Raw genomic sequence first — 144,179 nt, forward strand, 5'->3', positions numbered from 1 at the left:
TCTCTCTCTCTCTCTCTGCATATTAGTACACAGTACCTCTCTCGCGTTGTGCGCTTGAATTGTTGACAACCAAGAAATATTTAGACCTGCCGTACACTAGCCTGTGAACAGGCTCTGTAGTCGAGGATGGGGCGAACAGAAAGTGGGAAGAAATAGGAGGGTAGAGCTCCCCCCTCACCACCCCAATCCCCCCTCACCACTTCACTCTCAGCCAATTCCTTGTCAGCCAATTCCTTGTCAGCCCTTCCAGCCGCGTTCATACCCTTTCAGCCGGAGCCTGTTCACAGGCTAGCCGTTCGAATTCATCTCAAAACCTTTAAGGTTAAACCTTATCTTGTCAGTTGTGAAGTAACCAGGTTTCTGAAGTTTCTGGACCCCTCGGGCTTTGAAGTCATTATTGTTTTGACTCCTCCACAAACTAACGCAATTTAAATTCAGATATTGTTTTCTTTATCCAGGAACTGACGCATTTGCTCTGACAGACAAAGAAATAGTTCAGGTTTGTAGTAAACTGATAGACATATAGCTTGTTAAATATAGTTCATGTTTTTGTAATGTTATCTAAGGGTCCGCAAGCAAGTCAAGTTTAAAAAAATATAGAGAATCGGTCAACATGAACAAATTAAAACCGCCGGGACCTGTTCGATACCTGTTCTTTAATCGGATTAATGCCAGCTTTCAGGGCTTTACACGTCGAAACTCTTACAGGACTCAAAAGCGTCTAAATTAACTCAAAAAAATACCGAATTTCATTTTTCGACATATCAAAAAACGAGTACCAACGACACACAAGGCAAATTACAATCGTTCTGTAATCTAAAGTCACATTAACGCACTGCTCACAGCGGTAGAAAATTAAAGTTGCTTAAGGACGGTGCCTTCTTTTGTTGGTGCGCACACGTTCTGCGCATCACGCAAGGCATGGTTTAAGCGCCACGCGCGCGCTGGGTTGACATGACGCAATCAACTACGCTACTAAGTACGCGATTAAATTGAAAGCAATATTTTCCTACTGTGACTAAATCAAGTTTACTGGACCTGTACTTAAACCAGGAACACCAGAACAGCAGCATATCGCTAACCACTAACTGTTAACGTCTTCCAGCTAAAAAACTGGCTGTTATCTGTCGAAAATTATACTGAAATCCAACTGTAGACAGGTACCTGCAGATGGCGTAGTGCGCGCGCAAAACAAGTGCGAGATACGCAAATGTTTTACTTACTGGGGAGGTGACAGGAAAAAAATGTAACAGGCACCGTAAAAAGTTTAAAAAAGGATCAATAACTTTAAAAAACGCGTGGTTACCCCTGTATTTTATGTTATGAAATGGAAGTGGCAAGCATATTCAGCAGGTGATTAGTTTCTGGTTGTGAGCAAAAGATATTTAGATGAAACAGAGGAAGGCTGTCAGAGACGCTAAAAGTGCTGTTGCAACGATTTTGTTATTAAAAACATACCAAAAATGGTTTTTATGTTACATACCATTTACCATGTAGTTTTCAGATCTTTATAAATGTGTTCGTTTTTCTGTATGTGAAGGCGAATTCTAAAGAAAGCTGTGAAGAAATATATTCTCCTTCTACTTTCAGAAAAATGCTGATGTCAGCATTTTTGTTGAGATTCAAGGCTAATTATCTCGAAAAATGAGTGGTTACACTCTTTTTTCTTTGTGGATTCCGATAGCCTTTGCAAAGATCTACTTTTTCCGTAAGGTCCTAACCAGGTGCAAAAACCTTTGTATTTAGTAGGCACCGTCCTTAAAAGCACCTTTCCCAAAAAGTCTTATCATGGTTCTGTTTATTTCAGATGGTGGACGAGATGATGACTCCTGGACCTATCACGAGACCTGCATTACAGAAGCCCTTGTTGATTACTCGAGCTCGTCCAAACGCAACCTATCCTGCTTTCGAGACACTTGTGCTGGGAAAATCAACAGGTAGGTCAGAGTTCAAATATATCGAACGGTTCATATATTTTTCCCTTATAGCACTCTTGTTTTAACTGACTTTCGTCCTTTTTCGTCTGCCACCTCTGCTGTTATCTCAGCTATCACCTTTTTCTAACCATAGCTGTCTAAAGAAATAGAAAACATTTTAAATCTATCTTACTAGAGAGACGAAGTGAAAGTTTGTAATAGCAATGCTGTAGGGACACGAGCGATAAACAAGAGTTTGTTCAGATTTTTCGAGTTATATGACGGACATCTTTTAGAACGGGCTTTCTTATAGTGTTTTATTTTTTTACTTTGCAGAGACGTTTCCTTTTTCTTACACACCGTGGTTCTTGGCGGCATGGAATGCTATGGCAGTGGACCTACACGTGGAGAAACCCGAAGTGGAAAAATCTGCTCAGGAAAGTGTCGGCGAGGGAAATGACTCCTCAGAGGGATCCGCCGAGGATGGTGAATAAGAAGGAGCTTGCACAAGCCTTGCAACGCGGTCGGCCTAATAGCTTAAAACCGAGACAGTGTCAAAACAAGCGCAAAGATCATTATAGTGAATCTTCTTACATATAGTTATGTGTAAAATTTTAGATGCTAGCGTAGAGGTAGAGTAGAGTAGACAATATGGTAGTCATTCGTAGTGTAAGGAGTATTTAGATTCTGATCGCCTTTGGGAGACCGTGAAAGGAAGGGGGTTACAAAACCGCTGACAATGGTTCGAAAATAATCAAAAGCGTCGGAGACTAAAGATAACTTAGAAAGTGAAGTTAATGCGAGAAAATTAATTTTTCAGTTCATTAAAAACAACAGGATTCAAGATTTGAAAAACGGGCTGGGTTGCCATGGAAACATCAAGATCCTTGACCAATGGTATGAACCCCTTATGGAAATAAAATGAAAGAACTTTAACAAATATACAAAACAATAAGTTTTTTGCTTAACGTTGAGTAACTGTTTGAAATCATGTTGAGATTTAAAGTGTAAAAAGACAATGTAAGCAATGGACAGTTTGCTGTGTTCACTCAAAGTAATATAAAACGCCGCAAGCATTCTTACGAAACGCTTTAATCTTCGATTGAGATTAGATCGCAGTAAGTAAGCAGAATACAGGCATAAGGTGCGCAAATTACCGTAGACGACAGCTAACACATTGAATAAAGAGCGGCGTGGATAACGAGAAAGAAGTGTATTTTTATTCCGTATAGGGGAAAGCGTGCTAACCAACCATTGTGCCGGAGGCCTGGGTTCTAACCATGGCGCAGGAAAAGACGCTGTATTTGGCATTACATTGCATTGCATTGCATGGCACTGCAAATATCAGGAGTTTTAAATGGGTTGTGATAAAGGTGGGTAGGGGAAGGGGCGCGCAACGTTTCTTGGTCTGATAACAGGATTTCATCCAGGATAAGTAACAATGGTAATAATGTTATTTGCATTACGCTTCGAGATAAGGATTAAATAACGACCTGAGAAGCTTCACTTGGTAATCGTAACATTTCATAAACAATGCAATTTCTTTTATTGTTCAAGACCTGCAACAATCCCATCGATTAAGTTGGAACCACGTGGTATAATGGAAGCTTTCTTTACTCAAACGGAATTTTCTTCCATGTTTTCGAGACTATACTAGTGCGTGTGTAATAGGCTCAAACCAATCACAGCAAGGTTGTTTTCTCATGCAATCAGGTACAGAGGACAATTCATCCTTAAAGTAAGTCAGATGACTTTTTCTCGCTTGCTGCTGTTTCCGCGCATTCGTTCCCAGGAAAGGTCCTCTACAAAAATGTCAGGGTATAGTTGTACATTTCAGGGGATAAAATTTGTCCATTGGAATCGCTCAGGTTGTTAAGACTCTAAAGTGACTACGGTAAAGTCATCGCTATATATTGAAGAGCATTCAGTTGAGGGCGAAAAGCTATCAGCGTAAGTAGATTTGCAGTTTTAGAATGGATCCTAATTTAAGCCTCGCCCAATTAATTTTTCCGAACGTCGTAGTCATTATGGCACAACTGAGTGCCAAATCCGTAAGGAAGTCACTTCATTAGCAGATCATTACATTTTCCTACAGCCATTAAAATCAAGAATCAATATTGTTTACAGAGATCAGCGCGCATCAAAGTCAGTTTTTCCTTCCGGAGTTACATCAAACTTGGCCCTTTTTCTCAATTTGTTCTTTCGTAATCCAATTTACTCTTTCGTATTCGTGGCTATCTCTATTTATTAACGGTTTAACGTTATTTATTTGCTGCTCTTCTACCTTAGAAAACTATCGAGTATTAGTAGAATTTTACTAGCATACTACTACAAATGCTGCAATCTGATTGGATGTGCTACTCGCACACCATCAGCCATGGAGTGCAGTGGCTAGAGGTCGTCAACATAGTGGCAAAGGTTTCTGGTTTCCCTAATGTTTCGAGGTAAATTTAGATGTGTCACTGGATAATTTGATTCTCAAGAACACCATAGAAAGAAAACTCTTAATAAACGGATGAGCGTGCACAACTGCAAGTTTACAAATATATATATATATATATATATATATATATATATATATTTCTAGTCAACAGCGTGAAGTGTAATACTACTTGGAGAAATGATTGTAAATCGTTATTCGAAGGTAACGTATCTCATAGAAATCTCGAGCTCATACAGGTCCATATATAATAAAAACGCAGCTCCTTTAAAACACTACTAAACTATACATTATCAAGCTTTATTATATGGCTTTGGCTTGTGGCCGTTATAACGCGCGCTCTGATTGGCTAAGAGCGAGATCTGAGCGGTCATTATGCAGCCGTAATGCCCACGGGCCGATTACGGATTACGCTAATTAGGAAGAGCCCGGTTCTGAAAATTCAAGCGCATTTTATATTGAAGCGATGAAAGCCGATTAAAATCAGTACGAGAATGTAAGTAGCTAAAAGTTTAGAGATATTTCTTTAATAAAATTTATATAGATGACTTACCAGCCGGTAACCTTGGCACTAGTGAAAAACAATCAAAGTTTGCCTAGTCTTAAGTAAAGCTAAAATCGCTAAGTGAAAAACACCATCAGCAGATCTGTCATGCATCCCGGGCATGCATCCTGAGCAGAACACCACGAAGAAACTTATAATTAGTCACAGCAATTACCGAAGTATTGAACTCCGTCAAAGTTCTCATCAAATAGATTCCCTCGCTTTGACACAAGCAAGTGTAAATCAGCTTCCAGGATCATCAGATGTAAACAATCGGGCGGTTTCTGTCGGTAGCAGTGTTTCTGATAACTGCAGACGTTCACAAGGCTTGAAAAGTTCATCCATAAATCCCAGAATGAAGAAGGTGAAGATACGTTGTCGGAATAAAAGCGAATGCGAAGATCGAGTTAAGCTTATTTTGAGCAGTGCATTCTGAAGCATTAGTATTTTCTTTCACCGAAAGACGGTTGGTTTGGACAGTTTTGAAGCACTTTCTGTCTTTTCTATATGCGTTGACGTTTCGCCACAAAAGTCGGAAAAACTCGCCCATTAACTTGTGGTACCACGATACTAAATTAAGTTTTTGAGACTGTAACAGTCACTTTTCCCGTAAAGAAATGAGTGTTTTTAACGGAATGGTGAAGTTCACTGACTGTGTAGTTTTGCCCTGGGTTTGAGACGATGAATGAATCGGTAAACGCGCGCATCGCCAGATGTAAATTGACGACTTCCGCTCGAATGATTTTTTTTTCTTTATTTATGAGCCATATAATAAACAACTTAATAACCTCGACCGTTCGGTCGTTACGAGAAAATCTCAAACCTCGGCCTACCGTATTGATCTCGCTATCGCTCGGTCAATACGGCAAGGCCTCACTCTCGGTTATTAAGTATTATTACGTTATTAAGTAGTTAATACTGATGACGAAAAAAGGAAACCCTGAATCGGGCGAATATACCTTGAATAATTATGAAATTTACAGAACAAGCATTAAACCTGTTAGGAGAATTGGTGTTTTAATCTTGTTACTGAAAAAGGTTGGGAGGCGCGGTGGCCTCATGGTTAGTGCGCTCGTCTCCGGATCGAGCGGTCCGGGTTCGAGCCCTGGCCGGGGACATTGTGTTGTGTTCTTGGGCAAGACACTTTATTCTCACAGTGTCTCTCTCCACCCAGGTGTATAAATGGGTACCGACGAACGTAATGCTGGGGGTAACCCTGCGATGGACTAGCATCCCATCCAGGGGGGAGTAGAAATACTCCTAGTCGCTTCATGCTACAGAAACCAGGATAAGCTCCGGCCTGATGGGCTACTTGGCTCGCATGCAGACTTTACCTTACCTTACCTTACTGAAAGAGGTCTATCATGTTCTATCAAACGCCACCGACCGATTTTCATTTCGATATTTCTTATAGATAACTACAACTAAAATATTTATTTTGCCTACTGAATACGTCTTCAATAAGCCAATGGGCAAGTGACACGAAATATTAAAAGAAAAGAAATTTTAAGATGTTGCGGGGCAATATTTATTGAAGTCGTAACCCCGAATAAATTATAATAAACTGCCACAGTTATTATTAAAGTTGAACAGAGGTGGCAACTATTTTGCCAATCATTAAAAATTCAACATCACTACTTGAAGTCCAAAGAAATAATTGAGTTTTGAATATTCCCGCAACAGTCGTACATTGCCTACACTATAAAACTACGGTGGGAAGTTAAAATCATACGATAAGATGCGTGTCTAGCTGTCAGTTTTGTTTGTCGTAACGAAGGGACTTAATTAATACCATTTGTCTATAGCGGCCATGAAGAAAATGTAGTTAATTTTCCTTCGTGCTTAAATGATCATCGAAAAGGCTTCGGCTAATTGTTATCATTTATTTCAACGGAGGTCTTAACAGCAAGTTATTTCCGGGCTGTTTTTTGTTGGAAATTGCGAAATTTAACACCCATTTTTTTAAAACAAAAAATTACGAGCTATATATTTGCTTTCAGTTCATGCCGGCATTTAATTACGAAACTCAGTCGTTAACTCAGCTAGCTTGACTAAAGAAAAAAAACAGATGGCATAACGCAATCTATATAATTTATTTCAAAGGTTTATTTTTCGCGAAATACATGTGTAGATACAAAATATAGCAGGGTAGTTGAGCCGCCTATGCTATTTGACATCAAGAAGATAAACTGATTATATAAAGAAGGGAAGAAGGACAGTTCACTGTGGAAATGGTAGGAGAGAAAATACAACTTTAAATTCCAAGTACTGTTACACAGTAGTCTCAATTTTAGTCTCAATTTCTCAATGCAAATGTGATGTATTTACGTGTTTTCACTCTGCAGGCGATATCAAGGTTATTGCATGCCCATCTCCATGTAGGACTGCACTTATTTTGTCAAATTTTGTGGCTTCGTCTTGTCTTCAGCAGCGGTTTGCTTGGCGAAAGATGTGTCACATCTAAACAAGGAATCGCTCTCTTGAAGCAGACCTACAAATCAGTTCCTGTAAAGGACATGTTCGTGTGTTATTACCTGTGTAAGGAAGACGCTGTGTGCCAGAGCATTAATTTCTATAAAAATAGAAATCTGTGTGAGCTGAACAACCGAACGCGTTCGGTAAGGCTTTCCAATGTGGTACCTGATTCAAATGCCTTTTACTTGGACAATCCATTCCGAGGTAAGTTAAAATGAAAATTTCAGTCAGCAAAAGTGTTCAAGCTTGTGGTACCCAATCGGGATTCTACGTCGACGTTTTTTCCCGAATGTTTTATTTTTTTTTTTAGGAAATATTTCTATCCTAGCTCATGTATCGGCTTATATTTAACTGTATGGTAACTGTCCCGTATATTGGACGGCTAAAACTAACAGAACTCGAAATTGACCAGATTAAAACAAAAACAAAAATGAGAACGTTTTTAATCTGAACGTTTTCACGCGAGCAAAGTGAAATTTAATGAATTTATTTTCGATGTTTTAGAAAGAGAATTCTACAGAATTGACCACCATTCATTTTATCCTCAGTGCCATATTTTTTTCTTTTAGCTGCGTTTTATTATATTTTGCCAATTTCTAATAATTCAGCGAGCATCCCTTATGAACACAGCATGACATTTGAGCTGATAAATGGCAAACATGCAGACACCGCCAATATGGGAAGTTTTTAATTTCGTGAGAAACTGTTTACATTTGAATTTTCTGTGCAATGTCACAGTCTGAATGGATAATCGAATCACCCTTGTCAGTGATCATTTAATTTCACTTCAAATCTACATGTTAGTTACTTCAGCTGTGTTTGACTGGCAACGTTTTTTGCAATTTCGCTAGCCTTCCGCTGTCATTAAAAGTGCTCATGTCTCGGTGAAAAACAGAAATGCAATTAAGAAGTGTCGGGAGGTGGAAAGATTATTGAATCAGTTTGGAGAAAAGTTGACAAAAGGCCATGTGCCTCTGTTTCAAAACGATTCCCTATGCAATACCTATCATATGAAAATGAGTTTGATTTGCACGAGAATGAACCTGTAGGTGCAACACATTTCATATAAACGATTTCGCACCAAGACTCGTTTTGACACAGAGGCACAAGGCAGTCTCGGAAATGGCCTATTTATCGCCCCCGCTTTGAAGTTGTAATTTGCTTGTAAAAAGCTCACCGCATTTTGTAAGGAGCACTTTTGAAAGTATTTTGATCATGTAGATATTCAAATCATAATTCTCTGACGGGTTTTGAAACATTTTGCTCCTGTATAGCAAGTATTGTAATAAAACCACACAATAAGAGCAAAAAGCTACGTACAACAGACTTTCTTTTGCAACAGATCTCGAGGATTGAATATAGAATACTACCGTTTTAACAATTCTTTCTTTTAGTCACAAACTGTATACAAATTTTACGATTTTTCGACCTACATTGTTAGGCCATTATCACGACAAAATTTAGAACTTTTAGGTAACGTCCACACTGCGCCTGAGGAATTTGAAAACAGCCTTATTTCTACGATTACGCCGACCCGTCCACGCTAATCCGTCACCAAAACGGAACTTTTCGAAAACTCTCTTCAAACCGGAGGAGTTTGAAACGCCGGCTTTTCGTTTTCGTGTGGACGGAAAACATTAATTTTCAAAACGGAGCTTTTCGAAAACAATGGCCTCGCGATAGTCCTGTGATTTCCCTGATCGAGTTTTCCTCAAACACAAATCCAAAATGACCGGTTTTGTTGGTACTGTTACGTTTTTAAATTCTTCCGGCGAAGTGTGGACAGAAAACATTGGATGTGTTTTCAGAGTGAAACCTCCGTTTTCAAATTTCTCTTGCGTAGCGTAGCGGGGCCTTAGACGCTCTATAGATTTTGCAACTTTTGTGTAACTTGTATGATTTCGGTGGAGGATTCTTTTCACCTGTGACTATTTTCTGGGCCTAACGAATTAAGTGTTTCTTTTTTAAATTAGTTTCATTAACGTCGCAGTTTTTGCAAACAGTCTGCTATATGTTTGCGACAGAAGCTGAGGTGCATTTTACATATATAAAATTTTTGCCACATCAGATTCATGTAAGTCTGCAATGTATGTACTGGTTTTGAATGGAACATATAATTAACCTTCATCATTATGGCTACAATTGTTCTACATTCTACGAATATACAAATGATACCGTGCAATCAGTCGACCTTATCGCCTGAAGAAGACTAGCAGTAAGCAGTCGAAACGTTGCGATCTACATCTCAAGTGACTACATCGTGAGACAAACTCAGCCGATAAGAAGAAGTGCTAATAATTATATTACCAAGGTTCCCCAAAAGTGCCTTATACTTTGCTTGAGAGTAGATCACAAATCTATTGTTAGCACTTGAAAGATTTCCAACTAACAGTAACTAACTCACTCGTTCATTCGATAGCTTATCTCGGTTTCAGCCTCGCACTCCCGGCTGAATCGTGCCAGGAAATTAAGAACGCATCTGAAGGACTAGCACCCACCGGTCGATATTGGCTGGTTTCAAAGGGATCTGGGAGCCAGCCTGTTGGGGCTTATTGTGATATGGAAAAGGCAGGTAAGAATCGATAATCAAAATTGATAATCTGTACTGTTGCAACGTCGAGTGGGAAAAAAAAGTTAGAGAGAAGGAGAGATGTAGAAAGAAGCCGAAGATAAGGAGCAGGAGGAGAAGGAGGAGGAGGAGGAGGAGGAGGAAGAGGAGGAGGTGGAGGAGGAGGAGGAAGAGGAGGAAGAGGAGGAGGAGGAGGAGGAAGAGGAGGAGGAGGAAGAGGAGGAGGTGGAGGAGGAGGAGGAGGAGGAGGTGGAGGAGGAGGAGGAGGTGGTGGAGGAGGAGGAGGAGGAGGAGGAGGAGGAGGAGGAGGAGTGCTTCATCGTGATCATAAAGAATTCCTATATCACCATCGTCTCTTCCCCGATTTTCAGTTGATTTCTTGATTCTGTTTTTTCTTCTCTCAGTGGTTGTGGAGTGCAGTTTAAATCCATGCCAACATGGTGGAACCTGCGACTATCAGGGGGAGGGACAGTACACTTGTCGTTGCTTGCCAGGATACTCCGGAAACCATTGTGAATTTGGTAAGTCATGAGAACTTTCAGTTGTGTCTATTTTGAGTCACGAATAAATGTGATCATCATCAAAGAGCTAGATTGCAAAAGTTTTAATAAAACCAATAAGTAGAAGCTTAACTTGTTTCTTTGTCTTAATGATGCAGATATAGACGAGTGCGCCAGCAGTCCATGTCTGAACGGGGGTACATGCACTGATGCAATCAATGGCTTCAGATGCGCATGTGCAGCATCATTGACAGGCACGCGTTGCCAGCTCGGCCTCGGTAAGTTGTCGTTTCTCAAGAGTGTGTATTGCCACTTGACATTCGGATGCACGAGCACTTGTTATCGTTTGAATTGATGAAGGAAAATTGAAAGATATTTTAATTTAGCCACCCTAATATTATGATGAGCTCATGTCATTTCTCGTAAATTATTTCCAAACAGACTGTTTTTATAAAAAAAAAATGCATTGAAATTTCTCTCCTCACAGGCTCAGAGTGCAGCAATTACACAGTCAATACTGAAGCGGACCGCAGTGTATCATTTCCTAAGAGACAGTCGGCACATAAATGTGACCGCGGTACACTGGTTCCGGGCTGGTACCGCTTTAACGGCACTGCGGGCTCCAAAATTCCCAGCAATTGTGTTGCAAAAAGCAAGTGCAATACGGATGCCACCGGCTGGTTAAATGGCGCCCACCCTACTCTCCAAGAAGGAGTGGTCAGCCGGACTGTGTGTTTTCATTGGGGTAGCAATTGCTGTAACTGGAGGGTAACAATTCAAGTCAGGAACTGTGGACTGTTCTTTGTTTATAAGCTTGTGGGTCCGGCTGCCTGCCACCTTCGCTATTGCGTGACCAAGTAACATATTAAACACGAAAGACCGTGTTTGACCAAACCACCGAGAGGGAAGTTGAAACTGTGACGCGCAGTGGAGTATTTTTGACGAAATTCGAAGTGTTTGGAAATGTCTTTATATATCTTCTCAATCGAAGCTACAACTAAGGAGAAAACAGAAAAACAAACTCGAAAAAATCTATGCTAATTAAAATCAGATATCAAAACACCGTCATGGTCTTAATAATAACAATAATAATAATAATAATAATTAATAATAATAATAATAATAAATAATAATAATAATATTTGTATAGCGCCAAATCTACTTATTGTGCATGTCGCTTTACGTTAGAGATCTCCTTGGTTTAAATTTGATGAATTAATATATAGATTTAGGCCAGCCTAAAAGCGTAGCTCCTGGGCCGGGTTGTTCAGAGCCCGATTAAGCTAACCCAGGAAAAGGTAGAATATTGATTTGAGTTTTATAACTTTGCGGTAAGGTTTTCTGTATATTGTTTGGCCTTCTGTTTTAAGTTTTAATAATCACTACATATACACAAAACAAAGCAACAAGAAACATTTGTATACAAGAAAAAGTTATAATGCGGTTAACTTTTAATCTCGGGTTAGCGTTAACCGGCTTCCGAACAATCCTGCCCTGTTTTCAACAAATCAACCTGACATAAGTCCGCGATCCAATCGAAAAACAGCAACTGGTCAGCGGTCAACTTCAAAAACCACGTGACCGCGTGTTGAGCTGTATACTTGAGCCCGCGATATGTTCACGTGATACTGGTCAGCGGATACCTTGTTTTGACAGGTGTCGATCATAACATGGATGTCCAATATCAAAGAAATACACGGTTACCCAAGGCTGCATATCTCTGTCAACCTATTATTTGGAGTATGGCCGCCATGTTGCGCAACTCCGTCGTCGCCGTCGCCGTCGTGCGTAAGCGCCCACGAGCAATACCGCTAGCCATGATAACCATGAGAAAATCAACTCATGGGTTTCCTTTTCTTTCCCATACGAGTATGGGGCTCTGCTATTAATGAGTTTGAAAAGGAAAAATTTTAAACCGAGACCTTTGATATTTTCCCGTAAAGACCAAACGTTCGAGGTTAATAACTCAGTTTTGCAGGCCCGTAATCGGCCCGTGGACATCACGGGTGAAATAATGCCCTAAGGTTAGCCAAGCGGAGTGTACGTTATATCCGCTACAAACACAAGCCATACAGTAATTTATGTTGATTTTAAATTTTCTTCAGCTAAAATTACAACTAACTAAGCTAGACGACAAAACAAATAAAATGGCAAAAGTTTACATGTATGCTAGTTTAGAAAATATCATTAAACACCTTGCTCGGAATTGGCGTTTTTTATTTCTGTTCCAGCATTAATGTAAAAAGAAACCACGTATACGTAATAAAAAGTACTAAAAAAAGGCTTTAAAACGAGCTTTGTAGTTTTATAAACCATGAAGTGAAGTGACTTCATGCAGCACGAAACACTCTGTAAGAGCTCTCAATAAATGCGGAGACGACTTGTTCACTCCATTCGCGCTCGGTTTTCCACCCGGTTTTCCAGCGGAGCGCGGATGAGGGAACGGCCCACCCTCCCACCCTCATCGCGTGGGTCGTACCGCCAGACTCGACCAGCCCTGAGCTAAGCTGTTTCATCTTGGCTTAGTCCGCTGGTCAATCATTATTCCCATGTCCTATTTCAACTGTGTATGAATTGGAGTGTTGTCAAATAGAATACTAACTCGGCACAGACTCCTTCTTCCGCCATCAGGCGGCTGTCAGACCCTTGTATATGTGGCCACTAGATGATTAGGTTTACTTTGAAAAAAGAATGTTAGCAATTGGACTAATTTGCAAAATACACCCACTTAAGCAATATTTTTTGCGGAGACATTTTCACTACTGTGATAAGAGACGATGATCTAGGAGAACACATCCTCGTTGCCCATCATATAATCCTTTTAAATCCATTTTAAACTTCACGCCACGCTGTAAAAAAGTTATTTTTAGTCTCGGTCCCTTAACCGCGTAGCCAATGTCCAACAGTCATCTGGTCGCGTCCATCTAAATACGAAATTGAAAACCGAACGTTAACAGAAAAATTATCTTCTAAGTGCTGCTCCGAGCAGGTATTCTAACCCGCTCGAAAGTCTTTTCGCGGAAAGTAACGAACGGATTGAGGAAAAACACCTCTATCAAAAGATTTTTCAAAGCGCAGGACGGCTTGAATAGTTGTTACCGTTCGAAAGAAATTTCGCTCTGTAAATTCTGGTACAAATTTTCGCACATTTAATCTCGGAGGTGCTGTGTAATATTAACCATGCAGAGGTTGCATGTGCAAGACAGAAAAAAGCTGCTTCTCCGAGACTACGTACCGCACCGTTTGGATCGAGAAAGGTCAGTTTGGAAAGCATTGTACTGTAAAAGGGCTGGAAAGGGAAATTATCTTCTATGTGGTTATCTAAACTTTACTTCAAAAGTAAGTCATTTCTCTGCATGACTAATTCACATGAGGCGCCTAAAACTGCATTCTAACACCCTCGAAAGTCGTTTCTCGAAAATTACTGAACGGAATCAAGCGAAATAAGATTCTTTGGAAAGCTCTTTCAAAGCGCCTGGCAGTTGGAATTTTTCTTCCTTTCATTTCGAATTGCGCTCCGAAAATCTAGGTGTAAGTTCTCCGCATATTAACAAAATCAAACCTTAAATTTTTAAATCGTAGTCTCTTGCTGTGATTTATTCACAAGGTTTTCAGACCAACAGACACTGGAGTTATATCCAGCGACAAAAACTGATTTTATTTTTATGGATCTCGTTTGTTCTTTCCTGACGGCTTAAATTCAAGACAACAGCCAAGACGTTGTATTTGTTGCAGCGCTTTGAGAAACCTTTGCTTCCTTAGTGCTTTCTATAGATTTTTAGGCAAATTTGACCTAATGTTAGATCATTAAGGAGGAAGAAAAAAAAATCAGATGTCTCGCATTTCCTTTATATGTGTTTGCGCACAGCTTGGCGACACTGGAAACAGTGCTTTTCACTACGCAACGCAGAGAGCACCCCTATTTTGGAAATTTGCCCAAAAAAGGGCACACTTAAAGTGTCTATATGGGCAAAAGGGTTTTTGTAGTTTTGGTATCTCTATAATGTGTAGAAAGGTATTCTAAGAAAACAAATTGGATTCCGACATTTTAACGCCCTAAAATCTAGCTTTAAAGTTCCCGCTTCAGCCACGCCCAATGAAGTTGACCGTGAGTCAGTGCAAAAAAAGAGTCTGGGTTTCTGAGTGGGTCGTGACGTCAAGTCAGGAATTGCCAAATCCAAATCCAAATTTCGTCGACGAAAAACAAAAACTGAAGTTGGTGAAACAATGCGGTTGTCAGGCAAGCAAAATAAAAGCATGAAGCTTTGAGACGTTCCTGAAGTGACGTCTTTCGTCACCAATCTTTCACTACGCGGTCAACTTCATTGGGCGTGGCCGAAGCGGGAAATTTAAAGCTCGATTTCATGGCAAATAAAAGCATCGGAATCCATTTTTTTGGTTTGAATACATTTTTAGATGTTATACAGATACCAAAACCACAAAAACCCTGTACCCGTCTGGACACTTTAACAGGAACTCGCTATGTCTGTTTTGTTGCTTACATGGTTTTATTGTTACTGTGAAACCCAGAAAACCGTGAACGCCATTGTCGCACGTCATTGTCTAGCAAGAAAAAAGCCAATTGGGCGCGAGAAAACTAAAACGCAAACAGCAACGTAAATTACTTTGTGGTTTTGAGGTTCGTTCGCATGTCCTGAACTTAATTTTGATTTACTCAGGACCAGCCTGAAAACCACCTGCATGAGGGTGAGATTGCCTTCTGACTAAAGATATTTTTTTATCATCATCAAACTCTGTAGTTATTCCCCAGTGCCTGGTGGTGAAGTCTATTGTTTTTAGGCTTAAATTTAATATATCGAAATTGATCTATTTTCAAAACAATAGTCATTTTGAAGTTTTCTCAAATTTGAAAGTCATTTTGTGCGTCAGAAACATGCCTGTTCCCATAGCCTTCTCCTTGTCGGAAAGTTAATTACTTAAATGGGAGTGCCAGACATTATAATTACTAACAAATCACGACTAACTTGAAAAATGCTTTATTTGCACACTCGTTAATCACAGACTTCAACACTCAGTTTCATTTTCCTTCTTCTTCAAATTTATTGGCAAATGCACAAGTAATATCTACTTATACAAGATAAGGCGAAAAGCTATTGTAATCATCACTTACTACCTTAAATGTAACATTCGAGTTTCTTACATGATCGATATTTACAGAAAATGCAATACGTATACCGTTTCAAAAATTCTGTTAAAGATTACTATAGACTACTTATAAAAAGTTTAAATAGGACATTCTATGGCAAACGTCAGCCTCCCTTGACATTATCTACAATCCACAATCAATTAAACCAGTAGGAAAAGGTTCGTACGAGTGTAGGGAACCGGCAAAAGACTTCTCTCATTCGGCGTCGAAACTGGGATATTTGCCATCAGTAGTGAAATGAAGGCGCGGTGCTTAATTCTCTTGTTTTTCTGTCAGAAATTGCTGTGAGCTGAAAACATCGCAGTTAGGGCTTAGTATTCTTTTTAAGCGAAAATTTTCTTCCTGCGATGCATAAATATCCGCACGCAGACGTATGTTTTCATGCTCAAGATAAACCAATTTCCTTCCCATTTGCAATTCTCGAAACTTCCTGGCGTCGCGCGATTTCTTCGCCGACAGGTTGTTCCTTCTTCTTCGTTCCCGGTACTCTGGGCCTGTCTTGGCTGAGTTGTTGATAGCCATGTTGATGCTTTCCAGGGCTTCTCGTTGTCCTTGCGGAAACTGTTCAGTTTTAGGCTCTGGTAGGTTTGTTAACGGCTCGCTATCGCTGAGAAGCCTTCCAAATGTCGCATGACCGTTATCTGATAACCCAGTGGTAGTTCTGGTTCCTTCCCCAGATAAACCTTTTGGTTTCCCAAGAGATGTATCTGTCTGTTCTAGCCTGGTGGCCACAGGACTTGCCCTAGGAAAGGAACAGGTATTCAAATCCTGTGAGTATCTGCGAGAAATAAACGACATCGTAGGGCAGGGGTACCTCGCACCAAAATACGGAGTGGCTCCAAATTGCCACCCGCTCAGCTTTCCGTTTTCAGAGATGAGGGATTGACTGAGGAAAGTTGGCGATTTTTCCTGCAGTTCTCTCTTGATATTTCCGTTTGGAATTCTCGTCCTGACCGTCTCTAACTGGTGTTGAATATCATATCTTCCGAAGTTTGACTGCCAACGAGGTCGTGATTTGGTTCTCTGCAGGGAACCCTCTCCAACTCTAGATGGTGCCGCATAGAAACTATACATTTGGAAGCTTTTTCTAGAAGTACGATGTACAACGGTTGAGTAGGACTGCTGAACCATGAGCGCTCAGTAGGTTTCCATGCTGTAAGTGTTATGTTAAGCCGTCCTTGATTCCAATCTTGTAATTTTTCCTTTTTCTGTTTCTATTTCAAGAGTCTTTCCGTAACAGAATTTAACTCATGACAAACATAAACAGGTGGATTACGGCTGGATGTTTGCTCTTCGTTGTGAAACTTTTGAATTGCCCTTTCTTGTGTGCCTTGTTTTGACTAGGCGTTTTCATCTTTTCATGGTATTCCGGAAAGTTTCGGTAACCGCTGAGATTGTAGTTGACAAAAGTTTCCGATTATAAGATGGTGCATTAAATGCCTCAGGTATCGTGTGTTCATTGTGTTTTTAACATATTTTTCGCCAGAGCACGCCTTTAAATTCTAGAAAAATAGATTTTCTCTTTGTTTCTTTCCAGTTGTAGAAACACTCGTAAAACACTCGTGAAAGATGTGGAACACTAGCCTCCGGTTTGTTTTCTTACAATATTTCTTATTCTCCCAGACATGCTTCTATTTTTTATTAGAACTGTTTTCTTTTTCTCCAATACAAGCGTAAAGTCCTGGTGTCGCTTTCCTACCAGCCTCACGTGTAGAAAATTTTCCCCCACGTGGCCGGTACACATACAAATTTAGTGGCGCAAAAGAAAGTGTTAAAACAAGAAAAGAGTTCAGCTCCCACTGAATTGGTTAATAATGTTTGATACACCAAGAATTGTTTTCTTTTTCTCCAATACAAGCGTAAAGTCCTGTTGTCGCTTTCTTCCCAGCCACACGTGTAGAACGTTTTCACTCACGTGTACGTGGCCAGTGCACGTGCAAATTTAAGGGCGCAAAAGAAAGTGTTAACACAAGAAAGAGTTCAACCCCCACTGCATTGGTTAATAACGTTTGATACACCAAGAATTGTTTTCTTTTTCTCCAATGCAAGCGTAAAGTCCTGGTGCCGCTTTCTTACCAGCCACACGTGTAGAAAGTTTTCACTCACGTGGCCAGCACACATGCAAATTTAGTGGCGCAAAAGAAAGTGTTAACACAAGAAAAGAGTTCAACTTCCACTGGATTGGTTAATAACGTTTGATACATCAAGAACTATTTTCTTTTTCTCCAATGCAAGCGTAGAGTCTTGTTGTCGCTTTCTTACCAGCCACACGTGTAGAAAGTTTTCACTCACGTGGCCAGCACACATGCAAATTTAGTGGCGCAAAAGAAAGTGTTAACACAAGAAAAGAGTTCAACTTCCACTGGATTGGTTAATAACGTTTGATACATCAAGAACTATTTTCTTTTTCTCCAATGCAAGCGTAGAGTCTTGTTGTCGCTTTCTTACCAGCCATACGTGTAGAAAGTTTTCACTCGCGTGGCCAGTACACATGCAAATTTAATGGCGCAAAAGATAGTGTTAGCACAAGAAAAGAGTTCAGCTCCCTCTGGATTGGTTAATAACGTTTGGTACACCGAGGATGTTTTTCTTTTTTCTTTAACCATGCATAAAATACCTGTTTTCTTTTTCTTACCAGCTGCACAAAGGAAGTGTTTATATAAGAAAAGAGTTCAACTCCGGTCCCACTGTATTGGATTGGTTAATAACGTTTATTAAACCAAGAATAATTTTCTTTTTCGCCAACGCATGCATGAAGTAACTATTTTCGCTTTCTCACCAGCCGCATGTATAGAGCGAACTCACTCACGTGGCCAGTACACATGCAAACTTTATGGAGCAAACGGAAGTGTTTACACAAGAAAAGAGTTCAGCTCCCACAGGATTGGTTATAATAACGTTTGGTGCACCAAGGACAGTTTTCTTTTTCTTCAATGCATGCATAACGTACTTGTTTTCGCTTTCTTACCAGCCACATGTATGGAATGTTTTCACTCACGTGGTCAGCACACATGAAAAATTATTGGACAAAAAGAAATGTTTGCATGAGAAGATAGTTCGACTCCCACAGGATTGGTTTGATACATCAAGAATTGTTTTCTTTTTCTTCAATGCATGCATGAAGTACCTATTTTCGCTTTCTTAACAGCTGCATGTATAGAGCGTTTTTACTTTGGTGGCCAGCACACATACAAAATTATTGGAGCAAAAGGAAATTTTTTATATAAGAAAAGAGTTCAACTCCCACAGGAATGGTTTGGTACACCAACATGGCCGCCGTTTTATTGTTTTGGAACAACGATATGGCTAAGTGACGTGATGTGAGAACGCTTTATTGATTGTTTACATTTTATCATTAGTACACGATTTTATGTAGGGAAGGCATCACGCTCGGGCTGAACATAAACTGGCTCTTAACACTTAAAATAGCTTGTAAACTTTACCTAGTGAAATTGTCAAACTTGCCGTTTTTTGGGTGTCACTATGAACGTGATATTAATTTTCGAAAACAGTCAAATGCCTGGGGGGGCAATGTGCTGATTAGGCTAATTTACATTCCTTTTAAAATTACCACCTCAAGCCAAATGTGCCTTATACAACCGGCTCTAATTTCGTGCAAAATTACTCTTGCCATATCGTTTCATTATTCAAAATTTATCTTCAACTGGAGCGTTTATGCCACTGAAGCAAATTATGTGAATGTAACAAAGATTCCCCGAAATTTAAAATCGAATTTATTCTTCGGTTGTATGAAAGGGGTTATTATCTACTCGTATCCGAGTGGTACTGAAACGATGCAAACAAGATATTTATGTCACAAAAATTGATCAAAACGTTCGCTGGCTAGAGCGTTTTCATGACGTCACGGCAGCCATATTGGTGTTTTAAAATATTAAAACCGCAGCCATGTTGGTGTACTAAACCAATCCCGTGGGATTGGAACTGTTTTCTTATGTAAACACTTCATTTTGCTCCAATAAATGTGCACGTGTACTGGCCACTTGGGTGAAAAAGCTCTATATAAAGTTAAAACTTTCGAGCTTTCGGCTGTCAGACTACAGTCTTCGATGGATAAAAAATGGAAAAAATGACGTCATGACGTCATGTGCATACGCTTCATTCTTTTTTAATGAAGAACAATTAGTTTATTGACACTTAAGTTTATTTAGTTTATTTAACTTTATAAAGCTAGAGAACGTTTTTAGAAGTTTTTAATATGCTTTGTTCCGAAAACAGGTTCTTCTATTTTAAAGATATTTATGGGTTATTTTGCAAAAAGCGTGCGAGTTTTTATCGTATTCGAAAGGTTTATAAACTAAGGTGTCGAAATCACCTCGTCACAGATTGCACAAGCGCGTCAAACCATCAAAATAAGCCTTTGTGGAAAGAGTACAGAAGAATTTGTCACAATGTGGTCCATTCGACCAAAAAATGCAGATTTATTTCCGAACATTTCTTCTGGTGAATGGAATATCATTTTCTGGTTAAACTATATTTCCTGTAAGTAACTAAAATTAGCTAATATCTTCGAGAACACAAATACAACAAAATACAATACTTATACAATAAACATGCTAAAAATTATGAATGTGCTGAACTATGTGCATAATAAAACTGGAGACAAATTGCAATGCTACTGAAAAGCGTCATATTGTAATATCTTTCGCTTTAAGTCCGCAAAAGTTCTGAGCGAGTTTCATAACTTAGCAGCTAAATATGAAAAGGAATACAGGCCGTTGTTGTTGTTTTCGGATCAGGAAGAGACAGAACATAACTACCGCGTAAACTATAGGTTGTAGATCGCTGAGCTAACATATTACTTAAAAATCTTGGATAGCTATTGAAAAAGAGACTCTTGTATAGTATAAGTAAAAAAAATTTAAGGGATGCAATATGTAGAGATTTTAAATTAACTTTATCCAGGACTGGAAACTGAGTTTCCAAATTTCCCGAACAAGAAGACAGAGTTGAGTTGTACTCAAATATTTTGAAATTTCTTCCCGTGAACCAGTTTCGGTTCCATTTGCTATTTGAGTTTTTTGTACACTTTCTTAGGAAATTTACAAACCATTCGTTGTTTTCCGTCATGCACTTCCCATCAGCGAGGACTCCTGCCTACATTCTTACGTCTCGTTGCAAGGAAATGTTTTTTTTTCTTTTTTTTTTTTCCATAAGTTAATCGTTTTTGGACATTGAGGGACCATTTGCGCTCACCAATATGTGGAGCTGTTCATTATGAATGGGTTATTGACCAAGCTTGTTCGGTCAATATGGCGTGTTAATGGACCGAGACGGAGTTAGGTCCCTAACCTCGCGAAAAAAGAACTAGGCCAGTATCCAGCCATCTTGACCGAACAAGCTTGGTCAATAAAGTGTTTCTTGTCTTTCTTGTATAGCTTTAGGGTAAGTTTTTCTTGCGGGACGATTTGATACTCGAGAGAAGCGAAATGAATTTTCTGTTTTTATTTTAACGTTGTTGACCAGGTGTGTTTGCCTTTTTGCAATTTCTCTAATAAATTTGGCGGCACAGATAACTTAAAGTAAATGTTTTTTTAGTAAATTGAACCTAGATGATAAACCAATTGTTATCTCTCACGGAATTAAGCATTAGATCTCTCATACGTGTTATGTTACGGGAAACAATTTTGCGTCTGATATATTCTAATTCTAACGACGAGAGACAAAAAAATGTAAATGTTGTACTTTTTTATTTAAGTCGTTTTATATTAGACTACAGTGTATGTTAAAAAATTTCTTTATATCGAGGAAAATGAAGAGTTACTTTTGTATTCACGATATTGGCTAGTGGCAAGCATTTTTCACTCGGCGCCGTGCGGCGCCAGTATTATAACACCAAAACTATCACTGAATTATTATTAAAGTTTCGAGAGGGAGTCAGAAATTGCGATCAAAGTGACTGTCTGTTAAAGCAAACGATATTTCTAAGTAAGAATTCGTTGGATTTCTGATCATTTGCCACTGGACAGCATTTGAACCACTTTTATCAGTGAGAAACAATTTAAAGACTGAACCTCATTTGACTTTAATTAAAGAAAACGTTTTCGGCAAGATAGCAAGGATTGATTCTGTCACGTTGTTGGCCAATTTATGACCTACTCAACTAAAATTAACCCTTATTAAATTAAAGATGAATCTACCAATCACACTAGCTGCATGAGAGGCGGCTTTGGCGGTAAATCAGCAGGGGTCTACGCCAAAAAACCCGGATGTTGTCGACAATGCATGCATCTGATCAGAATTGAGTACAGCAGCTGTGAACTGTTTTAGGATGCTTTTTCCTCGGCGTATTGTATTACGAGGTGACATAAAGCTTCTCTCTTCCTCACAGCATTATTGCGACTCGTACGTTGCAGAGTGATGCTGACCAAACAACTCGTAACAGAGAACTAACCAAGAGTAAAACGAAAGAAAAAATAAACGAAAAAATGGTAAGTGACAACTGTTCAATTTACAACTCTGAAATTGCAGTAATTACTTAAATGCGTTGTCAAAAACTTTTCTTAAAAAGCAAGTTCATTTACTAAGCAGTTTGAATCATATCTGTTTATTCTAATAAAATGTTCATTATTGTCTTTGCAGCGTTGTCACACAGGCATATTCTCTCTCATAATACTACACAGCATCAAAACTGTTTCTGGTAACAGTTTGCTCAGTGGCAATTGTGTATCTTCCATCAAAGGCAGCGCTCTTGTGAAACACTGTTACACATCACTTATGACACACAACATACTCGCATGTTATTATCGGTGTAAAAAAGACAAACTGTGTCAGAGTTTGAACTTTTACGAAAAGAAGAACCTTTGTGAATTGAACAACCGAACGCGTGCTGTGGGATCTCTGAATTTTCTCTCGTATGCAGATTCTGTTTACTTGGATAATCCGTTCAGAGGTAGGTTTTGAATTCTCCGAATTTGTTCTCGCGTTTTGAGGGTTAATGTTTATGATGATTTCTGTGGTAAGTATTAATGTATTTTTCTAGCGGGGTAGTTCACAATTTGTTGCGTGCCATTTTCAGTGTCTTTTCAGTTGGCTTCCTTTGCGGAAGGGGGTGAATTAATTCTTAGGACGTGAACTTCAAAAAACATAGTACATATGTGATCTGCTCAAGTAATGCTCCATATTTGATCTGGCTACTGTGCTTAGAGGTTCCTTTTCAGTAAGCTCTCCAACTAAAAGACTGTTGAGCACTCCTCCTTTGCCATGACGCTGACTAAGAGGTACTACAACATGTCGTAACTAACTATGAAAATTTGAAATGGGACACTCGAAGTCAAAGCAACACCTTAACGATACGGCGAGCTCCTTGTGCCATATAGAGTCTCCGCTTGGATTTAAAGTAGCTACGTCACCGTTTCCGCATCTTGAAAAGTTTAGCCTAAATTTGCCAAGTTCGTTGTCTGTAATCCGTGTTATATTAACTATCCTTGTTCCTTTATGGTTTATTATTATCTCTTTGGTGTTTATCTATCTCAGTAAACTGCTATAATTTAAAATACCACGAGGTATTGACATATTTCTTCCTTCCTCTAGCAGTCTAACTTAGGTGTCTTTCTTGTTATAAAAGCTACTCTGGGTTCCTTCTCCAAGCTTCCAGCTGCTTCATGCAGAGAAATCAAGAACAGTTCCGGAGGACTGGCGACTAGCGGTCGGTATTGGTTAGATACGGGAGAGTCTGGACACAAGCCTATTATCGCTTACTGTGATATGGAAAGAGAAGGTAAATGCACAGGTTTCGTGCATCTAGAATAATCTGTTTGTATTATTTCTTTCATAATTATTTCGTTTTTTTTCCCGGCGTAGTGATCGTGGAGTGTACTGGGAATCCATGTCGAAATGGCGGAACGTGTGACTATCAGGGGGATGGTCAGTATTCATGTCGGTGTTCAGGAGGGTACAGCGGGCGCAACTGTGAACTTGGTAAGTAATGCTTCCATCGATTGCCTCTTTTCTAAACACTTATTAAATAAAGCCTTACTATTCTTTTCAAAGAGAAAATGTCACCTGTGACGAAAAGTGACCAAGAACAACTATTTTAAAAATTTGTTCTGAAACTCATTGATAATTCATCAAGTTTAAACAAAGGAAATCATAACCGTGAAGGTGTTTGGATATCTGATCTCAAATAGCACAGATTTTTACGATTTTATTTCTCCGTTTTCTTCTTAGTTTAGATTGACAAGATATATCAAACAATTAAGACTGGATTTCTAAACATCTCGAGGTTCGTCAAAAATACTCCGCTACGCGTATATTTTCAACTCTTTTATCGCTGTTTGGAAATGTGGTCAAACGCGGTCTTTCGTGTGATACATTACCAAAAACGTCTACTCAAGAAATTAAATTACTGCATGCTATTCGGAAAGTATTTCCTCTAACACCAAATAACGAAATCAAATGGAAGTTGACCTAAGCACGTTAAACAAGTTAATGTTTAATACCTGAATGCTTCAGTCTCTTTGTAGGTTTTTCGTTGTTTAAATTTGTAATCTTTGTGAACTTGATGTATTTTGATAGCTTTGTTCCTTTGTATGTTTTGTGAAATTTGATAGATTGAAAAAATAGGTGAACATGAAAGTCACCGAAATTTAAGCCTAGAATAAGGGTAGGGATCCCGGAACACTAAAACAGTATCTCCGTTTATAATTTTATTACATGGCTAGATCTGCGCGCGGACAAGGTAAACCAAATCCTGCGTTGTGATTGGCTACCTGAGCGCGTAAGGTCTTGCCCGCTCGAGACTAGCCACCATGTCCCGCAAGAACAATTTTCCCGAAAGCCATAGATTTAGTCCTTTATTGGCTAAGTTTGTTCGGTCAAGATGGCTGGATATTGGCTGCAATAACTGAACAAGCATGGTCAATAGTCCCTATATAGATATTAAGTAGAGTAAAATCCTACGTTGCAATATTTCTTGCTACAGTTACAGACGAGTGTTCCAGCAACCCCTGTTTGAATGGAGGAACGTGCAATGTTACCGTCAATGGTTTTACATGCGCATGCGCACCGTTCGTTACTGGCATCTATTGCGAGCTTGGTGTAGGTAAGTTTCTCCACAACATTATTAGTCACGCTTTGCAATACAGTTAGTTAAGATGCCTCTCTCTAAAAAATTAAACTTTCAAGGGAAAAAGCAGCTAGTCTGTTTGGTCTGCCAGCTGGAGTCAATGACTACATTGTACTGAACATTGTCGAAATGAAAAGCTGAGAACAAAGACAATCACCATGTATATCATAGAGACTTCTTGTAACATCAACTTTACAAACTATCGTACAATCCCTAACAGGGTCTTTGGACAATCAGTGCCCTTTTTCATTTTTTTATTATCGTGTAAGCTATCTGTAGTTGTTGATGCCCTGTGTACATCTCCATCCCTCAAATTTGAACAATGCAAACCTTTGCCTATATCTTAACTAATTCTTCAGAAATTCAAAATTTAAGAAAATTTTTCGCCATTAATACTCTTACAAACATAATGTTATTGTGCCGTCACGTGTGGCCTACGATCAAAGGTGACTTTGCAAAGAACGCCAGATCGCAGGTTACACCAAGGGTGCCATCAATACATACCACGAGGTTGCTCTAAGAAGCCTTTGATTTTATTATCGTGTAAGCTCCCTGTAGTTGCTGATGCCCTGTGTAATATGATCCCCCCTACCGACAACCTCCCTCTTTCTCCTCGTCGAACAAAAGAAACATATAGGTCTCCCGGCTGCTTACAGCTTTAAGTTAGTAGCAGGAATTGAATATTTTTAGCACTCAAGACTTCAACTTCTCACTATAAAAGAATATATGGCATTTTTTCTTTTCTTATTCTTGGGAAGTAAATTAATTTACATCACATTAAGTGATCGATTGACCTGAATAGGCCATTTCCGAATTACCTTTAGCCTCGTTTTCAAAGCGAGTCTTGGTGCCCATTCTTTCATATGAAAATTAGATTTCATTAACACGCAAATTAAACTCATTTTCATATGAATGGTTGTGGACCTGGCCTCGCTTTCATAGAGAGGCTTAGGGCAACTCGGAAATGGGCTATTATCCTCATTGACAATATATAATCTTACCTACCATAACAATTAGTTCTGTGTCAGACAAGGAACAAGGAAATTAAGTGACAACCGTATTTTACTTTCTTTCCTTTTTATGTGAATAACAGGAGAGGGATGCGACAGGTACTTGACAAACATGGATTTGGATCGAAGCATTCACACCAGAAGTTTGTCCGGATTCCAAAAATGTGACCGCACAATGGTTGAAGGCTGGTACCGCTTTAACAGTACCGCGGGCGTAAGAATGCCCGACTACTGCGTGAATAGCTACATGTGTAATACGCATGCGTCCGGTTGGCTAAATGGGACTCATCCCACACCACAAGAGGGCGCAGTCAACCGCACAGTGTGTTTTCATTGGAACAATGACTGCTGCCGGTGGAGCACAGCAATCATGGTGAGGAATTGTGGGCCGTTTTTCACGTACAGACTGGTACCCCTTGGTGTTTGTTACCTTAGATACTGCACGACAGATGCAACTTCATCACACAAGCGTACATGAAAAACGCTACATTATGCCATTACCAAATAACGCGCGCTCTTTAAAGGACCACAGTAACTGTATGTTGAGTTAGTTTGGCCACGTACAACAAAATTACCTTTTCATTGAAAAAAAAAACCCCTGAAAATAATAGTTACCGATAGAACAACACTTAAGTGTTAATATACACCACAAGGAAACAAGGATGGTTAGAGATTGAAAAGATATACACGGATTACCAACGACGAACTTTAAAACTTTAGGCTAAACTTTTGAAGATTCGCCAACCGTGGCGTAACTCCTTTAAGAGGATTTCACAAGTGTAGAAAGTAACACACAGTTGCTTTGGTTTTGTAATGCCACGCTGACCGATTTGCTCAACAAACCCGAGTCACTTCGCGTCATCCAATCAGAAGTAAAACCAAACCCAAACGATTTCCCGGGCTTCGTCTCAACCAACATGTTTTTGCCGCGAGTTTTGATTGGTTCACTGGAGTCGGTTCCCTGGTGCTCAAAGCATTTAAGTATGGGTAATCAAATGGCGGCGAATGAGATTAGGAAATAATTTCACGCGTGTTTTGTCACAATTCTAATAATTTAGAATTTTGACAAAACGCAAGTGAAATTATTTCTTAATTTCATGATTATACCATTTGGTTACCTTTTAATATCATGGGTGACAAATTACACTTACAATCGCGGGTTATTGACTTTTTCATTGTATCGAGAAATTTCGCGCCATTGTTTAATTTCACAGGTGAAATTATAAATTATCGCTGAAAGTTCGCGCCAAAATTAAGAATTTGATAGCCATGATATTAAATACGGAATCTAAATCTAAATCTACATCTGTCACCTTAACATCTTTCAGAACAGTTAAAAAAAAGCTTTAGAATTGACATGGAAGGATATTTCAAGAATGCATTTAATATTCTATTTTAATAAGTTCCAGACAAAAGCCTGTAAAAATAAGTTACATAGGAATAAATAATGAAACAATCGTCCTAAAATCGTGCAACAGCTATACACTGAAAACAAGAAGCTCCAGAGCTTAGAACTGGGCCAGGCGGCTAAGTAAAACCGCATGTAGGGCACGGTACAACTCAGTGCAACTTTGAAGACGCAGCGGCCGTAGTTAATGACATCAATCACTATTAGGCGCATATTTTGCACGTTGAGTGATTGGTCGCATTGTGCATCGAAGATAAAAGAAAAATATATATACCCTATCCGCGAACTGGACTTTTCCCAGTTAACAGTATCTTACTTTCGTAGAAGTGTCGAAGAGAAGGTAACACACCGCGCAAGATCAAGCTCAAAAGAACCGAGTTTCTTAAAGATACGACTGATAATTATTATCAAGTACCTCCGAAAAAAAAGGATTTATGAAGACCCTACTACATTGGGTTTCATAAAGATAATTCAATAAATAGGGCTCACTTTAACAAGCCTTTTCGACTTATGTACCATTAATTACTTTGTAAGTAACTAGATGAAGGAATGACCTGAAATGTTTCATCTTCCTACATGATAAGCCGAAAAGAAAGACTTGGGCATTTATAATTTCGTTTAAGTTAAAACTAATTCACTTTTCTTTTGAAATTTTCTACGGAATATTCTAAGGAGTAGACTTTTCAAAGTGTAAGCCACAGACTAAGGAGAAGTTCAAGAATTTCTTCAAAAATTTCACCATTTTTGCTAGTACACGTTCGGTTTCTTTACCTTCCCCTCCCTTCTGATCGTTCTGTTTGTGAACCGGGACCTTTTTATGTCGACCACAATGTCCTCGTCTTTTATCACAATATGAAGAAGGGAGAAATGTTTATTGATAATCTCCCTTTTTTTCTTTTTCAATCGCCACTTTTTCGCATATTCAATTTGCAACTATTGTTTTCTCTGAAAAGCTAATCGCGTTACCATCACCTTCATTGATTTGAGCACGTAAAATCCCGCTGACTTCGCTGACGCTCAGAACAAAAACCTTCTTGCTTCAAAGCCCCATTTCGTTCTTACTCCTTTATAACGGCACCGACAAATGCTCTTTGTAACCCAGCCTTGACCGTCTTCTCACGGTTTGACCTCTTTAACTAAATGTAGTCTTACCAGGCCAGCCCCTCCACCGGTGGCAAGCCACGTAAACGATTGTTTGTTGGGGTTGAAACGAACCTAGGGAAGAAAAGTGATTGAGTTAAACTCACATGGCCACTGGGAACTTAAAGGGAATTACACAGTCACTTACTACGATCAGAAGCAATGGCATTAAACTAGGTCACCCTTTTTACTATGGAAGTAAATCTGTCACCTTTTCCGTTCACCTATCCCAAATTCCGTTTGTCTTTCTCCCACCTTCACTCCCTTCTTCTTTTCCTTTTTCCCTTCTTTCCTTCACTTCCTCCTTTTTTTTTTTATCTCTCCTACCTCCTCCACCCACTTGATCTCCCACTCTTTTCCTCCCTCCCTCCTTAGGTCTCCGTCTGTACCTCCCTTGGCATTTCATTCCCTCCTTCCATATTTCCATCCCAACCACCTTCCCTCCTTCCTCCGTCTCCTCGGCCAGGTCCAGCTGCTTTAATAGCGTTCCGTATGAGAAAAAGAGACAGCCAATACATTAAGGTTAGAAAACAAAACACTTTAATTACGACCATGGCAGTACGAAGTGATCTTCGATCCGGTCACTTGATCTTTGTTGATTGCCCTCCATCTCCCTCCTTCCCTTCCTGGATTGTGTTACAACTCACTCGCTTACCACGAATCACGCAACGCAATAGTAAAGGATTGATCCAACTACCTTGTGTATCGCCTGAGGATTGACGAAGCAGTCATACGGAGCACTCTGCATGGTGCTAGGATTGAGAAGGCGTCTGAAATCTGGATCTGATCTTTCGATACTATTTTGGAATTCCAGCTGTGAGATGGAAAATATTAAATAATTTAAAATTTAAAAAAAGTACGTGTCAAGTAGGACTAGCCAAAGGAATAATCCTTGTGCTAATGGACGGCACATGGATGACACACAACAAGGAAATATTAATCACTGACTCGACTCACTAGTGGGTTTAAGAAAACCACGACGGCAACGGCAACGTCGCTAAACAAAAGGTTTAATGAGCAGGCCCCAGTTGTTGGAAAGATGGATACGTATCTACTGGATAAATCACTATCCAGTACATTTATCCGATGCATAGCGTTATCCAGCCTTCGAACAACCGGGGCCAGAACAATGGCTGTGCACGTGCGTTATAATTCTTGGTACATTTCTTTGCCGTCACGGTCTTCTCCAAAACAACAACGTGAAACGACAAAATTCTGCGTTTTCTGGGGAACGCGAACCACGACAGCTAATTTTAAACATTGTCATTTCAAATTTACTGCTGCGTCCCAGATCCAGTTTCATAGTTTTGACAGTGACAAACAAAGTAAATGACTTTAAAGTATCGCGAGATTCGTATTTAAGTTATAAAATCATTTTTTAATCGACGTTGTCCTCGACGTCACCATCGTGGTTAGTTAAACCCAGTGATATGAATAGCGAACGTGCTGATGACAGAAGCACGGTAGTCAACTGATACAAACCACTTGTCCTTTGATTCCCTGGCCATAGGCCTTTTTTTCTTTACTTAGACCCACGATTGTCACGAGATATCTCCTTGACGCTATGATGTGGTATCGACAAGTTAGATCGTTGATGGGAGAAGCCGGATTAGCCTACGTGTAGCCGTACCCACCCCCCGAGGAAAAACGGGAGGGAGGGAACGTCTACGAAGAGCTGACACGAATCGTGTTATGTGACGTCACAGTAATTTATGTAAGTTATGCAAACAAATTATATTTTGTCTGTTCTCGTGTCCTCGCGCAGACAAAGGCCTCATAAATATTTATTCTTTCGAGCTTATTTGCAAGTCAATGTCCCTTTTCAGTCCCCTTTTCAAGTGTATATTGTGTTTTAAAGAAATTGAAAAGGATTACGAGCGATGTTTGGTCCAAAGCAAGAAGAAGACAATCTTTGATGTAAACGTCGCGCTCGCAAATTTGGAGTTCCATGTGTACGCTACATCAGAGTACATTTGTAGGCAGTGTCATGTTCTCCTCAATAAGAGAAATAGTTTGCAGGAGAACCTGGAAGAATTACAAAAATCTATGAGAATCAACTACGCCACAAGTTTGAAGAAAGTTGGCCTTGTTTTCCAGCCGAAAAATTCGCTAGAATGCGCGAATTTAAGTTCGAAGAGGTTGACTAGCCTAAGCGACCTCTGCGGTTCGTGACATTTGTACATTTGCCGTTCTCTGTTCGGTCACTTGACCTTTTTTGTCGCTTCACTCGTGTTTATGAAGGGCACTTCATGTTGTGTAATAAGAAGGAATTTTGAGTAAAGTTGAGCCGTTAGATCGTGCTATGGCAAATTTTTAAAGGTCGTAGGTCTGCATAGTTTCCGCTGTTATCTGCTTGTCGCTTCGTAGAGTTTGACACCTCTGTAATTTTCCATGTGTTTATGCATTGTTTAGGCTCATTTCTATTACAAGATATGGTCTCAAGTCTCCACGAATTTGCTTTTGGGGGACAAAATATGAAATTTACCGTGAACATGTTGCTTTATACTTGCATTCTATATTGTGACGCCGGGCCCGGCTGTGATTAGAGCTGTTTTTACAAGTACAGTAGGAAGATCCTTATCACGCATATCATATTTGTTGTTGGTCATTCTGGCACCACATGATTCAAATGTAGCTGTTTACGCGCAAGTCTGTTGACTGTTTTGCGTGTTGTATATGCCATTGTTCGGCTTAGTTCAGGCAAGACCATGGTTTCGATCCTCCATGTGGATCTCATCAGTTGCCGGTATTTCTAAAATGCTCAGAACGTCTGTAGTTGCCACTTACTAGCGCAACTCTAAACTCGTACAGATGTGAGAATGTGAGACATTTTGCGGCTTGGCACAAATCTATGTTAGCCAATCAGTATTCTCGAAAGTATTGCTCGCGGTCTTTATCCAATAAGGAACCATTATATATTTCCATGCAAAAGCGTGACGTCACATAACACGATTCGTGTCAGCTCTTCGTAGACGTTCCCTCCCTCCCGTTTTCCCTCGGGGGGTGGGTACGGCTACACGTAGGCTAAAGCCGGATCGAAGATCATCAACAACATATTCCGTTGAAGGCAATTCCATGTCGCGTTATTTGCGTTGCTTGTGAAAACGACAACAATAGGTCATTTTCGAGTTACCTTGTGCTTATGTTTCAAAACGAGTCTTCATGTAAAACCTTTCACATGAGAATGAGTTTGATTTCCATGAAAATGACCACGTAGGCGGAATTCATTTCCATATGGATGGTTTCGTACGAAGACTCATTTTGACACCGAGGCAAAAGACAACTCGGAAATGGCCTATTGGTTATCATTGAAAGAACTTACAGCGTTTACGTCGTGGAAAACGAGTCGATGATTCTGAAACACTTCTGCAGCAGTCGTTGGTGGTGTTACATTCTTCTTTTCTTCAGAAGTTGATGCTTCCTTGGAAGTGCATGCATCTTTATCGTTGTTCGTACATGCACCTTTTTCCTCGGAAGTGCTTGCACCTAAGCTCTTATCAATGCATTTATTTACTTGACTTTCGTCTAATATGTCGGAATTGTTCGTATCCTCCATACTGGTGACGTCTTTCGGTTCTTGTTCTTTCGAAAGTAATGACGTGCCACGATCAAGTTCTTCCAAGTACACCCTATAAATACTCTACAAAGACAAAGGACACAGACTTCAGCATTTACCAACTTAACGCTGATAAAGGTAAATTAATCGCCAAATCGGGTTTGTGAAGTAATATATCACACAGGAAAAACCGTGTTTGACCACATTTCCAAACACCGAGAACAGAGTGGAAAATACGACGCGCAGCGGAGTATCTTCGACGAACTTCGAGGTGTTTAGAAATGTGGTCAAACACTGTTCCAAACACCGAGAACAGAGTGGAAAATACGACGCGCAGCGGAGTATTTTTGACGAACTTCGAGGTGTTTGGAAATGTGGTGAAACACTGTTTTGAGTGAATGATAAATGTCCTAAATCAAAACTAAAACTAAGGAGAAAACGGAGAAATAAAATCGTAAAAACCTATGCTAATTAGGATAAGATATCCAAACACTGTCACGGTCGTGATTTCCGTTGTTTAAATACTCGAAAAGTCAGCTTCAAGAACAAGTTTCAAGTGAACAGTCGATGGTATTGTCTGGTATTACAGCCAATACCATCTTGGTTAAACTGACCTATCACTTTCAACGGACCAGACTTATAACACCATCGACTGACAAACACTTTTCACTTGACTCTGAACATGACTTCCGCTGAAGTTGTTGAAATGTCAGTCACCAACAACAGTTCTTTTTAGAATTACCCTCACCCGGACGATCACACTATACGAACTACATATCTAAAAAAAATGATGACTTTCTGTTTTCTTAACACCTATCTGATTGAAAAATGCATTGGTATTGAGAGGAGAATTTACATAACATCACTCTTGAAGTGAAAGGGTACGTGACAAAGCACAGACCCCAAAAATAACCTAGTACGGGCCCTTTGCCTCTGGTTCAGAACAAGTCCTGCTGCAAAACTTTTCAAATGAAAATAAAATCGTGCAGGTGAAACGCATTTTCATTTTGCAAGAAAACTCAACAACTGTAAAAGTACTCACTCGGGGCGGGGGGGGGGGGGGGGGGAAGGGGGCTATCTAAGGTAAGAGGGACGGGGAGGCACTGTGGATTAAATTCTATGGGAGACCAGCCTCGGCGTTGCTTAAGCATAATTTGAACCCTACAAGAAACCATTCCAAAGCAGACAAACAAGTTAGAGCTTTAGTGATAATAACGACACAGACATTGCCATCAGATGCTCCTAGCTGCATAAGTTTAAAGCTCTCACGACATATCTATCTAAAACACCTTAACGCAGTATGACAGTATGAGGGAGCAACCATGAAAGATACCTCCACGAATAAATAACAATTGAGTTCTGTCTTTGGTCTCACGCTAAATGAGACCAATCCAAAACTAGCACCCCTGAACTAGACGACGAGCGTCCCGTCCCTTCAAAATGGGAGATACCCCCCCCCCCTCCCCAACCCGGCCGCCGCTCCATGGGCCCATGAGATTGTATCTTACAAATTTGGAAAAGGGTCTTCTTCTTCTTTTCGCCAGTTGAATTCCAACCACTTCACCACTGGCATCTCCAGTGATCAAGACTTTTGTCCAATCAGACACGGACAGAGTCTGTTAAAAAGAGCAAACCAAACAGTTTTTAAATGCTAGTAGAAGAAAGAACTATTGAATGTTAGTATACGCTAACTGGGATGGTGAATAAGCAAGCAAATAGTGTAAATTAACGAAAAACGTTTTGTAAATCCCGACCGGTGGGAGGCGGACCGGTTTGCTATTTACAAAGTGTGGAGGAGTTGAATTTGGGATCATTAACAAAGAAAATCCATCTTGTGGAAAGGTGGAGGATTTGAACCCGCGAAACCCAGATTACAGGTCAGTAATAGTGATCCCTGCAATTCGAAGCGAGCAGTTTTCAACTGGGTGTCATAAGACCTAAACCGAAGTTATTGTGCAGTTTAAGAAGCTTCGACGGCGACGCCGGCCCGGGGGACAACGTCGATTAAAAAATAAATTAATATTTCACCTACAAATCTCGCGATACTCTTAAGTCATTTAGTTTGTTTCTCTTTATCGAAACCACCTCGAAACTGAATATGGAACACAGTACAAAATTCAAAATAAAAATTTTAAAACTTATCCGTCGTGGTTCACGTTCTCCAGACAACGCAGAATTTGGTCATTTCATGTTGTTGTTTTGCAGAGGACGGCAAAGAAATGTACCAAGAATTATAACACACCTGCACAGCCATTGTTCTGCTCATTAAACCTTTTGTTTAGCGACGTTGCCGTTGCCGTCGTGGATTTCTTAAACTCCCCATTACGTACTCTGCATAATACGGTAAACCAATGAAAATTCATAGCAACTACATGTAGTCAACGCAAAGCAAGTGTACGAGCGAGTGACAATTAGTTTTGGTTTTACTTCTGATTAGATGACAAAATGGCGCGAGTTCTGTTAATATGCCATTTTACAGTTGTGTGCGCAGTTACCTGGCCTATGAATGCAAGTGAGGCTGGAGGTGACCTTGCTTTGATACAGACCTCACTGCTTTTCTCATTTAAATACCAACTAGTTAGCATAAGAACAACATGATTTACAAAGCAAGAGCAGTGAGGTCTTTATCAAAACAAGGTCACCTGCTGCAGGTGACCTTGTAACACCAAAGCAAACGCAAATTACTTTCAACACTCATGAGAAAACCGCTCTATGCTTAATGTTCTTCTTGGATTAAAATCGGAGCAACTAATTAACTTGTTAAAGTTCTTAGTTCTATCCATCTTGTTGACTTTTATTAAAATTTACTTTATAAACATCCTCATGGCATTTATATACAGTGTCCAAAAGTTTGTCCGAAATCTTCAATAATTCGTCCGAAAATTATTGCTTTGAAAGTAAGCTTTCAAAAAATTAAATAAGTCCGACATTGCAAGATTCCAATGTTCATAGTTAAAATTAGTCTCTACATACATACCCAGATTGCACTATTGTGAGCGGTCGCCAGGCTCGTTAGTCGTTCATCTTTGGTGCTTACAAAAGTAAAAAACCTTGCAACACATGGATACTTCAGATTCTGGAAAGAATCATCTTCACAGCCCACTATAGAACCAAACCCAACAGACCAGTGAAGCTCATGGGATATTCCTGCAAATAGTTGCACATAAAGATCATCGCAAACGAAACAGAAGTAACGTCTGCATACGACCAACTCGTATGAAAAAAATAAAAAATAAAAAAAATCATAGCTCCTCTTCATGTTTTCCCATTTTAGCGAAAGACAGGTTTTATGGGAGCAAATTCTGCTTCAGAGAAGCAAAATACTTCTGCTATCTGCAGAAATATCTTGTTTCCGCCGCAAATGTTTCCTCGTTTCCGCGCCAAGGGAACAGCTTTGGGGAACAATGTTTCCGCGACGATGTCCTAAAATTAACTATCGGACTTGAATTGACTATTTCCGAGTTGCCTTTTATCTCTGTGTCAAAAAAAGTCAAAGTGTGAAACCATTCATACGAAAATGAGTTCTACGTACAGGTTCATTTTCATGCAAATTAAAGTCATTTTCGTAAGACTGTTTCGCACTTAGACTCGTTTTGAAACAGAGGCACAAGGGAACTTGCAAGTGGCCTATTACGCATGGCTACCTGCCAAAGATGTGGGTCAATCGAACTTCTTGGTATTGGCTTACGGTCGTGTTTGATGCTTTTAAAACCAATCAAAATCTAAGCAGGCGCAATAAGAAACAAAGACAAGAGGAACGGATTGGATCATTCCACTCATGGATCGCAATGAATCACTGCGCATCCCACGTGAGGAGAAAAAAAAGTAAGATGAAAAAAACTTCAGAAATATTTTGACGCCTTGGTTTATTAGAAAACATGAACTTCTCCTTGCACGGAAGAAAGGTAATACTAAAATTTGTTTCATTACCTCGTTTTAGAACAGTTACAGGCTTTAAAGGAGAATTGAGATTCCATATTTTGTACCATCGATCGTAGCTACCTGAAAAACAAATCAAATGTTCACATCAGGTTAACAAAATGTTGGTCCTATAAGCGATTCAATCAGATTAGATGGGTATTCGAATAAGAACTTATCTGAGCTTGTCTACTAGCAACTGCAATCTGCTAACCAGTGACCAAACTCTCTTGGCAGCAACTCGTAGAGCTGCCAAAAGAGCTTGCTCGTCACTTTTTTGGGAAAAAAACACGTTGATAAATTTACTCTTCAGCGATATGGTCATATAGGGAATAGTTTTCTACAAGACGCGAGTGTTAAACTTAAAATTCTTAATAGGCTTATGGTCGAGAGGTCACACGTCTAAACCCCTGACCACTCTTGTACCATAATGCCTGCACAGAGTTCCGATGTCGTGGTCTACCTGTGACAAGGTACTCTGGATATTGAGGGCACCAGGCCAAGTCTTTGACGACCGATGAATTGGCTGCAATGTGAAGAAATGGAGCTAGACCTGCGAAGAATGACATCAAAAGCACACTTTCAAAACAAACTAAAGATAAATGATTCTGAGTACACTCACACAAGACGTTCAATGTAAAGAGTTTATTGAAGATGCGTCAGTCAGTCATCTGATGCAAATGCATGTAACCTATTTTATTTCCACACATTACAGCTATTGGTTCTAAGAATTAGAACTTGTGCTACGCCAGATACGAAAAACCAGTAAAGGCCAAAAAATATGTGGAAACGTTTTCCTCATCTACATGTAATGCAGCTGCACGACACTTCGAGGAAAGGGTTTTCCACAATTATTTGTCCAAGTTTTTTAAACATAATCGCAATCATAAATAGAATAAAGTGGGCGAATACAAAGACCGCTAGACCTATAATGAAAATAAACAGAAAGTCTTCCACTCACGAAAAGTCTGTGTTCCACCATCCATTGTTTCCTTTAACAATGGCGACTCTTTCAAGAGATTCCAGATTGCTACAGTCCCTAAGAAGAAAAAATAATGTACTTTAATATGAAATTTACTGAGGACTTGGTATCATCTTCTAACAACAAGCTTAGAACCGGTTTTTCTCATAGCATGTGGTATGTGACAAACAGAACTGCAAAAGGTGCAGCTTTGTGTGTTAGAAGAGAAAAGAAAAAATATTAACCTTATATGAGATCGTGATTGAAAAGGAAAACGATGTGAGGATTATGGCCTGGTTTTCACCTCGACATAAGTACAGACATAAGGATGACGGTAGTGATAATGCCCACAACACAAGCAGAGGCACAAGCAGAGCAAAAAAGAGTTTTGTTCTTCTTGTTCTTCTGCTTCTGCTTATGTCAAGTGAGAACGCGTTGCTGTAAGCATAATGATAGCATACGTCTGCCACCTTTTTTTACTGTATCAAGCAGGCATGGAACCGAAAATACGGCAATTTTCCATTCTGCGCATGCCTACGTGCTTATGCTTGTGCTGTGGGCGTCCTCACTATATATATAAGTAGGTGACAAGCCGGATAGACATGTTCAAAGTCAAAAAGGTGTCCAAAGCATTCTTTGCAACCCATTTGTGCCTCTGTCTTATCTCCTCTAGTGCATGTTCATTTACAGTGACTTGAAAAAAAGTCGCTTTACAAACATATTTAATGAATTGTATTTCATAAATTATTTTACTTCCGGTTATAAGCTGGAGTCATTTTACTAACAGTAGTGTAATCTTCAAGCATCGCTCACCATCAGAAAAGCCAGTGGCAATCTTCTCATGAATGGCACATGGGAACCATTTGGCACGCCAGGCTTGGCCACTCTCCCCATTGTAGGCCACGCCCAAGGCACATGGCATCAACACAGCATGAGGAGTGGGACTCACTATAACTGAATATCAACACGAATTAGTCAAAGGCTTAGACAAAGCATGCGCTTACGGAAAGCGATTATAGAATGCGCTTATGGAAGCGCTTAGTAAAGTGCCTATAGAGAGTATGCACTTATAGAAAGCATGCGATTGGGCTGTGCCTTGACGTTTGACAGAAACATGGACACGTTTCCCACGAGATATTTTCTAAGAGACATTGAAACATGTGTCTGGGTGTCGGAGAGTGCTGTAGAAACAACTGTGAAAGTATTTTGGGAGAATTTTCTCATTCTCAAGTCTTTGTAACTCTGTTGAAATCCGTCCGTCTCTTTGTTTGTCTGTCTTAATGACCTTAATAAGTACTAATTTTACATTCACCGAACATCTGCCATCAGGATGGCATCGTCAAAATCAGAAACTTAACATAATTAGAAAATATGCACGCAAGCAATAAGAGCTTAGTTTGATGGAGGGCGTGGAGCAATGATCGATCCACTATAAGAGAGGACGACAAAGACGATAAGGAGGGAAATTATCCCGCAATTGAAAAGTAACGATAGATATACTTCATTCTTATTTATCGATATTTTACCAGGAGGATAAAGGGACTGCTTGTCTGAATCCGCGGAACCCATAGCAGAGAGTAACGCTGACGGCCAGGGAATACTGCAACAGAAATAAAATGTCGTTAGCAAGGGTTCCATTAACGTTTCCAGCAAGAAGGCATGTGGTTTTCACAGGCAGGCAAAACGTTTTGAACTGAAATTCTTTATAATTTTCCTCTAGATGGTCAAACCAGGCAGGCAACAGCGTCCTCACAGCCGGTCGTCAATCCCCCGTAGGAAAAAAGATGGCGACTGGTACATTTGTCAATAATTCTTAGCGGACGTAAACCTTAACAGCCGCCATCTTTTTTCCTACTGAGGATTTGCCCAGTGCCCGGCCCTTAATGAAACCCCTGGTCGTAAGTGACTTGTAGCGAGTTTGTAAGGAGGGTGGAATCAAGAGCACCGCTCGGAGACTCTAACCACAGAGCTACAAGAGATTGGTATCCAGCTACGTCCAAGATACCCTTAAGACAAGTAAGGTCAATGGTTCAAATGTGATATTAAGCATTACATAAACTAATTAAAACAATGGCCATGCTTGCGCCTTTGCTTATGTGCGCTATGTTTGTTCTGTTCATCCAAGTTAGCCTAATTCATATGCAAACACTCATCCGTAAACTTGGAACCACTTTGTACATTTCTACGGGGATGTTCCGAATAGGCCATATTCGTATCTTCGGTGTTGGACTGAAGCTAGCTTATAACTGAGGCTAATGCGGGGAGTGTTTTCAAATGCAAATGACATTAATCTCTTTTTAATGACATTCCTCCGCATGAGCCTCCATTCCAAGCTAGTTCCAGTCCAATACCGAGAATACGAACTTGGTCTACTGGGAAACGTTTGCCCAAACTGAATTCCAGACATCCTTCACCTTTATATGCAATTTCTCGTAGATCAGGTGTATTCAAGTATCTTTTACAAACGTTGATCAAATTACATATGGATAAGAAGTTGTACCTCAAAATACGAACCAAACCATCACCACAAGCTAAAGCCATTACCCCAAGACGTGGAAGAACATCTGTCTAATAAAAAAAAAATAAATAAATAAAAAACAATATTCATAATAAAATAAACTGCACTGGGATTGAAATCTGGTGGTCCCATCTCCTCGACCGCGTTGTGTAAAAAAGGCAACTGGTCAGCATCCCATCAGTTGGGATTCTTACTAGTTTATGTTCTATTTGCAGTACATGTATTTGTTTATTTCCAACCTCCCATAATGTGTAGCTGAGAGCAAAAAACCCAGTATGGTAAGATTTTGTTTTCAATGCATTTGCCTCTAACTTTTCCTGTAGACTTTTAGTCACCTTTAAAACTGACCACACAGCTCTGGTCTCAAATGGTATCTGCAAAACAAATCGTAGTGGCCATCCAGAATTTGGCCTCTTTACTTAGATTCGAAGTGAGGAACTTGAGTATAACGTTTTCCCCTTTCTGAAGCAGTGTGAAAATATTGTCCCAACATAGTCCTTAGCGAGCAAGAAGTGCATTTAATCCTTTGTACTGTATCTCATAGTCAAAAACATTTCGGTGTGTGTTACTAATGGTTCGTTCAACTATCACATAAGGGTTTGTTATAGGGAAAGGGCCAGTGTCTTCATAAAATGCCCAGTTTCACGATTCGATTCAAGATTCGATTGTTATTTCTGAGTGGATAATTGACCTAACAGACTTCGTTATATCATTGTTGTGCTGTTTTATTTTATTTACGGAGGTTCAGGTACATACTTGGTTTTTCATGGACGAGGCAGGCTCCCAAGTCCCTGATGGACACCAGCTAATGTCCCATATTGCACCGTAGTCGTGTGCAATACCAAGCACCAATGTTGGTTTTGAGCCTGACCTAATGGAGGAAACAGATTGGGAGGTTTTTAAACAATTATGCTGAATAAGAGCATTGATTCCTTGGAATCACAAGTCACGACATTCTGAAACCAGAATGCTTCGTCTTCCTACTAAGGCCCAGTTCAGACGCCAAACTTTTCATAAGCAGAACTTAATTCGAGTTCGGACCAACCCAAATTATCAAAAGTATATGCTTGATGATTCAGACGTCGAACTTAATTTGCAGAACTCAATTTAGTTTGAACCAAAACACTTCAGAATAGAGAAACTGCTTGTAATATACGTTATAATAATATATGCATTAGATTCGCCACATGGAAAGTTCGACGTCTGAATCAAAGCCGTTCCAAAGCCGAAATTCCCAGCTGAGCTAGACGGGAAGAACGGCTGAGCCATTCCAAATTCAAATAGCCGTTCTTAACTGATTCAGAGTCCGAACTTTTCATGTACTTAATTCAACGTATTAGGTTCGGCGTCTGAAATGAACTTGAACTGGGGCTAACAAAGTTTCCTTTTAAAGTTTGTCTTCCACCGCTGCCATCAGAAAAGCTAGCATGTGCATCTATTTGTAAAATCATACAAAGCTTTGCCAGTGGCATCCATTGTTTCGTGTGAAATTAGAAAGGCAGCGGTCGATCCCTTTCTCAATTTAACCAATCATGAAAAAGGCTTCATATAAATGTCCTCCACTAATCAATTAATAACACTGGAGAAGTTCAACGTGACTTAATGTAGTTTCGAAAGAAACTGTTGCGGTGCATCAGCAACCAAGTGAGACAGACTTAGGTGCTTCTCAATTTGAAATTGATAAAGGGAAATTCAACTACCACAGCAAACTTGGCGTACTGACGTGTGTTAGCTTTTCGTCTGAGTGAACTTGATCCGACTAAGGCTAACACTTGAAGCGTCAGCTTTCTCGGATTCGCTAAGGCTACACATGGTTGGTATGTAGCACCTTTCACATATAAGCATAATATATTGTTTGGATGTAAGAGCCCTTTATTTAACACAGAGATTCAGAAATACTCCAAACTCATAAGCTCTTTAGTTACTAATTTCACTAAGAGTCTATTTGGAAGTACCACATAAGACATTGGAATGACTTTGCGTGGATTTTAGTCTTATCGGTGTCACGGTGTTCGTTGAACATTTGTTTGTTTGTATCTATTAGAGCTCTTTTTTTCTGTAATGAGCACCGCTTAGAAAACACCATACTCTATATCTGTAGCATGAAAGTTTTTAAGAGCAAATGTCTACAAGAATCAAAAATAGTTCGGCAAGGCTCGGAAAATCGAATTTGCCCTACTGCTGTATATAAGTAGGCCTTAGTAAAAGTAAAAACGCCAAGAAGTTTTTTTCTTCAAATGTCTTGGTATTTCCGGAAAAAAAAGGACATTGTCGGTTTCACGTCCAGACATCAATCTAACGAGTCCTAACTGGGCTGAAAATTGACCATTTTCCTTCGATTCGCATTTCGCAACTATTGAGCACAGAAAAGTTGTAATACAACCAACTTATTGCAGGCCTATTCCTTGTCCAAAAAAGCCCAGTCTTAAGAATATTGGATTTATCTAACTATTTAGCGGTAAACAAAACGAAAGTGTTCTCCAACGATGAGTTCGTCAGTCGGTGAAAACAATTGTCATTTTGACCATGTGCCATGTCTCGGAATTCCAAAAGATTTTAGATTCTAACTATACTAAGATAGGTCTTTCAATATATGTAAAGGTTTAGTTTGGACAAATGATTAGGCACTCGTCAAAACATTATTCAAATCATACACACAAAAAAAAATCAAAATCACGCCAGCAGTCGAAAGCGTGACCAAAAGTACTACCATTGTTTTTGTCATTAAATCACTTTAATTCCAAATGTCACAGGAATATCAGCATGAATTAAGCATAAACCAACATATATATGTTTACCTTAGCTGGGTTATCATGTCTTGATTCTGAGTTAGACTGTCAAACAACATTCCTATCCTGCCATTTCAACGGTGTTCCATTAGATTTGCATAACCTGTACGCATTCGTCTGGTGATTTTGAATTCCACAAATCGCTCAATATTACCAAGTTCCTATGCAAATGTTCCTACGTTTTCCGTTTTGTTGTTCGGTACAATCATTCAACCTGCTATCAGGCAGAAATCCCCAGTAATTGGCAGTAACAAATAAGTCGCCATCTTCGATGGCTCCGCGTCTCTTGTTTGCATATTGTCCAGCAAAAGTCTTTGCACACAGGGTAAGGGTAGAATTATTTCCGAAAGAAAAAGCGTTAGAATTTTCCAATATCTTGATGTTAGTTCCAATTCAGGGCCTCCTTTCTTAGGTAAAGCGATAAAATGCTACACACGAACCAGGTCTTTGTGGCTTAAAATTCCAACAAAGAAAAGTAACTTTGTTAAAAGCTCTGAAATCCCGACCCTCACCCCCATGTAAAATATGTTGTAACGCACGGGTCTCGGATAACACATCTTCAATCAAAATGGAGGACTTTCAAACGTCTTCAAAATGGAAACCCGAAAGTCGCACGTGGAATAACGCTTTAGCAGCTACTACTGGCTTAATTAAACGACACAAATAACACAGATAGATGACACATACATGGGACTTGGTAGTAACTGTTTTTCTTTGAAGTCGAATATGAGTACTGACAAGAACGCCGCTGAAAATTATATGCAGGGAAAGAATCAGTTTGCGAGATTCAGGATATTACAAACCGAGGTAGGTGAACATGCTGTTATTATGTGTATGTCATTTATGCTGCTTGGTAATGCTGACGTTTCGAACTGAAGTAATATGCCGATACGATGATTACGATGATGATACTTTTGGTCACGCATTCGGAAGCTGCTGGTGTGATTTTGTGTCTTTTGTGAACGATTTTGAATAATTTTTTGACGAGTGCCTAATCATTTGCCCAAACTGAACTTTACACATATTGAAAGACCTATCCTAGTATAGTTAGAATCTAAAATCTTTTGGAAATCCGAGACATGGCACATGGTCAAATTTACAATTCTTTTCACCGACTGACTAACTCAATTTTGGAGAACACTCTGGTTTTGATTACCGCTAAATAATTAGATTAATACAATATTCTTGAAATCGTCCTTTTTTAGACAAGGAATGGTTATGCAATAAGCTGGTTGTATTACAACTTTTCTGCGCTCAATAGTTGCGAAATGCGAACCGAATGAAAATGGTCGATTTTCAGCCCAGTTGGGACTTGCTAAATTGCATGAAACTGAGTCTGAAAGTTAAATCGTAAATGTCGCTTTTCTCGGAAAGACAAAACTATTTCAAGGAAAAAATACAGCCTGTTGGCACTCTTGCTAGGGGCTAGCTATATGCAAAAGACGAGCGAATTTGAGTTTTTTAGCCTTCCCGAAGAAATTAGATTTTGTTTGATTTTTGTGGGCATTTGCTCTTAATAGCACATATGGTGGTTACTACAACGCACGTTAAGACCAACAAAATGAAACATGAAAAAAACTAACCTGGCCGAGTCTGCCTTTAACTGGCCAACGTTCCAGAGTTGTATAAGTCCTTTACCCGAGGTACACTTATGCATCTTGTGCACCTGATACGAAAAACACATACCATATATCCTTTCACATATCCCACACTACATATCCTGCATGACCCCTTCGTGCCACGTGGCACATAGGGCCGACAAGTAATAGTCTGCTCATGCGTAATACCGTCCAAATGTGTTGGGCTGCAAATAATATTCTGCTCATGCGCGAAATCAAAACCACACTCACGTGTGAGAAATGGCAAATCGCTTCCCTGAGCTATCAGAGAGTGATTTAAATATGACAACAAACTTGGTGATCGAATGATAAAACAATTATAGAACTCGGTTAGCGCAAAATAACGTGATTTGTCAGCGTCTCGCAGATCAGTTATTATCGCTTCGGAGAATAATTGATCTTCTCGCCACTGACAAATCACAATATTTAGCTCAACCTCGTCCAATAATTGTTACATCTTTGACATTAAAATATAAAGCGTCAATAATATCAAAGAATTCAAAATACCCTTCCTCTTTCAATGAAAATAACAAATCATCAGCGGTAGGAGAAAAGGCGCTGTTTATTTCCATAACTACCTAGTCAGTGAGTTCATTTCTTGCCTGCACAAAGAGTGATCAGGAGTGACTGTTGCAATCTAGTCAGGAAGACATTTTCTTGCACTATATCAAACACGAGAGACAGTGTTTCATAATATCCAAACACCAAGAAGAGAATTGAAAATACGACGCGCAGCGGAGTATTTTTGACGAAATTCGAGGTGTTTGGATAGCCGATGAAACACTGTCTCGAGTGTTTGATATATCTCCTCAATGTGTTATTTAGATTATTTGATTATTTGATTGCGTTATTTAGATTATTTGATTTGTAGTTTAGTCGGGTCAGGGAAGGGTTTTTTCGGGATAATTTTTAGGGGGTTGGGTGTGGGTGTATTAACCAAGTAGGGGACTTGTGTCCTATTGTTAAGCACCTGTACTTGTGCGAATCCATAAAGAAAGAAAGAAAGAAAGAAAGAAAGAAAGAAAGAAAGAAAGAAAGAAAGAAAGAAAGAAAGGGAAGGAAGGAAGGAAGGAAGAAAGGAAGGAAGGAAGGAAGGAAGGAAGGAAGGAAGGAAGGAAGGAAGGAAGGAAGGATCGTTTCCCAAAATTTCTGTTCCCTATCACGTTTTGATCTGTAAGTATCAAAATACTTACAGTAAAAATGAAAGGTAAGTTGATGAAGTGAATCTTACTCTGTTGTTGGCGTGTATACTGGGTATGGCGTATACTACGGATATGGCCAGAGTTGATTAACAAATTTACTCAAACCCGCTATATACGCTTAAACCGGTATATACGCCAACAACAGAGAAAGATCATTGCAACAACTCATTAGCATGCAGTAGGCACATTTCACTCTGTACATGGCGTGTTTACCGGGTTTAGCGTATAAAGCGTATATGAGATGAATTAATTAACATCAACTACTACCACTACTACCACTGCTACCACTGCTACCACTGCTACCACTGCTACCACTGCTACCACTGCTACCACTGCTACCACTGCTACCACTCCTACCACTACTACTACTATTACTACTAATTAATTTTATTTATTGTTAGTAGTAGTAGTAGTAGTAGTAGTAGTAGTAGTAGTAGTAGTAGTAGTAGTAGTAGTAGTAGTAGTAGTAGTAGTAGTAGTAGTAGTAGTAGTAGTAGTAGTAGTAGTAGTAGTAGTAGTAGTAGTAGTAGTAGTAGTAGTAGTAGTAGTAGTAGTAGTAGTAGTAGTAGTAGTAGTAGTAGTAGTAGTAGTAGTAGTAGTAGTAGTAGTAGTAGTAGTAGTAGTAGTAGTAGTAGTAGTAGTAGTAGTAGTAGTAGTAGTAGTAGTAGTAGTAGTAGTAGTAGTAGTAGTAGTAGTAGTAGTAGTAGTAGTAGTAGTAGTAGTAGTAGTAGTAGTAGTAGTAGTAGTAGTAGTAGTAGTAGTAGTAGTAGTAGTAGTAGTAGTAGTAGTAGTAGTAGTAGTAGTAGTAGTAGTAGTAGTAGTAGTAGTAGTAGTAGTAGTAGTAGTAGTAGTAGTAGTAGTAGTAGTAGTAGTAGTAGTAGTAGTAGTAGTAGTAGTAGTAGTAGTAGTAGTAGTAGTAGTAGTAGTAGTAGTAGTAGTAGTAGTAGTAGTAGTAGTAGTAGTAGTAGTAGTAGTAGTAGTAGTAGTAGTAGTAGTAGTAGTAGTAGTAGTAGTAGTAGTAGTAGTAGTAGTAGTAGTAGTAGTAGTAGTAGTAGTAGTAGTAGTAGTAGTAGTAGTAGTAGTAGTAGTAGTAGTAGTAGTAGTAGTAGTAGTAGTAGTAGTAGTAGTAGTAGTAGTAGTAGTAGTAGTAGTAGTAGTAGTAGTAGTAGTAGTAGTAGTAGTAGTAGTAGTAGTAGTAGTAGTAGTAGTAGTAGTAGTAGTAGTAGTAGTAGTAGTAGTAGTAGTAGTAGTAGTAGTAGTAGTAGTAGTAGTAGTAGTAGTAGTAGTAGTAGTAGTAGTAGTAGTAGTAGTAGTAGTAGTAGTAGTAGTAGTAGTAGTAGTAGTAGTAGTAGTAGTAGTAGTAGTAGTAGTAGTAGTAGTAGTAGTAGTAGTAGTAGTAGTAGTAGTAGTAGTAGTAGTAGTAGTAGTAGTAGTAGTAGTAGTAGTAGTAGTAGTAGTAGTAGTAGTAGTAGTAGTAGTAGTAGTAGTAGTAGTAGTAGTAGTAGTAGTAGTAGTAGTAGTAGTAGTAGTAGTAGTAGTAGTAGTAGTAGTAGTAGTAGTAGTAGTAGTAGTAGTAGTAGTAGTAGTAGTAGTAGTAGTAGTAGTAGTAGTAGTAGTAGTAGTAGTAGTAGTAGTAGTAGTAGTAGTAGTAGTAGTAGTAGTAGTAGTAGTAGTAGTAGTAGTAGTAGTAGTAGTAGTAGTAGTAGTAGTAGTAGTAGTAGTAGTAGTAGTAGTAGTTGATGTTAATTAATTCATCTCATATACGCTTTATACGCTAAACCCGGTAAACACGCCATGTACAGAGTGAAATGTGCCTACTGCATGCTAATGAGTTGTTGCAATGATCTTTCTCTGTTGTTGGCGTATATACCGGTTTAAGCGTATATAGCGGGTTTGAGTAAATTTGTTAATCAACTCTGGCCATATCCGTAGTATACGCCATACCCAGTATACACGCCAACAACAGAGTAAGATTCACCTCATCAACTTATTATTGTTCATCACATCACATACGCATGAATACATTTGTTTAACTTTATCAGCTTTTTTCCGTTATTATTTTCAAAAGGAACTAACCACAAGAAATTTGTCAGAAATATCAAAGTTATTGATAGGTTACATAACGCTTATGTAATCTTTTCTTCCTCAAATGTATTAAAGCATTCACTTGTTTTGGAGATTTGTATTGTGGAGTGTTTAGGTGAAAGCCATTATTTGTTTTTGAGCTCAACGAAAGAATTTAGAGAAAAAGAATATTGCAAAGCTATTGGTGGTGATCAAATGGAGTTCTCAATCTTTCACCTGTGATTTGCTCTGCTATTCTCTCCGGCGGGTTTGAGAATGAAAATTTGTTCATGTTTGTGACGGAACAGTATTTAAGGGTAGTCAGAACTTCAAACGGCTCAGTTCATGCTCATGTTCATGTGGCAAGATGAGCAAACCTTGCTCTCAGTTAAATAGCAAGGCAATAAGAGATAAGGCGGAGTGCGAGATAGTTGCGAGGGTTGAAAAGCTGTGTTCGGTTGTTGCTTTTAAGTGCGTTTGGCGGGTTAGCGACGCCGAAATAGAAAGAGCATGGAGCTGGATATGCGAGAAACGCGACGAATGCGATTTAACCTTGTCAAAATTGGCGGAAATTTGCTTCTTTTTTTCGGCGATAAGTACGTCAACATTGGACAGCAAGAAGCGAAAAAGGCCACAATTGCAGGAGACCAGAGAGAGTGACGAATCGAATGACGAATCGCCCGTCAATGCGTCCCAGCTTTCATCGCCGGGAAAGCAAACATTCCCAGCCATATCTTACTGGGTGGCTTGCCAAACAAACAATGGCTCGGTCATTAATGCACTTAGAATCCAAAGAGCTGTCGCAAGTTGCGGTTTGGAATATTATGCATCAAGGGCGTCACGAAAGAAAAACTGCTGCCATAACCTGAATCAGCTGTGTCAAGTGTTTAAGGACCACAAAAACCTCTGCTTAATGCAACTAGTGGAGTCATCGTACCAGCATTGCCTCGGGTGAGTAGATTAATTTGACCAATTTATATTCTTTGAATTTCTGTTAAATTGCACGCTAATGAAAGTAAATATATAATAAACAAACATAAATAGTCAGAAAGGTAAAAAATGCTATTCATCATTGAAAAATCAAAGTAATCATGCTTCATTGCCCGGTGAAAAGAGACTGTTATTCGATTATCGATAATTGATCAATTTTTATCTTCTCATTTTCAAAACATCGCGAGTTTGATTTCAGCAGTTCACTTTCACAAAGTAATACCAGGGAGATATTGCATTGCCTTACGTAAGCAAAACCTTTTGTTTTGATTGGCAGGGCTCTGCAAGAGGAGCTTCATGGTGACTTCCACGAAGAATCCCAAGAGTCAGCGCCGACGGAAAATGTCGTTCGCCTTCGTGTCGTTCTTGAGAGTTTTCAAACGATGATGGCAGCATCCGTTTCGGAATAACGCCGAGCTGGTCTCGTGTTAGACACCTTTGGATTTGATAACAACCTGCAAAGTACATCGCAGACAGCACTACCAGATCCGCCGCACAAACCCCTATCCTGTCCAGTAACAGTCCTGTGCAACGATATACAAATTGTGATGAAAAAGCTGCAGTATGCTGTGTATCGCGGCGAGGTGTACAAACTGGCGGCCAAATCGCAGTTCACGTTCCAGTATCTGTGTACCATGAAAACGTTCCTCCACAGCCTAATGGGAAACGAAGCGTTCAAAGACCGTCTGGTCCAGCATATTCAACGTGTTCTGCCCATACTAAGCGAGCCAGAAAGCTCTTTCATACGCCAAATTAAGATTGACAGAGACCTGATCGAAGTACAAGACGGGTGGTTTTGGAGCTTTTCCTCTGGGTCGTTCGTCCAAGGGATTATCTCAGAATCTCAGGTGAGAAGAATACACTGGACTGTTTTAACATTTAAATAAGAAGATACAATCAAATTTTCAAACCCAATCTTTACGATTTGTAGCACTGTCTGATGTGCTTTTGTTTTGGCTCTTTTCAACAGAAGGGTCTCACAACTCCACGCGCGTTTGTGGACTACGACCGACGCAAGGACCCGGAGCCAAGATATTTTGAGGCAATCCTAAGGAACAGCCTAACAGAAGATGAAATTCGGCAGTTTTGTGCAGATTTCCTGGCGTTGTTCCGTCCCAAAGAACACAAACAGCCTGTGCTGTGTGCTATTGGCTCAGCTGACAGCGGAAAGACCAGCCTCTTCTCACCTGTTTTTCAGATCATTCCCCTAAGCCGAATTGCTCGCGTCACGAAGCAAAAGAGTTTCAACAAGGCTATGATCGACAACCTGACAGAGGTTATCTTGCTAGACGAGGCATATGCCACCCTGCTCGACATAGATGACTGGAAAATCATATGTCGAGGGGGCTTCACGTCGCACGACGCAAAGTGGAAAAAGGCTCAAGGTTTCCATTGCACTGCGACCATCTACATAACTTGCCAGGTGGAAATGGATTTTGGTGCAGCTCACAATCAAGCTATGGACAAACGCCTGCGCAAGTACCACTTCAAGAGTCTTCCTCGTGTCGAACCTGAAGCAAACAAGTGGCTGAGGAAACATGCTATGGATTGCATTGTGTGGGCGCACAATATCGTAGGAGACAGCCCGAGCAGTCAGGCCAGTACAATGCCCACTGTGCACGAAAGTGGTATGCCTGAGGAGGAGTTGCGCAACATTTTGAGCGTTTCTTTAATAGACGAAGAAGTCGACGAAACCGCCCAGGGCGATTGTAGACGAGAACAGAGTTGCGGCCTTCTGACAGAACCGCAATCCCGAGAAGAAAGCTCTGAAGAGGACGCCATTGAAGATGTCGGCGATTCCGATGAAGACGAGACCCTGACGACCTTGAAAGCTAGGCTGGCACAATGCTCACCTGGCTCTCTACGTCACCGCCAACTGAGCCACATGTTAGAAAGTCATCTCGCTGAAAAGGAAAGGCTGAAAAGGGTTGAAGAAAGGTGCTATAAGAAGAGGCAACACTTCTTACAAACGAGGGGAGTGTCGGTGGAGCACGTGTCGTTGCTCCCGCACGACCATAACGAGCCGCTGCCCACACCGATTCGAAGGGACCTCGCTGCCTTTCAAGAAGATCAGGAACAGGAAAGGTTCAGAACAGCATTTGGGAAGCCGTGGCTTTTAGCTATGGAGAAGGAAATGGCTGAGCAAAGCGAAAGAATGGAAGATCCAAGAGACGAAGAAGAACGAAGAGTGATGCAAAGTCTCCTGGAAATCAATTGCGAAAAAATGCGCTGTTATCACGAGCGTCATGGAACGCTGAAACTACCGGCTGCCCTGGCAGAACGCAAGAGGCTCTGCCTTAGCAACGAGCTGGTAGACCGTTCTTGCGTGAATTTCATACGAGACCTGTTCTCTCCGCTGCCAGTGAGAGTCTTCCCGCCCAGCCAGCGTCCAGCAAATCTGCCTGCCAGAAGCAGGAGCTCAGACGAAGACGACGAAGAATGTTGGTCGGCGGCACCAAAGACACCAATGTACATTCCGAATGACGACGTGGAAGCTATCTGTCCACCGTCCCCAGGCATTGCTCGAGCTCACAACCCTGTAGCAGCTACGTCAGTGAAGAGGCCGCACTTTCAAAGCCAGGCGCATCCATCCAAGAAGCAAATGACCCTGACTCGTTTTATGCAGACTAGTACGCAACCGTAGATTGGTAGTTTCATGGGCTTGTAATAAGACAGCTTGCGTGCGACTTATTCTTTCTATGTTCATATTTGCACATGTATTAGTGTGTGCATTGTTAAGGAATACCACGTTGCGCTTATGCTACGTTTGACTATTTTGCACACGATGTGAATTAAAGGAAAAATATTATGGCTATTAGTTACATTAAGAGATTATAGTTCTTGAAAGCACTGTGAACTAGACAGTCGTTATGCTACAGTGATATTGACAGTGGCGATAGGCCAGTTCCAAAAGAATATAACATGTTTGTTGAGTTTGCTGTCATCTGGAGACAGGAAGATGCATTTACAATAAAGCAATTGATTTTTGTCTGTTTTGTGTACAACAAACTCAGCTTACACCCATCAGCTTTGCATTGAAAGTCAGTGTCCACACTTTTCCAGTCTCTTTATCAAACTAGCGACATTTTCATTCCGGCCCTTTTCTTTAGAGAGTCCGCCGTTCTTCCGTCTTGAAATGCGAAATCGGAATCTCTCAAAATAGCTGTCCACTGTCCAAACCCGTGCTTAGTTATCCCTTCCTTCAGAAAATCATCCTCTTCTTTCGTGAATTTTAAAACATGACGAGTTTTCCTCTGAAGGTGCAAGTTTCTCTTAGGCAGGGTATCCTTTATGGGGGTCGAGCTGTTTTTATTCTGAGCTGTCTCAACTGAAGGCCCGGAGCTGGACGTTGAACCGCCAAGTCTTGCGTGTACGTCATCGTCTACCTCGGAACCCTTGGTACCTTGAAGTTTTTGAAGACACTCGTGACCCTTCAGGGCAACTTCTCGCGATCGTTGCTTTTGATAGTGAACTTTAGCAACCGCAGAACTGTGTTTCTGGTCCTCAGACAAAAACCTTTGCTCTTCGCTAGTGAGCTGATTGAGGCTTTGCGTTTCGACGATTTGGCGATAACGTGTGGGATGAATGTATTTTCCAATTGCATCAAAAACCAGTTTGCTCATAGTTTCGCCCAGTTTGCCATGCTGACCTCCATTTCTGGTGACAAGAACGAAATCACACTGGGGCTTAAGCAACGGTCTAACGTTCGAGATGTAGCCGTTAAGAACGTGCATGTTTGCGTCGGTCAGAATCAAAGAATCGAAGCCATATTTTCCAGCCGTCTTGAACGTTTTCTGATCGATAAATCCACCGTTTTCCTTAGCTGTGGCAATCATGTCCACCGTCAAATATTGGTACGTCATGGGCCGCGATCCCTTCACCTTGATGAACAGATACATGGCTACAAATTTTGTGGCAAATGTTAGGTCTGAGGGGTTCACTTGGGCTGGACTGGTTTTGCACATTTTCACGGTATTTTCGTAACGCGGCAGATGAAATTTCACCACCTCCAATAACTCCTCCATTGTTGCCCAGTGCCCTCTTGCTTCCAGAGTCTCGATGTCTAAATCTTGTGTCCACTGCAATCTCATCATCTTTGCAACTGTTTTTCGGGCTCTCTTGAGGTACAACTCTGTCGTAGAGAACTTTCTTAGAACTGCTTCTGATGCGCCATGAAGTTTTCTGAAGTCGATCAATTCAGAAATAGCATCTATGTAGCCCAAACGCCCACCATGACCGAGCTTACATTCATCTTGTAAGTAGTCGATAAATTTAAACAACAGATTTGGAGAACACAAACTAAAGTCGACCACTTCAAACGTTAACTCCTCTTCATCTTCACAGCAAAATCTAAGAAACTTGAAGCACCTTGTCACTATCTGTTGAGCGGCACGATCTTTCTTACAACCGCCAGCACTTCCTGTCAATCATTTCGTGAATACTTCGCCAATGTTACATGATAATGGAAATGAAGAAAGTAACTTCACGTTGTGCTTTGTGGTCTTGCTTGTCTCATCTTCATTTCTTCCAATCGTCAGCGACTTTGTTACTTGTTTAGAATCGGGCCTTTCGTCAAAATAAAAGAACCAACTGTGTTTAGTGCTAACGTGTTTTCTACAGCCTCTCTGACTTTGAAATCCATCATGTTCACACTCTTGTATCGGGCAATGGTAAAAGCTGTCTGCTTCATCCTTTTCCAAGTGAAGCCGCTTTGGTTTGGGTGATGCTCCTTGGACATCTGACCAATTGACTTTGCACTTCTTGCTCATTTTTTCCCTTTAAACAACATGTGGCTAGCACAATCGCCTTTAAATCTTAGCCGAAACAAAAGGACGTTTCAACTTGCCAAAACATGCCCTTGCTTGCCCACACTCATTACTATTGTGTAAAATTCATGACAGTGAGATACAACCCAAACTTGCCCAGGCAGGTCTGTACACGCCTATTCAGTGACACAATACATAGTTAACGGATCGATAAATCGGAACAATAAAGTCCAAAACTTGTTCCTAATGACCAATTTCGGAACAATATATTCCATTCACAGATAGCAAAATCGGAATAACACAGTCTTTCTTTATTAATTTCGGAACAATGTGTTCCACGCACAAATAGGAACTCGGAACAAAACAGACCTAATTTATCAAGTTAGGAACAATGTGTTCCATGCACAAATAGGAACTCGGAACAATACAGACCCAATTTATCAAGTTAGGAACAATGTGTTTCATGCACAAATAGGAACTCGGAACAAAACAGACCCAATTTATCAAGTTAGGAACAATGTGTTTCATGCACAAATAGGAACTCGGAACAAAACAGTCCTAATTTATCAAGTTAGGAACAATGTGTTCCATGCACAAATAGGAACTCGGAACAAAACAGACCCAATTTATCAAGTTAGGAACAATGTGTTCCATGCACAAATAGGAACTCGGAACAAAACAGACCCAATTTATCAAGTTAGGAACAATGTGTTCCATGTACAAAAAGGAACTCGGAACAAAACAGTCCTAAATCACTCATTTGGGAACAATTTGTTCCACTTGCAGTTGACAACTCGGAACAAAATGTTCTTGTCTTACCTTACAGTGAACGCTATGTTCCTACTCTGTAAAAACCTGGTCCTCTTAAGGTTAATAGGAACACAAAAATGAGGAACACTCGATCCCAGAGGAACGTTCCTTTACAAATATCGGAAAAGCCGAAAAAACTTAAAATTTGTGAAAAATAAACCAACAAGTTCAGCTTTAAAGCTAAAAAAGCATCTATTAAACGTTTAGGTAAAATAGAACCAAGCTTCAAAATCTAGAGCACTTTGATGTTCTCGAAGGCAGTAAAATAAACCCTGTAAAAATTTTGGGAAATGTGGAGGAAGGAAGGAAGGAAGGAAGGAAGGAAGGAAGGAAGGAAGGAAGGAAGGAAGGAAGGAAGGAAGGAAGGAAGGAAGGAAGGAAGGAAGGAAGGAAGGAAGGAAGGAAGGAAGGAAGGAAGGAAGGAAGGAAGGAAGGAAGAAATGGAAACAAAAACTAAGAAGTAAATGGAGAAGTAAAATCGTCAAAATCTATGCTAATTAAGACCAGGTATCCAAACCTCCTTCACGGTTGTGATTTTCTTCGTTTTAACTTGATGAATTATTAATGAGTTTGAGAAGCCTAAGGCCTAGTTTTCACTAGCGACGCAATTTTTACGATTTTATTTCTCCCTTTTCTCCCAAGTTTTGGTTTCGGTCGAGAAGATATATCAAACACTCAAGACACTGTTTGACCATAATTCCCAAAAACTCGAAGCTCGTGAAAAATACTCTGCTACGCGTCGTATTTTCAACTCTGTTCTCAGTGTTTGGAAATGTGGTCAAACACGGTCTTCCGTGTTTGATATATTACTTCTGACTCACCTCGTCCAATGACCTGTGTGTACCGATGGCCAGAAACTGATCTGCTTTGCTGTAAGAATCTAAATTACAATAATACAAAACTCACTGGCATTGTTGTTGAAGCAAAGAATCGTTAAACAGGTAAACGTTTCAGTGATCGAATGAGCGAGTCACATATGACCAGGTTTTATTTCTTGCTTTATCTTACAATTCCCAGCGATTTTCAGGGATTGTAAATAAATCCACATCGTCTCGGGTCCCCTAGACACTTAATCTATCTGAACTAAATACCTGGGACTGGGCACCAGTCCATGGCCCAAACTGGTCCACCAACATTGAATGTCACATCACCATAAACAGAGCCTGACAAAAAGAGCATCAATCAGTAGTATTGATTATAACGTTATCCTTTTGTAATAACTGTAAATAGGATACCTACAACACATGTATCATGTTGCGGAAAGTTATTGATTTTATTGACTGCACTTGGAAAAACTTATTATTGGCCATATCCCGATATAACGATGCTATTAGTTGCTTTGCCGCCAAATTGTTAAATCGGGAGTTCGTTTTATTTTACAGCTGCATCCCAATTTAACAATGTGATTTTCCTGTCCCGTTGCCATGTCGTAAAATCGGGGTTCCACTGTAGATAACACGACTAACTTAGCTACGGGTCAATAGTTAAAATCAACCAAGTCAGATTCCTCCATTGCCGGTCAAATGTTTTTCAAGTATTGGACTGAGCACTAAGCCGAATGATCCGGCAAGATTTTCTTTAGCTTTAAATTTTACTTTTCTAAACGAAGTATGGTAAACAATGGTCAACAAGTAGATTCACGAAGTAACTTACTTTCTTCCTTGGACGTGCTTTCAAACAACGGTAACTGCATATCCTGTTTAGTGTTGTGATTTTTGCCTTTTCGTCTTATTGTAAACTTCGGTGATATAGTCGCTTCCGGCAAATACTGCTCAATCTCACTGAAACAGAAAAGAGGAAATTATCACTGTGTAGGTCCAGCAAATATGCATAACTCCTCCATGGAAAGGATTTTTTCTATGACCCCCCCTCCCCCCACCCCCGACCCCTCTAGAAATTCCAATTAAGGTTCATACATTTCTTAATTTTTTTTAATCTTGGGGAGTCCCCCACCCCCAAGAAAAATCCAAACCCTTCTGTGGGGGGAGTATGGATATTTTCTGGAACTGCCCAATTGCGTTTCAATCTTGTACATAATAGCCTTCACGAATACGAAGAATATGAAGTAGAAACAAGTACTACCTGAAAATGCACATGTAGTTATTAAATGTACTTCACTAGTCTTTGAATATTTAACAAGCTATACAATGCAGCACATATAATCATAAAAAAAAGTTTTATCTTTCTATAATATGGACGCGACCCGTGGGTTCATATTAAGATAGGGGGGGTGGGGGGCGGGGGAGGAGGAGGAGAGAATGGGTTTATCGTAAGGGTTTTTCCGTCTCAGATTTGTAGAAATTATTTTACTAGAGGGCTTTGTCTTCCTTCTCGAGAGAAACCCATCCGCCTGCAAGCCATACATGAAACACCTTATGTAGAGGATGTCCCACGGTGGAATTTGAATCGTTTCTTCATCTGGAATAGTCTGCTATTACAGCTGGCTGATAGGCGATAACAAAGATGAAAGAGAAAGCTATTTATTGCAATAAAACGGAACCTTTTGATTGGACTATGAGCACGAGATTGAGTACGAGCACCAGTTTTGGATTTCAGTCCAGTGGCGTTTGCCGAGTCCTCGCTCTTCATGTTGGTTTTAGGTAGAGACGGTAGCTCATGGGATGAGATGTAATATATCAAACACGAAAGACTGTGTTTGACCACATTTTCAAACACCGAGAAGAGAGTTGAAAATACGACGCGTAGCGGAGCATTTTTGACGAACTTCGAAGGTGTTTGGAAATGTGGTCAAACACTGTAAGGACTGTCTTGAGTGTTTGATATATCTTCTCAATCGAAACTAAAACTAAGGAGAAAACGGAGAGATAAAATCCTACAAAACCTATGCTTGTTAAGATCAGGTACTGTATCGAAATACGGTCACAGACTCAACGGGATAATGTGAAACCTGTAAACTAGGATCTCGTACTCAAATCTTAAGTCCCCTAATATTAAAAACAAAACCGTTTTTGTTGTATGACTGACATGACTCACCTGTGGTCAACGCGAGACCAAAAAGAGGAAGATGGTATGAAGTTAGGAAACAGATCTTTGCGTTTAAACTGTTGTTTGCGCCTGCAGTGGAAACATGAAAAATAAACACAACCTAAACACACTCCTTCAAAAACAGAATTCTAAAATGTTGGAATATTTCACTAGTCAGGTACCAGAGTTAAACAAAAAATTGAGTGAGGAATAGTGCAAACGTCTTTGGAAAATAATTATAGAAATATAATTATATAAATAATTATAATTAGATATGGTGGAAAGTGAAAGGAAATAAGTTATGTAACGTTCTCGAGTGGTATACCATAATAACCCAGTCACTTGCATTCTCCCAATCAGTCGAACCTCCGGTTGCGACCACCTCTCGTCAGCGACCAGTTTTCCAAAATACCAAAAGTTTCCGAGACAAGTCACTATATTTGGAACCTCCTGTAAGCGACCACCTCGCTGAACAACCGCGACCACTTTTAGAGCTAAAAGTTTGAAATTTTCTTTTGTTTTTAACCTCCTATAAGCGACCACTTGACAAATATTAAAGCGGAAATTAGATAATAAATTGTTGTAACATTAGCGCAATACTGGGTAGTACAAGAGACGGATATTTCTCATGGCAAGAACAATATTTTCTCTCGAAATTGACTTTTGACATCAATAAAAAATATAAAACGTTAACATTGGGCAAGTCTTTGCAGTTATCATATGCTAATGAGGCAAAATTTTGACATAATATGGTCTAAGCTCTCGTAAGCGAACACCTCCCGTAAGCGACCACCTAGGCTTGACATTTTGGGAGGTCGCTTACAGGAGATTCGACTGTATGCGCCGAAATTGAGGAGAGTACATGTATGTTTACGGAGAAAATAGAAGTGACAAGTGGGTTATTCCAGGGTACACCACGAAAAAATGTTACGTAATGATATTGTACCATGCCGTACAAAATAGAGTGGCTGAGAATGCGATGAAACATATTGTCTGGTGTTTTGTATGTTACTTACAGAAATACTAGTGTTTGATTGTTATAGTTACCTCGTATTACTAGTAACAAATATTAACCACCAAGGCTATATTTACCAGTTTTCTGTGGTTTCGTAGCTTTCGGAATCTGCTGACCCAATGGGTCCAAATTTCACAGCTGAGGTAGGACCTGATTGAGACCTTCGAAACGCTTTCGGCATTCCTGGTCGTTTGAACTTTTTTCTCTTATCATCCCAAACAACGATTTCTTCCGAGCAATTCTCCCCATCTTCGTTTAAGTCACTTCCGCTTTCTTCAATCTCCTCAATTTCGACATTGTCGCTCTCTTCTGCACTGTCTCCTGAGCTGACAACTACATAGTCCGCGTCACTGCTGTCGGACACCTCCTTCCCTTTAGGCTGCAAGTTTAGAATTGAAATTCGATAATTAAAGGAGCATAGTTATTTTGGCCACGAAACTGAAAATAATAGTTTGCTGACAAAGAAAACCACTAAAGAGATAATAATACCCCATAAAGAAACAAGGACGGTTAAGAATGGAGAAGATTGACACGGATTAACTTAGGCGAAACTTTTTAAGATGTACAAACCGTGACGTAGCTCCTTTAAGCACAAAGCAACTTGTCACGGGCTTTCTATGTAACTGCTTCTCTAAAGCAATCTGGTTGGTGTAGATCCAAAAGATGCTCTGACAAGCTCATAAACTGGTTATAGTATGCTAGTAACAGGATGCCGAAAACTAACACCACTAAAACGTCCCCAAAGTAGCGACTCTTGTAACTTTCGGAATTAGCAGCTTATGGGGGGGTCGTAACTTTCGGGGAGCATAAACCGTTTTGTAAAGTTGATGCGACTAAACTCTTCTTCCAAAATAAAAGATGGAAATTCGTAACAAAACATTATAAAATGTTACTTTCATGTGTGTTACGTTCGGGGAAGGGGTCCTAACTTTTCGGAAGCTGACGGCAAGAAGTCAACAAACATATAGATTACATAGAACAAGTAGGTATTGCATACTAGATGTGGTTTCCGAGACTGAATTATTACTTTCCACTTCAAAATAATGCGTCACCAGTTGGCTTTTTGTCAATTGTCCCTAGGACTTTTGGCCAGAATTGTAGTTTGTCGTGTACTTGTAAGCATTGTTTATGTATTAAACATCAATTTTAAAAAGCAAACAAACAAAAAAGAAAAGAAGAGAAAGATAAATAAATTTTAATTGCATAACTCACTAAATGGTTACCTTGTATCCAACATGTCGAAAGTTAATGTGATTGTGTAGGAGCATTATGGACAGATAAACCTTGCCACAGGCCAGACACTTGTAGGAAACAGCCTTCTCACAAGATTTCAAATGAGCTTTAATGTTCTCAAACGACTGAAATGTTTCTGAGCACCCCTTTAAAGAAAGACAAAAATGCGAGAACGTTCGCTCCTTGGTAGATTGATTGAAATGACACTAAATTAAATATGGGTCAGCAAACGGCGAGGAGTTCGACGCGGAAACAATTTCACGCGCATTTTGTCAAAATTCCTACAATTTCCCGAGCCCCTTAGGCAAAGGAAATAGTTAACAGAAGCGTACCAAAAACGGTAAGATTAGATATTTACCGTACTCCAATTCGACCAAGTTTCCATTGTATCGTAACCACATCAGGTCAGTGACATGATATCTGAGGATACCAGAACACTAGACCCGGCTTCTGATTGGCTAATTGCAAACATAGGTACGGTAAGAAAGGGTAATCAGAAGCTCCAAGGGAGAGGGAGGTCTCAAAAGCCACTTAGGAACCCAAACTGGAATTTCCACATAGTGGGTGTGGGTGTGGGGTTCAATCCAAAAAAATTCCTTCGTGGGAGGGGTATGGATATTTCCTGGAGCTACATATTCCAAGGAAGTGGAAACAAACGTTCACAGATTACCTTACTGGGACACATTACACTAGTCTCTGTCTCCAGTGCTTCAGTCCATTGTTCCTCTTCTTTGGATATGTCTCTGCCTTTGATTTTAACAATTAGCTGGTCCAGAAACTCTTTCTTCACAATCCCTCTAGAATGATCCACTTCTTGAAGATTTTGCTCTGTCACTAGTTTTTGAACTTTTGACATTGCCCTGCAATAACAAACGAGATAAGAAAGCTAATATTACTGATCATAGTCATAGGCCCCGTCTAAACTACGCCGGAGAAATTTGAAAACGGCGTTTTCACTCTGAAAACATATAAAGTGTTTTCTGTCTACGCGTACGCCGGAGAAATTTCAGTAAAAACTCAACAATCACCGGTCATTTTGGATTTGTGTTCAAGGATGAAACCTCGGGCAGAGAAATCACTTGATCGACAAATCATCGTTTTCGAAAGCTCCATTTTCAAAGTGTTTGCCATCCAAACACTTATAAAACGCAAAGCCTATGTTTTCAAATTCCAGTCTTTAGAAGAGCTTTTTCAGAAAGCTCTGTTTTCGTGACGGATTGGTGCGGATGGTAGGCCTACCCGTAGAAATAACGTTGCGTTTTCACATTTCTCTGACGTAGAGTTGACGCTGGGCTATAGTGTTGAGGAAAGCCAGATCAGCCATCAGTGCCAATGCATATTAAACACTACAACAAGCATGACCTAGGAATTCAACATCCAAAACATCTTTTCATTGCTGGAAACCTAGAAATAATGCTCTCTTTTCGTTAAAGAAGTGCACTGAAGCTACTGACAACAGTCGTGTTACAATGAAATGCGCATGCCCAAAGTTGTTATGTCAAATTAATAAGGCCAGGCCGAATCTTTGCAAAGTCTGTCAGGCTTCCTGTCTGGTAACTAATTACATTTTTCTCATTCCATCAACAATTCCTCTTGGTTTTCTGAAATTATTTCATATACAAATGAAGGTACATGTACTCAGTCAATTATTCAGCAATGTTTTAACCAACAAAATCACTGTGATAATATCTAATGTATTTAAATTTTGCAACATCTATTAAGAGGCAATCGGAAGAGGTTACTTTTTGAACTTCATTATACATTTTTCTTGTGAAAAGTAAACCAATTATCTATTGAATACACATGTACCTGGAAGCTGCCTTTCGTCTTGTTCTTCCATCTGATAGAATTTCGGGTTCATTCTCTTCCTATATTATAAGCAAGTGTTATAATAGAATATCATGCTTGAGTATTGAATAAACAGATAGCCAGAGTATCAATTTCAAATGTACTGGATCATTTATTTTGTCAAAAAAGATGTGTGATGTTCTAAACAGGGTTAAGTTAATAACAAAGTAAAAATCAACAATTTTTCTCTTCATTGCAATTAGAAATGATAGTACAGGACTTGAGAAAGGAACTCGGAGTAATCAATAATTATTGTAAAATCAGAGAATGGCCATTAGACTGTCTGACAGAGATCCCATCTGAAAATCTGAGACTCAGACTTAAAATGGTTTTACAATCCAAGACAGAATGAAACACAAAAAAGTCAAATAAAGGCTCGTGAGACTGCAAGATAATGGAGGAAAAATAACTTGGGCTCCAGATTTTCAGGGTACCATCTGCCACTTGGATTGCATGGTCTATGACCTCGGCTTCTACATTCCAGAAAGTTTAAATGAGCCTCACATTTTTCAGGAAGGGTTTCTTAAAAGTATAATTTACATAAGATCTGAAACAGACAGAGATTTCTGCACAATACACGAGGAAGGGTAAAAGTCTTGCCTCAGAATTCCCACATTTCCCAGCTCTCATAAACAGTAAAATAATATTTATGCCACAGTCAGGTTTTTTACCCAGCTCTTGGCTTTAATCTAGATCCCTGATTTTACCCCTGAACAGGATCATAATATTTTCACATCACATGAAGCTATACCTTGTTCTTATCTTCTGAATTATTGCAGCTGTCAACTGTCTCACTCTACACGTGTAAACAAAATCATATTTCATTCAGGTTAGTCCAGATAGTATTGCATTCAGGTTAGTCTAATATTAGTTGACACTCAGGTTTACCTCATTAACACTCTAGATAGCCTCAGAATGGACAGCTTTCATCAGAATGCAAGGGTAACACTAATTAAAATTTACACCAGTCTTATTCCTCACTATTAAAATAACTAAAAAAAAAAACAAATTAAAATCTCAATGGTCCCTGTGGTACTTATTTGAGAACATACTCGTCATGCCAACTACTCAGGTTTGAACCAACTTAACTACAAGTTATTTCTTTTATTTTAAACAAAACTAAGTGTGAATTTGAGGTGGAGTGGGACTTCCCTAGCGGCGTACTCAATTCAAATTGCACTCATTTGAAGAGGGGGGGGGGGGGGGGGGGCTCTAATTAGAACGTGATTATCGCAGCTGTCAATTGTCTCACTCTACCCAAGTAGTTATTAGACAACATACTAATCATGTCAACCGCCCAGGCCAACCGCCCAGGTTTAAACCACTTTACCTCCAAGTAGTTCCTTTATTTTAAACATTATTATATGGCTCTGTCTCACAAGGACTGGCTACTACCGAATTCATGAATTTGATTAGCTGAAATCGATATTTGAAGGCAGTCTAGATTTTCCCATCTAGACCGGCATCTAGACCGGTAATGTTTTGCAGTGAAAAAGTTGCACACTAAAAGGCAAAAATATTGACAATTTTCTGCTAACAATGTTTATTATTGAAGTGTCAAAATGTCTGATGAGAAAAAAAAAAGTAAAGAGGACAAGCAAACTTTGGCAGAATTAAGTTCAGCTCATCGCTGTTCACAAGCAAAATGTCAGTTACCTAAAAACCAGTAACTTAAATGAATTAAATTGTTCTTGTCTAGATCTGCCATATAATAAACATCTTATTAACCGAGCTTAGTCGGTCTGTATGGGAGAACCTTCACGTGGGTCGTGTGTACAGACCTCACTGCGTTCAGTCTGTACTCATGACCGCAGTCAAGATTCTCCCATACAGACCTCCTGCTCGGTTAATAAGGGCTAAATACTAAGGTGAAGTGGGGACTTTCCTGAGTGATGAAGGGCACTCTATTCAAATTGCACTTAGGGGGGCCTCTAATTAAGGGAAGTTTCGATAATACCTGACACCATTTACCCATAACTAAGATAAAGGTCCTCCATGTTATACACAATGACCTCAGCCAAAACCCTTTTCAAGTACACATCCAAATAAACCCAGTGATTTTCTGGTTCATGTAGATTCAGGTTATTTAATGATGATATTTACCTCAGTGTGCTTGGCTTGCATGTGATATTTAAGCCCCATAGAAGACATATATACTTTTTCGCATATCTCGCATGTAAACTTTTCTCTGTCTTCCTCTTTCACTCCACAGATTTTCTGATGTGCTAAGTATCCAGCGGCTGTGGTAAACTTTGCCCTACATCCTTCGTTCTGACAAATCAATGTCTTTCCCCATTTCACAAGCCTCTTAAGCCTAGCTGCCTGAAAAATTAATTATCTGTTTTACACAATTTAATTTTTTTTTGGTCTAAACAATTCTGAATTATTACTTGCAACAAACAAAACTATTAATAATCTTTTTGATTTGTTTGATTACATCATGTTATGTCAATCCCTGTTCAATGCCTTGATATATAAGCTGTGCACTTGTTATTGTCTAGCCACAGGACTATGACTAGGGAGTTGAACTGATATAACTATTGTAACAGCCTTTCTGCATTATACATGTAATAATAAAAACAAAACTTGGTATTCAGCAATATTAACTTAACCATCCTTGGACTTGTCTTGTTTATGTTATAGCCTGACTCAGGCTATCATTATAATAATTTACTAATCGCTGTAACATGGCAGGAAATGTCTTCCACCCACACACTACAGCATAATGCTAGAAGTTAAATTTATTAATATTGACCCTTTATTATTTTTTTTAGTGATTTTGTGGTCCCAAAAACCACCCATACCCACCCCAAGGAGGTTTACTGGAAATTTCCAGGGGGGAAGGAGTCTCAAAAGTCAGCATTTTTGAAGGAAAGTATCAACCAACACTGGAATGTCGGAAGGGATGTACAGGTCAAAACAAAACAAAACAAAAAAACCTCTGTGGGATGGGGTGTATTTTCTGGAACAACACAATCCCAGAAATTGCAATCTGCATCTCAGAAGTCTAGTTTTATCCTTAAGTTAAGTTTGCCTACCAGGAGTTTATTCAATCAGAAGTTTATAGCTGGACTGTGTGGCAAGCATTCCATAGAAGTAGGAGAACGAGCAACAAGCATTTTCCACATTCTGGTTGTGCAAAAATTGGGGCAAGAGCAAAAATTGATGGCGTTTGGAATGGTCGCCCTGGCCACCATCCACTGCCTCATTGCACTTTTTATTTTTTTATGTGGCTAAATATGATTTAGGCAAAGTTAGACTCAAACCAATGCAGTCAGCGGTTTCCCCTTTTCCGGTATGTGACTTGCGGGACGGCCCTTTGGAGATTTGCAGGGCTGTTGTCTCACATTGCATTGCACGTATTGTGCTGCCAGCTGATCGTTGCGGAACATTTGCTTTGTACTTTGGCGAATCTTTGGTTGCTATTGGTTGCTGGTCTCTAAGTAAGTATGGGTCAGGTAAGTTGTTTCCACTGATTCAATCAGTGTGACGGTGCCAGTTAGCGGCTGCTTTTGGGGGTGTTTCCCACTTCCAGGGTTGCCATGGATACCTCCCCTTCCGCATACGGCTTCTGCTCCCCACTAACCTTGCAGGCACCAGTTCCCAAGCTCATCTATTTGTGATGAGTTTAATTTGCTTTGGCCCCAATTATCAAGTCGCCAGAATGTGGAAAAAGCTAACAATAAATTCCTTTGAACAGGAATGCACTGTGAGGCCACCACACAAATGTCATGCTGGTGTTAATGGCATGCTATTAGGGTTAAGAGACTGAACTACTGTAACTGGGTGGTCAACACCCAAAAAATGAACTTTCATTACGTTAATTAAAGGTTTCACCAGTCTGACACATCTTGCCTGGGAGGAGAGCATTTTTTGACAAGCAAACACTGACTTTTTATATATTTGATTAAAATCATTTCTGGTATGGTTCTGTAGCTATATTAAATTTATAGCTATTGCCATTTTCAAGGTCAGACTAATACTTAGGCACATAATCATGCATACAGATCAGAATGTCAGCCTACCTCTGAAACCACAGCTTTTCTCTGTTGGAATAAAACAAAACAAAACAAAACAAAATTATCAAACAACCAGCTCAGATAACACTTCTCATATAATCATAACCAACATCTAGATGTATGCCCTCTGATTTCATACACGTTGTTTGTCGAGGCTTAAAATCAATTACTGAACAATTATAATTAAATTTTATTACATACAATAATTATTGTCAAGCAAACACCTCAGATCACACTTCTCATCTAGATGTACATGTACGTCCTCTAATTTCATACACGTTGTTTGTCGAGGCTTAAAATTAATTACTGAACAATTCTAATTAAACGTTATTGCATAAACCATTTAATTTATCGAAAGAAATGTTTGGGTTTGTCCGATATTTAAAATTAAATCTGATAGTAAAAATTCAGTCACCAACAACAGTTCATTTCAGAACTGTACCCTCACCCAGACGATCACACTGTAATACGATCTATTAATACATGTAATTAGACAGTCAAGTAATATTTAGAAAATGCGTTTGTTGATAATGCTAATATTCATCTCCTTCCAAACATTTGCCTTCCCAAGTATAAGTGCCCTCTGGCACTCCCCTTCTATTCCATCCCCCTAAAAACAACACATCTTACCATACTATTAAAGATACTTTTTTCTGTGAACATTTTGCGCACTTGTAAAATGATGCGCCGAGGCATAGAACATTTCACAACTCAATCTTTAAATCAGTTTCAATTCAGGTCATACACTTCATGTCATGTAACATTTTTTTTTTAATTCCCTCAATCCAATTCGGCTCAAACAAAAAATTAATTATTAAGTGAACAATTTAACTTTCATTTTATTTCTCCAATATCATGCTTAGGCCTCCATTCACAGTACTTAGCTGGTGCAGTTTTTTAAAACAGCCAGTGAAATGCACTGTTTGCCGGCTTCTTTTGACAACCCTGTGTTGCAGGCCTCTCTCAATGCCATCTGATGGCTTCTGTACCTCAAATCTTGTTCAAAACACTGACTTAATCCCTGACATCACTCTAATATATTATTGTGAGGAACATTTTTACACTTACATGACTTCTTTAATTCTATAAATAAAAAAAACAAAGACCTTTCTCCAAGGTTTTCTTCTCTCCTTTATGACTGCCTTTCCATCATCATCATCTATATACAAATAGGTTAACCATAAAGGTCAAATAAAAGAGTGTGAAATGCATGACCCTGTGTGACACCAGTCCTTGCCTAGTTAAAAAAACTACAAGAACTCAATGAAAATTTTCACTTATCCTGGATTAGCTTAAGCAGGCTCTGGACATCCCAGCCCAGGAGCTCTGCTTTTAGGCTTGGCTAAATCCATATATTAAAAAATTAACACTGATTTTTGCAGGAAGAGTTGGCTAGGAGTATTGTAACTGATTACCTCCCCTCCCCCCTTCAAGCCCTCAAATCATTAGATTGTCTTCAGCTAACAGTTTACTGGAAAGTACCATTTGTATTCAGACAGGAAGGAATATACAATGTATGCACCAAATCATACCATTACCATCATCCTTGACATTGCCATCTTCATCGTCATCATCATCCTCATTATCAACATTTGCCGCATTATCATCATGGACATTGCTATTTTCATCATCAACATTATCACTGTTGCCATCCACATTTTCTTTAGTTCCTCTTCCTATGACACATTCATTCCCAGCTGTATCGCTATTTGGCTTTTTCTCAGGTTTCTTCCCATGTGTTTTCTCACAATCGGAATCTCTCACGGAGTCATCAATAGCATTTTCATCAGAGACAATTTTTGGTTTCCTCCCTCTCTTCTTAGGAGTATTCCTTTTCACTCTTTTATGTTTTCTTTTGTTTTCTTCTGTATCATCATACAAATTTAAATTTATCCGTGGAGTACGCACTCTTGTGGAAGCCCTCCTTGGAGTGACGGTACTATCTGAGCTTGCATTGTCCAGTTTTCTACCTTCAGGATTGTCAGCAGTGTTAATAACTGGTTGAGATAGAGATAAAGTCCCACTGATGACTTCCCCTTGGCCATTCACAGCCGAGAGAGAATGTTTAATTTGGTCAGCCCTTCTTGGTCTGCCCCTCTTTCTCTTTGTAACAACTGCTGCCTGAGTTTGATTGACTTCACTTTCGCTTGCCTTTGCTCCATTAGTAGCTGAATTCTCATTCACTTCAGTACAAGAAGTTTCTGTCGAAATTTGCCCTGTCTTTTGGTTTGTTGAGTGTGTAGAGGAAAAGTGGAATGAATCGTTTTCCCTTGACCTGCATGTACATATACATAAACAAAAGTAATGAAATAATAATGATCACCTGCGACTGCACATACCGGTGTTTAGGACAAAGACCTAGGGGGGACGCGCTTTTTCATCTTGTGCGCCAGCACTGTGGAATAGCCTCCCACTTGATGTGAGAAGTGCCCCATCAGTGGATACGTTTAAAACTAAGCTTAAAACGTTTTTGTTTAATAATGATCTTTAGTATTTCTATAACGAATTTTAGTATCTTATGATGAATTTTAGTATTTTATCGTCCATTGTAATTTAATATATTTTCCTTATATTGGTTTCGTTATCGTTTTTCTCATTTTTATTCTGTAAGAACATTGAGATTTTTTAATGTAATGCGCTAGAAATAAATTATTATTATTATTATTATTATTATTATTATTATTATTATTAATGGACCAATTCAGTGATGTCATGATGTCATGCTTGTCCTTTTTTGCCCAACAATAAACCTCAACAAATAACCCCCTACCAAACCCTCTCCAGGCATGAATACTTATCACATTACACACCTTAGCATTGTTACAGTAGCTGGTACATGAACTTATCTTCCAGCCCAAAAAGAGAGACTGTAACACTAAAGTAACTTCCCTGTGTTCAGCAGACTCAAAACATTGACCCTAGCCAGGGCTTTAACCTGGCCTACTTAAGTCAAAATCTACCACAATATTATTTGCCATATTTTCTAGATTTAAACTCTTTTAGCTCACTACATGCACATGGAGTGTAGGAAAGTGTCTGTATTGAGGTAATTTAAAAAAAAAAAATTTTTAATTTTATGTATAACATATATGAGACACATTTATAACTATTATATAGATGTAGAGCTGGTGAGACCAAAACCACTTTTCGTCATCTGTTGTTAAATCAATGGGTGTAGACTAAGTGGGGATAATCAATTGTACAGAAGTGATGTTTAGATAAATGAGTTATCATTCAACAACCTTTGCTTGTAACCTTCTGTATCAGATGTGTGTTGATACGTGTAGAAACAAAATTAACCAACACCTATCACTTGACGAAATGCTAACTTTTATTTAGTTATATTGCACTTTTAATTAGAACAAGTTTTATTGTTGGTCGGTACAAAAAAATTGGACCCTCTCCTCTTCTGGACCCCCTTTTGGATTCCCTTTTGGGGTCCAGGAGGTGAATCCAGATCGGGGGTGGGGGAGGGGGTGGGGGTCCACATTAATTTTTGTACCAACCTACTTATTTCCTGTAGTACTGTAAAAGAAGGCAAATAGGGCTGAATGCAGTTTACCTTGGAGATGACAATGGACTGGGCAGTGGACTTCCTCCCTCACTACCTGAATGGTCAGCTATTCTGTGTTGTCGCAAATTAACCCGCGACTGAAACAACCGATTGCACTTTTCACATTTAAACTTCCCTTCTGCCACGTCTTGGTGGTTTGCCCGTCTCAAGTGATATTTTAGCCCCCAGAAAGATTTGAAGTCTTGATTACAGCCTTGCACAGGACATATAACTGTTCCATTTTGTGCAAGTTGTTCTTTTAGCTCAGCCAAATTCAGATTTATTGGTAGGTCATCAGAATCTGCCGCAAGTGACATCACAAGAACAGGACATCTAAAAATATATTACAGCGAAAAGAACTGTCGGAAATTTCGTGTGCAGGGATATGATACGGAGCATGCATTACACTATTAAACTCGAGAATTATGACGAGTAGCAGCAAGCCCACCCAAGTACAAGTAAAAATTAGTCTTTAGCCGGTTTCAAAACAAATAGAAACAAAATGGCGGAACCATGTGCAGCACATGGCTCGTTTATACGAGTACAAACAGGGTTTCTATTCCAGCTAAATAGTAGTGAATTTAATAATTTGACATCGAACAAAAGTAGGTGTTTGTCTTTCGTGAAACTAAACGGATGGAGGAGTATTCCAAAATCTTGTTTGACTTGAATTAAGTTTCAACTCGTTGATTTCTCGGAGAGTCTTAATTACCAAGAACGATGCTTCGAACTCTTACAATAAATTCAGTTTTACGACTTAAAATGAGATGAATTATTGCGAAAGTGCATAAAAAAAAGTTTTAACGAGAGAAATAAAATATTTCGCTCGAAGCCCAAGTGCCGACCAGGATTCGAACCAACGACCCCTTTCTTCCAAATCACGCTTCAAGCGTGTTTGAACGGTTTACCACTTCGCTACATGGTCATCCCCGCCTAAAAGACTTGTAACGAAATTTGGTGGGTGCTTCAATTGCCTACTTGGCTCAAAAGAGAACAAAAGTAATCCAATTACGATAAAACGTACCTAAATTTTGCTCAACTCAACTCCAGCAAATGGCGTCCATGTTGGTCTACTCACTGGCGGAGAGAAACTGAGTACGAACAAAACTAATACTTTCGGCTCCTTTGATTTTACTTCCGGCAGGAGAACGAGGTTCTAATCGTTCGGCGTTCGAGTTGGTTACCAGGGAAAATTGAATATGGCGCCCAAAACAAAAGAAGAGTCCAGGTTCGGAATGGAGTCGTAATTGACTTCTAGAACACAAGACCAATTCTACAGCCTTTTGGTGACTTTTATAAGAACATGGATGGAATTTATGAAGTTTCGTTGTCAGAGAAAGTCAAATCCTTAGAAGAAGATCTCAAAAAGGAGTTGAAGGAATTACAAAATGAAGTCGAAGAGGGAAATTTTCTGAGCTCAGTACCAAAGGCATTCGGGTGAGCCATTCGTGACCAGTTTTATCTCTTTTCTTAGTTGACATATGTACATGTAAATTTAATTGTCATTTAGTTGTTGCTTGATTTGACAGCGAGCAAACTTGACAGCATAGTTGAAATGTTACCGTATATGTACATGTACGTATCGTATGAATAGTAGTTTGATGAAGTCTTATAAACAGACGTGGAGATGCTTTGGGTCACTAATTTATTAATTGGAGCTTAGATGTATCTTTAATTATTTATGATTTGTGATCAGACGCTCTAAAGGGCTAATTTGAATTGGCATGTCAGCGTTAAACGCAGACTGCAGATTGCAAACTACTGTAACTGCAGAAACAGGGGTTGCCATTCGATTATGGAGATTGCTTACTGTAAATATAGGGTAACTGAGGCAATCCTGAGCGTTCCGGAGACTAGCCTGAATGACATTAGACTATCCAGAGCACCACTCAGTAACTAGAATGCAGACTTTTGCTCCTGACAGCAAGCTAGAGCAACACCCAGGCTAGTCTGTTTACAGTTACGTATGTAACACTTGATAATAGAAATGGTTACACAACATACATGTACACGTACACATACATATGTACAACATCTGCAGCCTGTAGGATCGAGGCATAAACGAAGTCGCCCATTTTCTTTTTCTCTAATAACCAGGGAGTTAACCCAATCTGTAGGTTGTGTTACTTTTGCAATGATATCTTGACTTTCCATCTCATGTAATTCAGCTTGTAATTTATCTTTCAACTCTATGGGCACTTTGCGGGGTGCATGGACCACCGGTGATACTTCAGGATCCAGTGTGATGTGATACGTAAAGTCGTCAAAACATCCAACTGTGCCATTGAAACATTCTGGGTGCATCTCCATCAGCTCTTGTTTACTTGTGATTGATGGCCGCTCTTCCAGTGGTACATGACTTCCAATGTAACTCGAGCTTTTCTTGCAACTACCCGAATTGTGAGCTGGGGCATTGAAACTGCTAGTTGGATCAGCCTGGTCTAATTGATTTGTTCTTAGTGTGCAGTTTAGGGTGACCAGTTTTAGTGCAGTGCACGCTTTTAGACCTAGAATAGCTGGCCCTGAAGTGTCTGTGATGTAGAAAATGCAGTTGATCTTCTTCTCTTTGTACTTGCAAGGGATGTTTATAGTGCCAAGCTGCTTGATTACAGAGCCACCATATGCTGAAAGGACAGCTTCATTCTTTTCCAGTGCTTCTGGTTTGGGGTTTCCTTCGTCGTCAAACTTCTCTGGGACGATTGTGCAAAGTAGCCTGATAGGCTAAACATTGCTCTGTGCACCTGTGTCTACCTTGCACTGGAGATTAATTTTGCGCTTCTCTTCTGGCTGAGTTACCTCAAGTGTTGCGAAGACTTCATCGCGTGTGTCATGTGTCGAATGTTGCGTGTCTTCTATGGTGTTATCCTCCATGGTACTGATTGTCAGAATTTCATCATTGTCCTCGTTGCCCCTGTCCTCAATCGTGTGAATAACTTTTTTGGAGGCCGGCTTTCTTCCTTGGTTAAGTTGTTTCTGTTTGCTGGGTCAGCAGACAGACTGCCAATGATTAGCTTTACCGCATTTTCGACATAATGTACTGTAAGCTGGACATTTGTTCCTCGGGTGTTGTTTTCTGCAGTTGTTACAGAATTCCCTTTCTTGTTCCTTATAAATGGCATCTATACTTCTACCCTCTTGATGGCTTTTGCTACTTCCTGCCAGTGTCTTCATATGTTTGCTTGTCGCTTCATGGCTTCTTGCAGTCTCAATAGCGGCTGCAAGGGTCAATGATTTGTCTCCGCTTATGAGAGACTTCTGGACATCGGGATTTCTTGAGCCCCAAATGAGCTGATCCAAAACTCTGTCTTCGACTTCGGCATTGTCGCAAAATTGACATTTTGCTGCTAGATTTTTTAATCTTGAGATAAAATCATCCACTGGCTCGCCTTGTTCTTGTCGCATTCCTTGTAGTGTGTATCTGTGAATTCGATGAGTCATCTTCGGTTCCAATTGATTCTCGAACCGTTCGAAAATAATGGCAGGCTTTTTCCTGTCTTCCTCCTTTGTGAATGTCCAACTGTTGTTTAAATCCAGGCCTTTTTCACCTGACCAGAGTAAAATATAGCTCACTTTTTCTTCGTCATCGGCATCTTTGAGAATGCTTGAGAGCATAAGCTGACATTTTTGTTTGAATCTTGCGAATGCAGTTATCGGATCAGGAGCGTCCCAGTTCATCTGTGGCGACGCAAAAGACGTTGCTGTTGCCATAATTCGCTTCTGCTGGCCTCTTTTGATTAAACTCTAGAAATTACTCTTGTAAAACGCTGTCACCATGTAGTGTGTTGTCGAAGAGGTTTACTCTGCTTGTTCATACACACCGCGTGGATGTGTGTGCTCTCTAGATTTGCATAATGTGCTAGCCTACTTAAATATGCGTACACAAAATATAACATACAATAGGTGCTAATTCTCACGTGCCAATATGTTACAGTTACCCCTTGTCTTCTGTATGCATTTTACGCCCCAGTCTGCAGTCTGGAGTGCAGTCTGCAGCCTGTTTTTCACCCATTACTCTGACAAATTGTGTGACCATTGAAATGCACCCGAGAATCACTTCCAACATTGGCCATTTTCACACTAGAGACGGATAATCCGTCTAGATGGATTATCCTTCTGCTACTTTTCCGTCTTGGTATGGGCCATTTTCACACTAGAGATGGATAATCCATCCAAGACAGGTTATCTGTCCACCACAGATAATCCGTTTTCACACTAAGACGGATTATCCGTGCTGGATGGATAACACGTCTTAGAAGGACTTTCTGTCTCTAGTGTGAAAATGGCCAACCAAATCTCAACCTTTTTGATTGCCTCTTAATAACATTGTTACTATTCTGATTTTGATATAATGAATTATAATTTATTAGCTTAACAAGGAGACTTGTACACACTTTAGGGCTTTCTCTCCCTACACTGTACCAATCACTTATTTTTAGTGTACTGTACATGTAGTTGCTGAGTTCTTGTAAAATCTTCAGCAATCAGGGGGGATGATTCTTGATTCCTTTAGCTGTTAGATTCTTAGATTATAGAATGATATTTGATTGATTCTGTAGGGAGGTATCAGGAGTATCGTAAGGTTAATTACACTGTATAATCCATCAAATATTTTAGTCCATACGTGTTGGTCTAAATGCATTCACATTACTGAATATGCCCCAACTAAAACTGGGGAGTGTCTGAGTGATATTTCTCAATTTTGAAAACTGTGTATGCTGCAAAAAAAAAATAAACAAACACAATAGCCTCTATTCGTTCAATATATTCCTCAAAGCTCACAGTTGTTTCTCGAACTGTGCTCTCAGAACAGATAATGTCTGTAGAGAAATATCTGTTGAATCCAGACATATTTTTGCTTCAAGTGTCCAGAGTCTACATGTACATGTATTGTTTATATATTATATAGAATAGATCTCAGGTGGTTATTTCAATGTAGTACTATATTAAAAATATAATGACTCAAGAAAAAAGTGTTTTGCAATTCTGAGTGCTTGAAGCCTCCCTGTGTGCCAATACACACATTTTATATATTAATATTTTTAGCTTTTGCAGTTTATGAAATTGGAACTTCTTTTGGTATTCAATTTAAAATCATTTAGGCCAAAATTGCTATGATAATAATTGTTATACCATCTGGTTACTCAGTTAATATCAAAATTGGATAAGATCTGTGCGACATTTGAGTTGTGTGGTAAAGAATTCTTTGTTGATATTGTTTGTTTTCATAGTGCAATGCTAAATGAAGTGTACATGTATGAACATTTTCGCTCTTATTTTTGAAGGTCTGTCCCTTTACCAAAGGATGTTGATCATTTTAAGAGGGAGAGGAAGTTGGCCATTAGCAAGAGTCTTCAGGTGTGTTTCATTCATTGAATGCTTCGGATGGTGGAGAGTCCCTGTATAAGCCCAACCCGTAGATTAGCCACACCCCTAATTTGGAAGCATTTACTGTACATCTACTTCATACCCTCAGTCCCTGCTGCTCTGCAAAATCAGAAATCTACTCTTAGCGACTAACAATAACTCCCCCCCCCCCCTACACTGTACTGCAAATCTTTGACTGTAGTATATAAAACCATTAAGGTCAGAAACCCGGGCAACCCAAAGGCACACTCAAGCACTTGCTCAGATTACAAAACATGGACACACACTACATACTAGCTTGGTTATATGACCACTGTTCATAGTTCTGGATGTCTACAGGACACCACAGATAACCTCTTTGTCATCAATTCATCGGCCTGCATTAGTCGGTGTCAGCCTTGGATTATACGCCTTACATGTATATGATATTTATTTTATTTAACCCTAACCCTAACCCTGTTTGAATTTGTAATTGTAGTTGCATGGTAGATTTTAAGGGCCACAATGAGAAGTACTGGTTTTTGCCAGTAATTGTGTTATCCAATAAAGTTATTATTATTATTATCATCATCATCATTTTCAGCAGCAGCATCATCATCATCATTATCATCATTAATTTTGTTGATTGCTAAAGGCTGCATTGTACAATGTACAATGTAGTTCTTCGTAGAGGATTTCCTTTGGTATCTTGCATCCAGCATGGATGGCCGAGCCAGCTCATGTACACCCTGCATTGTCTGAGCACTGTGTACATGATGGAAGGGCCCGGGCATACAAGTACCAGTACATTTAATACTTTGTCGCTCCATTGAATGTCAATGAAGCTGTTTAGCTTGCACTCTTGTTTGGCCTACATGTATGCATGTTTTCCAGGTCTCACTGGCATATAGGAGCATGCCGATGATACAGGCATTGTACACCAGTTGCCATCTTAGTTCACACTGTGAGCTTTGAATTCTCTCAGTCACAGTTTGTAATTATAGGGTGGCCTATAAGAGTTGTTGTGGCCTAATCCAGATGCATTATTTTATCATTCGACCTTGAGGGGCAGGTTGTCCCTGATGGTGAACTGGTGGACAACATCTACATGTATATCCTAAAGCCCATGCAACCAATATTGAATAAGGAAGGCAGACTTTGGCAGGAGAGCAGTTAACTGGCTGGGAGCTGCCCAGCTTGAGGTGGGCAGTAGCTGTGACCCAGTGCGATTCAAAGATCCTTTCCACCAAGCACTGTGGCTTATTGAGCAACAATCAAGTACTGTGACTTGTCACTGGTAAACTGCTGCTTCCTGTAAATTATTTTGATGCTGTGAGGTTAGACTGGAGTGTCCTCTCCAGGGTGCAAGCTAAGGCATTGCGATATGAAGCTCTAAACAACTGTTGCCTAAGCAGTACAAATGTATGTGTAGGTCCCACCTCTCCATGTTGAAGATGGATCCTAAGGATAGGATGTCTCTGGATGTTTTCTCAGGGTTGATTCCCAAAGCTTTTCCTGTGGCCAGGTATGCTGTAGGGCCTGCAGCGTGTGTTCAGAATCAGTTTCCTTCTCCTAGATGAGCTGCCTTTCAGGGCTGAGGAGCCTCATCTACCCATTGTGTGGATGGCCATTCTAACAAAATCAACTACCCTTTGACAGGTCTTGTTTCTGTCCTGGCCAGTTCCACAACCTTCCTTGCTGAACTAATCCTCAGTCAGGGGACCAGCTTAGTCGCCAACCACCTGACCATGAACAAGCATTACTGGGTTACATGTTTACCTGTAGCAGAGAAAAAACTCTGACCTAATAACCATTTTATAATTAACTTAATATTATTTTAAGTATGGCACATTTAACTATCATGATGATTAAGCTACAGTGTGTTCTGATCTATTTTACAGGTGCATGAGGCTAAACCCTTGATAATACAGTCAGATGTAATGCATGAAGAGATGACCAGCTGTTGTCAAGTGGAATATACTGCAAAAAGCATCCCACTCCTGCTTCATCAGGTCAGTTTGAAAAAGAAGAAGGTCACACTTAAGTCAAGTTATTCATGTACTGGTTGCATCAAGATCAAGTCTTAATCTTGATGATCAGTTGATGGTCGTGCCAGGGAAATGTAGATTGGTGGGAAGTTGACTTTGGACATTTAAGGAACCCAAGAGAATACTTTCTACTTGGTCATGTTTTTAATTTGTTCAGGAACAGATTAAGGGGGGGGGGGGGTGGGTGAGTGGCTATTACCACCCTCACCCCTCTTTATTTTGAGAAGCAAAATCTTAAAAAAGGAGAATATCGTGAATATTATGAGAGCAATGAAGGAGCAAACTCTGGACAAGTACCTTGAGCATTGTAATTTCTATGCTGTGGCATTGCCAGTATTTCTGGTTTAACAGCAATTGGGTTCCAATTCTCAAATTCTAACAATTTTTGGGCAATTCATGCCCTGTTGATTTTACAACCCCAAGGTACTGTACCAGCCAATGCCCCCTCCCCCCTTGAAAAATACTGGATCTGTACCTAATTATACACTGTACATGTAATGCTCACCACTAACCAGCTGGATGAACATTTGGGAAATATTGCAAGAGTACTCACATGTAAACTTTACGGTTTGTTATTTTTCTGCAGTTTTTTGTGGACAGGATAGAACACTTAGTTCAGTGCAAACATATGCACATGCTACGATGGGCTCGCTTCTGTGAACACACAAAAGCCATTGAAAACCTTTATCCTATATACCAGAAAAGGCTCAGGTATGCAAAATGTGAATTTTGTATGTCAGTCTTTCAAACTACAAAAGCCCAAATGCTTCTTTTGGCAGTTGTTGGATATAAATGTTCATGTACAGTGCACTGTAGAAAGGATTATTTTTATGGCCTACCAGCATTCCTGTTTGCCATGAGTGAATTGTACTGTATGTAGAGTTGTAGGGAGACAAATAGACAGTTTTTTTGTTTGTTTTATTGTGTTTTGTTTTGTTTTTTTGTTTGTTTGTTTGTTTGTTTGTTTCTGCTGGATGTGCACTTAATCAAAAATTAGTTTGAAGTACTACCACCTGAACATAGGACAACAAAAGTCACATTATGATTCCATAATTATAACATGATTAAGACTTCCAACCTCTGGCTATTTACACATACATATAGTTATAAATAGGGAGGCATAGTAACTCAGGACCACCAAAAGATGTAAACTACATAATTATCAAGTTCCAAATGGGTGCTGGAAGAGGGGAGGACCCAGGGTAACAGGAACAAGAGCATAGTCTTGACTACTTACCAGAACCATTTGCCGTTAGGTAACAGTAGTCTCTCTGATATGGTGCATTCGTTTTTAGTTTTACCTTGGTGGGGACTGTGTGAAGTCAATGGCCTGTTATGTAGACAGTCTCTGGATCTCAAGTCTGATGACCACTTGCATTTATTAAGTCATCAGCTTAACCTAACTCATCAGAAAAATTATTGCAGGAAATGTTATCTTTTTTTTATTACAGAAGATATCCTCTTTCTCTTTTATTGTCAGTTATATCATGGAGGAATATCAAGACTGCCTAAAACGAGCAAGGCGATTGGCTGTGGCATGTGAAGCAACACTTGCTGGAAGTGATTCAGCAATGAGTGTAGTCACAATGGAAGACTTGTTGATTTACACTCGCTGGTTAATCTGTATGCTGCATTCAGTCAAGGCTATGCATGCATTCATCAGGGTGAGTCAGCCGTGTCTTGAGTTTAGGAGGGTTGGCCAAACTCCTGTGGAGCAGGGGCAAATAGTGCGGCTTGCAGCCAGACCCAATGTGATTTCCAGTTTAGACAGGAAAGAGACTAACATTTGTCCACCTAACAGACTAATATTTGATTCCACCTACATGTACTGAAGAAGGGCTAAGCCCGAAATGTTTACTAGATTAATATTTGACACTTTTAAGAGCCTTTTGAGCCTTAAATCTAATTTATCAGCAGTGTCACGCATCTTATGAGTTTTTTGTCCATTCCTACTGAATAATATTTGTCCTGTTGGTGACAGCCAGGTCAATCTCATGGGACATTGCCAAACTGTTATGCTGAACAGCCAATGTGAAACAACGGGACCCAACTCATTTATTCGGTTTAGGATGGTGGCCAAGTGCATGGCACTTGTTATGTATACAATTTGGGACAGTGGCTAAATCGACATGAGTCCAGGTTCTAAACTCAACCTCTTATATTCAATTTGGGACAGTGTCAAACTTGTTTGTCGAGTTTAGGGCAGGTGGCATCTCGTACGTCCATTTGCATGGACATGGACCAGCCTCTGGTAATTGCAGTTTGGGCACTGGGGCCACTCGTGTCTCTATGTTAAGGCAGGAATCAAACTGATTGTGTTTAATTTTGGAAAGGGTTTCATGGGACATGGATCCAGCCTCGTGTATCTAGTTTGGGATAGACTTCAAACATTCGTGTAGAATCATGTAGTATGTTACATGTATACATGTGCTTAATATCCGTGGATGAGATTTTAAACCAACAGCTTTACTGTGGAGTTTTGAACCCTTCTCCAATTGTTCTTCAGTGTAATTGATAAAATTTAAATCTCAAACTCCCAAGTGATCTTCTTTGCAGACGATTGAATGGCTTCCCTTGACACACAAGAACAGCATTCAGCCTCAAGTCAGTGAAAAAGAAGAAAAACCACCAGAGCAAGAACGTAAACAGTCAATGGCCCCACCCTCCAAAGCACGAGGCCAGCTGAAAAAGATCCTCAGTCAAGTATCAATCACTGCACATCTTCATATCTTGAGGCCGCAACCTACACCTGATGCAAGTCTTCCACCTCCTCCTCCACTCAGTTTGTCCCCATATCAATTGGTGTCAGGGACGAATCCTTCTATTGCAGCAGCTGCTGCTGCTTCTGGTGGTGGATTGGCTTCAGACGAAATAAACTTGAAGTTGCCCCTGCACGAGACGTCTTTTGTCACCATAAAGGCATTGTTGGAATTCTTGATGACCTGTTATGCTGTTGAAATGGTAATGGCACAACAACTGTCTAAAGTTTAAGAATGTCGTAAACATATTCATGGTTACAGGTTGCTGAAAGCATTCATAATCTGTAGTCATACTTTACTGGAAAAAATGTTGTCAAGGTTAGATAGAGATACAGGTTAGGGTGATTTGCAGAGAATATTACCCGCGACATTTATATTTAAATTGTGTTTAGGAAAATGGGGCTACTTTTCAACATGCTATACTACTATGAATGCAGGATTAACAAGGAAACAATGGCATAAAGTCTCAATGTTTGCATTCAAGTATACACTTTCAGCTAAATTTCAAATTTCTGTACAGTATGTTAGATGTCATAAGGCCTTATGCGTCCCATGGCGCAATGACGCAGATGATGATGATGTTAGCCACCTCCCTGTTTCTCAGAATACTTACATGTATTTTATGGGTTTCTCAAAACCACGTTTGTTTAAATCATGTTACACTGCAGTGTGTCTAATAGACCACTGTCACATTATACGCTTCTTGCAGGATATAAATCAAATAAACACACATGCAGATGAAATGGATCTTTTTACAATGGTCTCAAGGAGGTTCAAAAAGGTGTTTTCAAAGCAAGAGCAGATGAAGACTTTCCCTATATACGATGCATCAATTGAGGTTAGCGAACTGAACATCCACCTTGATCCACCCTGGATCCGCCCTAAAGAAGCTTTGCCACCTGGTGTTTTCCTATGTGTTGATAGCATTTCACAGTAATCTTAAAGTTGAATGTAAAATTCCAGTTCCAGATTACGTTTTCGCATTTTGTTTGTACTGTCATTGTTTCTTTGTCACATGCACTAAAACTACAGAGCTGTTGTGTGGCGTTTACAATATTAGGGTCTTTGCAAGGACAACACGTACATCAATACCCAGAAGGCGGTACATTGAGGTGTATGATGGAATATACATGTACAGTACGTCGAAGTCACTGAGGAACTAATCTTTAAGTCTTCGAATAATTTTTGGACCACTCGACCACTCTGTAATGCTTTCTTTTTGAAGGAGTTTGGAGATTCCAAAATAAGAAGCGAAGGGGCCTTGCACACGTTCAAACAGCAGTCCAACTGGACTTCATTCAATCTTCTAAGGTGTGTAATCTTTTGCTATGATAGAATTGTGAGCTGCCTTACCAGCTTGTACCTGTAACTTCTTGCACACCTTTCAGGGTAACAAATATTCATGTGACGTTTAAAACTGTATACAGCCTTTCTGCTTTCCAAAGTACATAAGCTAAATCCCAGATAGTTAGGTATTACTGATATTCTTGCCCATATTGCCCAAAATTCTTATATCAAGCGCAGAACGTTTCTTTTTTCGATAACTGGCAATTTTCTCTGTCTGAGTGGGTGGTTAATTACTAAATTTGACTGAAATATGCTTATTAGACTGGCAGTAACGATAGAAATGTTGTGTACACTCTCCTTCCTTCAGACCAGAACAGACATCAACTCAAGTAAAAGCCATGACAAAGCTTAGACAGAAAGGAAATATTGACGAGGTGAATACCCGAACGTTTCAATGTGCTCATGAAACAATAGTTGTATTCAATGCAGACAGCTCTTAAATGGTTGTTTTCTCTAACTCCTTTTTCTTTCAGTTGCTAAGGGCTCATTCACGCTTTCTTCACGTTCAAGACGGTCAGGTGAGGTTATTTTGAACAAAACGAAATCATGTTATTAACTAAGTTTCCTTTCGACAGCTGCATTGCATACAAGATACATGTAGTAATAACATTTGTTCCGAGTATATCGTTATTGGAAGACTCATAGTGTCTCTTGAATCATACGTGTAGCACAAAAACCGGCTGACAGGCTTGCAGCTTTTTGCTTCGATCTGAAAATCTACATTGTAAACGTAATTGCTCAGGCCTGTAAACTAAGAATGCACAGTCAACTGTGCAAGACGAACGTGCAGTCCACTCAAATCATTTGTTTTTCTCTATCCTCAGAGGGTACTGTCCTCGTTAAAGGAACATGCTAAGGCGGTGTTGGACCCGCCTAAACCTCACCCAGCATCCGTGACAACTTACCGTACTCAGAATGACACAGCTGCAGTGTGGAAGCGTATTTTCAGTTATGCCTCAGTAAGGTACACTGTAAATATTTGTTTAATGTCATTTAACCATTGAAGAGATCAGTAACGTTAAACACGGTGGAGCAGTTGTCATCATGTATGATAATGAATAAGAGATAAGTAATGCCTTGACTTCTGTTGATTAACAAGGCTACTCGAGCAACCGAGAGAGCAATTCAATTAATCAATAGCAGTTTTTCTCGACTTTTGACATATTCTCTACAGTAGCGTTATACCTCGTGCCCAGAGTCTTTGTTCCCCTTGACCAGCGGTCGGGAAACGGGCGACCCTGGAAAGATCTGATTTGAAGTCCGAAAACATCGAACTTCCGGTCTAATTGCGCATTCCTAGCTGACAAAGACGTGTCTCAATTGAGATGCTAGTGCTTTTCGTCCGCTCATGTCCATTTTTTTTTAAACCAATCAAAATCTACACTGCAACGGAACTCTCGAGTCACTCGTTTCGTCAAGCTTCCACATTAAACAAAAAAGGCTCGCGAATGAGATTGATTAACGCTGTGATTCTTCTTGATCTAATTCAGTTTGAGTTCCAAGGATGATGTTCTTGAGTTCGACACTAAAATCAGTGAAGATGACATGGGTGGAAACAGTAATTCCACTGGCGAGTTTGATCTTGGCACAGCAGTTGAGTTGCTTGGTTTGGATGATGATGACGCCAAGACTCAGGCCAGTAGATTACAAGGGGCCTACATGTCCTTTCTGCTACTCCGGCACCTCAGGCTCCGGGATCTACAGAGATCGGTAAGAAATGCTCCTTACACCTTTCATGGAGAACTTATGTGTACATGCATTTCAATGACAAAGGTGAAAGTTCCATGCTAGGCGTTCCAACATATATGTAGCTGGGAGCTTAGGGGTAACCTTTGTCCTACAAAATTCAAGAACACTTATGTCCTGGAATAATAGTAGATTTGCACGTTGACGTCATTTGACTACAACTACCAGAATTCATTTCGTTTTTTCTTTATTATTTAAATTTTCAATTCCCAGTGGGGTTTAAATAACAATTGCCCGAATTAACATAAGAAACAGAAAGAGTCAAGGATTCTGGTAGTTGTAGTCAAAGGACGCCATCATGTAAATCGTTTATTTGGTTTATTGTACCTGTGAGGAAGATTATAACCTTTCAGTGCTACCATGTATAAATTCCCAATCAGCGTCCTTTCACATCTATGTGCAGGATTTTTTCCAAAAGATAGTCACACTAAGCAAGCGTTACGGCTTTGTCGCATTCAGTTATTCTGCAACTTTGTCTTCATTGTTTACCTTGCAGTGCCTTGGTTTGCTAAACTACTTCAGATCAACTGAGAGAACTTTGACGATAAATGACTGTGGTTTGTCTTTGGAAGGAGGAAAACAAAAGCCTTCCAAGTAAGTCAGCGAGGCAAAATCTGTAGGGAAGAATAGATATTGACATAAGAATAACGCTAAAAGAGTTACAAAACAGTTAAGTTCATCTTCCATGGCAAGTCTTTTTTAGGCGTATTTTTAAGGCAAGATGTATAGTAGTGTTCAGAACGACTTCTTTATTGTTACACTGAGAAGGTTTGTCATTTAGTTATAAGATCTTGTCTTTAATAAACTAGTGGAGTATGTACTTGAATTAGGGAGGTTGGAATTGGATAAAACAGCTTTTCATAAGCAGGACTGTAATTTACTTTTTTTAGCATAAACTGACTCTTGGCATTGTCATTTTAGACATCAGGTATTTCATGGCGGAGGAATTGCAGGCGTTGGATCTCATCAGTATATTCATAACACTCCAGCCGATTACAGGTACAGTAGAACCTCGATTTAACGATGTCGCTGGAGACCGGCCAAATTTGTTCGTTAAATCGAGGGTTCGTTATATCGAAAACCTCGATGTAACGAATTTGAGGGGAAACGACCAAAATGTTCGTTATATCGAGGTCATAGTTAATGATTGATTTGTAACACAGGTGACTTATGTCACGCAACTCAATGCAGTTTTCGTCACCCAGAAGTGCCGCGTTTTGAGATGCAATTCATTAAGCATAGTGGCTTTCAGTATCAGTTATTTTCACTTTTGAGCAGACGCGCAGCTTTTGTTTACAAAAGAACGACACTTTCAGAGTAGCCGATTTAAAAATGTTGCAACATAGAGGTTATACAGAAAATTGTCTATGTAAACAAGGAAACATTGTAATTCGTTATATCGAGGTAGATTTTACGTTTGGGCTTCCGAATTATGTTCGTTGTATCGAAGAATTCGTTATATCGATGTTCGTTATGTTTAGGTTCCATTCCATACATTTTACTGTAACTCTGGCCGGGACATAGAATATCGTTCGTTATATCGAGGACTTCGTTAAATAGAGGTTCGTTAAATCGAGGTTCCACTGTATAGGTTTGAGAGACCACTTTTTTACACTCTGTATTCAGAGATGAATAGATCGAGCCTGGCCATCATCCTTTTATCATGCCCTCAAGGAGGATACAATGTACTTAGCGCTCTCAACCCGTCCACGTGAAGCCCAGGACAAACGATCGCAACACTTCAACGCGACATCTCCCGACATTGTTGGCGCGTTTGGCCACCCTGTTGCAAAGTGTTGGTTGTTACTGGCTCAAATTTGACCATTTTCAAACTTGAGCCACAGCACCCAACATGTCGCAACACCTCGCAACAGAGTGGTCAAACGTGCACAACATGTTGAACCCAACGATGTCGTGATATGTTGTTTAGAAATGTTGCGATCGTTTGGCCGGGGCCTTACATAGCGGTTTTCACTTAAAACGTATTTGCTTTGGTTTTGCATTACTACGCTAAGCGATTTTTGTACGCTTAAAAAGCTGCGCCACTTTGTCTTCCAATCTGAAATAAAACCAAATCCAGTCGTGACTTACCTGTGCAAGTTTCCTCTTGCCTTGCCTCAGCCACATGTATTTTCTTCGATCTTGGATTGGTTCACTCCCTACTTGGTGGATTACCTTCGTCTTGGTTTATGGCTCTCAACTGAATACCACTCTATCCCCAGGGAAGATACAAGTTAGGTTTAAACAATCTCACAATCTCACTGCGAACCCACGTACATTTAGAACCAATATTTATATGAGTTCCACAAACATATATGACTTCAAATACGGTGCAGCCAAGATGCAGTGTTCTCTATATTCACTAACGGAACTGTTGTCGAATTTTTCAGGGTTGAACAGTCAGAATTCATGGAATTTTCGGAGGTTAGTGTTTTTGTAAATAAAGAGGTAAATATAAAAAGATAATGGAACCCTTGTTAAACGTAGCTCCTTTCCCGCCGCTATTTATAGATTATTGCCTGCAAGTCTGACACTAAAGACGAAGTTTAAAGAAAAAAATGCTTATGAAACTTTAGTTGATGTCCATGGTCCATTGGAAATTTTGATGCCCTCGAAGTGACATGATTTTCCACTTCCTCGTAACCCGTGTAAGTTCACTTGATTACAGGTCGAGAATCATGACGACTTCTTCACAACAGAGGAAGGACGAGTTCACATTCAGGACCAGCGAGGCTACTATATTTTATACGACTCTACACTGTCAGACTTTAAGTGAGTAAAACTTACGTTAAACCTTCTGCAATGAGAAAATGTCCACTTACTTTTTTCCATTCCCGCAGCTTTAACAATGAACTTTCGGCGTTTTAGTGATATTTCTGAGTAGGAAATGAGGATGGGAGGTTCTTCAGGAACTTCAACAAGAATTCCATTTTCTATCTGAAGTTCCCACAGTTGTTGTGAAGAAACTTTTCGCAGGATGAACAAGAATCGATTACGTTAATCTTTTGTTGTATACATGTAGCTCTGATGCGCCCTCTTTTCTTATTTCAGGGAACTGGAGACCGAACTTTTGTTAGTGGCGACTCACTTTATTCAGAAAGACAAAGATTTAAGACTGCCTAAAACTCTTAAGGTTGGCGACAATATTAACGACCGCTTTGAGCCTTTCACCATTCATCTTTTGCAATGCACCTTTCACCTTCCAACCCTCGATGTGCTAAAGTATCAATAACCTTAATATGTGTCCACTATTTCGCTCAATACCAGATCATTGTTCATTGCCCTATTTACATCTCTATAAATCTTCTCTCTGTAATAAGAAGCTAGAATGTGCGGCCTTCGCAGACGTTTGTTAAACCTGCCTATTTGTTTTAGTTTCAGGGAGATCACATCGATCTGGCAGCTTATGGACATCAGCAGGTAGACAGGTTTGCTGTCCTTCTGGACTTGTGGACAAATGAAGCGGCATATTTGGAAAACAAAAGACAGGTTAGTAATCAGCCTGTTTATATTTTTTATGGCTGAGGTTCTTTAAGGAAATTGCCACGTCTATAATTAATTCCGACGCGCCAGTTTTCACGCACAGCCTAACGTATTTGAGTACCCAGCACCAGGCAGTGTTTATTTAGTTATGCTTGGCTGTTTTGGACATCCTTCCAACTCCATTGACTGGTTTCTTTTATTTTTTTTTTTTCCAGCTTTTGGACTGTTATCTGGAGGCTTATCATCATGTTTTTGACCCAAAAGAAAAGAAACGGCTCGCTCAGGTTTGTAGCTGTATAGGCCCGCAAATGATCCCGCAGTATTTAGTGACGAAAAGTTGAACTGAAAGCCCATGTAGTGAAACGAATGATCCCTTTGGTCACAACAAAGGTCATCCCTGTTGTCTCTTTTCTTAAAATGTTCGTTAGTAGTATTAAGGTTGTGTCGTTGTATATTCTTGAGAGTGTTTTGTTATTATTTTTTCAACATTTCAGATAATGGTGAATGTAATGCACGCACGGCCACGATATGATTTTTCTGCTGACTACTTCGTCAAGATCTACCGCGCTGAGTGTGTCAACCTCCGGCTTCACTGCAACTTAATCAAATCAGTCCTTGACAAACAGGTTGGTAAGAATTTTGTGTGGAAGATATGAAACGACAAAGATCAGTCCTAATGGAATGTCCTGTTACCTGTATTGCTCAGTTGGTTAACAGAGACAACTGTTCAACACGTTTCCTTTTGGCGATGACGTAGTCGTCATCAAAACTGAATAGATGAATTTAAGAATAAACGCTATCAAGTGCTTTTCACTAAATTGTAGAACTGATTGATTGTTGTCATTTATCTCTCAGATTGACGACGAGCGAGAGTATATTCAAAAAGTTTGCAGGGAAGATAACCCTGGTAAGATACATGCAAATCTCACTTCCACAATGTAACTATCTCATCTTGTGCTGTGCGAGTTCTTGTCAGATCATGTCTTGACAATAAGCATGTCTTTCTGGAGCCCTTTAGAAATTAATAGATAGCGATACAGTTTTTGTAATAACCGTATCGAAAAAAAAAAAAAAAACAGACGGAAATGTAAATAGAAAGGGGGTAATTTAAACAGGTCCATGATGCATTTTCACGATGCAGCAAGTACCCTTAAGCTAATAGTGGAATAAGTACTTTCTTTTTTGACTAGCATGCGAATAATATCCGTAAAGAGTCTTGTGTGTGATGTAATAATCATTATTTTGTAATAATCATTTGCAGCATTGTTTGGTCTTCCTCATCGCATCATCCCACAGCAGCATATAGCAGTAAACACAAGTCGGTAAGAACCACATACGGTTTTGTTCATCGTTTATCTCGTGACGGGTCACTCAGATCCCTTGTGCGTGTAGTGTTTCATCCAAAGACGCGTTGGCTAAATTGGCTAAATCATTTGATGCAGAATTTGGGCTGGCTATCGTTCTTCTGGTGTGCACGTGTCTCTCTACCGAATTGTATCAGTGGTGATGGAACATTGTTGCAGCAACCTGACAAGCGTTTGAGAAGTAACCTGTACCCGGCATTCCATTCAAGACGCGAAGTTAATATTTCTCATTGCTTCATCGCAATAACCTGTCTTGTCACTCCTCTTGGAAAAAAAGCCTCTAATCCTCCTTTTTCAAGAATGTCTGTCATTCCTATTTTAGTTGCTATTGCTTTGAAATCTTAACTTTTGCCTCAGCTGGGTTGTAAGCAGACGTAATAGGGAGGGGTGCCATCATAAGTGTTAACGTTTCGTCTTGTCTTCCTTGAGTTATTTCTTAACAGTCCAAGCATAAATATAAACAAACACACAAACAAAAGCAGCTTGCTGAGATTGTTTTTATTGCAGACCCGCCCTAAGATATGTGTACATGTTAGAGTTCCATCCATCACTCGGTCTTGCCAGCAGGGTATCAGAATCACTACAGAATGCTTTAAAGGTAAAAAATATTTAATCTTTCTTTTTTTGAGCTGCGCATGTACTGTTAATAAGTCTCAATAGATCCTTAGGCTTGAAATGCGACTAGATATAATAAGACATTTTCCTTTTTTTAATGATCCAACTTAAAACAGGTTTTGTTGATGATGATGCATTGTCCCTTCAATGTTCAAGCGAAATATTCTGACGTAATTGATGTACAAAATGTCAAAATAACGATGTATAAACTTGGAAGACGTGTGCTGAACGTTCATTTTGCTTTACACTAGATGTTCATTCAGTTGCACAAACCGAAAAGCACTGGAGAGATTATCTCCCTGGAACGTCGCTTATATGAAGTAGTGCAAAAGGAATGGGACAGTCAAGAACCAACCGGCCACTCATTTGCACAGCAGACGCAGAAAGATGTGAGTACCATTTGCTTTGCTATTAGACTACGAGTATTCCGTCTTCCGCTTAGTCCGTCGAACGAGACCGTAAGTAAACCGCCGGGAAAAGTGGCCGCGTGAAATCCTGGGGGGAGAAAAGCGCGCGCTTCTCACCCCAGGATTTCGCGCGGCCGTATTTTTCTCGCGGTTTTTTTTTTTTTTTTTTTTTTTTTTTTTCTTCTCGCGTGGTAGTTTTTTTCGCATGGTAGTTTAACAATCTTTTGAGGATTCTTTGGAGCTCGCGCTTTTGGTAGACTGGACATTCTATTAAAAACCAACAACACAACAACACAACAACAAAAAAAGCGATATTTGGTACTTGATATTTGGCTGACTCACCAAAGCCTCAGAACGTAATTGTGGTCGTTGTCGAACCCAAATCTGTTTTATTTTGTTCTCTTTTATCTGTGTTCAATGACCACTGTTCTCTGAAAATCAGATGTTTTTCATATCATGTGCAATTGAAAACCAACAACTTTCATTCTGTGGTTAAATGACAGTTTTTGATAACGTAACGTTAGCTGGTCTTAACGCATGAAGTATGCCGTGGTACTTTACAATGAAATCCTTATTTTAGGTATACAGACGATTGTAAAACCACGTAATATTCTTTCATTGTAGCTCTTTTCAGAGGTGTTTGTGGAGGATCCCATCTTTGTCTGTGAAGTGGCCCAGTCTCTTGTGAACCAAGCTTCGAATTCCATGAAAGGAGGACGCAAGTCTGTCAAAGAGAAACAAAAGATTCTCACAGAGACCTGGTCAAAGCTGCTGGAGGTATGCAATAAGACAGTAAGATTGCAATAGTCAAGATCCTAACAGTTCACCATGTTCAAAGTTACTCATAATGAATGTTAGTTGCTCTTTCAAGTAAATGTAGACAAATTGCAATAGTCCACAATCGCATTCTCGGTATTGAACTGGAAATAGCTTACAATGGAGGCTTATGTGGGGGAATAGTATAAGAAAAAAAGAGATAAATGTCATTTGCATTTGAAAAGCCTCCCTATATTAGCTTTAGTTGGCCAGCAAGTTCTACAAGTAGTCCAATATCGAGAAAACGAGTCTAAACTATTACGTCACCACATGTCAAGCGGTCACAAGTGTCTCACAAAATTAGTATATGTGGATGTTAGCCTTTGATCATGACTCTGGTTTGAATTGGTTTCAGGTTGTAACTTTACGGCACAGGCTTATAACTGCTGCCCAGGAGACAGATGTAGTGACAAAGGTAGGCACTTATAGTTTTTGCTTGCAGTTCTCGCATGCATGCCTGGCTGACAACCTTTGCCAGAGATCTCTGAATATGTTAGGGTTCGTTTACTGTGCCCACTTTAGGACAATTTTAACGTGTTTTTAGGACGTTGTGTGCATGTCAGTAGCCCCAACCCTGTACAACGACGTGGGTTCAGATGAAAACAAAAAACACGGTCATCGATAGTTTTCCAGACGGCTTTATAACTTGTCGTTTCGTCGTAAAATTAAAGGATCCGACAACATCCTTGGACAACCTCACGATAGCATTTGAAACCCTTTATGGCATGACTGAGCCTTGAACAGTTTAGTCTCAATGGAATAACAACAAGAACAAGAAGCTGGAATAATAACAGAGTATTTCTGCAAATATCTTGTGCATTTGGCTCGTCCTATCAAGTCAAACAATACATGCATACACCCTTTTCATAAATGGCTGCCAATGTAAAATTCTTTTGTTTTCATTTAAATTAGCCTCACTAAACTCGTTTGGGAGTAAAAATTCTTTTGAATTATCAACTCAAAAACGAGGTTAGTCAGGCTAATTTTAATACTTACAAAAGAATTTATAATTGGCAGCCATTTATGAAAAGGGTCTATGTATAAGAGCGATGTTGGAAGGATCCAATTCAGTTGTCTAGTTCAAAATGGAATACGTTATACGTACTTTATTTTTACTCGATAACACCTCTACCACAACGTCTTTATCTTTGTCTTTTTCGTTACGATCATTTTTAGATCTCAACTTTCTGTACTCTTTTAACAGGCTTACAAACGGCAGGCTAAAGAGATTGGTTTTGATGAGTACCATGCGTTCCTTCGCGCGGTGTCCTTCGACTTTGCGCAAGCAAAACCAGATGCTGAGATACAAAATGTACTTATTACTGTCGTGCAAGAGGATGACAGCAGGGTTGACAGGTGATAAGTCACTTACTGGCTAACAAAAAAGTAGATATATCTGCCATAGGTATTGATCAATTTTTTTGAAAGATATCCAAGTTCCTTATGGAGTTTTATATTTCCATCTCCGTCGTACAGTCGAGGAAAAGACACCTCGGTAATGAAATTTCGTTTCTGCTTTCCAGGCCTTGAAAAGTGGTGAATTTGATTTTAAAATGGCGCTGTGTTAAATGACAGCAATTAAAAAATTCTTAATCCATTTACTTGTAAGGTTGTGTCTTGCATTTAAAGGTAACATATAGAAAATCAAAAATTCTGTTGTTTTCTCAGATATACACCAGCTTACACTCCTTTGGCCATTCAAGAATTGGATGAAAAGCATTTAGGAACGTTTAGCTTCCGCACAAGAGAAGGATTGTTACAGGTTTGTGAAAAATAAGCTTTCCGACATAACTAATAAATACCTGAAGTCGATTTGCCTACAAAAACATCAAAAGCGTTTTGCACTCTTATTGCTGAACGTCAATTCTTGGTATTCAGTTTGGACTCTTATCATGTCGTGGTCGCGTTGTTTTCTACGTAGTAATCAGCCTTGCTTCATTGAAAAAAAAAGGCTGGTGTTTTTCTTCTGTCGGCTGCCTCTGGATCTTTTCATTATCTTTTTTGTCTCATTTTGATTTGTGTTTATTTTAGATTATGTCTGGAACAGGTGTGGAGAAGTTGCAAACGATCCTAATGGCCCAGGTGTGAACAATTTTCCATTGATGGTAGCAACTTGTTATTTTAAAGTAGTCCTTACTATCCTCTTTTGTTCCGCTGCATGAAATTATTTCTTATTAGTTACTCTAATGCCAACGTGGTAGCGAAAGGTAGTGAAACGTCACTAACTTGCGGGTTTCAGCGAGTGTTTTATATATATATATATATATATATATATATAACATTAAAGCCCTTTTCGCATCCTTAAGTTGTTTGTTTGTTTGTTTGTTTGTTTGTTTGTTTGTTTGTTTGTTTGTTTGTTTGTTTCCGGTGTGGGACAATTTGGGGTAGGTTTATATTTTCATCGTCGTCGACTCTCGTTACTCAGCAGTTTTCACTTTTGTAGATGATGCAACATGTAGCGTTTTCGGGAAAGGAAACAACTTATCTTGCTGCGATTTCTTTAGTTTTGTTTATTTTGAAGCTCAGTTATTTGATGTTCTTTTTTTTAAGGTTGTGCACAAGAATCTCATCATTTCATCCATTCTTCAACTCGACAGCTGTTCAAAGATTATCACAGCTGCGAAAGCAAAAGCAGCTGAAACTGAGAAAAGGTATTCACATATTCAAATGATCGAGAGAACTGCAGTTGGTTTTATAGGAATGAACCTTGAAAACGCAATATATACGCTGACATCGTAATTGCTTAGCTCACATGTAGCCCTTATCGTAATTGCTTAGCTCACATGTAGCCCTTACATGTAGAGCTTAATACAAAAGTTTCTCATTTCAAAATTTACTAGTTCAATTCTTTCACACATTTACGAATTGCGGACCTATCTTTTAAACGAAGATTGTCGGGTTCGTGCCTTCAGGCCTATATACTACACAGGCTCTTAAAGTCTGTCACTCGTAGACGCAGTGAACACTTGTTTAATAATATCTGTTGTGAATTGTTATTTGTATCACTTTTACTAGCTACCTCACTAATATGCAATACACCGATTTTTTTTTTTTTTTTTTTCAGTGCTGGGTTGTCCCCAGGCTCCTCGCATGACACATCCCTCACCAGTCGTGCCAGTTCAGCCGAGGGAGCACCAGCCCACCTCGCGTCATTCTCGACCAAGAGACTTGATCGAGAATTTGAACGCAAGCTACAGGAAGTGTTTGTCTCTGTGCAGTTGGAGAAGGTATGTAACAACTAACCAGTGACCGTAAAGATATTCAAACTTTGAAGTGTAAAATCGGCAAAACAGTCGGGCGAACAGGTCAAAGTGATGTCCAATTTTCTGCCGGGGATCGGAGTGAGACCGAAGATTTCGACGGTGTCGAAGTTGCTAAGTAACGGCGCGGCGCGGCAATTTTCAGAGTTCTCTCAAGTGCCCGTGGTATTTTTGCAACGAGAGGAGACTAGGAAAATTGTTACTCGCCCAGTTTTGCCACAACAATTCTCTGTAGGTAGTTAAATTTATTTATTGAATCTATGGCGGTGAAAAGAGTGACAGTAAAGTACTCTTAATCGAAATGAGCACAAAGATTACAATATTATTGTCCAGTTAGATCTAAGGAGGGTGTTTCAGAAGTTACTGCTTGAAACTACAGTCAACTCTCTCCAAGACGGACACCGGTGTTCGAGAGTCGTGATCGCCTGGCACTAGTAATCCTGAGATAGCAAAACACAAAGCACGAACAGTATTTAATAAACGGCCTGAACTGAAGACGTGTTTTTACACACTTGCCTATAGGATTGGGTAGAGTTTTGAATGTTTCATTTTGTTTCAGACATTTTTGAGGGACAAAATGCTGAACGATTACATCCACAAGAAGGAACAAATGGGAACAGTGATGAAAAACATCGATGAAGTTATCAAGTTGAAACGGTAAATATGTAAGATCGTTCTTTTCTAACAGTAAGCCTCTTTATCGCAAGGCTTTGCTTTATTTAACAGGCCACGCAAGGCTGGACACTTATTACTTTCCGCTGATTGCATGTTGCAAAAGGAAAACTATCTTGAAATTTCAAGATCATTTACCAGGTCCAGTATATTGAACCAACTAGAAATCGAATCAAATATATAAATCTGGTCCCAGTTGTTCAAAGGGCGGTTAACCGTATCTTACGAAATGTTTTTCTTTTTTTTTTTATCCAGTGGATAAGTATTGACAAATCAAAATATGTCATCCTCTGGATAGTGATTTATATGGCGGACTGTGTTATCCAACCGTTGAACAACCAGGGCCTGGTGCCAACAGCGGGAAAACACGGGTAGACCGCGTCGGGAGTTCTTTTGATTCTCATTTGATTGGTTGAGGAGATGACGTTGGTGTAGTTCGTTCTCAGATCGTCCAAAGCGCGAACGAAACAAAAACCGCAGGGCCCTGGGTGGTGGGTGTCGCTCTCGTGCGCTGGTACCCTTATTTGTTGCTTTCCATTTGTGACTCACCATAATTTTCCTTTATTTTACAGAGACAATAAACGTTTGAAGTTGTCCTTCAGTAGCATTTAGGAATGGATAAATATATTGATTCAATTGAGGCCTTGAGTTACTGTACTGTATTTTAATTTCAAGCTTTCGCCTTATTATGCTCATTAGCTATTGTCCATATTATCGTATACTTCCATCACCACATTTACACTCATTGTCCTTAATATGTTCTATCATTCGCGTCACCTACACCACTTTTATATCACGCTCTATGGAATATTTTCTTTCACTCCCTGATGATGCCGTAGAACGGCGAAAGCTTGGAATTAAAATACAGTACAGTAGCTCAAGGACTGAATTGAATCAATAATTTTATACATTACAAAGACAATGTTAACAGAATCTTAGTACATCAGTCGTTTGCTGTGGTCTTTAACTGCCCTCATGTTGGAGGCTTCCTAACTAAATTTCTAGTGTAGTGTTTATTTTCTTTCTCTGTTTTCTTCTTTAGAAAGCTAGTCACGGATTTCTGTGAGAACCTGCACAAGAGGGTATCCCAGTATTCTTTGCAATCTCAGGTATTTCTCAAGTCTGTAAACAGATTTCGGTTTGATTTGAACCCTTGGCGTTATTGACAAAAAACACTGTTTGTACCCTCACAGATGATTGCTTACTGCGCTAGTTTGCTGAATCTAATGGCGGATTTTCCAACGACAAGGTACGTAAACATATTCCACTGGTCAATTTTTCATATACATGTTTAGTGTAGGCAGCGTGGCAGAGTGGTTAGGACGCCGGAATTGAAATCCGGAGGTCGCGGGTTCAAGTCCCGCACTGACCATTAAGTTGTTTCTCGGTAGACCCTGATTCAACTTCTCGGCTATGCTTGTAAATAGCCAACTGGTCTGCCTCCCACCAGTTGGGATTTTTAAGCCTATTATGTTTAGTTGATATATTTGTTTCTTTCAGTTTAAGTGGCATGTTTGTGAACTAACTAGGTGTAGCTAAGCGCATTGACCATTATAAACAAAAAAACTACATGTAGCTGAATTGTAATGCATAAAAATGGTCCAAGACAGGGTACGTTTAAATATATTCCAATGGTCAATTTCTCATATACATGTAGCTGAAATGTAATTCATAAAAGTGGTCCCGCTACGGAATTTTATAAACCCCGTATTCCTTTAGGGATGTAATGTTCAAGTTGTGCTTTTTTCATAATTTCAAAGTGTTATCTGAGCAACACGTCAACCAAAAGAAACGCAGCTAAATTGCAACGTCAGCCTAGGGGTAGACTACCGAGCAGAAAGGTTAAGAAAAAAATATAAGATTGTCAGATAATTGAGAAATGTTATACAAGCATTAAGAGAAGTGCTTGTTTAACAATTACATTATCTCGAGCTTATGAAAAGAAGAGGTTGAGCAACTTTGTTAGCATTTTGTAAAGGAAAGGCCTTGTATTAATTAAACTCTATCTTATTGTTTGTTTTAGAGATGCTCATTTTGTTATTGGTGAAGAAGACGAGAAGAAGACTGAAGAAGATGACAAAGTAATTTCCGATCCAAAGTATGTTGCATTTGTTCAACTCTATTACGTAGCGAACAATAAAACTACATACCCACATATTGAACAATTATCAGACGGTAGTCCGCAATATTGATCAATATTGTCGTAATATTCAACATACTGTCAACGAAATGCCTTTTAACAGCTAAGGAAACTGAGGTTTTGCACCGCGCGCTTTGTAAGACATTGGAGGACTCCTGCCAAGTTATGTGAGGAAGACAGATAACAAGGACTTCGTAACAATATATGGGCATCTTGACAACTTATAATCCAAGATATTTGTTCTTTAGGAAATAGTTTAACAAGTTTATTTTAAGTCTCTCTAATTCTCTTCACGGCGCAGAAGGCGAAACACAGATCAGAGTCTGGTTTACGGTCAACAAATGTTTTGGCTGTAAGTCTTTTATCAGACATTTCAGTGTGAAGTATCATTGATATATTTTTGCTGTCCATTTATTTTGGCGACCTTGTAGGCCGCATAGAAGAGTCTCACAAGGAAACATCAATACTACTCCCTGAAATGTGTCTTCATTCCACATTCAATTACTTTTTTACTTACACATCTGTTGTTGTTTTTCTGTTCCAGGCATTTTAAGCCTCGACCTCGCAGATTGTTGTCTTCTGACGGGAAAAGCGTGTTAAATCTTTGGTTCATTCCTCACTACACCGAGGTAAGATTCCAGACATTAGTAACTTACATACAAGGTCAGTGTAGTCGTTGAATCTTGGGAACAAGAACTATTAAGGCCTGCCGAAACTAGGAAACATTGTAGCGGAGGCAACTGGTTCCCAGTTTAGCCGCGCAAAAAAAAAAAAAAAACAATTGCTGCTCGAAAACGAAAATTGTTTTTGCCACAAGTCAAAAACATATTTGCTTCGCTGACACAAATTTTGCTTCCGAAACGTATGCTTCCCAGTTTAGCCACGCTTTTAGAGTCAGTCGAATCCTAAACACTTGTGTTAAGCGCAGGTAAGCGTTCATTTTATGCTAAAAACCCCTTAGCTTAAAGTCTACCTAGCGATTGTGGAAGTTCTTCTTTGTAGTGGTTTCAGTTTGTTTTGTTTTTAATTTCAGATTCTAAAAATGTTTCCCAAAATGAAAGGAGCCCAAAGAAACGCTGCTCTCAAAGTTATGCTGGTGAGACATCCTTAACGTTTAAAAAATAGTTTTTCACATTTTCCCCTTGGTTTTTATAAAGTTGTAATTCTTATGACGAGTAACTTTATTTGTTTCTACAGCAACTTATTTCATCACTTCACGACATCTGTCAGTATCTGTGTGCGCATGCTCGACTTGGTAGCTCTCATGCCCGATTGGGATCGCAGAAGCTTGAGTTTTCAGGGGTAACCGCTGACTGGGGAGGCACTGAGGGCATTGGTAAGTGTTAAAAAGCTTAAAGTTGTTAAAGTATGGAAGAGATGATAGTATGTTTTTAGCCTTGTAGAGTTAGAACAAACTCGGATGTCTTACGTTGTCATACGGCAGAGTTGACCTGTTGCCAAAAACACACATTACACTCAATTAGTTGGAGCACCGCGCGAAAAATGGCAAACGAAAAATTTATTTCGCTCAGCTGTTTTTTCGCGCTGTGCCCCAGCTAACTGAACGCCTGGTGAAGGCTATCACTAGCATTGCTCTCAATGGGAATTCACTAATACGCTGGTTCGCTTTAAAGGTGCTGAGTTACGAGAGATTCAGAAACAGATCAACCATCTAGAAAAACCACATGACCCTCAAGAGGTAAGCAATTGCGTTTGTGAAAGAACGGAGCAGAAGATGCCTGATGGCGTACGGTCAACGTTCTTTTAGAACATTTGAGGGTTATAATAATGACAAAAAATAGAATAAGAATAAAAAAAAAATCGAGACTGTTTTGATTTACTGTTGACAACGTTCGCGTGGAAACTGGCTGACCTAATGTCTTTTTATTCAAACTCCTTTTCTCAGGCTCCTTCTTATGTCGTGATTGTGGTTGTCGTTGTTACACGTCATTAGAGACTAAGGCACCTTGGCCATCCCTCACTCACGTGTAATACGTGAGGAATGTTAAAAATGACCGTTAAAATGTCCAAAAAGGTCACCCAATAGATAAGTTAGGACGAAGCTAATTATTTTTCCTACGCTTCGTTGTTTGTTCTTTTCATTGAAATTGTTAGATTATTGAAGGTTACAGGTCAACTCGCATAAGAGAGATGTCTTGTCTCCATGTCGTCACACTGAAATAAATATTAAAGCAATTGTTTGAGACTGCTTTCCTCTTGGATACTTTTGTCAACGTAGTATAGACGGATAAAATTAGCTTCCTTAATTTGTCTCTTCTCTTTGATACTTTTTAGCGATGAATATCGACTACTGAGTTCCCGTTTTCTCGCTCTAGGTTGCAGACTTTCTGGCCAAGCGCCGAGATAATATGTTCCTGGAGTTTGATATTTCCATCAGCCACTCGGTTAGAGACACGTTCCTGTCGACTGGAAACGAGGCTGCCTACAGGGTAAGAACACCGTTAGAACGTTTATATGAATGTGTACATGCGAGTAGGAACTGCAACCAATAAGAGAATCAATTAACTATCGTGGCAAATTGGAAATTGCGATACTTAAATCACCATTCTGATTACTTCACAGTGTATGTACGTTTAGAGCAGTTTTCACTTGGCTTTCGAAAGAAATTGGCATTTGCTTTGGCTTTGCATTTTTACGCTAACCGATTGGTTAAAAAATTCGCACCACTTTGTCATCCAATCAGAAGTAAAACTAAAACCACTCATGACTCGCTCGTACACGTCACGCTCAGCTGCGTGTACTTGCTTCGAGTTTTGATTGGTTCACTGACCTCACTAGATTGTCTGTGTGCGTTGGGATTGACCAGACTGATAACTTTGGTTCTGGTTTAGAGACATTCGATTGAAAACTGCTGTATGACTCAGGTATTTATCAGATTACATCACGTTTTGAATCAATCTTTTTTTCCTAACAGAGCATTACAGAAAACATGCAGTTTGCTCTTCAGAACCTGAGCAACCTTCCAAGGTGGGCTATTCAAAGTCTACTATTTACCTAAAGCTGAATTCCATAATTAAAAAAACCTGAAGTGAAAAAGGGATTTGGCGTAAATTTATTTGACTTCAATATTACCTTTGGTTTGACCGTGGTGCGGAGTTGTTTCCTAAATTTGTGTTTGTTTGTTTGTTTGTTTGTTTGTTTGACTGACTGACTGATTGATTGATTGATTGATTGATTGATTGATTGATTGATTGATTGATTGATTGATTGATTGACTGATTGATTGACTGATTTTGTCTCTTCATAGACCGTCTATATACAGTGCTCAGATTTCATTGCCGGAGCCTCTAGAAGGAAAGGAAGTACTCGCACGAAACCTATATCCATGGAGATCGTTTCTAGAACGGTGAGAAATAATAACAGCAACAACCCTGTTTTTATATTTAGACATTCACCAGATTTAAATACAGAAATCATAACAAGAAATTAAAGGTATGTCGAATTTAGTCACCATTCCAACAAGGCGATACCTTCAGAAGATGAAACATTTCCAGGCATTTATATTGCTGAGCAAACGTTTCTTTTCTCTTTAAGCGTTTTTCCAATAGAAGAAATCGCGTTCAATGTTAACGTATTTCTCTTATATTTGCAACACTTACCATATATCACACGCGCTATCAATATTTTGCATCTGGCAGGTTTAGAAACTATATATTTTGATATACTTACACCAATGACACGACCTAAAATGATTATCCTATAGGGAAATTCCGCCGGCAACTTAGCACTGAAATAAATTTTATTTTCAGACGAACACTCTTTTTTTATATGTAAAAATACTGGTTTCTCGTCCAAGGCTGGATACAGGTATTCTTGTTAATATATTTTGGTTTTTTTTGCCGATTTTAGGCTGATAATATTCTTGTGAATATTGTTATTTGGAGCCTGATTACAGGCAATAAAGCCTGTTAAGACACACATAACTTCTTGCGGAAATGTTATTAGCATCGGACATACGACTAGTGCTTTTTTTTTTGGCTAGTTTTGCCGGGTGGAGAAAGGACAAATTTTTTACGGTTTATAACAATTTTTTTGTAATTTTCACCACAAAAAAAGATTGTTCTTTTCAAATTCTTAGCCTCTTTCTTTCTTGTTGAAATATTCTTAAAATTTCGCAAATTTCAGTCACGAAACTCTTGTAAAACATATCCTCATGAATAAGGATGTAAGCTCAAGTAGCTAAATTGAGGACAGTATTGCCTTATTATTCCAGGTACGGGCCATTTCCGATGATGTATTGGTCTTGGGACCTTATCGGAGAAAACATGCAGCTTTGTTTAGCTGGCTTGCGCGACGTCGACAGGTTAGCATAATCATGTCATGTGCTCAGTTGAAATAAGCTCATAAATTTCCTTCTTAGCCTAGTAAGGAAATAAAGAAGGACGCGAGGGAAAGGAAAATTCTTTTGAATTCGGTAGAATAAGATCCCTGTTGCTTTTTTATAAGGTAGGGGGGGCTGGTGGGATTTGGGGGGGGGGCATGCGAAAAAAAATGGCTTTCGAGGGGGGGCCATCCCAAAAAAATAAGGGAAAAAGGGGGGGTCACGTGAAATATTTTAGTAAAACTTTAAAATGGCATAATGTTTGAATATCAAAAAAATTGCTATAGAATAAACATAGAAGGCAGGATATAAATTTATTACAAACTTTCCTTGTGCTTTAAAAAAACGTTTGGCGACAAAAAGCATTTGTAGCTACTGAAAAGAAGTATTTAACACTGTTATTTTCGAATGCAACTTTCACTGGCACTCATCTTCATCTCCGCTGTCGTCGAGTTCTTCGTCGCCGCTTGTGCTGCTATGGGAGTCTCTTTCACCAATGCTGTAAGAAGCAGCAATGCTTTCCGCCAGAGTGTACCCTTCAGGGTACATGAAGGTGCAAACATAATCTCTGACTTCCCGCTCAAGGTTGGTGGTGATTCTGCTTCTTGCAGCATTGGTGAAATAATTCCCTTCCAAGAGCTGTGCGATGTATGGCCCATCTCTTCTAAATAACGACGTGGCAACATCCTCAACTTTAAGACACTCTTCCGGGACGGCCGTTCTAGGAGGGTACACAAGGCATTGTGGAAGATCATTTCCTAGCGGGTTTCCAACACAGATTCCATAAACTCGTTGGACGTTGTTTTCAGTCCGCTTCCTCTTTCTTTCATTTGACTTTCTGCGGTTTTCTTTTTTCCTTCTCCTTTTGTTGATGTGCTGTTTGAGTATGCCTTTGAATATGCTGTTATAATTGCTCTTCTTATTTTCTAGTGCTTCCATGTCCTGCGTGACCTTCGTCAACTTAGCTTCTGTACATTTGATCTGTTTTACATTAAAACTGTGGGCAAATTCTTCGCCCTGCTTTAAAGCAAGCCCATTGGACTGAAAGAGTGTGGAATCGTGTTCCTTTACATCTTTCAATATGACATTCAACTTTTCCACCATTGCTCTGTGCTCTTTGATGGAGAAGTTCAGTTTTCTTCCATCACTGGGCTTCAACTGGTACCCTTGCATGGAAAACTCACTCGCCCTTTCTGAACAGCCATCGGCACCTAGAAAAATTGCTTCTTTTGCATGTAAGATGTCAAACTGCCTGGATCGTTCAGCTGTAAACCTTTTCTTAAATGACTCGTCGCATCTTCATCTGATTATCTTCAGCATCTCGAAGTACTGGAATTTAAAAGGAAAAAGAGAGTAGAAGAAAAGGCAAAGTTAAGTAGGGAGGAGGATTATCCTTGGACTGAGTTGTGCGAAGATCTAACCAAGCTTAAAAAGCTACGTGTTCCAGAACTAAACAAGTACTCAAACCACCACGGGCTGAAGCAGCATTTGAAAAGCAGCAAGAGTGAGAAAGTAAAGGCAATTGTAAGACATTCATGCTCGCAGCAGAAGAGTCCTCTCAGAGCTGGCCAACCAACACTGAGAAATGCCAGGACATTGACACAAAATGACAACAGGGCAAGTGCTGACAGCAGTGAAACGGATGAAAGTGACAATGATGAGTATGACAGTGATGCCATTGACTCTGGGGGAGAGGATGACTCAAGTGACGTCATTCTTGCATTCATCAATTCAGATGAGGAAGATGCTAATGAGAGGCCAAATGCCACACGCTCAGGGCGAGCCATAACTAGGAGATCCGAAATTGACTTCTCTTTCTTTTGATTTGTTTTTTAAACAACAGCTCTCTGTCGTATAGAGATTGTAAATATTGTCTTCATAGTGAGCACAATAACGTGAAGTAGGGGGATAATAGAGAAATATTAAAAAAGTTGAAATCTAAATATTGTTTCTTCAATTTTTTTTGCGGGGGGGGGGGGTCATCCCAAAAAATGACCGCTATAAGGGGGGCCATGTGAAAAAATTGGTAAGCTGAGGGGGGGTCATGCGATTTTTAAATGGTGCTTCCCAAATCCCACCAGCCCCCCCCCCCCTCCCTCATAAAAAATGAACGGTCCCTAACTGTGGTACGTTTGGCCAGCTGTAGAATTACGTTCAATAATAGGACACAAGTAATTGTAAAGCAATTCTTGTTAGGTATAGTGAGCGAACATTACGTCTTGGCTTGTGGCCGATGACGTGTCTTTTGCTGTTCCTTCAGCTTGACGAAACTGTTTTTTTTTTTGTAATATACTCGGGGTATCTTAGAGTCAACCTGGTAGACATAAACAATCATGTAAACTGCTTGGTACGCCTAGGTTTACCTTACAACGCTTCTTCCAGAATAAAACAAGAGCTGTTTTTTTGTTTTTGTTTTGTTTGTTGTGTTTTTATGATTGAACTGTATGAATAAAGCAGGCTACTCCTAAGTAGCCCCTGTAGTTCCTAAGCATGATCTAACCCCTACATTCTCATTACAATATTGATGCATTGTCAAGAAGGCGGGTGATAAGAATAACAAAATCATCAACTAGAGGATAGTGTCTGAGGCTCCATCATTCTCAGATTTTAACGTTAAATCCAATGTTTGGTTCTCCTGTGACACAGGCATGTCGTCAATGGTGAAATCCTCGGCGTCTCGTTGCTTCTTGAAGACGTCCTTCAGAATGGCCTCCCAGAATTCTTCTCCCAACAGCCAGATGACTCGGCTCTCTCAGTTTCCACTGGACAGCGTTCCCGACCGAGCACGAGTACTTCCCGAAGACCTCCGAGCCGTCACAGCGACAAACGCGACAGCCATGGAGATAACGGTGTCGAGATCGCTGTTCCAGTGGAGACTGGGCCTTACGGAGATATTCCCAAGGGGTCGGTATCGTTCAGTACCAATCCCCAAGCGGCCGTCAGGCTGATCAATTTGTTTTTGCTTGTGTGCTCGCGACTGGAACTTCTGAAAGTTGACTGGGGCTGTAGAAAACTAGGCGTTAACGAGATATCAACGTCTAAACTTTACAGAACTATGTGGTAAGTCTTTATTACATCGCGTTGGCAGTGTATTTGCAATGCAAGCTCGTCTTGATATTATTCTTTTTTATTTTTTTTTTCATCCATTGTCATTTAATATTTAGGTGTATGTTAATTAATCATTTTAGATAGTGCAGGTCCACATCAGGACTTAATGTCTTGCCAGTTCCCCAACCTGCTTTACCAAATAAATTATGTGTGTATGTATGTGTATGTATATATCATACAGCTTCCATGTTGTGCTCTGCCTTCTCCAATTTGAAGGGTTTTCAAGCGATGCACGGCAATCCGTTTGAGAAGATTCTGCTTTGCATAGTTAATTCCTGTTCTAATGGCCACTGTAAAGTTCATTAGTGATTTTGGTCTTCTTTTGCGGAGACACTTTCACGGATGTCTCCAATTTTAGAGCTCTGGCTGAAAAAAAAAATGACTCCTGCTTGGCGGTATAATAAATGACTTGCTGACATCAAAATATATTATTCCTCACATTTAAGCAAAGTTTACAAGATCGAAATTCTGCAACCAGTTTATCAACAAGTCGCTGTTAAAATGGGTCAGGTATGGTGCCTTTTGAGTTGTGCTTTCAGTGGAGATTATACTGTTTGTTTTACGAGAGAAACAAACGTAAATGCTAGATTCCTCATAACATAACATAACATAACAACATAGCATAGCATAACATAACATAACAAAACATAACATAACATAACAAAACATAACATAACATAACAAAACATAACATAACATAACATAACAAAACATAACATAACATAACAAAACAACAGAACAAAACATAACATAACATAACAAAACATCGCATAACATAACATAACATTACATAACAAAACATAACATAACATAACATAACAAAACAAAACAAAACATAACATAACAAAACAACATAACAAAACATAACAAAACAACATAACAAAACATAACATAACATAACAAAACATCACATCACATAACATAACATAACATAACAAAACATAACATAACATAACATAACATAGCATAACATAACAAAACATAACAAAACATAACATAACATAACAAAACATCGCATAACATAACATAACATTACATAACAAAACATAACATAACATAACATAACATAACAAAACAAAACAAAACAAAACAAAACATAACATAACATAACAAAACAACATAACAAAACATAACAAAACAACATAACAAAACATAACATAACATAACAAAACATCACATCACATAACATAACATAACATAACAAAACATAACATAACATAACATAGCATAACATAACAAAACATAACAAAACATAACATAACATAACAAAACATAACATAACATAGCATAGCATAACATAACATAACAAAACATAACATAACATAACAAAACATAACATAACATAACAAAACATAACAAAACAAAACAAAACAAAACATAACATAACATAACATAACAAAGCAAAACAACAAAACATAACATAACAAAACATCACATAACATAACATAACATAACATAACAAAACATAACATAACATAACAAAACAAAACATAACATAACAAAACAACATAACAAAACATAACATAACATAACAAAACATCACATCACATAACATAACATAACATAACAAAACATAACATAACATAACAAAACATCACATAACATAACATAACATAACATAGCATAACATAACAAAACATAACATAACAAAACAAAACAAAACAAAACATAACATAACAAAACATAACATAACATAACATAACATAGCATAGCATAACATAACATAACAAAACATAACATGACAAAACATAACATAACATAACAAAACATAACATAACATAACATAACATAACAAAGCAAAACATAACATAACATAACAAAACAACGTAACAAAACATAACATAACATAACAAAACATCACATAACATAACATAACAAAACATAACATAACATAACATAACAAAACATAACATAACATAACAAAACAACATAACAAAACATAACATAACATAACAAAACATCACATCACATAACATAACATAACAAAACATAACAAAACATAACAAAACATCACATAACATAACATAACATAACATAGCATAACATAACAAAACATAACATAACATAACAAAACAAAACAAAACATAACAAAACATAACATAACATAACATAGCATAGCATAACATAACATAACAAAACATAACATGACAAAACATAACATAACATAACAAAACATAACATAACATAACATAACATAACAAAGCAAAACATAACATAACATAACAAAACAACATAACAAAACATAACAAAACAACATAACAAAACATAACATAACATAACAAAACATCACATCACATAACATAACATAACAAAACATAACATAACATAACATAACATAACATAGCATAACATAACAAAACATAACAAAACATAACATAACATAACAAAACATAACATAACATAGCATAGCATAACATAACAAAACATAACATAACATAACATAACAAAACATAACATAACATAACATAACAAAACATAACATAACATAACAAAACAAAACAAAACATAACATAACATAACAAAGCAAAACAACATAACAAAACATAACATAACAGAACATCACATAACATAACATAACATAACAAAACATAACATAACATAACAAAACAAAACAAAACATAACATAACAAAACAACATAACAAAACATAACATAACATAACAAAACATCACATCACATAACATAACATAACATAACATAAGAAAACATAACATAACATAACAAAACATCACATAACATAACATAACATAACATAGCATAACATAACAAAACATAACATAACAAAACAAAACAAAACAAAACATAACATAACAAAACATAACATAACATAACATAACATAGCATAGCATAACATAACATAACAAAACATAACATGACAAAACATAACATAACATAACAAAACATAACATAACATAACATAACAAAGCAAAACATAACATAACATAACATAACAAAACAACGTAACAAAACATAACATAACATAACAAAACATCACATAACATAACATAACATAACAAAACATAACATAACATAACATAACATAACAAAACAAAACATAACATAACATAACATAACATAACAAAACAACATAACAAAACATAACATAACATAACAAAACATCACATCACATAACATAACATAACATAACAAAACATAACATAACATAACAAAACATCACATAACATAACATAACATAACATAGCATAACATAACAAAACATAACATAACAAAACAAAACAAAACAAAACATAACATAACAAAACATAACATAACATAACATAGCATAGCATAACATAACATAACAAAACATAACATGACAAAACATAACATAACATGACAAAACATAACATAACATAACATAACAAAGCAAAACATAACATAACATAACAAAACATCACATAACATAACATAACATAACATAACATAGCATAACATAACAAAATATAACATAACATAACAAAACAAAACAAAACAAAACATAACATAACAAAACATAACATCACATAACATAACATAGCATAGCATAACATAACATAACAAAACATAACATGACAAAACCTAACATAACATAACAAAACATAACATAACATAACATAACAAAGCAAAACATAACATAACATAACAAAACAATATAACAAAACATAACATAACATAACAAAACATCACATAACATAACATAACATAACAAAACATAACATAACATAACATAACAAAACATAACATAACATAACATAACAAAACAACATAACAAAACATAACATAACATAACAAAACATCACATCACATAACATAACATAACAAAACATAACATAACATAACAAAACATCACATAACATAACATAACATAACATAGCATAACATAACAAAACATAACATAACATAACAAAACATAACATAACAAAACAAAACATAACATAACATAACAAAACATAACATAACAAAACAAAACAAAACATAACATAACATAACATAACATCTTTCGAAGAATGACAGCAACATTTATCATCTGTTGCAATTTGAAGTACAAACACTTCCACTCCTTTTACTTGTTTGGTTGTTTGTTTCGTTTATTCCTATTTGTGACAAATTATCGGATTAGTAGTTTCTCCACCCCTCCCCCAACAGGGCCAAGAGTATGCAGCCCTTGGTGCGCTTGTAAACGACGATGAACCTCTGTCCTCTCCCCCTGGATCGACCGAAATGGAACTGAAAGTCAAACAGGTTTGTCCAGATACTGTTACGTCTGTTACTTGTTGAGAACAGGTTGAAAACGATTCTTGCGATCTGGTCAGGAGTGGTACAAAGGCTCCGATACTTTCCCGCCTGAACAGTACGTCACGTAACTTAGCAACTACGCTGACAGCAATTGGGGGCTCAATCCTCGGAAGAGATTGTACCGAAAACGTCCTCTTTGAAACATTCGGGTTTTTGAAGTTGGCTAATATTTTCTCTATTACGAGGAAATCTTGCAAACATAGAGATTTACTTGTTAATAGTTTGACGCTATAATTACGCTCTAAAAAAAATTCCCACTACCCTTGCAGCTTATTCGACTGTTAGAGAACTTAGAGTGCACCATGATCTATGACGTCATCAGAAGGATATCCCGTGAGCACACACTGGTGGTGTCTGAGAGAGGAAGAGATGACGCAACTCTGCCAACAGACTTGTGGAAAAAACCGGTCAGTAAATAACCTTCCGTATTACCTTCTCTTTTTGCTCTTGCACTGAGTGTTTTCCTCAAGGGTTTTCTGATTTCGTCAACTAGGAAAGTTACAATGTACATGGTAAAACCAATCAGTGAATAGTGAGCGTTTATGTCATTTACTACTTCATGTTATCAGGTCATGAAGGAGAACTGCACTATAGCCAAACCTCATCTGGTGGAGAATTTTGTCCAAGAGCTGATGGCAGAGCATACAGAAAAAGACGACAGAGTAACATTTACAAAGGTACGCAATCTAAATTCTCAGACTCAACGTAGAACATAACGTGCTGTTTTGTTAAAGGAACTACGTCACGGTTTGTGCATCTTGAACATTTTAGCCTAAATTTTTCAAGTTCGTCGTTTGTAATCCGTGTCAATCTTCTCCATCCTGAACCATCCTTGTTCCTTTATGGTTTATTGTTAGCTCTTTGGTGTTTTTCTATTTTAATGAACTATTACTTTAAGGTTTCTTTCAATTTAAAGGTAATTTGAACGTGACGAAGGGACCGTTCATTTTTTATGAGGGAGGGGGGGCTGGTGGGATTTGGGAAGCACCATTTAAAAATCGCATGACCCCCCCTCAGCTTACCAATTTTTTCACATGGCCCCCCCTTATAGCGGTCATTTTTTGGGATGACCCCCCCCCCAAAAAAAAATTGAACAAACAATATTCAGATTTCAACTTTTTTAATATTTCTCTAGTATCCCCCTACTTCACGTTATTGTGCTCACTATGAAGACAATATTTACAATCTCTATACGACAGAGAGCTGTTGTTTAAAAAACAAATCAAAAGAAAGAGAAGTCAATTTCGGATCTCCTAGTTATGGCTCGCCCTGAGCGTGTGGCATTTGGCCTCTCATTGGCATCTTCCTCATCTGAATTGATGAATGCAAGAATGACGTCACTTGAGTCATCTTCTCCCCCAGAGTCAATGGCATCACTGTCATACTCATCATTGTCACTTTCATCCGTTTCACTGCTGTCAGCACTTGCCCTGTTGTCATTTTGTGTCAATGTCCTAGCATTTCTCAGTGTTGGTTGGCCAGCTCTGAGAGGACTCTTCTGCTGCAAGCATGAATGTCTTACAATTGCCTTTACTTTCTCACTCTTGCTGCTTTTCAAATGCTGCTTCAGCCCGTGGTGGTTTGAGTACTTGTTTAGTTCTGGAAAACGTAGCTTTTTAAGCTTGGTTAGATCTTCGCACAACTCAGTCCAACGATAATCTTCCTCCCTACTTAACTTTGCCTTTTCTTCTACTCTCTTTTTCCTTTTAAATTCCAGTACTTCAAGATGCTGAAGATAATCCACCACAAACTTCGATTTGACAATAAACTTATCTGCAAATAGAGCAACGCTCTCTGGGTCAGATAAAACCAGCCTGCCACTTCCATGCTCTTTCTTCGTTATATTGTTAATCCAATCGGGGAAAGAGCGCATTACTACATGAGCATCATGAAAGAGGTTCATTCCAAAATGCGCAATAATGGCGAAAGCGACGAGTCGTTTAAGAAAAGGTTTACAGCTGAACGACCCAGGCAGTTTGACATCTTACAAGCAAAAGAAGCAATCTTTCTAAGTGCGGATGGCTGTTCAGAAAGGGCGAGTGAGTTTTCCATGCAAGGGTACCAGTTGAAGTCCAGTGATGGAAGAAAACTGAACTTCTCCATCAAAGAGCACAGAGCAATGGTGGAAAAGTTGAATGTCATATTGAAAGATGTAAAGGAACACGATTCCACACTCTTTCAGTCCAATGGGCTTGCTTTAAAGCAGGGCGAAGAATTTGCCCACAGTTTTAATGTAAAACAGATCAAATGTACAGAAGCTAAGTTGACGAAGGTCACGCAGGACATGGAAGCACTAGAAAATAAGAAGAGCAATTATAACAGCATATTCAAAGGCATACTCAAACAGCACATCAACAAAAGGAGAAGGAAAAAAGAAAACCGCAGAAAGTCAAATGAAAGAAAGAGGAAGCGGACTGAAAACAACGTCCAACGAGTTTATGGAATCTGTGTTGGAAACCCGTTAGGAAATGATCTTCCACAATGCCTTGTGTACCCTCCTGGAACGGCCTTCTCGGAAGAGTGTCTTAAAGTTGAGGATGTTGCCACGTCGATATTTAGAAGAGATGGGCCATACATCGCACAGCTCTTGGAAGGGAATTATTTCACCAATGCTGCAAGAAGCAGAATCACCACCAACCTTGAGCGGGAAGTCAGAGATTATGTTTGCACCTTCATGTACCCTGAAGAGTACACTCTGACGGAAAGCATTGCTGCTTCTTGCAGCATTGGTGAAAGAGACTCCCATAGCAGCACAAGCGGCGACGAAGAACTCGACGACAGCGGAGATGAAGATGAGTGCCATTGAAAGTTGCATTCAAAAATAACAGTGTTAAATACTTCTTTTCAGTAGCTACAAATGCTTTTTGTCGCCAAACGTTTTTTTAAAGCAGAAGGAAAGTTTGTAATAAATTTGTATCGTGCCTTCTATGTTTATTCTATAGCAATTTTTTTGATATTCAAACATTACGCCATTTTAAAGTTTTACTAAAATGTTTCACGTGACCCCCCCTTTTCCCCTTATTTTTTTGGGATGGCCCCCCCTCGAAAGCCATTTTTTTTCGCATGCCCCCCCCCAAATCCCACCAGCCCCCCCTACCTCATAAAAAATTAACGGTCCCCAAAAGCTCAAAATGCCGTGACTGAGCTCTTTAACTTGAACACTTAGGAACGCATTGATTCCACGCATTTATGTGAATGACCTGACCTTGTTTTTTTCAATACAAACATCGATTCTTTTTTTTTTCTCGTTAGCCTGTTTTGTTTATTATTATTTCAATGTTTATCATTACTTTAATGTTTTGATTGTTTTCAGGATCATTTGGAAAAATGCCTCGTTAAACTAGCTTCTGAAACAATGCTGAGGGAAAGAAATTGTTTCGAAAGGTACTGTGCTTTTCTAGGCTATTTAATTATGTTTGGCTATGAAGTTGCGTCACCATAGTACATAGGTGTCTATAATCTTTTGATGAGCGCGTACGGCCTGGGACCAGAGCGAGAAAACTTGATGGGAGCCATTCAGCGACGTCACGTTACGAGAACGCGTTGGGACTGGGCTAGCTTTGCGTGTAATAACGATGTAATTGTTTCGTTTTGTGTCATTTATAGGTTTTATCTGTTATGATAGCATCGGTACAGGACTGGTTCATGCGATGCCATTGTTAATCTCAGATCTAGACAGGAAGAGAAGAGGAGACGAGTTTGAACCGTGCCAGACAGAGCTAGTAAGAGTAGATTAGGCAATTTAGTCGAGAATAGTGATCCTCCAATAGAGAGGCCTTATGCGCCTCTTGGCGCGAAGAGGTTAGGTGAAGGTTAAGTGATCAGTCAATCAGTAAGCTTGAGTATAGAATTGATTAAGCTAACACAATACTCAGATCGAACAAGTGCGTGTCACAGTCGGTAGACAAGACTAACATGATTAGTGCGGCCAAGATAAGAGTAGAATACAGGGAAAATTGGAATGCTCGATTGATATCAACAATGGATACTGAGTCCAGGTTAAGGTAGTCTTAAGACTGTTCTGGATAGTGGTAAAGAGGAGATATTTTTGCAAGCCATTGAAAAGGTTGAAAGTGGGAATATTTTCCCATGTTATGCCAAGAATTGTGCGAAAAACTTCCACCAAAATTTGCAAATTCGATTTTTATCAAGAATTTTACTTTTTGCCGCTGACGAAAGTTGATGCTTTTAAGTACGTTGTTACTACATAAATATGTTAAGATTCATCCGTTGATACATGCCTAATATCTATATGTTTTCCATTCTAGTTATGCCATGTACTACGAGAACTTGTTACGTCATCAACACCAGTTGTTATACATGAAGGAACAGGTAAGACAACCCTGAGTTGCGTTTAGACAACTTCAATCTACGTTTGATACCGATAAAATTTCCCTATACATTGTAACATTGCCACTTAAATCTCTGTGTCGAATTCGTTTTGCCCTCGGCAAATGCACCGGAAGGCGAGAAAAATAATAGATACACAAAGGTGATAAGTTTTAAGCTTGTGCGTTGTGGCAGTGAATAACTCGACGACTACTAATTTGATTTTGTACAGACAACTAAGCAACTGAACATCTGCACAAGTTAAAAAAATAATAGATAAGGGCGCCTTACAATTACGAACAGACTTGTAGTCAATTTTTATTTTTTGTAACTTTGTGTAGGAGATTAAACAGCATAAAGATACAATAGAAGCTAACAGCTCGGCAACCATCGTTGACGTCCACTGTCAGTTAGCGGATCGAAGTCACGAACAACTCCTTGGTGAGTATTCTTCGGATATTCTTCGGATAGTCTCGGCTGACATTGCCGGATGCAGTTCGGATTCGCGCCGTTTTTACAATGAAATTTCATCTATAATTTTGCGCACATAAAAGTGGTTCGTTCACACCAAAGAGGACATCTGGAGATCCTCAAACTTAAGAACATTTCTTGGGCCCCGTCCACATTACGCCGGGGAAATTTAAAGACGGCGTTTTCACCAAGACAGTGCATCAAATGTTTTCCGTTCACACTACGCCGGAGAAATTTGAAAACGCAACAATCGCCGGTCTTATTGGATTTGTGTTCGAGGGAAATTGAGGCAGGGAAATCACAAGATTATTATCGCGAGGTTAACATTTTTGTAAAACTCCTTTTTCAAAATGTTTTCCATCCGCATGTAAACGCAAAACCGGCGTTTTGAAATTCCTTTCTCTTGTTTGAAGTTCGAGCTGAACATTTTGATCTCAGAAACAGCGAAGGACGAGACAGAAATTTTTGATTAATATTGTCTTTTGAAGCGTGAGAAAAACGTCTGTGATCTTTTTTTTTTTTTTCCAGAAATCACTGCTCTTCGAGCTAAGATTGCCGAGATGCGGGAATCTCTCATGAATCAAGTAAGTAATATCTAGACACTTTCTCTCTTGTAGACATACTCGACATAACTCGTGGCTTTCTCTTCCCTTATCCTCTCTTCTTTTCACAATATTAACATTGCACTCTTTTTTTTTCCATTTCTAATTGGTGTTAGGAAAAGGAACTTCGGGAACGAATAAAGAGTGACTTTGCCTTCCTAGTACAAGAATTATTCTCCAATTGTTTTTCAATGAAGAGCCGCTTTGAAGAATTCAGGTAATTTTTTATCTTTTAGCAGGATTGTAAGGAGGCGCGGTGACCTCGCGGTTAGTGCGCGGGTCTCCGGATCGAGCGGTCCGAGTTCAAGCCCTGGCCGGGGACATTTTGTTGTGTTCTTTGGCAAGACACTTTACTGTCACAGTGCCTCTCTCCACCCAGGTGTATAAATGGGTACCCGCAAACTTAACGCTGGGGGTAACCCTGCGACGGACTAGCATTCCATCCAGGGAGGAGTAGAAATACTCCTAGTCGCTTCATGCTACCGAAACTGGGATAGGCTCCGGCCCGATGGGCCACTCGGCTCGTATGCATTCTTTTCCTTACCTAGCAGGATTGTTCCAAATAAATTGTTTAAAATGTTTTGACCGTACGCGTGGAAGCGGGTTGGGAAGTGAGTGTGTCTGCTTGTAGAGTCCTCTAACCAAGGATGGCTTTGAATGAAGAATCATGACATTTTCATTAGGGACAATTTTTCGCCGTGCAATTAGGCCCTCGTTATTCTCATCGTTCCTTTGCAAAGCTATCAAAGGAGAACTATTTTACAGTCACAGAATGATGACATAAATTTAAGCTCTGTCTTGTTTGCCCACCGACTGTCCTACACGAACGTGTGCCTTCGATTCATCAAATGTAAACAGAGTTAGCACGAAACTTGAATGTCCTTGAAATTGGAAAGCCAAATTAAAGGCCTCGAAAGCTCGTGAGGGTCCTGGAAAATCCTTTGAGAATTTGTTGTTTGACTGTTTCCACATATTGAGCATCTAGTGTCACATTCTAATGGTATTATTTTTTAGTGCATTGAGTCCTTGAAAAATTGGAATTTTGTCGCAACATTTCAACGCAACCTATTACAACATTGTTGGGCGCAAGCCACTGTTGCGACGTGCTGCGACATTCTGGGTATTTTCAAACTTGAGCCAACAACAGTCAACATGTCGCGACACGTCGCAACAAGGTGCCCAAATGCACGCAACATGTTGCGCCCAAAAATGTTGCGATCCTTTGGCCCCGGGGGAAGTACTTTGGGAATTTCTGGGTGGAGATATTCCGCTTGGACCCTGGAACCCTTAGCCTATACCAGAGCTAGTTCAGCTGAATTTTGCTACCCTATACTAGAGTGAACTCCCCAAATCCCCCCATCTATCGACACTGTTGAGGCTGATTTGCGTAAATTTAAGCTTGCTGATTTGATTTTTTTATATTTTTGAGTGGCAATTCCTGGTTTCCTTAGTCTAGATAAAATCTTCAACCAACTAGTCAATTTTGTGAAAAATGATACCCTATTCTAGACCCAAACGCTCTGATTTATATACCCTATCCTAGAGTAAACTGCTTGAAAACCATACCCTTCACAGCGGCACATACCTATATAGCCCATATATGGCAGTGCCCCCTCCCCCCCCGCCCCCGGGCCTTTGGCCGGGGCTTTACCAAACGATCGCAACGTTTCAATGCAACATATTACAACGTTGTTGGGCGCAACATGATGTGTGCGTTTGGCCTCCCTGTTGCGACGTGTTGCGACATGTTGGGTGTTGTTGGTTCAAATTTGAAACTGGTCAAATTTTTCATGCAACATTTGTGGATGTTGCATGATTGTGGTCGTTTGGCCAGGTTCGTGCAACAATGTTGCACCCGGGCATTCGCACTAGTTCGATTTTCAATACTCAACATGTCGCAACATGTCACAACAGGGTGGCCAAACGCGCGCAACATGTTGCGCCCAACAATGTTGCGATTTTGTGTGCTGAAATGTTGCGATCATTTGGCCGGAGCTTGCAAATGCTGGGCCAACAATGTTGGGATATGTTGTGCTGAAATGTTGCGATCGTTTGGCCGAAGCTTGCAAATGCTGGGCCAACAATGTTGCGATATGTTGTGTTGATACGTTGCGATCGTTTGGCCGGGGCTTCACATTTCTCATTTTGTGTTTTTCACCAAGATTGTTCTTACACGATGACGTACACGAGGGATTGAGTGACGTGCGGCGTAAAGCTGTGGAGGACATGAAAAAACTCAGAGAGAAGTCTGGAACACTGAAAGGTTTTTTAAGACATATATTCCTTTAAAACTTGTTGCTATCGGCGTTAAATAAAATGATTGCCTGTGCTACGTTTGTGGTGGTTTCTGTTCGTAAGCAGCCACGCTAAATTGATCATAATTTCATGGCTAAACATCCTCTTTATATCAATTCGTTTTCCTCTTTTCTGCTTACAGAGGAGAGCGAAGCTGCCTCAAAACAAGTCTTGGCCAAGTCTGAACAGATCCGAAAATTTCAAGAGGAAAACAAATATCTTGGACAGTTGGTGAGTTTGGTCAGGTTCAAAAATGCTTTCAGTTTCTTTTCTTTCAACGCTCTTTATGAAATTCGAAGAGAACAAGGTAATTAAGTCTCTACAGGGTAACGGTTGTCCTTTGAGTCAAACGTAATTATTTCAATTTGACGTTGTTTTGTTTTTGTTTTTGTTATGGTTTCTTTAATATTTTCAAACACGGTATCTATGTACTTAATCAAGTTTCCTATCACCTTCATTGTTTTCTTTTTCATTCTTTTCATAAATATTTCCAGTTTCTCAAGATCAAGACAATGAATAACTGGAAGCGGACCCGTCTGTTTATCCGGTATCACGATTCGGTAAGTGGTTGTTTGGCTTACATCTAAGAAAACTGCTGTTATCCACCGGAGGGCATCCACAGTTATTTCAAGTTTTCACAGAGATTCATGATTAAATGAACTTAATAAACCTGATCTTTGCTATTCGAATTTTTCGTTTCCTTTGTGATAATCGTGATTCTCATGTGTAAATATGAGCTGAAATTATTTTTCAAGGTGGAGGGTTTGCGAGATGAGGCTGATAAAGCCAAAAGAGAGTGTTTGGAGGTAAAGAAAATTGCAGAAGAAAAAGAAGTTCTTTTTAAGCAGGAGCAAGCTGCCCTTAGAAAGGTAAGTTAACACATTGTGCTTAGCTTGAGCAATCGTTGTGTTTACTGTCGTGACCCAGTACATCGCTCCAGAGTAACGGTTTCTGTCCATTGTGTATCACGATCATATTGTAGATGGTCTCAATCCAATGTATGGTGACGCAACGCAGTACCTAGCGCGACCATTTCTGTGATACCGTTTTATTGAAAACATTCATTTTTGTTCATTTCCAGGCCCTTTCCGAGGTGGAGCGAGAGTGCCAGAAACTGCGCAAGAAACTACAATATGAGGTAAGAATCACAGTAGTTTTGTGCTCGCGCAAAAAAAAGATACCACTCTCGGAGTCAGTCATGCTCGTGCCTTTCATGAGGAATGCTACTACACTGAAAACGTTTGCGCAAGCAAGGTCTTTCAAACTTTCAGATTTGAACTTTGGGTCCAGATTCCAGAACAAAACGTTTGGAATTCTGGAGCCATATTAATATATATCACCCTTCGGGTCTGCGGTGCTCCAAATGCTCGCATCTTTGGTAATGAGGACATCCATAAAATGATTTCCCCCCCCCCCTCCCCCCCTACAATAACTCTTGCAACTGTTGCCGACAAATGATTAAATAGAAGAGTTCTCGGCAAATGAGCGCAGCAGGTTTTTAAACCACTTCCAATGCCAAAACGCAACCAATGTTGCTGGTATGTGTATGTGTGTTGGGTTGTTGAGTTATTATATATTAGAAGAAAAATACTTGTTACTTTGTGGGAAGCGCATCGGTTCCATACATTGAGTCTGCTACATTCTTGTTTGTAGCAAAAGGCCAAACTACAGAAGATGCACGCTCAAATGCAGGAAGCTCACAGCATGAGACAACTAGAGCTGGCGAAATCTACAAACATCGATAAACTGGTGAGTGGATTTGACTGTGTCACTGTTTTGTCTTCACTTTTTGCTCTTTTTGTAAGGTTTCGGTACCTCTCAGTGTTTGATATGAAGTATTATACCATTCACGAGGAGTTGGCACTTGAGTTTAATAACTTTGTTTTCTTGTTTTAGATCGCTGATCTGGAGGAGAAAGAATTGCAACTCCGTCTTCTTACCCGTAAGCGAAATATGAAAAGCCCTGATCTGTTGTTGTTCGGTTGTTGTTGTTCAGTGGTGGTTGTTGTTGTTGTTGTTATTAGGGACCTTACGCAAAATACGACGGCAACGGCAGCGAGAACGTCACCAAACAAAAAGTTTAATGAAAAAAACAATGGCTGTGCACGTGCGTTATAATTCTTGGTACATTTCTTTGCCGTCCACTGCAAAACAGCAACGTGAAATGACCAAATTCTGCGTTGTCTGGAGAACGTGAACGGAGAACGCAGAATTTGGTCACTTCACGTTGTTGTTGCAACAACGGCTAACTTTTCGTATTTCTATTTGGCAGCAGGCAAAGTTTTAAAACCGACAGGCACACTGGATAGTTCCAAATAAATGCGAAATTCCAAAGAAGAACAGAAACACATTTTTCACTAAGCGTCGTCCTCGCCGTGGCCGTGGCCGTGGCCGTCGCCTTTGTATATGCGTAAGGTCCCTATTGTTGGCGGGGACGGCGGGGGTGGCCGGCGTTTCATTGATTATTGTATTGAAGTTATTGTCTTTATGCAGAGAACCTGGACAGAGATCAGCGAAGAAACCTTTTCGCGCAAGAGCAGTCTAAGAAGGTACAGTGAATTTATCATCCAGCTTGTTGACGAGTGAATGATTGTTCCCTCTACAACGGTTTTTCCGACATCCGGTCAAAGTAAGATACCCGATGATACCTGCGCCAATGCAAAGCTAATTGCCGTGTCAATACATTGTAGCAAGGCTCAGAAATTGTACGCATACGTTACTTGTAATCGATGGCTACTGTCGCAACTTGAAGTAGAAAGTTGCTGAACTCGGAAGTCATGATTGGCTCGTTGTTTCTCTCTTTGAGTGGTTGCTTCATCAAGTGGCAATTTTTCACGTGTTTTACTTTTATTGATGTTCATTAGTTTGAGCAAATCAAAGGTGGCACCAAGACTTCTGTTATTCAACGGAAAGTCCTTTATAGCTAATTGTGATTTTTGATTCTCTAGGCTCTGAAGCAAATGATGCTGCAACTGGATCATGAACGACACTTGAAACTCGATGCTTTTGAACGCGTAGAGGATCTGCAAAGACAGGTTTAAAACTCTTTTTCTTAACGTGAAATTCTTCCTACTGGTCTTGAGAAGTTTCTTAGTGCTAGCACAGTTACACAGAGAATTTTCCATTTTTTATGAAATTCTCCTCGTTCAGCAATCCACTCCACGTTGTGTATTGTTTCTTCTTTTGACTGGTATAAGGCATGACTTTGTATTCATTCTTTGTTTTGATTCGTTCTTTAATTTCGTTTCTTTAGATTTATGAATACGAGCAGCATCTGACCAGCGGTTTGTCGAGACCAGGTTCTGGTGCAGGTAGGTTTCCGCAACATAACACAAGAGGATATAGTTTACTAATTTAAGGAGGACTGCAATGTTCAGAATCTTCGTCTTCAACTTTTATAATTTCTTTTTGATTAGGATATTAATTGTTTTGCGGACAGGTGGTAAGAATAACCACAATCGTCAGCTATGTACGTGTACAGTCTTGATTTACCACCAGATTCTCAAAACAAATATAAGGAGAAACGTATCAATCTGAAAGGAGAATTTACATTTTGAGCTTGGCATCCATTTCTCTTAGGTTCCAGATCTCCATCTCGGACAGACAAGCGTCCCCTGTCCTCGTACAGGACTGTACCGGACACGTATGCCGCGTCGCCATTGTTCGTTCCATCCGGGGCAGCCCGTCTAGCTAAGCCTGTCAATGTGGTTCAACCGATTGGAGGTGGGGGCGGTTTTTGGCCACCCCCTGTTGTATTTCCGCAAAGACAAGCTACCACACCAGACCCTGGTAAGTCAGAGATTTGTCTCGACTTTAGAATGAACTTTCACTTTCACGCAAACGAAAAATCGCTCATTTCTGAATAACGCAAAGTCTGCCATTGTTGCTGTTCAAATTGATAATTTATCGTCATTAAATATTATATTAGCACAAAATAAATATTAAATATTACATTACAGATTATAGTAGCACAATCGTGCTTGATTTCATGTGTTAGTCGCTTGACCCAACGGGAGCATTTTCGTCACGGAAACTTGGTGACGAACAAGGTCCGAGAGTTAGTGGCTAGACTCCGGAGCAAGATATACTATTCTGAGTCTCGCCAGAGGCAATGTGTTTTGTTTATGGACAAGACACCGTATTTTCAGTGCCTCCATCTCCATCTTTGTGTACAAAAGGTACCGGTGAAATGTTGGAGCAGCCTGAGATATGTCGGGTAAATGCTCGTCTCTCCACAGGACCAGAACTAGACTAAATGTTAGTTATTAATCTAGAGTGGACTAGGGAGAATTAAATTACTGTTGGTAGTGTGCATTGAACAAATATCGTCACGGATTTAATCTATAACCTCAGATTTCTGCTCTTTTGAATATTTCAGTGAGTGGTTCGTATTCACCGCCTCCCAAAATCCAACGTCCAAAAACGGTAAGTAGTTTTCCCTTGTGAATTCTTCTCTGATCAGACTAGTTTATTTAAAAACATCTTTTCTATCCAAAGCCTGACTGGAAGGAAAGATATGTATATTGGCTTGCGTACCAGCGAAAAAAACTTTCATTTTGTTATTTATGAAAAGATTTACCATATTTACACTTCAAGCACATACTTTGAGGCGACCTTGGTAGGTTTAAAATTTCGTTTTTTTTCCCAATTCTTGCAGCATACGGGTCGTTTGAGAGGGAAAATATCCGACACTCTCTTGGGAGACCTGGAACCAGACGAGGCTACAGAATCACGACTTCCACCAAAAGTTTAAAGCAGCAGTCGCACGTAATCAAATCGTTCAAATGTGGAAAAACGATATGTTTTGCCTTCACTACACAACCGAAAGACACTCAAAGTTGGGGCATGGGCGCTAACCAAAATCCTTCGCTTGGCTCACTTGCACCAAGATCTCTGCTCCTTGTCGGAAAAATATTAATTTATGTTAATTCGATCAACACAAATTACATATTGGCTGATACGAAAAAACCCATCGGACTTCTTAGAAGCCTAGGTGTGATTCAAATTTATTACAAGGTGCCATTTAATGAAAACTGGACCAACGGACTGGCTGAGGATTGATTGAGCCCGCGTTTCCTGTTTCTTGGTCAGTGAGAGCCAGGGAATGCGCAGTGATGGGAAGTCGAGAACAGCTGTGATCTAGATGGTCTGCCAATTGGCCTGTACAAAGTCACGAGATTTTGGCAGTTCAAAAGCACGTAGCCCTTCATGTTTGATGAGCTATTGATGGAAGACAGTTGAATGATTTCAACCTAAATTTTACCCGTGTATTGACTTGCATGGTGTTACTCCCTAAAAAATTGGGTAGGGGTGTGTGGCCCGCTTCCCAAACCCCTTACCCTGTTTATGACCAAAATCTGTTATTTTCCCTATCCTATTTATGACCTGACCCTTTAATCAATTCCTTGTTTCAGACCTGCCTTATAATTAGGTACCTAGTTTAGAAGGATGTTAAAGGCATTGTGAATGGGTTCTGTCGATGGTCTTATCGATAACGATGAAAAAGTAGTTTCTTCTAAGAAACATACCCAATTCAAGACTAGAGTGCAAAAACCATATCCTATTTATCACCAAAAAGGCCAAAATCGATATCCTATTTATGACCAAAACGAGGTAAGCTTGGCGTGAGCGGTGCTCGTTACACCGACGGAGGCCCGAGTATATTTTTAGTATTAGATCATATACACTGAAAAAAAGAAACTGTTCGTCCATAATTTCTTTAGTTTCAAATAACTATGATTTGTGTGCCTCTTGTATATAGAAATTTGTGTACAGACACAAGGCTTTGTCCTTTTTTATCTCTCTTGCAAATAAAATGTTGTTGCACAAAAGTGTTTTCACTGTTCACTTAAATGAAACTCTACAGTAAGATGACCTTTTAGCCGAGCGAATTGTTAGGCGAATCTTATTTGTAGTGGGGATTAGGGCTAGGGGAAGGATGAGGTACGGAAGAAGTAAGAGGTTCTTTTCAATGTGCATTGTCTGCTAAATACTTCTCATGTAAAAACAAATGGGCACGGCTAATTTTTGCCGTAAAAAAAGAGTACAGACAAAAAATCTATTGATCATATACTAAATTTCTTATGTGAAGACTGTCAACCTCACTACTCCGAATGAAATTACACACGACTCTTGATTACATGCGCCTTTAAACGGCGATAGGAAAAATGGGTCAAACTTGGAAAAAAATGGTCACACTTGGGAAAATAGGTAACACTTGAAAAAAGGATCACCCTTGGGAAAATAGGACACAGTTGGAAAAGAGGGTCACTTGTAAAAATGGGTCACATTCGGAAAAATGGGTCATTATTTTAAATAAAGTGGTCACACTTGCAAAAAAGGGTCACTTGCAAAAATGGATCACGCTTGGAAAAAAGGTCACTCTTCGAAAAACGAGTCAAACTTAGAAAAAATGAGTCGCACTTAGAAAAATGAGTCACACTTGGAAAAAAGGTCTTACTTAAAAAACGGGTCACATATAATAACAGTTTCACACGAGGAAAGATGGGTCACACTTGGAAAATTGGGCCACCCTTGGAAAAATGGGTCGCACTTTTGAAAATGGATCACTATTTTAAAACATAGGCACGCAAAGCGTGCAAGAGCTATTTTTTGTGTGTGAAGTGTCGGAGATAGGAGCATCCATGGAGCTGTTTACAGTAATGATTTGGTTTATTTGACAAGTATTTTTGGTTGCGATGTACAGCAAGAGAGAAACTGGAAATTTATGATGTACATGCGATGTTATATCGGTCATGGTAAGGTAGCTAACTAGTAAGCCATAAAATGTTTGACTGAACAAACTACAGTAATCTGACACGTCTCCAGATTGATGTAGATACCATCTTATTTTCTAACAGGCAATTTGATTCGTTCTTTGATACAACCCACACTGTGATTGGTGTGACACGCGCAGATTCATAACTCCCTCACTCACCGATCGCATAGCCCTTCCAACTCCCAAGACGAATTTTTGCTCAAAAATACTCAAGTTAAATAAGAGACCTTTTCGCATTTTATACGAGTCGTAAGTTTACTCTTTTTACACAACACAACACAACACTACTTCACCGAAATAGAAAGGATGAGATAAAAAAAACCTCTCTGACACGTTGAAAGTCTGATTTGATTGAATTGCACTTTAACTTGGTCCCACGCAGTCCTCAAAGAACATTTGAGCAGTTTTCATACTTTTTGCCTTTAAAAATATCGGACTGAAATGAATGTCATAAAATGCCCATCAAATAAAATATTAAACTGCTACTGAAGAGACGTAAAAACCGTCCGGAAATGAAAGCTTCTTTTTTGTTTAATATCCTGGGAACAATATTCGATAACTTGTCAGCTCTCTAATTGAATTTACTCCCATAGGAAAAACACTAGTGGGAACAAGTGGTGACGATTCGTCAGCTCTAATTGAATTTACTCCCTTGTGAAAAACAAGAGTGTCAAATTACCCTTTGTAACTAAAAAATAAAAATATGTCGTTATATTTGCATGCAACAAGAACAAAACAATCGTTACCTGCACTTACTATGGTAAACGTTAGAACTGTTTCAAATCTAAATAATCTCGTCTCCTCTAAAACATGTCCTAACAACTAGAAGCGACGATTCGTGACTTTTAATTGAATTTACTCCTTGTGAAAAACAAAAGTATCAAGTTACCTGTGTAACTAAAAATGAACATATCTCGTTTCATTTGCATACTACCGTGAACTCACGAACTGTTTCAAACCTCAAGGCTCATCTCCTTCATAACTAAAATCCTCAGCCTAACCCACAGAAAATGTCGAAGTAAACCCAATATATGAATACTTCCTCCTCTTTTATAGAAGAATAAATATGCCCGTTCTGAACTCTATCGGGATCAAATCTTCTCACGTACCATTTACCTTTACAACAAGAAATTTGATTGGCTGTTTATAGTAGATCCAATCTGATTGGTGTGACATACATACATCTCTCACTCACTCACTCACGCACTCACTCACTCATCCATTGACCCATCCATAACAAACATACCCGACGCGCCGACTAAGCGGTATTTTTTTTGTAAAAAAATAACTCAAAAATGACTAGCGTAGCCAAGCAGAGAACGGCATTCGTGATAGAACGCTAGTAGATTTATACTAAAATAATGTATAGCTCTTTTGCCAGTTCATATTTGTTTTAAATAAACTTACCTTCAAATATGGGCTTTAATTTAATTTAATCTAGAAAGATTGTTTTGTTCCAGCCAAGCCGAAACAATCTCTATCGGCTTTCCTACAAAAAATCTCTTTATGTCCAACAAGCAGTGCTTTACAATTGTGTTTGATAAACCACATGCAAGAAGCAATTTTTTTATTTTCCCCGCCCCTCTACCTCCAGGATAAGACCGTCTTAAACAATCCCCCACCCTCGGGCACGAAGGGCTGGACTTGTTCCGGGAGTTGCCCGGGGGGGGGGATGATAATAGGTGGAAATGAACGACGCAAAAAGTACAAGTAACAGTAAATAGTAGGAGGTGTAAAAGTGAGTGGAGTCCAGAGAAAGCATAGCTTGTATTATGGAATAGGGACAGGGACTCCACGCTTGCTCCAGGAAGATGAGCTCTCTTACATCATCAGACTGTGGTTTTTAAATTTTTTAAATCTTCTTTTATCCCTTACCCATCCCCGGGTCCAGTACAAATATCTTCTCTCAATCATCGCCCTTGAGCGTAGCGAGAGGCTGATCTTTGATCAGCGACGAAGTCGCGAACCCAAGCGAAACTAACAAAATGGAAATATAATTGGAGAGGACGTTTGAAAAGTCTAGTAGTTTTCTAGAACACGAAAATTTCCAAGAGCAGCTATGGGCTATGGCCTGAGACGTAAACGGTTAATTGTGTGTTTACGAAACGCTAATTAGTAATAAAGGATAAACTAAGCGTGTACTTCAAGAGACAGTTTAAACATCAACATAGATTGTTGTTTTAGAAGTATGAATATACAGTGGAACTCCGTTAATACAGTCACCAACAAGCCATGAAAATATAGCCGTTTTAACAGGGTGGCCGTTTTATTAAACGGCCGGGTAGTGTCAAATTTTTGATTGGTCTTAATAGAGTGACATCTTAACAGATATATTACTATTACACATCTAAACAACTGTTCTTTAAGAAGCTCCCAAAATGCAGGTATAATTAAAAAGAAAGATTGAAGATTTAATCAGTTCATGCAATATTAACCATGGAAATACGAAAATAACTGGTTTGAGTGGCCGTATTAGTTTCCACTCTAAGTATTCCAGACTGCTCGCAATGAACGCATGTATGCATTGCGTACCTATTCTTCATTCATGAGCTGGGGAAGCGGGAAAATTTGCATTTTGTCAACACCGCTTGTGGAACAGCTTCTGCGTCGGGTCCCTTGGTCGTTGACAAGGGAAAGCGCCTCGAACTGCTGAATACGGAACTGGAAATTTGCACTAACATGCGAAGTACATGATGGTCAGAAACGGAATTTCTTCGCAACTTAAGTCAAATGTAGTCAACAAGATGGATTTAAGTTGAGAATTTAAGCACACCAAGAAAATTGAATCAGCCATGCTGATGTCCGTGGTTCGCTTCTTTACAAGGTAATGGACTGCAAAAGTTATATCTGTTTTATTTTGACGGTGCTGTATAGTTCTTTGTGAGTTTAAGAAACGTTTTGGACTCTCAAACATATATAAGATGCAGATGGCAATGCTGAATTTATAAAAACATTTGAGCAGCCATGTTGGACTAATCGCCTTGTGAAGATCTGTGAATATTTATGATCTGGGCGTTTTTGAATCAGCAAGCTTTTAAATTTAAGCTTCATTTTAAGCTGAAATCACTGATTATAGTTGCTGAGAACGAAATAATTTTGAAACATGCTTTTATCCTTCCATAACTGCAGAAATTCTTGCTTGCTCATTGGCTATTTTCATTGTCAATAAGCGGACGGACACATGAATTTATAATTTATTGTAAAAAACAAATTGACGTCAGATTTTCATGCATCTGGTCTGTTATTATTATCATTATTATTATTATTATTATTATTATTATTACTATTACTATTACTATTACTATTACTATTACTATTACTATTATTATTATTATTATTATTATTATTATTATTATTATTATTATTGACTATGAATCTCATCATAACATTGTCAAAGTAGATCCACAGCTACTTTGACAATGTCACAACAAAATTCATGACAGATGCATGAAAAACTGAAGTCAATTTGTTAATTTCTGATATATGAATCAAAACATAAGCTTATATTTTGTTACTTAACCCACCGGCTCCCGCAGCTTTTTGTCAAAAATGCATTTTTTGGAGATTTTGGAGATTTTCGGGCTGGACATGGGCCAAATTAGCTCCAATCTACTCAAAAAGGCATTTGCAACATGACAGCATGCCTTTCCTTCCACTAGCATCGCATTTTATGACATTTTCAATTGGGCATGGGCGAAATAAATGTTGAGATAAGAAAGTAACCTATGTCTTTTGGCTTTTCATTTGGAGTAGCCACGTGCAGTCGCAGGAAATTTTGCTCTGAGTTTTTTCGCTCAAATTTCTGAGCATTTTTGTGCATATTTCAGGCTCCATTGAGTCAATCACTTTTATCTGGGTATCACTGGAAAGATCTTTTCCTCCTGCAGAACTTGAGTATAGATGATGCCAATTTTGGTCAAACATGATGACGTAAGAGGTGGAACAAAGCCCAATTTTTGTCACGGCCGATTACGGGCAGCATGGGAGTCAATGGGTTAATATGTAAATTCTGATTCAGTGTTTCATCATCAAGCATAATCTGGACCATTTCCCAAATTTAGACATTGAATTGATTTCTTTGCCAGTACGATCCATATTTAATATGTGATTTATTGATACAATGTTTGTTTATTCATTTTGAGTTTCCCAGCAGCTTTTTAACTACTTGACAAACAGTGCAACAATAATATTGGAAATTTTTTACTTTCAGGGCAAAGTAGGTAAGGGCAAAGTTTATTCCTCTAAGTACAGTATAAAGAGTTTTATCCATAAATTTATGTAGTTTTGTTTCCATTAGTGTGCATGCTTTGTCAGTGCTAGGTAAGGATGTGCTTCAAAACATGACATCACTGTAAAATGTTTCTTATTTGACCTTTACCTTTCTACTCCTTGATTTGTGAGCAGAATTATCATGTATTTATGAAAAGTACTTATTTATTTATTTATTTATTTCCTTTCTTAAATAGTTTCTGGGAGATTTCACTGACAATGGAACAACTTCATTCACCATAGCACAAAGGTAAGTTGTGATGTGCTTTTTCTTTTATCAGTGTGATGTATTGCTCAGAACTGAGGATCCAACATTCCAAAGTATTAAACCATGAGAGAGCCACTTGCTTAAGAAGTTCCCTAAAATGGGTGAGCTGAAAGAAAGATGCTTCAGGCTTAAGGGTGCTTCCAGTATGCAAGTCTTGTAACTTGATAGAAAACATGCATGTATGGAGCCCTAGTAGTGGCCTGTTAGTCCAAACCAGTTTGATCACCCATTGTGCACAGTTCTTGCAAAGTGAACAATAAAGTCATTTTACTCTCACAGTGCCTCTGTCCAACCAAAAGTATATTTGTGTACCAGCAAATTGCAGGGGCCGCCAGACAGAATACTCACTTGGGGCATAACCTGTGATAGACTGTAAGAGTCTCCCATCCAGGGGTTGGCGGGGGGGGGGGGGCAGGGGGGAGAGAGTACTATTATTGTTTTCCCCATGCTGTAGGAGCATAATATAGTAGGCAATGTGGACCGTTTTGGTTGGCGTGCAAACTTTTAACCTTATTTGAAGCACAGTAATTATTTATATTTGGTGGGAAACATTCCAGATATCTCCAAAACTTGGCACCAGAAAGGATCCCTATCTGGAAATGATCTCAGAGCAGAAAATTAATAACTTCCAAATTAGAGGGCAAAATTACATGGAGTGATCTCAAACTGTAAAATGATCCCTGATTTGGACAGCAAATGATGCTAGATGGCATAAAAGCTCTTGACAAAATGAAAGCGGAGCCTTGAAACTTATTTGCAAGTCTACGTTTTAAATATTAAATCTGATTTTTAATAAGTAAACTCTGTTTGTTTGGGACTAACATTTTCAAACTTGCAACTAACTTTTCAGAAGAGGTCATAACGTTGCAACTTCATATATTCTTTTTTCAATTACAAGCCCTGCCAAATACAAGGAAGAATCCTCAGAAAAACAAGAAGAATTGGGCTCCTTAGAACAATCTGCCTGAGTATCACCAGGCCTTCCTTAGGGGATAGTTTAGGGGAGGAGAAGAGGAATGGAGGAAGGCCTGACACATAGGCATTGATAGACTTGTGTTTCCATTACGCATTTGTGCCCATTGAAACACGTCGGCACAAAAAAGTAGGGTACCCAAGATGCTCTGCGTGTCCATAAAGCTTTGCCACCATTTTTGGTTCCCTTTGACTTCAAAACCAGAACTCCCAAAAGGGAGTTAAATAATTCTCCCTCTATATCAACTGTGATATACCAAAAATGTTCAAAAGGTCATCAGTCATTTTAAGCAGAGCTCTCAAGTCTCACGCATTGCGTGTGAGACTCGCACAAATGAATTCATTCTTGCGCTGTCATGCTGAAACTATCACATAATCTACTACTTGTTTGCTTTGTGCTCGCTTTGAGCACTTTCCTGCAGTAGGAATTTTTGTGCAGAGCTGCTCAGAATGAAAGAAAACACATCTTACATGTAGCTACTTCAATTTTTCAAAATTTTCTAGGGGACATGCTGCTAGACCCCCTAGAAAGGTGATGCCTACAGCATCACAACCGATGGATGGCTATGCTGTCAAAAATCTCACTCTTTGGCAACAAATCAACTTGAGAGCTCTCACATAATTCTTGCAGTTGGATGAAAGCAATTTAGAAGTGAGGTTTATTGATAATTTGCTTATATATAATTATTCCCTACGGTGGAGTTGACTGGTCAAGTCATGTAATATATTAAACACAAGAGACAGTGTTTCATCACGAAGCGATGTGAAAATACAACACGCAGCGGAGTATTTTTGACATAATTTGAGGTTTTTGGATAGCGGATGAAATTCTGTCTTGAGTGTTTGATATATCTTCTCAATCAAAACAAAAACTAAGGTGTAAACAGACAGTCAAGCAAAATCATCAAAATCTATGCTAATTAAGACCGGGTATCCAAACCTCTATAACAGTGGTGATTTTCTTTGTTTTCAATTGATGAATTATTTTAATTAAAATGAGTCAGGGAAATAATAATAGGGACAGCTGCATAGACTGCTGAAATTTCTTCTTTGCTTGCGGTAGCTCCAAGAAACCATTTTGCTTATGACCCTCGCAAGCTGGGAGGTGGATAGCACTCACTTCCTCAGGATGTAGTAGTCAACTATTTATTGCTTACAAAAACTCCATGTCATTCCTATTTTTTTCCAGGATCATTTGTGGGTCACAATTTGGGTATCATTTTCAGTTCAAGATCATTTGTGGTTCATTTTGGTGATCATTTCTGGTCTGGGAATAATTTCTGGTGCTGTGCAGATTTCATTTTGTTCTGATACTAGGCAAAAGAGCATTTATCAAATTATTTTATTTGTTTTTCTCAAGAGCTTCTGCATTTTTTGGTTGATGTTACTGAAGAGTACTATATCGATGGTACAAGTCACAACAGCAGGAATGGAACAGAAACTCTATGCGTCATAGCTTGGTGAGTTCAGTTTTCCTTGTTAGCAGTAGACATGACTGTATTTTTTGTTAGCAGTTTTCTGTGGCTGGCTACATACTGGCAAACATGCAATACAATTGGCTACACTGCCTTAATTTATAATTGGTTGATAGATTGCTTTTGCTCACTTGATCATGGACGTTTTTTCAGAAGTATTAAAAAGTTTGTCAATAAGGCAGTTTTATTGTTATTTCAAGCTCAGTAGATTCACTATGGGGGACATCTACATGTAGAATTTCTATTATTTCTATAAATACAGTATAATGCTTATCCTTGATTTCTTTGTCCTCATCTCTCACTCCCTAAACTTGAGCTCATCTGAATCTAATAATTTGCAATAAAAATTATGGTTTTGTTTACACAATAGCACAAAACAACATTATCCTGGATGTCTCATCAGTGCACAGCACATTAAGCGTTAAAAGCACTTTTGAACTACTTTTTCATCCAATGGGAGAAATGTAAGGGTGGGATGGGCAGATTTGTGTCATTTCAAAGCAAAGTTAGGTGGTCATTGCTGAGTCAGTTACAACTTCAAAAAAAGTTTGGACTGAGGTATTTTCTTGAATGATGACCAGTCATGCCAATCAGACTAACTGGATAGCTTTTCGTAACCAAACTTTTCATGTACGTCATAAGGGAGCCTTGGATTTTTGTGAATTGAAAATAGTATTGTTTCATCAGCACCAGTATTTTACCATAGCAACCATGATGACACATTGTTATTTTTGTACAGGATAAATGAGTATTTCTTTAAGCTTACTCAAGGTGGAATAAGACTAAAGTAGAGTCAGTGTACCAAGAAAAATTTTTCATGTGGTATTTTTAGATGAAAGAGCTACACTTTGAATGTAAAATTGCTTTCCCAATCATTTTTTGAAACCTCTAACTAGCTCTGGAAAGAGCTGTTATACAGCCATTTAGGTGTTTGTTTTCAATATTGATTTGGTATAATTTATTGTAGTCATCATACCAGAGGAAAAGCTAAGAAAGGAAATGATGTGATAGGTGCCCTAAATTTGTCATTAGAAAATATCTCTCATGATGATATCCATTTGAAGCCTAGTCAAGGTTCATGTCAGACCCAAGCCCCAGACAATGAGCCAATTCACAGGAGAGAACGATCTAATAAAATTTTCTAATTAATTTTAATGACCACTGTTTGCAACAATATAACATTTAACCTACAGTTGTATGCTATAACTGAAGTATTTTGAGATGTCTTGCATACCAAATTGTTCAGATAAGTTTCAGATTAAGTTGCAATGTTTGGCAGCTTTTACTCTATTTATTGATTTTAAAAAAGTTATAAACACCATTGAAGTCAGCTCACAGTCCCTTTCCCTATCCCTGGTTAACCCAGAACTGATCAAAACCCAGTTTCTGGTTACAATACCAATAATATTATCCAGCAAGCAGGTGACAAGAATAAACTAAGATAATCATCAGTTAATGGAAACAGTATATTGTCTTGATCCACCATCAAATTCTCAGAACTCAGGTACACATGTTTTGATAGAGCTGTATGGCTCTCATTACTGAGAAGAATTTTAAAACGTTTTGAAGTTGATATAAAACCAGTTGTAGATGGACTTTTGCATTCTCCACAAGATAATTTTGTAATTTTGAATAGATCTGTATGGCGCTTCTAGAGTTAATGCTGTTGGTCAGAAATGTAGAATCTTAATAAATGTTTCTTACAATGTTAACTGCATACAAAGGTTATTATGATTTTAACAAACAGCTGGTTACAAAAGCTTGAATGTTTTTAAGGACAGTGCCTACTTATGTTAGTGCCCACATGTTCTGCGCATCACACAAGGCATGGATTACATGCCACATATCTGCTAGGGTTGAAACTGGTGGAATCAACTAAGCTACCAAGTGTACAACTGAAATGTCAGAAAACATTTTCTTTCTGTGACCAAATCAAGTTTAATGAAAATGTCCTAAAACCAAGAACACCAGGATAGCAGCTGGCATATTGCAAACTGTTGTGAAGTGAAGAAAACGATTGCCTGCTAAACTTGAGGCTGTAATCAGCTAATTTCATGCCAATGTACAGCACAAGAAAACAAGGCAGCCAAGTGCAATGAGCTATTAACAAAGTATACATAATTTATATGTTACATAACTGTATGAAGGCATGATGGATCATTGCAGTTATACACACAACTTAAGCAGTTGTAAATTAAAGCCTGAAAAAAATTCAGGCCTGAACGGGATTCAAACCCATGACCTCTGTGATACCAGTGCAGTGCTCTACCAACTGAGCTATCAAGCCATCTGGGAGCTGATCACATTGTGAGTTCGTAATATACCCGTAGATGGTGAAGAATACAAGTGAATACCAGTACATGAAAGGTCATATATTTGAACTGCGGAGAAAGATATGAAGGCATGATTGATCATCGCGGTTATACACATAACTTAACCAGTTTTTAAAATTAAAGCCTGAATTTTTTTCAGGCTCTAATTTCACAACTGCTTAAGTTGTGTGTATAACTGCAATAATCAATCATGTCTTCATATCTTTCTCTGCAGTTCAAATATATGATCTTTCATATATTCACTTGTATTACACTGTACATAACTGTTCTGCTGACTGCAATAGCAGGCTCATAAGCACAGGCAACCCAAAACTAACATGTAACCTAGCAGTTTATAATGCCTGTGCAAATGCACAATGTCTTTGACTCTAGTTCTTGTTATGGGGTTCATTTATACTACACTAACCACTAACTGCTGAAGAACTATATGTAGCTGCTTAATCCTTAGAATATATTTACACTGAAATCAAACTGTAAGCTTCTACATGAAGATAGCATGGTGCATGTGCTTAACAATAATTGCACAATCATTGCGAGCGATGCAAGTCTTTGATTTATTGGGTAGGTCACAGGAAAATTGTCACAGACTATAAAAACGATTTCAAAAAGATGAAACTAACTAGTTTAACTTTTAAGCCTACTGAACATGTGATTAACTTGTTGTGTGCAAGAGCTATGTAGACTGTATTTTTTGCTAAACAGAGAGAGATTAATGTTGCTGTTGTTACAATTATTTTTTTGTTATTAAAAGTTACATAGGAAAGGTGATTTTGTGTCACCACTTGCTATGCATTTTAAAGATTTTTATAAACATTATTGGTTTTGTGTACGTAAAGGCGAATTCTAAGGAAATCTGTGAAGAAAAATTTTTGGTCTTCTTTTTAGAAACAGTTTTGATGTCAGCATTTTTGTTCACCACTTTTGTTTTTTTCACTTTTCTTCTGGGATTCCCATAGGCTTATAGCCCTTGTTGGAATCTTCTATTTCCACTAATTCTACTTGTTCAGTTTTTTTTTATTTCATAGCTCTATTTCAGGCCAAAGGCCTTTGTATCTAGTAGGCACCATTCTTAAAAAGAAAGAAAACAACTGTTCCATATTTTCTGCTCGAAATAATTTGATCAGTTTTTATTCTTTTGACATAAGACTGTTGAAAATTACCTGCACGTAAAAATGACTCTCTCTTGTTTGTTATTGATAAAAGGGCATTCTAAAAGTCGTGATTATTTTTCAAGACTGTTGGATTCTCTGCTGTCAGGTAGTTGCACTCGAGTTTAGACTTCAACTAGCACCTTTTAAACAATAAAGGGACAGCCAGTTTGCTAATGTACCAGAAATGTCAAATGCTAGTTTATTAAATACACCAAAAGAGAAAGGAAAGACTTCACACAGATTACAAACAACAAAGTATCCATTTGGAGAAAAATCTTTAATCAAGGGGTTATCTGTCACCAGTTTCATGCAGCTAACGTAACAATGGCAACCAGTACAAGTGTATGTGAATAATTCTTTTAGAGAAATTGTCTTCATTTATCACCAAGTTCTCAGAACAATGATTATGAAAGGAAAAGTAAGGCAACTAGTAAAGATTGATTAAAGAGGTGTACATAGCGGCCAGTCCTTATACAGAGGGCAAGCATGATCTTAGAGAATATACTTGTATTGTGTTGATATATAACTTTTATCAAAGGAATGTATGGAACTCGTTAGGAGAATTGATATTTTAATCTTGGGACTGAATAGCATATGGCTAGATGCAAATAGAAACAGAACTCGAATAGAACAATTTCGATATATTAGAATTCAGCCTTAAACAATAGACCTCAGTGCGAGGCTCTGGGGAATAACTACATAGTTTGTGGGGTTTATTTCCCAGAGCCTCGTGCTGAGGTCTATTGTGTTAAGCTGAATTTTAATATATCGAAATTGGTCTGTTGTAGCTGTACAAATTACTCTGAAGCTTGTACCATTAACATGTTTTTTGACCTTTTTTCTTTCAGGTTGAAATAAAACGTGAGGAGCTCAAGAAAGGAGGAAAATAAATAAAATTTTGCTTTGTACAAGCGAACAAAAGTAAAAACATTTAAGTCCATTGGCGCGAAAATTGTCTTGGGATTAAAATGTTGCGCTTTTAAAGCGACCAGAAAAAGAAACTAGTAAGTCTTTTACGTGATATTATTTTTTGGTTATTGCGCTTTTAAAGGGGACCAAAACATGCAAAGTCGGAAAATAGCTAAGTCTTTGGGCGGGAAAGTTGTCCTCAGGAAAGGAAGTCTGTGCATTTGAATGGTGTCTGGTTTTGAGTCAAAAATATACTAAGTCTTTTGGCGGGAAAGGTTTTCTCGGTTAAATAGTGCGCTTTTAAAAGAAACCAAACAAAGTCGTAAAAAAAAAACTAAGTCTTTTGGCGGGAAAATTGTCCCTAGAAAAAAAAGTCTGTGCTTTTGAATGGTGTCTGGTTTTGAGTCAAAAATGTACCAAGTCTTTTGGCGGGAAAAATCTTGCCTTGTGCAACGGATTTGTCCCATCAAAATTCAAAGTATATGTTTGTTTTCTGGCTAGACTCTGTTCAAAATCGCAGAATTTTTTTTCTTTCTGGCAACCCTACATAGTCAAAAAATAGTAAAAGAGATAGCCTACATTCCGACTAGTTTCCAGGCCCCTTTTAAAAGCGCAAACTTTTTTACTTATTTGTATGCAATGGAAGACAATAAACAAAAGAAACAATAGTAGTTGTAAAAGTTTTTATTGTTTATTCAATATCCTTCACTAATTACAACACTTTCGATAAGAAGTAAAGTTGTTTACAATGGGCGAGGTACAAGTGATCATAGAACACTTAAAATTACTAAGTGTGGATATCACAACTACTTTCTTGATTAATCAATACAAAGAAAAAAAACTAAGACGAAATGTGAAAAAAATTTTGATGAGTACTGGCGTTTTAAAACGTTATTTTTCAAATTAGAAATTCCAACTAAGAGAAATGAATAAGTCGTGAATGCAAAACCTGGAGCAAAAAAATAAGACGATCATAAAGACAATTACTGCTGTCAAAAAACAGCGTAGTAAACTATATCAACAAAACACGCTTTGCATGTTTTGATTGCAAGGTCTATTACCCAAGTTGTACGAGTTTCTTGATTAATTTAAGAAATAAAAAATTGTTTGATTCATAGGAAACTTTCTCTAAAACGCTTAAGATTTATCAAATCTTTTAAACTGAAGCTTGACCTCCCTTGCTGAAGGAGTAGCATTTGTATTCCTTCCGAAATCCTTGCTAATTTGCAGAGTTTGCAAAATTTAGATTAAAGCACTTGTTAATGATTTTGCAAGGTTCTAGACAATTAGTTCCTGATGAAAACTAATCCTGGTTCTTGTTTACTTATGATTTCTGGTCCCTCGATATTTCAATTTGTTCAATGGTTTTGCGAAAACTTCTGATGATTGAATTTTGTCGTTTAACGAGGAGTCTCGAAGGCGGAATGATTGTTACCAGCCGCCATTAAATTACAGTTACTACCTCTAGTATTAATCTCTGACTATCTTGCCCTGTCCTCCCGAGCTGACTTCGTAAAGACTTCTTGTCTTTCCTCTCCTAGATTGTGATCCACACCATTCAGCAATCAGTATTCACGCTGAAAGAGAGCAAACGTGCGTGTTAAAATCAGAGGAAATTAATTCAACTTGTTTACAATTGGCATGCGACAATGCAATTTGCTTTGTATCTGTATTGATTGTCAGGAATCATATGTGAAATTGATTTACTATCTGTGGTACTTTCGTCATTAACTTTCAAACTGAAGTTTGGCCTTTCCGTGGAGGCAGGGAAGTTGTGTGATAACGACACTTTGTTACTTCTTTGTTGCATTAGTTAAATTAGCTTCGTTATTCTCCGCACTGGTAAACCGACTGATGTATTGATATTGCCAGAAAAAGTGAGATGTTGATCATATTACAGACAAGTTAACTAAAAAGCAAGATAATTTGGAAATCAAACGAGGGCTTCGCGATTGGGCACCTATCTCTATCAGGCATGAAACGAATAAGATTCAAAACAAAAAAAGACGAACAAATAAATTTTAAAAAAAACTGAAAATAACTTTAAAAGCCTCAAATACAATTACCGCAAGCGAAGAGCAAAAGACTCTACACATGACTTAATGTTGTCCGTAGTTGGTGAAAACGTTTTGAAAAACAAAAATAATTAAAATCAACTTTGACACCTAATTTGAATTTTGGTTTAGCACGTGAAAACAGGACCTTTGTAAAATTATCGTGTTTTTGCAAATTCTATATCCACTGTCAAATTAAACCCTTGACGCTTTTTCAACTTTCCTTCCCTGTCATCATTAAAATGTCTGAACTTTTCTGCGAGTTTGAATTTGGCGGGTTTCTGCCACATAAACACGCATGCTAATTATCATAATATTGCGTCAAAATTCTCCATTCTTTAGCATTTTGCATATTTCTTTTGAACCGAAATATTTCAGCAAACTTTTTTCATTACTTCGTTGGGTTAAAAAACATTATAGGAAAGAAAACCTGCGAAACTTTTATTATTCATTGACGACTAATTTTCAGCTTTTTATCACGTTCACTATTAGTTAACGAGCAGTCTGGCTGGTCTTCCCTGAGAATCCCCTTTCGTTTGCTAAAGATTTGTTTACATTCCGATCATACCATTACTCGTAACAAATTTTGTTCATAAAATGTCAAAGCTCAGTAGAAGTTGAAATTGCTCTTTTGATAAAATAAACACCATGTCCTGTAAGTTCCTCAAAATTCTAATCTTCAGTGATCAGTAATTTTAACTTGCCGCGTACATACTAAAGCTCTGTCCGTGTCAATTCGAGTATGCAGAAAAATAGTTTTAAGTTTACTATGGTCTAAAACGTTTATTCATGGTGAATGGTAATACGTAACGATGAATTAATTGAGAAAAGTAGCCTTACATGAGCGAAAGTTGCACGACAAAAAAGAGATTGTACCTACATCACTCACACCATTGAAATGCGAAATGCAAAATTAAAACTCTTTCTGGCGAGTAAGCCAAATACAGTATAATGCCGTCCTTTCCAATAACTAACTGCTCACCGAAAGCAAACCTGAGTGAAATTAACCAAAAGCAAAGAGTACATTTGGCGTACTGCGTTCTACAAAAACCTTGCACTTTTTTTTTTTTTTCAGGAAATCTTTAGCAAATTGAAACGCCTTTTCAGTAGTTTTTGTTTAGCAGTGTAAATGAAAAGGAAGGCTCCGGTTGGCAGCCAGCTCCTTTTGAAAATACGATGTCAAAAACTGACAAGCTCATTACAAATCCAATCATCTCTCCTCCAATGCGTTTTGCTGCCTCGTGATATTTTGCACGATCAGCGCGCAAATAGGCTCCTAAGTAAGATAAATAAACTGAGTTGAATAATTTTTTTGCCACAAAAATTCTGGCTAAGTCGCATGGGTTTCGCATCTTTGATTTTTGATTTATCTGTAAACTTCATAGTATTTTTGAAAGGTGTGAGTCAAATATAAGTTAAAAGAGAAAAGGAGTTTTTCTTTCTTGTGCCTTCCAAAATGTAAAATGTGCATCGCATCTCACGCCTGAACAAATCTAATTTCCCTGAAAAAAAATATAACACTTTTTCGGGTTCTTTAAAGGCTGGTTTCCGTAATAAATCTTTGAGTTAACATTGAGCTAAAATATGATCACGACAGTCTCGAAACCATTCAGGGTTGTTGATGATTTTAATGTGAAAAAAGGAGTTACCACTCCCTATTGATCTTGCAATAGATCCCAACCTCCCCACCCTCCACCAAAAAAAAAAAAAAAAAATTAGAAGATATAGCCACAATGCACTTGAGTTCTACATTTCCTCAGTTATATCTTTGTAAAAGTGCTCAATACCTTATTCTTGCAATATCAATACTATGATTATAACAATTTGTTACTCGATTGACTTTGGTGCCTTGCAATATATATATATATATATATATATATATATATATATATATATATTCAAACAGGCGAGAGCGCATCAAAGTAGCCTGTGTAGCAGCCGTTTCCTTTCCTTTTTCAGGCAAAGAGATGGAACAAGCGAGCGAGAAAGCGGGCGAGCGAAAGAGCACGCCTGGGGTGAGAAAAAACTTTTCAGTTTCGTTCCCTTCGCGTGCTTTTTTGGAAGCGCTGCTACGCAGGCTAGCATCGAAGAGGATTCGTAATGACATAAACCGTATTCCCTCGATTCAACACCTACACCGATTAAATAAGTGCCCCTTTTTGAACAAGTGGCCCACAGAATCATGAAATTTTAAATATATAAAGATCTTTAAACTCGATCTCTCAACGAAACCAGAATGAATGCAAATCAAATTTACCCTAGGTTCTCACCAGAAATTTCTTGTATAGAGAGGAATGCTTCATCGAGATAATAAGGTTAATCAAAACTATAGCAAAATTCTCGACCGTGATTGACTATCAGCAGCCCGATTTGAGCATTAAATGGACAGTGTGGGCGTCATGCTTGTAATTGGACAGTACGCGTCATTTTGCGCGCGCTGTTGCGGTGCACTTTGTCGAGTAGACTGCTGTGTTTGTCAGCATTCATAACGACGTTTAATCGTTCCGCGCTCAATCGATGGTTTGTTCGTTTCTCGAATTTTGTCATAGTTTTGATTAATTGGTAACAGGGCTTCGCGTCGTCCAATTCAGTCTGTAATCATACTCGTGATTAACAAATCGGACGACCGCGAAGCGGGAGTCCGATTTTGTTAATCACTCCACTCAGTCCTATCACCATTATTAATTAATGTAAAAAAAGCTTGTAAACTTACCGTGAAGACGATGGTGATAATGGATCAGACGTGATACTGGTATGCATTGTGGAACTACAGAAGAATAAAACAAGTCAATAAAAAATTGCTGCTGGATAGTTCTTTATCACTGTTGTTTAATAACGTAGTTAGCATCTTTTACGGAGCAATAATATCGAAAATAGACAAGAAAAATTGCCCCCGTACCCCAGCCTCGCATATTTTCTACGCGTCCCAGTTTGTCCCTGGTAGGTGAAGCAAAAATCAGGGGAGTAAGATTTCATGGAGGTAGTTTGCATGCCATCCAAAGGTCACCCTGCCTTCAAGCGTGTGACCCTACAACCAGGGAGCCCCTCTTCTCGAACCAACCTCACTTCTCGTGTAAACAGTTCGCTGCTATTTATATTGAAATGTTTAAAAAGCTTTCACGCCGGGGGCAGTGGGGAAGGGGGAAGAATCTGTATTGAGGGAAGCCATCTAACCAGGGAGAATATGTTTTCGTCGTAAACAGGCTATCATGTTTCACGTGCCTGTCATGTTTCACAGACTGTCATGTTTCACGTGAAGTTGAAGCGTGATTTGATTCTTGTTTACGTCAGTATGCATTCTTATAAAAGAGTTACCTAGCCATACTCTGACAAGTACAAACAAAAACATTTCTTGAAATACCTATCATAAAATAACATCAAAAGCCCTTTGCAAACTTTGTTTTGCCTTGAAAAGGAAAAACAAAAACAAACGGAAAATAAGCCTAATGACTAAAATCAGTGGTGCCCTATTTGTTATAGACAACAGAAATAACACTGACAAACAAAAGTTTTAAAACCACGACAAACCAACACATTTGAACTAACTACACAGTTATGTTTACCTGTTCGACACGTCTTTGGTCAAGGGAGCAAGTGAAGACCTACATGTATCAGAAATAAGCAGTTGTGACAACGCAGCCATTTCTTTCGATCCTCTTGCATAGCAGGCCTAAAGTGCAAAAATACATTGAAATATAAATAAAACTTAAAACACAGTGAGCCTCAAAATAAAGAGCACGCAAATTATATCTTGTATCAAACACTGATTGTTCACTTGCGACTCTAGAATTTATGGTTTAAATAATAAGGGCTGCGAACTTGTTGGAGGAATTCAAAATACCCACTGTGGACCTCGACTTTAAATTTTACGTTGCCCAGGGTTAGTCGTAAAACGAAATTTAGATCATGTTCGCCGCGAGGAAAATGAAATGTCCCGCAAGCGTTTCAGTGATTGAGCGCTTATAACTTTTAGCATAAACACAAAAAAGATTATGCCTATATTCAAGGTAAAGATAGAAAAAAGTCTTGACAAAACTAATGTTCAAACTTATACGACAGTGATGACAAAAGTTGCCACCAACCCGAAAGTATTCCACCGGAAGACTTCACAGCAGAAGAAGGACAGAGCAAGTCGGACTGAACCTCCAGGATTAAACACGTGCAGCTTCTGTGTTCGCTAAATCATCAGTACAGGTTGAACATGTCGCTGTTTCGGTCCAAAATATCGCCTCTTGTTTAGGAAGCGTATTTGTCTCTCCTTACATCGTAACTTTCTTTTTTTATAAGCTTTGCATGGCAAAACTCTCTAGGTTTCGCAGTATAAAGGGAGCAAGAACTCCACGAAGGTGATGGCAAACTGACCTTGTAATGAATAAATTATTAAAGCCAGCGTGCGCTTTTGGAAATAATTTGAGCTAATTTGAAATGTAAATTTGCAGCATTGATCGGTTTCCCGCCAGTTTGTTACACTTCTTAGCAGTTTATTATTTTATTATTATAGGAGTAATTTTTAGGAGATGAAGTTAATTGTAACTTTAAAAAACCCATCATGAAGTCTTCATCAGGAGGGAAACGGTTTAGTTTTGTCTAGTTTGTCCCGGTTTTGGAAGATCTGCAAAGCTGAAGAATGCGGCGACAGGGTTTCAAAGAGACGAGGTGGGATTCATTATAGATGGAAAGGAATATTGCAAGGCCTTTAGCTTTGAAAACATCAAAAGAGTACCAGAGAAGCAGTGAAATTAAAGGAGACGGCAAATTAAAGGTTACTCTTAAACATGGAAATTCGCCCGGAGAGAACTAAAACTATTGTTATCTTCAAGAGCAAATTCAAGAACGAAGTGGGCTTCACGGTTAGAAGCCGGCTTTTTTGAGGGCATTGCATGTTCAAGTGGCAAGACGATTTCCACTTTTAACTCTATATCACGTTTTTAAGCCCTTTTCAACACACCCAGGGCTGAGATAGTAAAATCCGGCCGCGCTGAGAACCAATCAGATTGCAGGATTCGTTACAGTGCCATCTTGGAAAAACATAGGCAACAACATAAGTCTCGGAGATATATAGGAGCATGCATGGAGCTGTTTACAGTATTGATTTGGTTAATTTGACAAGTTTTTTTGGTTGCGATGTACAGCAAGAAAGAAACTGGGAATTTATAATGTACATAGGATGTTACATCGGTAATGGTAAGATAGCTAAATGGGAAGCCATAAAATGTTTGACTGAACAAACTACAGTAATCTGACGCGTCTCCAGATTAATGTAGATACCATCTTATTTTTTTCTTAGATTCGTTCTTTGATAAAACCCACACTGTGATTGGTGTGACACGTGCACATGCATAACTCCCTCACTCACCGATCACATAGCCCTTCCAACCCCCAAGAGGAATTTTTGCTCAAAAATACTCAAGTTAAGAGACCTTTTCGCATTTTATACGAGTCGTAAGTTTACCCTTTTTACACAACTCAACACAACAACACTAATAAAGTGTATTATCATTTGTCTCACGATGTAGTCACGTGAGATGTAGATCGCGACGTTTCGACTGCTTACTGCTAGTCTTCTTCAGGCGATAAGGTCGACTGATTGCACGGTATCATTTATATCACAAAGGTCGGCTGTGGTTGGTGCATTTCGATCCTCCTATTGTTCCATTGTTCCGGCGAGTAGCTGTTCCCTCAGTGGTCCGCTGTTGTACCGTTCTCCTGTTGCTGTGTTTTTTGATCGTGGGCATTCGTGCTTCAGGAATTTCAATTCCGCTATCCCTGTTGCTGTTATTAGGCTGAAGTCTTATGTGAATAGCTTCCTTGACCCTACGTGTGTACTAGTGAGGATCTCGATCAATAAACTTGACCTCATTCCAGATAGGATAGTGGCCGGTCTCGTGAGTGTGTTCAGAAACGGCGGAGGTCTGGGTACCGGCGAGTCGTATATCCCTGTCGTGTTCTTTGATCCTCTCCTGCATAGATCTCCCTGTTTCCCCGATGTAGACTTTGCCGCACTCACACCACCCTCAGTCAGTAAAGCGCGGTATTGTGAAGTGTCTGTACAACCGGGCTAAACGTCTCGTGACCAAACCATCAGTAATCGTTGGAGAGAAGAAACATCTGTCATCTGTACTTGTTTCTAACGGATATCTCTCCTCTTTTGTACAGAGTATCACAAAGGCACGAACAACCCCAAGAAGAAAGCCCGTCGCGGAATTTAAATCCACCGCCGTTTTACCTTATGTCCACAGAGTTTCGGAGTCTCTCCGCCGCTGCCTAGAACAACAAGGCATTCGCACGCTCTTCAAGTCCGACACGACACTTCGGTCACACTTAGTGCGTCCAAAGGACACCGTCAACCCGGCTAAACAAGATGATGTTGTCTAGAGGATTTCCTGTGAGTGCGGCAAAGTCTACATCGGGGAAACAGGGAGATCTATGCAGGAGAGGATCAAAGAACACGACAGGGATATACGACTCGCCGGTGCCCAGACCTCCGCCGTTTCTGAACACACTCACGAGACCGGCCACTAACCTATCTGGAATGAGGTCAAGTTTATTGATCGAGATCCTCACTGGTGCACACGTAGGGTCAAGGAAGCTATTCACATAAGACTTCAGCCTAATAACATCAACAGGGTAGCGGAATTGAAATTCCTGAAGCATGGATGCCCACGATCAAAAAACACAGCAACAGGAGAACGGTACAACAGCGGACCACTGAGGGAACAGCTACTCGCCGGAACAATGGAACAATAGGAGGATCGAAATGCACCAACCACAGCCGACCTTTGTGATATAAATGATACCGTGCAATCAGTCGACCTTCTCGCCTGAAGAAGACTAGCAGTAAGCAGTCGAAACATCGCGATCTACATCTCAAGTGACTACATCGTGAGACAAACGATAATACACTTTATTTTTACATCTACCACGATGAATAACAACAACCTTTTCCTCGACACAACAACACTACTGAACCGAAAACAGAAAGAAAGAGAAAAAAACCTCTCTGACACGTTGAAAGTCTGATTTAATTAAATTGCACTTTAACTTGGTGCCACGCAGTCTTCAAAGAACGTTTGAACAGTTTTCATACTTTTTATCTTTAAAAATATTGGACTGAACAGAATGTCATAAAATGCCCACGAAATAAAAATAAACTGCTACTGCAAAGACGTAAAAACCGTCCAGAAATGAAAGCTTTTTTTGTTTAATATCCTGGGAACAATAGCCGATAACTTGTCAGCTATCTAATTGAATTTACTCCCATATGCATTTGTAACTAAAGATAGCAAACATCTCGTGGGAAAGAGTGGTGACGATTCGTCAGCTCTAATTGAATTTACTCCCTTGTGAAAAACAAGAGTGTCAAATTACCCTTTGCAACTAAAAAATAAAAATATCTCGTTATATTTGCATGCAACAAGAACAAAACAATCGTCACCTGCACTTACTGTTGTAAACGTTCGAACTGTTTCAAATGTAAATAGTCTCGTCTCCTTTAAAACATGTCTTAAGAACAAGAAGCGACGATTCGTGACCTCTAATTGAATTTACTCCTTGTGAAAAACAAAAGTATCAAGTTACCTTTGTAATTAAAAATAAAAATATCTCGTTGCATTTGCATACTGTAACTCACGAACTGTTTCAAACCTCAAGGCTCATCTCGTTCGTAACTAAAATCCTCAGCCTAACCCACAGAAAATGTCAAGGTAAGCCCAATATATGAATACTTCCTCCTCTTTTATGGGAGAATAAATATGGCCGTTCTAAACTGTGTCGGGATCAAATTTTCTCACATACCATTTACCTTTACAACAAAAAATTTGATTGGCTGTTTATAGTAGACCCAATCTGATTGGTGTGACCTACATACATCTCTCACTTACTCACTCACTCACTCACTCATCCATTGACCCGTCAATAACATACCCGACGCGCCGACTAAGAGGTTTTTTTTTTTACAAAAAAGAATACTCAAAAATGAAACCATTTATCGTTTGCCGGAAAAAGATGACTGTTACTGCTGCTTAAATGAATCATAGGCATGCAAGGCGTGCAAGAGTTATTTTTTTGTGAACTAAAAGTCTCGGAGATAGGAGCATTCATTATTTACAGTAATGATTTGGTTAATTTGACAAGTTTTTTTGGTCGCGATGTACAGCAAGAAAGAAACTGGGAATTTATGATGTCCATACGATGTTACAATAATAACGGTAATAGTAAGATAACTAAATAGTAAGCCATAAAATGTTTGACTGAACAAACTACAGTAATCTGACACGTCTCTAGATTAATGTAGATACCATCTAATTTTCTAGCAGGCAATTTGATTCGTTCTTTGATACAACCCACACTGTGATTGGTGTGACACGCGCACATGCATAACTCCCCCAAGAGGAATTTTCCTCAAAAGTACTCAAGTTGAGAGGACTTTTCGCATTTTATACGAGTCGTAAGTTTACCCTTTTTACGCAAGACAACGCAACAACACTTCTTCACCGAAAATAGAAAGAAAGAGAAAAAAACCTCTTTGACACGTTGAAAGTCTGATATCCTATCAGATATCCTGGGGACAATAGCCGATAACTTGTCAGCTCTCTACTGGAATTTACTCCCACATGAAAAACAAAAGTGTGAAGTTACCACTTGTAACTAAAGATAGCAAACATCTAGTGGGAACAAGTGGTGACGATTCGTCAGCTCTAATTTAATTTACTCCCTTGTGAAAAACAAGAGTGTCAAATTACCCTTTGTAACTAAAAAATAAAAATATCTCGTTATATTTGCATGCAACAAGAGCAAAACAATCGTTAGCTGCACTTACTATTGTAAACGTTAGAACTGTTTCAAATCTAAATAATCTCGTCTCTTCTAAAACATGTCCTAAGAACTAGAAGCGACGATTCGTGACCTCGAATTGAATTTACTCCTTGTGAAAAACAAAAGTATCAAGTTACCTTTGTAACTAAAAATAAAAATATCTCGTTGCATTTGCATACTACTAACTGATGAACTCATCTCGTTCATAACTAGCCACCATTACACTGAACATTATGCACTCTAAAACAACCCAATGTATTTATATAACTGTCATACTCCGCTGCAAACCGGATTAAATATCACAAACCGGCAACATACACGTCAGTCTTTATTTTTCAATTACCAGCCGAGTCCTTGTGTTTCATACAATAAAACGCTGAAGACTTCATATACCTCACTTAAGTTATCTTGAACAAAAATAATTTCCTTTTTCTTCAACTACAATTCGTGTTGATTATTAATGTGAATAAGCGAAAACCCTGATAACATTGAGGAGAAAAGATTTAGTTTCATTAAAACGTATCTTCTCATTCCAGTAGTAAACAAGAACTATTATAGCTGTAAAATCGTCACAGAATAATATCTTTTTGTTCTATTGACGAAATTAATCGTAGTCTTTTCGCTTTTGACATTGAAACTTATCAATGGATGCTGAAATTAACGACACGCCCGGAACACTCATTACGAACTCTGCAGCAATATTTAGGTTTCAATACAACACGCAAACGATTTGAACCTGGTCACAACCTCTTCACATTCCCAGTAGTGCATTCCGCCCCCCTAAAATACAATTGATCCTACCATAGAAACCACATCCACTTGTTTTTCATTCACATCTTAAGTGTCATTGTCTCAGAAAGTGTTCCAGGGGCCAAAAGTTGTGATCAACCGATTTGGCTGAAACTTGGCACAGAAGTTGGGTGCAATGAGATATTTCAAAAGCCAATTTGGCTAACTTCTCTAACTTTTAGTTTTGGAGTTTCAGGGGGGGGGGGTGTCATTTTTTTGCCCTTTGAACACCAAAAACCCAGCCTTCCAGGGGACATTTTGAAAGTGCCATAAAACCCAATAGGTAAATTGTGCTTCCAAATGAATTTGACCATGAACTTTACTATAATAGAGCTTTCATTTCATACCTGTAACTTTGTCCTCGAGGTATTGTACAGAGAGGAGCCTGGGCTAGAGTTTGGCAAAAATTGATGTCAAAATTACAACCCAAAATTGCCATTTTTGAAAAAATCAGTGTATCTACCTGCCTTCTGGCATAACTTTCGTACCCATACCATTATTTACTTTAGTGACTCAGTTATCAGAATCAGTTGAGAAAAATTTGGCTTATCGAAGTTTGTTGAATTTTTGCCACAAACACTCCATGCCCCATGTTGTTCTCGGTAGCCCCGAGTTCAGCTTCTCTCCTGCCCTTGTAAATAGCCAACTGGTCTGCCCCCCGCCAGTTGGGATTCTAAACCTAGTTATGTTTATTTAAATATTTATTTATCATTGTTTGTTTACATTGGTCCTGAAAAGCCCCAATGGGGAGTGGCCAATTAAGTAGGGTTTAATTTAAATGTTCCGTCGAGCATCACTATACCCTACCGAACTTGCCAAACTACCGTGTTCAAGGATAAATTTCTG

General features: G+C 39.0%; 7 protein-coding genes, 2 long non-coding RNA genes and 1 pseudogene across 12 annotated transcripts in view; 6 read left to right on the plus strand and 4 right to left on the minus strand.

The window, feature by feature from the left end:
• LOC110062857 (interferon regulatory factor 5-like) overlaps window positions 1-3,127 on the plus strand; it is a 5,523-nt gene extending 2,396 nt beyond the window's left edge. Inside the window, exons 2-4 of the mRNA XM_020769806.2 lie at window positions 459-499; window positions 1,808-1,937; window positions 2,253-3,127. Of these exons, the coding sequence (XP_020625465.1) occupies window positions 459-499; window positions 1,808-1,937; window positions 2,253-2,410 (329 nt within the window). The 3' untranslated portion in view covers window positions 2,411-3,127. The remainder of the gene's footprint in view (window positions 1-458; window positions 500-1,807; window positions 1,938-2,252) is intronic.
• Window positions 3,128-6,552: 3,425 nt separating this feature from the next.
• On the plus strand, window positions 6,553-12,650 carry LOC149105007 (uncharacterized). 2 transcript variants are annotated; one of them, XM_089298931.1, is made up of 6 exons: window positions 6,553-7,134; window positions 7,246-7,579; window positions 9,795-9,947; window positions 10,349-10,465; window positions 10,603-10,722; window positions 10,932-12,650. In XM_089298931.1, exons 1-6 carry the CDS (start codon window positions 7,132-7,134, stop codon window positions 11,303-11,305), a joined length of 1,101 nt encoding a protein of 366 aa, XP_089155057.1. In that variant the 5' UTR covers window positions 6,553-7,131; the 3' UTR covers window positions 11,306-12,650. The 2 variants fall into 2 exon arrangements, with proteins under 2 accessions (XP_089155057.1, XP_089155056.1); XM_089298930.1 differs by lacking the exon at window positions 6,553-7,134 and having other exon boundaries at window positions 7,204-7,579.
• A 2,863-nt stretch (window positions 12,651-15,513) lies between these two features.
• Window positions 15,514-16,742, minus strand: LOC110062858 (uncharacterized). Its single transcript, XM_020769808.2, has one exon. It carries the CDS (start codon window positions 16,740-16,742, stop codon window positions 15,864-15,866), a length of 879 nt encoding a protein of 292 aa, XP_020625467.2. The 3' UTR covers window positions 15,514-15,863.
• Window positions 16,743-21,834: 5,092 nt separating this feature from the next.
• LOC110062849 (uncharacterized) lies at window positions 21,835-27,611 on the plus strand. Its single transcript, XM_089298932.1, has 6 exons — window positions 21,835-22,060; window positions 22,212-22,521; window positions 23,197-23,349; window positions 23,433-23,549; window positions 24,553-24,672; window positions 25,790-27,611. The coding sequence occupies exons 1-6, from the start codon at window positions 22,058-22,060 to the stop codon at window positions 26,182-26,184; spliced, it is 1,098 nt and encodes a 365-aa protein (XP_089155058.1). The 5' UTR covers window positions 21,835-22,057; the 3' UTR covers window positions 26,185-27,611.
• LOC110062853 (uncharacterized) lies at window positions 27,084-69,189 on the minus strand. Of its 2 annotated transcripts, none has more exons than XM_089298922.1 (28): window positions 69,125-69,189; window positions 68,110-68,433; window positions 66,086-66,822; window positions 65,654-65,706; window positions 64,554-64,574; window positions 62,632-62,850; window positions 61,280-61,324; window positions 60,490-60,548; window positions 59,351-59,540; window positions 58,671-58,826; window positions 57,525-57,826; window positions 56,442-56,522; window positions 55,101-55,228; window positions 54,539-54,610; window positions 54,269-54,327; window positions 43,580-43,662; window positions 39,964-40,078; window positions 39,190-39,257; window positions 38,216-38,289; window positions 37,503-37,643; window positions 36,690-36,767; window positions 36,192-36,281; window positions 35,741-35,812; window positions 34,788-34,957; window positions 33,319-33,426; window positions 31,577-31,894; window positions 28,952-29,068; window positions 27,084-28,329 (listed from the first exon to the last, which is right to left on the minus strand). In XM_089298922.1, exons 2-28 carry the CDS (start codon window positions 68,415-68,417, stop codon window positions 28,231-28,233), a joined length of 3,963 nt encoding a protein of 1,320 aa, XP_089155048.1. In that variant the 5' UTR covers window positions 68,418-68,433; window positions 69,125-69,189; the 3' UTR covers window positions 27,084-28,230. The 2 variants fall into 2 exon arrangements, with proteins under 2 accessions (XP_089155048.1, XP_089155047.1); XM_089298921.1 differs by having other exon boundaries at window positions 66,080-66,822.
• Window positions 46,993-50,862, plus strand: LOC149105008 (uncharacterized; annotated as a pseudogene).
• Window positions 50,880-52,309, minus strand: LOC149105009 (uncharacterized). Its single transcript, XM_089298924.1, has one exon. The coding sequence runs from the start codon at window positions 51,963-51,965 to the stop codon at window positions 50,943-50,945; it is 1,023 nt and encodes a 340-aa protein (XP_089155050.1). The 5' UTR covers window positions 51,966-52,309; the 3' UTR covers window positions 50,880-50,942.
• A 54-nt stretch (window positions 69,190-69,243) lies between the features above and the next one.
• LOC110062852 (uncharacterized) lies at window positions 69,244-119,352 on the plus strand. The gene is made up of 66 exons (XM_089298919.1): window positions 69,244-69,537; window positions 73,383-73,455; window positions 75,345-75,455; window positions 76,078-76,202; window positions 76,972-77,155; window positions 78,048-78,452; window positions 78,960-79,088; window positions 79,476-79,561; window positions 79,905-79,971; window positions 80,071-80,115; window positions 80,422-80,561; window positions 81,088-81,307; window positions 81,840-81,937; window positions 82,265-82,342; window positions 83,734-83,767; window positions 84,012-84,115; window positions 84,395-84,476; window positions 84,719-84,832; window positions 85,042-85,110; window positions 85,321-85,452; window positions 85,682-85,733; window positions 86,088-86,148; window positions 86,698-86,788; window positions 87,057-87,194; window positions 87,837-87,989; window positions 88,384-88,443; window positions 89,233-89,384; window positions 89,697-89,790; window positions 90,060-90,110; window positions 90,579-90,679; window positions 91,093-91,255; window positions 91,848-91,945; window positions 93,003-93,069; window positions 93,154-93,209; window positions 93,984-94,058; window positions 94,645-94,729; window positions 95,134-95,196; window positions 95,298-95,436; window positions 95,735-95,799; window positions 96,437-96,550; window positions 97,036-97,088; window positions 97,369-97,467; window positions 98,335-98,424; window positions 101,089-101,502; window positions 101,997-102,060; window positions 105,675-105,770; window positions 106,094-106,231; window positions 106,394-106,501; window positions 109,138-109,208; window positions 110,093-110,156; window positions 110,495-110,594; window positions 111,153-111,208; window positions 111,343-111,443; window positions 113,389-113,489; window positions 113,664-113,752; window positions 114,016-114,081; window positions 114,277-114,390; window positions 114,603-114,659; window positions 115,175-115,270; window positions 115,418-115,463; window positions 116,015-116,070; window positions 116,470-116,556; window positions 116,775-116,832; window positions 117,101-117,310; window positions 117,900-117,946; window positions 118,179-119,352. Exons 1-66 carry the CDS (start codon window positions 69,404-69,406, stop codon window positions 118,272-118,274), a joined length of 6,885 nt encoding a protein of 2,294 aa, XP_089155045.1. The 5' UTR covers window positions 69,244-69,403; the 3' UTR covers window positions 118,275-119,352.
• Window positions 119,353-122,857: 3,505 nt separating this feature from the next.
• On the plus strand, window positions 122,858-132,344 carry LOC149105010 (uncharacterized). Of its 2 annotated transcripts, XR_016201595.1 has the most exons (5): window positions 122,858-123,123; window positions 124,450-124,519; window positions 124,766-124,818; window positions 127,169-127,268; window positions 131,616-132,344. It is a non-coding gene; the product is annotated as an uncharacterized LOC149105010 (long non-coding RNA). The 2 variants fall into 2 exon arrangements; XR_016201596.1 differs by lacking the exon at window positions 124,450-124,519.
• On the minus strand, window positions 132,329-137,111 carry LOC149105011 (uncharacterized). The gene is made up of 2 exons (XR_016201597.1): window positions 136,444-137,111; window positions 132,329-133,253 (listed from the first exon to the last, which is right to left on the minus strand). It is a non-coding gene; the product is annotated as an uncharacterized LOC149105011 (long non-coding RNA).
• Window positions 137,112-144,179: the final 7,068 nt, after the last annotated feature.

This window comes from Orbicella faveolata, unplaced genomic scaffold (assembly GCF_042242905.1).
Source record: "Orbicella faveolata isolate gen_17 unplaced genomic scaffold, um_ofav_v1 contig_34, whole genome shotgun sequence".
Taxonomy (NCBI): domain Eukaryota; kingdom Metazoa; phylum Cnidaria; class Anthozoa; order Scleractinia; family Merulinidae; genus Orbicella; species Orbicella faveolata.

Coding starts and splice junctions, on each gene's coding strand:
- LOC110062849 (XM_089298932.1), top strand. Junction 22,522..23,196: donor CTTGGATAATCCGTTCAGAG/GTAGGTTTTGAA, acceptor TTGTTATAAAAG/CTACTCTGGGTTCCTTCTCC. Junction 23,350..23,432: donor CTGTGATATGGAAAGAGAAG/GTAAATGCACAG, acceptor TTCCCGGCGTAG/TGATCGTGGAGTGTACTGGG.
- LOC149105007 (XM_089298930.1), top strand. CDS start 7,219: ATGTATTTACGTGTTTTCACTCTGCAGGCGATATCAAGGTTATTGCAT. Junction 9,948..10,348: donor TTGTGATATGGAAAAGGCAG/GTAAGAATCGAT, acceptor TTCTTCTCTCAG/TGGTTGTGGAGTGCAGTTTA. Junction 10,723..10,931: donor GCGTTGCCAGCTCGGCCTCG/GTAAGTTGTCGT, acceptor CTCTCCTCACAG/GCTCAGAGTGCAGCAATTAC.
- LOC149105009 (XM_089298924.1), bottom strand. CDS start 51,965: ATGATGAGATTGCAGTGGACACAAGATTTAGACATCGAGACTCTGGAA.
- LOC110062853 (XM_089298921.1), bottom strand. CDS start 68,417: ATGTCACTTGCGGCAGATTCTGATGACCTACCAATAAATCTGAATTTG. Junction 57,827..58,670: donor TTCGACATGTTGGATACAAG/GTAACCATTTAG, acceptor CTAAACTTGCAG/CCTAAAGGGAAGGAGGTGTC. Junction 54,328..54,538: donor GGACTGGTGCCCAGTCCCAG/GTATTTAGTTCA, acceptor ATTGTAATTTAG/ATTCTTACAGCAAAGCAGAT.
- LOC110062852 (XM_089298919.1), top strand. CDS start 69,404: ATGGATGGAATTTATGAAGTTTCGTTGTCAGAGAAAGTCAAATCCTTA. Junction 81,308..81,839: donor TCCGGGATCTACAGAGATCG/GTAAGAAATGCT, acceptor TTTACCTTGCAG/TGCCTTGGTTTGCTAAACTA. Junction 97,468..98,334: donor TGGAGATCGTTTCTAGAACG/GTGAGAAATAAT, acceptor TTATTATTCCAG/GTACGGGCCATTTCCGATGA.
- LOC110062858 (XM_020769808.2), bottom strand. CDS start 16,742: ATGGTTCAGCAGTCCTACTCAACCGTTGTACATCGTACTTCTAGAAAA.